Source organism: Anomaloglossus baeobatrachus, chromosome 4, assembly GCF_048569485.1.
Source record: "Anomaloglossus baeobatrachus isolate aAnoBae1 chromosome 4, aAnoBae1.hap1, whole genome shotgun sequence".
Lineage (NCBI taxonomy): Eukaryota > Metazoa > Chordata > Amphibia > Anura > Aromobatidae > Anomaloglossus > Anomaloglossus baeobatrachus.
The window spans coordinates 481612840-481734735 of NC_134356.1; the positions used below are offsets into that span (position 1 = coordinate 481612840).

The 121896-nt window shown below is 46.9% G+C and overlaps 1 protein-coding gene across 1 annotated transcript; it reads left to right on the forward strand.

The window, feature by feature from the left end:
• Positions 1 to 31258: 31258 nt before the first annotated feature.
• On the forward strand, positions 31259 to 121310 carry MNS1 (meiosis specific nuclear structural 1). Its single transcript, XM_075342736.1, has 10 exons — positions 31259 to 31460; positions 53890 to 54105; positions 72737 to 72864; positions 78139 to 78241; positions 81293 to 81522; positions 90672 to 90888; positions 95659 to 95766; positions 100481 to 100738; positions 108811 to 108936; positions 120980 to 121310. The coding sequence occupies exons 1-10, from the start codon at positions 31455 to 31457 to the stop codon at positions 121085 to 121087; spliced, it is 1500 nt and encodes a 499-aa protein (XP_075198851.1). The 5' UTR covers positions 31259 to 31454; the 3' UTR covers positions 121088 to 121310.
• Positions 121311 to 121896: the final 586 nt, after the last annotated feature.

The window sequence follows — 121896 nt, forward strand, 5'->3', positions numbered from 1 at the left end:
ATCTCATCCCACCATTGGCGCTACTCTGGAATGCTGTTCGAGGGGAGAGGTTCGGCGCCTTCTCCTGCCGTTGCCTTCTCCCATGTCACCAATTATAGGAGATCCGGATTTCCGTCCCGGCCTCTCAGATCCAGTTTTTCGGAGCTGGGTACAGGGGGGCAGATTCAGAGCTTACCAGATGGGAGGAGAGGGTGACTGGTTGTCTCTTTCGGATATTTGTGGTCTCCTGCCGCCGGACCCCATGGGGAGATGGAGGGCAATGCAGTTGAGACACTTCTTGAGCTCCCTTCCCTGCTTCGCCCGGTATGCTGGGCCTCTCACTAGATTCGAAAAATTGTGCTTGGGAGAGGGGGCCCTGCGGCACTCACTTTCCCTGGCATACAATCTGCTATCAGACCCGGGTGATTTGCCCACCCCGGTTTATTTGCGGCAGTGGGAAAGGGACCTTGGGACGACCTTGTCAGACACGCAGCGAAACAACGTCCTAATGTTGGCACATAAAACCTCGGTCAGTTCCAGAATGTTGGAGGCCAACTTCAAACTTCTGACCAGGTGGTATAGAGTCCCGACCAGGCTTCATAGGATATTCCCCTCAGTCGATCCCGTTTGCTGGAGGTGTGGTTCGGGGGAGGGTGACTACGTGCACATCTTTTGGTCTTGCCCTTCTTTACAACGGTTTTGGTCAGGAGTGAGGGAGGTAACTAGACTGGTGACCGGCACGGCTGAGACATTGGGTCCGGAACTGTATATCTTACAGCTTTCGGAACTCCCGGCTCATAGATACAAGCGCTCTTTGCTTAGGTTTATGGTAATGGCCGCCAGGTCTTGTATCCCGCTTGGCTGGAAGTCTACTACCCCCCCTACACTGGCACAGTGGGTTGCAAGGGTTAATGACCTAAGGCACATGGAGGACCTGACATCCTCTCTCAATGACAGTCAGGAAGGTTTTCGCAGGACCTGGCTCCCATGGTTGGAGTTCACTTACTCGGCGGATTACGCCAGATTACTCGCTCCTCCACGGCTGCTGTGAGGCTCTGGTGGAGCATTCCCTCCCCCCCCCCCCCCTTTTTTTTTTTTTTTTTTTTTTTTTTTTTTCCTCTCTCTTCTCCTCTTCTCCTCTTTTCTCGCTTTCCCTTTCTCTCACCTCTCTGCCCACTATCTTCTCCTACTCTCCCCTCCCCTTTAATCTCTCTCTACCTTTTTCTCTTATCCTGGTTCTAAATTCTTTTCGGGCTTTGCCCTCTCTTTCTATGTTCTGTATTCTACCCATGTTGGGTTGGTTCATAAAAGGATTAAAATGGGACTGACTCGAGCAGTTGCAGTTATTAGATATGTACAGGAGAGCGGAAGGGTGGGATATATGTCAATGTTAAATATTTGAAATCTGTTTTTCTGCTCTTTGTGGAACAGTGGTTATTTTGTATGTTCTCGTGTCGGTCTTTAAAATAAAGAATTTAAAAAAAAAATAAAAACCATACTGGACAATGGGGTCAGGTTTGTGCCTAAACGAAATCGTATAATTGGTTCAATAATTTCCCTTAGTGACCATATGAGCCGAATCAGTGAAAATGTGGAAAAGCCAAAAAAATGGCTTTCAACCACAGGCTCTTATAAGTGTGGTCAGAAAATATGTGGCCTCTGCAAGTACAGTACAGACCAAAAGTTAGGACACACCTTCTCATTCAGAGTTTTCTTTATTTTCATGACTCTGAAAATTGTAGATTCACATTGAAGGCATCAAAACTATGAATTAACACATGTGGAATGAAATACGTAACAAAACAGTGTGAAACAACTGAAAATTTGTCTTATATTCTAGGCTCTTCAAAGTAGCCACCTTTTCCTGTGATTACTGCTTTGCACACTCTTGGCATTCTCTTGATGAGCTTCAAGAGGTAGTCACCGGAAATAGTCTTCCAACAGTCTTGAAGGAGTTCCCAGAGACACTTGCTGGCCCATTTGCCTTCACTCTGCGGTTTAGCTCACCCCACACCATCTTGATTGGGTTCAGGCTGAGGTCTGGTGACTGTGGAGGCCAGGTCATCTGGCGTAGCACCCCATCACTCGCCTTCTTATTCAAATAGCCCTTACACAGCCTGGAGGTGTGTTTGGGGTCATTGTCCTGTTGAAAAATAAATGATGGTCCAACTAAAGGCAAACCGGATGGAATAGCATGCCGCTGCAAGATGCTGTGGTAGCCATGCTGGTTCAGTATGCCTTCAATTTTGAATAAATCCCCAACAGTGTCACCTGCAAAGCACCCCCACAACATAACACCTCCTCCTCCATGCTTCACGGTGGGAACCAGGCATGCAGAGTCCATCCGTTCACCTTTTCTGCGTCGCACAAAGACACGGTGGTTGGATCCAAAGATCTCAAATTTGGACTCATCAGAACAAAGCACAGATTTCCTCTAGTCTAATGTCCATTCCTTGTGTTCTTTAGCCCAAACAAGTCTCTTCTGCTTGTTGCCTGTCCTTAGCAGTAGTTTCCTAGCAGCTATTTTACCATGAAGGCCTGCTGCACAAAGTGTCCTCCTAACAGTTGTTCTAGAGATGTGTTTGCTGCCAGAACTCTGTGTGGTATTGATCTGGTCTCTAATCTGAGCTACTGTTAACCTGCGATTTCTGAGGCTGGTGACTCGGATAAACTTATCCTCCGCAGCAGAGGTGATTCTTGGTCTTCCTTTCCTGGGGAGGTCCTCATGTGAGCCAGTTTCTTTATAGCGTTTGATGTTTTTTGCCACTGCACTTGGGGACACTTTCAAAGTTTTCCCAATTTTTCGGACTGACTGACCTTCATTTCTTAAAGTAATGATGGCCACTCGTTTTTCTTTACTTAGAATGTGTATTATGGCAAGAAAAAAGCAGCTAACAGTCTATTCAGTAGGACTATCAGATGTGTATCCACCAGACTTCTGCACAACGCAACTGATGGTCCCAACCCCATTTATAAGGCAAGAAATCCCACTTATTAAACCTGACAGGGCACACCTGTGAAGTGAAAACCATTTCCGGTGACTACCTCTTGAAGCTCATCAAGAGAATACCAAGAGTGTGCACAGCAGAAATCAAAGCAAAAGGTGGCTACTTTGAAGAACCTAGAATATAAGACACATTTTCAGTTGTTTCACACTTTTATGTTAAGTATTTCATTCCACATGTGTTAATTCATAGTTTTGATGCATTCAATGTGAATCTACAATTTTCAGAGTCATGAAAATAAAGAAAACTCTTTGAATGAGGTGTGTCCAAAACGTTTGGTCTGTACTGTATATGTACAGTACAAAAAAGACAATCTCTAATGTTACTAAAAGAGAGTATGACATAAAATCATTAATTAATTGTGGAACTACTCATGTCATATACGTCATAACATGTACTGCATGTGACATTCAATATGTGGGGAGTCGCAATCTGAGGCGTAGAATTTCGGAACACCTATATGATGTTAACAATAATAGTAGCAGAAGTTCATCAGGTGCATCACAGCATTTTATCACCATCCACAGGGGTAACACCGATAGCTTTAAGGTTAACGCTATAGAAAAAATCTCATTGTCCAATAGAGGTGGAGATATAATGAAACTGATGCACAGGAGAGAATCAAAATGGATTTTTCTATTAGAAACTAGAATACCTTCAGGGATGAAACTGAGGGATGAACTCAAGAAAGTCTATTGAAATGTATTTGTGTATAAAAATACTTTATTTATGTGTTGAAGTGTATTATATTGAATCTTGATGTCACATCCTGGAAGTCTTTTTAAAATCTCCACCCTAGTTTGTAATTGTATGGATCAGGATTAAAGGGTGCTTTACACGCTGCAACATCGCTAGTGATTGCTAGCGATGTCGCGAGCGATAGCACCTGCCCCAGTCGTTCGTGCGACGTGTTGATCGCTGCCGTAGCGAACAATATCGCTACGGCAGTGTCACACGCACATACCTGTTCAGCGACGTCGCTGTGGCCGCCAAACAATCCCTCCTTCAAGGGGGAGGTGCGTTCGACGTCACAGCGGCGTCACTAAACGGCCGCCCAATAGAAGCGGAGGGGAGGAGATGAGCGGCCGGAATATGCCGCCCACCTCCTTCCTTCCTCCTTTCCGGTGGACGCAGGTAGGATGATGTTCGTCGTTCCTGCGGTGTCATACACAGCGATGTGTTATGCAGCAGGAAGGACGAACAACCTGCGGCATGCACCACCAACGATATTATGATTAGGAGCGATGTGTCAAAGATCAACGATTTTTGACGTTTTTGCGATCGTTGATCGTCGCTCCTAGCTGTCACATGCTGCGATGTCACTAACGACGCCGGATGTGCGTCACAAACACCGTGACCCCAACGATATATCGTTAGCGATGTCACAGCGTGTAAAGCACCCTGTAGAGCTCTAGACGCTCGAAACGCATACCATCTCTCATGATCTTGTGGATTTTAATGTTCTGGATTCATCTTGTATGTATGGGTGGATGGTAAACTTCACTTTAGTGGACAGTGTCAGGCAACTGCTGCCAGGGCTAATAAAATAATGGTATGTATTAAAAGAGGTATAAGTGTTCATGAAAAAAATATAGTTCTACCTCTGTACAAGTCACTAGTGCGACCGCACTTAGAATACTGTGTACAATTCTGGTCACCGATATATAAGAAGGACATAGCTGAACTGGAGAGGGTGCAGAGAAGAGCCACCAAGATTATTAGAGGAATGGGTGGGCTGCAATACCAAGACAGGTTATTAAACTTGGGGTTATTTAGTTTGGAAAAACGAAGGCTTAGGGGGGATCTAATCACAATGTATAAATATATGAGGGGACAGTACAGAGACCTTTCCAAAGATCTTTTTACACCTAGGCCTGCGACTGGAACACGGGGGCATCCGCTACGTCTTGAGGAAAGAAGGTTTAATCATAATCACAGACGAGGATTCTTTACTGTACGAGCAGTGAGACTATGGAACTCTCTGCCGCATGATGTTGTAATGAGTGATTCACTACTAACATTTAAGCAGAGCCTGGACGCCTTTCTTGAAAAATTTAATATTACCAGTTATGTATATTAGATTTTATGACAGGGTATTGATCCAGGGAACTAGTCTGATTGCCGGATGTGGAGTCAGGAAGGAAATTTTTTCCCCATTGGAACTTGTTTGCCACTTTGGGTTTTTTTTGCCTTCCTCTGGATCAACATGTTAGGCTACGGGTTGAACTAGATGGACTTAGAGTCTCCCTTCAACCTTAAAAACTGTGATACTGTGATCTTTTTTAATGTATACCTAATAAACAGGAGTTTTATTCTTATATCAGACGTGGATGCTGGAACTTTCCCTTTTTCTTTTGGACACCGTAGCTTGGCTGGCTGTTTCTCCGTGCACCTGTCCCTTATTGCAGTCTCCATGTGGATCGGGTGAGCTGAATCTTTTTTCCGCTTTGTCAGAAATCAGTTGTCAGTTCTCATTTGTCAGATGTCACTAGTCAGAAGTCAAATATCATTTGTCAGATGTCAGTTGTCAATTGTCAGCTCTCAGGAGTCAGAGTCAGTTGTCAAACAGGGTATTTCTGATGTGTGACATTGATTTTTAATCCTGTCCTAAAATGGACACTGTATTCTCATACACAGATCACCAGCGACCTGTAACTTCCCACATATTTACTGCATAGGAATACCTGTGACATAATAAGCTAAAGGTAGCTTTACACGCTACGACATCGCTGAAGCGATGTCGTTGGGGTCACGGATTTTGTGACGCACATAGCGTTGTCGTTGCATGTGACACCTATTAGCGATTTTGAATCGTTGCAAAAACGTTCAAAATCACAAATCGGTGACATCCCCCCCTAATCTCAATTATCGTTGCTGCTGCAGTAACGATGTTGTTCCTCGTTTCTGTGGCAGCATGCGACACTGCAGGAACGAGGAACCTCTCCTTACCTGCGTCCCGCCAGCAATAAGGAAGGAAGGAGGTGGGTGGGATGTTCGTCCCGCTCATCTCCGCCCTTCTGCTTTGATTGGGTGGCCGCTTAGTGACATCGCTGTGACGCCAAACGCATCTCCCCTTGAGAGAGGGATTGTTCGGCAGTCACAGCGACGTCGCAGAGCAGGTATGTGCGTGTGACGCTGCCGTAGCGATAATGTTCGCTACAGCAGCGATCACCACATATCGTTACAACAACGGGGGCGGGAGCTATCGCGCTCGACATCGCTAGCAATTGCTATGTCGTAGCATGTAAAGCGGCCCTTAGTATACACTGCGTCTGTACACTTCGCCACCAGTATATGTGAAGAGTTTATCCTGATGTAACCTGTAATAATAACTACAGAAACGTGTTTCTTTACCATAGGTTGTTATGGTGGATAGATGCCTCAGCATCTATTCTGACAATGCACAATGGCGTAAACGTGGGCACAGACACAGTTTCGATCAACATTCAAAATAATCTGTCACCTACAGTCATATGAAAAAGTTTGGGCACCCCTATTAATGTTAACCTTTATTCTTTATAACAATTTGGGTTTTTGCAACCGCTATTTCAGTTTCATATATCTAATAACTGATGGACTGAGCATATCTGAGAATATATCTGGATTGCAATGAGGTTTATTGTACTAACAGAAAATGTGCAATCCGCATTTAAACAAAATTTGACCGGTGCAAAAGTATGGGCACCCTTATCAATTTCTTGATTTGAACACTCCTAACTACTTTTTACTGACTTACTAAAGCACTAAATTGGTTTTGTAACCTCATTGAGCTTTGAACTTCATAGGCAGGTGTATCCAATCATGAGAAAAGGCATGTAGAAAAAAGATTCCGGTCTTTGTGAGCGCTAGTAATAGATCTTTGGTCTTTGATCTTTTAAGAAATTTGGCTTTATTATTAATAATATAAAGCTCTTGTATTAACACAACGCGTTTCAGCAAGATACACTTGCCATCCTCAGGTGACACCTGGAGATGGCAAGTGTATCTTGCTGAAACGCTTGGATCCACCCAGCAAAACAACGGATAACGCCAGCTGAGACAGCCCCTCATCCCCCAGAGGAATTATACATCTAACACCGGGGTTGTGCGAGGGCGCACAACCTAACCAGATGAGCAATTCTATAATATATATATACAGAAATCACTCCACGGGTGCTTCTCATATGCGCTATATTTTTATCTCTACAGCAATCATGAGAAAAGGTATTTAAGGTGTCCACTTGCAAGTTGTTCTCCTATTTGAATCTCCTATGAAGAGTGGCATCATGGCCTCCTCAAAACAACTCTCAAATGATCTGAAAACAAAGATTATTCAACATAGTTGTTCAGGGGAAGGATACAAAAAGTTGTCTCAGAGATTTAAACTGTCAGTTTCCACTGTGAGGAAGATAGTAAGGAGATGGAAGAACACAGGTTCAGTTCTTGTTAAGCCCAGAAGTGGCAGGCCAAGAAAAATATCAGAAAGGCAGAGAAAAAGAATGGTGAGAACAGTCAAGGACAATCCACAGACCACCTCCAAAGACCTGCAGCATCATCTTGCTGCAGATGGTGTCAATGTGCATCGGTCAACAATACAGTGCACGTTGCACAAGGAGAAGCTGTATGGGAGAGTGATGCAAAAGAAGCCGTTTCTGCAAGCACGCCACAAACAGAGTCGCCTGAGGTATGCAAAAGCACATTTGGACAAGCCAGTTACATTTTGGAAGAAGGTCCTGTGGACTGATGAAACAAAGATTGAGTTGTTTGGTCATACAAAAAGGCATTATGGATGGAGGCAAAAAAACATGGCATTCCAAGAAAAGCACTTGCTACCCACAGTAAAATTTGGTGGAGGTTCCATCATGCTTTGGAGCTGTGTGGCCAATGCCGGCACCGGGAATCTTGTTAAAGTTGAGGGTTGAATGGATTCAACTCAGTATCAGCAGATTCTTGACAATAATGTGCAAGAATCAGTGATGAAGTTGAAGTTAAGCAAGGGGATGGATATTTCAGCAAGACAATGATCCAAAACACTGCTCCAAATCTACTCAGGCATTCATGCAGAGAAACAATTACAATGTTCTGGAATGGCCATCTCAGTCCCCAGACCTGAATATCATTGAAAATCTGTGGGATGATTTGAAGCGTGCTGTCCATGCTCGGCGACCATCAAACTTAACTGAACTGGAATTGTTTTGTAAACAGGAATGGTCAAATATACCTTCATCCAGGATCCAGGAACTCATTAAAAGCTACAGGAAGCGACTAGAGGCTGTTATTTTTGCAAAAGGAGGATCTACAAAATATTAATGTCACTTTTATGTTGAGGTGCCCATACTTTTGCACAGGTCAAATTTTGTTTAAATGCGGATTGCACATTTTCTATTAGTACAATAAACCTCATTTCAATCCAGAAATATTACTCAGTCCATCAGTTATTAGATATATGAAACTGAAATAGCTATTGCAAAAACCCAAATTGTTATAAAGAAAAAAGGTTAACATTAATAGGGGTGCCCAAACGTTTTCATATGACTGTACATAATTGAAATTAAACCATTTATACATATAGCGAACTTAGCCCCTATGAAAATTACACTTGTGGTGGATGTTTTAAAATATTTTATATTACATGACAGTTGGTACGGAAAGTATTCAGACCCTTTAAATTTTTCACTCTTTGTTTCATTGCAGCCATTTGGTAAATACAAAAAAGTTCTTTTTTTTTCTCATTAATGTACACTCTGCATCCCATTTTGACAGAAAAAAACCCAGAAATGTAGAAATTTTTGCAAATGTATTAAACAAGAAAAAGTGAAATATTACATAGTCATAAATATTCAGACGCTTTGCTCAGTATTGAGCAGAAGCACCCTTTTAAGTTAGTACTGCCATGAGTCTTCTATCCTCTGCCATTCTTCCTTGCAAATCCTCTCCAGTTCCGTCAGGTTGGATGGTAAACGTTGGTGGATGCCATTTTCAGGTCTCTCCAGAGATGCTCAATTGGGTTTAGGTCAGGGCACTGGGACAGTCAAGAATGGTCACAGAGTTGTTCTGAAGCCCCTCCTTTGTTATTTTAGCTGTGTGCTTAGGGTCATTGTCTTGTTGAAAGGTGAACTTTCGATCAAGTCTGAAGTCCACAGCACTATGGAAGAGGTTTTCTTCCAGGATAACTCTGTACTTGGCCGTATTCATCTTTCCTTCAATTGCAACCAGTCGTCCTGTCCCTGCAGCTGAAAAACACCCCCATAGCATGATGCTGCCACCACCATGTTTCACTGTTGGGATTGTATTGGGCAGGTGATGAGCAGTGCCTGATTTTGTCCACACATACCGCTTAGAATTATCACCAAAAAGTTCTATCATCGTCTCATCAGACCAGAGAATCAAACTCTATCGCTTTCATATGTCTTGCACTGAGGAGAGGCTTCCATCGGGCCACTCTGTCGTAAAGAAAAAATTCTGGCACACAGTCAAGAAAGACATTTTTCAAGTCAATGGATTGCTTTGTGTTATCTTGAATTTTTATTTGACAATAAAGTCAATATGCGACAATCAATATGGTGAGAATTTCATCAAAAATAATTGGTCCGACATTTTGGCTCAATATTGAGCCTTCATCAGGGAATATTTGTATGACTGAGCGGCTATATACAATGAGAGAGAGGTGTGACTATTCACTGAATAGTCAGACCTCTCTTTCATTGTATATAGCCGCTTATTCGTACAAATATGTCCTTGATGAAGGCTCAATATTGAGCCAAAACGTCGGACCAATTATATTTGATGAAATTCTCACCATGTTGATTGTCGAATATTGACTTTATTGACTTTATTTTCAAATAAAAATTCAAGATAACACAAAGCAATCCATTGACTTGAAAAATTTCTTTCTTGACTATGTGCCAGAATTGTTTCTATATTGATACTATGTTTTTTTCTGAGCACAAGGCTTTACAGTTGAGCCGAGTTTATCCTACAGTGTTAGGGGTACTTTGCACGCTGCGACATCGCTACTGCGATATCGTCGGGGTCAAATCCAAAGTGACGCACATCCGGTGCCGGTAACGACTTTGCAACGTGTAAAGCCTAGATGCGCCGAGAAACGATCGCAAAAGCGTCGAAAATCGGTGATCTGTGTAGCGTCGATCATTTTCATGTCGCACCAATAGGAGATACGATGTTGTTCCTCGTTCCTGCGGCAGGAGCGAGAAGCATCTCCTTACCTGCCTCCACCGGCTATGCAGAAGGTAGGAGGTGGGCGGGATGTTTACGTCCCGCTCATGTCCGCCCCTCCGCTTCTATTGGCCGTGCTATGACGCCGCATGACCCGCCCCCTTAGGAAGGAAGCGGGTCACCGGCCAGAGCGACGTCGCAGGGCAGGTAAGTGTGTGTGAGGCTGCCGTAGCGATAATGTTCGCTACGGCAGCTATCATAAGATATCGCATGTGCGACGGGGGCGGGTACTAAAGGGCTGACTGGTGGAAGGATGCAGTGATAGCTGACTTTGTGGAACTTTCTCCCATCTCCCTACTGCATCTCTGGAGATCAGCCACAGTGATCTTGGGGTTCTTCTTTACCTCTCTCACCAAGGCTCTTCTCCCACGATGTCTCAGTTTGGCTGGACGGCCAGGTCTAGGAAGAGTTCTGGTGGTCCAAAACGTCTTCCATTTAAGGATTATGGAGGCAAGTGTGCTCTTAGGAACCTTGCATACTGCAGAAATTCTTTTGTAACCTTGGCCAGATCTATGCCTTGTCCCAATTCTGTCTCTGAGCTCCTTGGGTAGTTCCTTTGACCTCATGATTCTCATTTGGTCTGACATTCACTGTGAGCTGTGAGGTCTTATATAGACAGGTGTGTGCCTTTCCAAATCAAGTCCTATAACTTTAATTAAACAAAGTTGGACACCAATGAAGAAGTAGAACCATCTCAAGGAGGATCACAAGTAAATGGACAGCATGTGACTTAAATATGAGTGTCTGAGCGAAGGGTGTGAATACTTATAACCATGTGATATTTCAGTTTTTCTTGTTTAATAAATTTGTAAAAATTTTTACATTTCTGTTTGTCAAGATGGGGTGCAGAGTGTACATTAATGAGAAAAAAAATGGACTTTTTTGAATTTACCAAATGGCTGCAATGAAACAAAAGTGAAGGGGTCTGAATACTTTCTGTACCGACTGTATGTAAATGCAGTTTTATTACATATGTAAATAAAGCATCTTCGTTGCACCCTTGGAGTGGCCAAGTCCTTGGCACACCGTTCTGTACCCTAAATTAACATATTTTGCCCTCCCCTTATAATGATTGACAGTGCTCCAAGGAGCAGCGTCTGTATGGAATCCTTAGCCTTGTGTAGTGCCAGCTTCCCTAGTGCGCCGGCGCTCCAGTGTCCTAACGCCAAGTCCTTACCCCCTCCTCTTTCCTGCATGGCCATCCTCATGCTGAGCGGCCCTTTGCTTACCGGCATGTCCGTCCATGTGTTGCGTGGTCCTCTGCACTCCTCCACGGCCATACTTGTGTTGCGTGGTCCCTGGCTTCACGTGTCGTGTAGTTCTCTGCATCCCTTCATTGCCATTCACATGTAGTGTGGTACCCATCCCCCCTACCCTTCATGTAACCAGTTCTGCTCTGCTGTGTCTGTCCTGTCTGTTGCCTGGTACTAGCCTGTATCCTGCACCTGTGTCCATACCCACATGCCCCTGTTGTCTTCTCTGCCTCAACCGTTAAGGCTGCACCTGTGTCCGATGCCTGATGTCCCTTCCCTCGTGACTTTCCTGATGACCGGAGTTCCTCCTGAGGTCCTGTCCCAGCTGCACCTGTGTCCGATGTCCTGTGCCTGATGTCCCACGGCTGGTGACCTGAACCTGATGACCCATGCTGGAAGTTTCTTTTCTGCCCTTGCCTGTCCAGCCATTCCCCATTCACTGTGTCTCGTGTTCTGCCCTGTTTGTCTTGCCAGTGTCCGTTCTGTCTGACTGTCCAGTCTCCCTGCTCTGTTCAGCTGCTACAGTCCCGGTTACTGCCCTGGGAGCGGCACTGGTATTCTGCCTTGCAGCGGGTGCTTAGTTAAGCCCCTCCCATGAAAGGGTAAGCCTGGGTTCCCACTGTGATCAATTGGGTCCACTCCGCCTCGCCGCCTTCAGCAGTGGTGAGCATTGCACCTTGCATGTATTACTGCAGCAGTGAGAGCTTGCACAATGTCAATTTGTGCATGTTCCCATCCCCCACTCCTGTCAGCATTGTACACTCGCTGCTATGTAATCTAGTGTGCAACAAGCAGCCACTGCATATAGGGCAGGGGGATCAGTGGGCACCAGCACATGTTGACACTATGTGAGCTGTAGGCTCCTGCAATATAAGTAGGTGCAGGGCTGAAAATTCGATATAGGCAATGCTCCATGGAGCATTGTCAACCTTCATAATAGGAGAAGAGAATGGTAATTAAGGGTCAGGATAGTGCACCAAAGCCCCATCATTTACATATGAATAGGACTGTTGTTACACAACACAAAATAAGTTAAATCTGTATCTCAAGTATAATTGTTATAATGCAAAAAAAGAATGTATAAATTATTTAATTCAATTCTGGCGTGACGAATCCTATCAGTCTTCTCTATCGGCCAATTGAATGCAAAAGCCATTATAATAGAATCACAACCGGCAGCAATAACTCCATTTTATTTTTTTAAAGTAACAGCATATTTTTTTTATTTCACTGCTGAAGTAGTTCTTTAACTCTAAAGAGGGCTTTACACGCAGCGACATCCTAGCAATGTCGCTCGTGAAAGCACCCGCCGCCATAGTTTGTGCGTCACGGGCAAATCGCTGCCCGTGGCGCACAATATCGTTAGTCCCCGTCACGCGGACTTACCTGCCTAGCGACGTCGCTGTGGCTGGCGAACTGCCTCCTTTCTAAGGGAGCGGTTCATGCGGCATCACAGCGATGTCACACGGCAGCCGTCCAATAGAAGCGGAGGGGTGGAGAGCAGCCGAAAGAAAGTGACACCCACCTCGTTGCCGGAGGATGCAGGTAAGCTGTTGTTCGTCGTTCCCGGGGTGTCACACGTAGCGATGTGTGCTGCCTCAGGAACGATGAACAACATGCGTCCAGCACCAGCAACAATTTTTTGCAAATGAACGATGTGTCAACGATCAAGTGAGTATTTTTGATCGTTAACAGACGCTCGGAGCTGTTACAAGCAACGATGTCGCTAACGACGCCAGATGTGCGTCACGAACACCGTGACCCCGACGACATATCGTTAGATATGTTGTTGCGTGTAATGGGGCCTTAAGTCCCCTGCCCCCAGTTTTATACTCACCCTCCAGTGTCTTCATCTGTTACTGGCACCGCTCTGGTCAGTCTTCGGCAGTTTGTGTTTTATTGAGCGAGCCGGAGGTCACAACTCAATACAAGTCTAGGAGAGCTTTGGTCTGGCTCTCACAGATTTGCATTGAGCAATTCTGATGGAACTTCTGGCTGGTCAAAGGTTACAACTAGATTGTAGCACAGGACTGTAGCTTCGCCAAAAAAAGATGAAAATGCCTGTGGGTGACTAGAAGACTGGGTGCAGAAGACAAGTTTAAAGTATCATTCAAAAAAAAACAAAATGCTAGAGTGGTGCTTTAACTCCTCTTGTGCTGCACACCCACTAAGAAACTCTTCAAAATATTTTTTTTTTCAGATTTTTCAGTTTAAACACTTATATATTGTATTATACTTTTACTAATGTTATACTGTATTATGTTCAGTGCATCATAATTTCTTAAGAGTTACTTTCTCTTGTATTGAAATTGATTTGACGCTATAGGACTGTTGGCGGAGATGAGTCTTTTGGTGTCTTATCATTTTGTAATTGCCCAAGAATGTTTTCCCACATTCATAGCAGGTAAAGTCCTTCACTCCCAGGTGAGTTTTCTCATGCTGCTCAAAGTCTGCGCTCTTAGACATCTGTCTCCCACATTCCTTACAGGTGAACAACTTCTTCTCTCTGGTAGATTCATGTAATAACTCTTCACTTTCTTCATTTCCAAACATACGGGATTTATTACCGAGACCCAATTTTTTCTTGTACTTGCGCCTTTCATTCCCTTTGGCTAGTTGTCTGGCAGATTTCTTTTTACCTTCCTTTGCTCCATCAGTCTTGCAAGAGCGTGGTTCACTATCTTCTTTTGGTTCATCATTCTTGGAAGAACACGGTTCACTCTCATTATCCATGATATTTATATATGGATGATGATTATGCAGTCACCTGATTTGTACTCAGCAACAAAACTGTAAAAACAACAGAAAAAATACATTAAAATGTTTTCAAAAGCCTTTAACATTTTATTAATAAAATACGCCAACTGTAGCTCCGCAAATCCAGCTAATCACCCAATGTTTGTTGGGGCCTCCAGGCTCTCCACCACAGATCATGTCGAGAAAAACAAGAGAAGGATCGGGCAGACTGAATAAAACCCCTTGCCCAACCAGGTGCTTTTTCCATTTTTGTTTTTTTCCTCCCATTCTTCAAGGAGCAGATTTTTTAATCTTTTGGTTGACATATGAGTACTTGCTTTTTACAGTTCTACTAGTTTTACTAGTTTGTAATGACATAATTCATTTTACTACCACTGCAATTCCCCAATTGCATTTTGTTTTTACGGTATTTAATGTGCCATAAAATATTACCTAGGAGTATGATTCTACAGGCCAGCACAGATATAACAATACCAAACTTGTGCATACACATTTTTTTAACCAGGTAGTAACACCCCCCCCCCAAATTGAAATTTGGATAAAAGTTCTTTTGTCACCATATTTTGAGATCCTTAATGTTTTTATTTTTACCAAAAAACCCTGAGATTTTAGGGTTTCAGTTTTTTTCCTTTTAGTATTGCATTATATGTACAGTAAAAATCATGATGTACTATGAACACCAGCAACATGCTGGTCTTCAAAGGAGTAGGGTCATGGAAGGAACGGAGGCCTTCAGCAGGTCCCTGGCTGCCATGTCAGCCAATAGCCAGTTCAAAGGACTGGAGAGGAAGAGGAGCCCCTCCAGGTTTCAAGGAGTGTTAGCCAAATATTATGCTTTCCATATTCCTGCTAACATCCCCACCACAAGCCAATTCCCCCTCCACTGTACAAAGACAACTTGCACTGGTATTGGCTGATCAAAGTTTATTTTATATTCCTTAATATAGGTGATACTGGCATTTACCACCAGGGATATTATAATTTATTGCCTCACTACCCTAGATGAGCAGAATTACAGGCATTACTCTAGATCAGTGATTCTCAATCTGAGAGGTGCAACTAAAGGCCCCGTCACACTAAGCAACATCGCTAGCAACATCGCTGCTAACGAACAACTTTTGTGACGTAACAGCGATGTTGCTAGTGATGTTGCTTAGTGTGATATCCAGCAACAACCTGGCCCCTGCTGTGAGGTCGTTGGTTGTTGCTGAATGTCCTGGGCCATTTTTTAGTTGTTGCTGTCCCGCTGTGAAGCACAGATCGCTGTGTGTGACAGCGAGACAGCAACAACTAAATGTGCAGGCAGCAGGAGCCGGCTTCTGCGGACACTGGTAACCACGGTAAACATCGGGTAACCAAGAAGCCCTGTCCTTGGTTACCCGATATTTACCTTCGTTACCAGCCTCCTCCGCTCTCACTGTCAGTGCCGGCTCCTGCTTCTTGCACATGTAGCTGCAGCACACATCGGGTAATTAACCCCATGTGTACTGTAGCTAGGAGAGCAAGGAGCCAGCGCTAAGCATTGTGCGCTGCTCCCTGCTCTGTGCACATTTAGCTGCAGTACACATCGGGTAATTAACCCGATGTGTGCTGTAACTAGGAGAGCAGGGAGTCAGCGCTCAGTGTGCGCTGCTCCCTGCTCTCTGCACGTGTAGCTGCGTGCGCTGGTAAGAAAAGGTAAATATCGGGTTGGTTACCCGATATTTACCTTAGTTACCAAGCGCAGCATCTTCCACGCGGCGCTGGGGGCTGGTCACTGGTTGCTGGTGAGCTCACCAGCAACTGGTGTAGCCACGCTCCAGCGATCCCTGCCAGGTCAGGTTGCTGGTGGGATCGCTGGAGCGTCGCAGTGTGACATCTCACCAGCAACCTCCTAGCAACTTACCAGCGATCCCTATCAGGTTTGATCGTTGTTGGGATCGCTGGTAAGTTGTTTAGTGTGACTGGGCCTTAAGAACGCAGTTTTGATAGCGATGAAGCTGCCCAGGGTTTTCTGTATGCCACTAAAGGCCCCATCACACACAGAGATAAATCTTTGGCAGATATGTGGTTGCAGTGAAATCATGGCCATATTGTCCCATTTGTACACAGCCACAAACCTGGCACTGATTATCCACAATTTCACTGCAACCACACATTTGCCGCAGATTTATCTCTGTGTGTGACAGGGCCTTAACACATGTTTAGGCTGGTTCATACATTGAAGTTGCAAGATCTGATTAAAGAACTTAAAGGGAACCAATCACCAGGATTTTCGTATATCACCTAAAATCAATTAACCTGGCTTAAGAGCACACTCCCGGAACAAATATGCTCGTAATTTAAGGTTCCACTGTAATTTAAATGTTCCATTAGGTTCAAAGACAAATTTTAAAGATAAAGTGAAGTAATTTTTTAAAAATTGTTGACAAAGGCTAGAATCAATAGGCATATGACCCCCCAGGCAACCCTGATGGTACTCTCCATGATCAGATATCATGAACTCTCCATGATTGGACAGGACACCCTTAATAAAAGCAATTGTGTTGCAATTGTCAAGAGAATGATCTTATGAAGTGGTATTATCTAAACCCAAAAAATCCTTTAAGCCCTCTAGCTCTGCTCACCCTTGCATCAGGAGAGAAGCACTGGTGATATTCCAATGGTAGGTAGCTGCCGGAACATGTGTATCATCAACAGATATCGTGCACATGCCTTATTCATTAGGTGTTCCAATAAGTGTATAAAAACAGCAGCAATAGCATCTACTGCAACCAGCAATTGAGTTGCTGGACAGAGGGAGCGTTAGATGCTGGGGTTACTATTGACCATGGTGAATACTGATCCCCCTCTGATTGCTGATCTGTCAGATGCACAGACTGAACCAAGAAAATCACATTTACAAAAATGTAGGTCATATAGCGGGAACTTAAACCCTACTATGGTGTACACTGTTGTCATAGATCAGGAAGGTGGTAAAGGAGTTTTCCACTTTTAAAAAAGTTGACCACAGCCTATCAGATTGTAATAAAAATTAAAAAGCTAGCATTCATGCTCCCTTGGCTTTTTGCCTGCTGCTCCTCCGCTCTGTGTTTTGGCTGCTGAGGTGATGTCTTGAATACATTGCACTTTAACAGCACAGCAACTATTACCAACAACAGCAGAGCAGTGGAGTTCGATGACTGACTGCAGCAGAGATGTGTGGTGTAATCATTGCATATTTGCTGCAGCCAACACACACACGCAGAGATGGGGAGCCCTATCTAATCGGTTTGGGTTCAATTTTCTAAAAGTGGAAAACCCCTTATAAGTCTTATTCCTTATCCACTCACTTCTGTATGGGGAGGTGAGTGGCTCCGGTGTCATCAGGTATACTAATCCTTACTGGGACACTACTATTGTGCCCCTGTTCTATTTGTTAAGGCGCCGTCATACACAATGAGATTGCTAACGAGATCGTTGCTGAGTTACAGTTTCTGTGATGTAGCAACAATCTCGCCCGCGATCTCGTTATGTGTGACACCGACTAGCGATCAGGCCCCTGCTGTGAGATTGCTATTCGTTCCCGAATGGTCAGGACCATTTTCTTCAAAGGCGATGTTCTACTGGACATGACGCATCGATGTGTTTGACGCCTATCAACGACCTCCTAACAGGGTCCCAACGCCCTCCGAGATCGTTATACAGGCCGCTCATTGTCATTGCATCGTTAGTAAGGTCTGACTGTGTGACATCTCATCAGCGACCTCCCAGCGACTTACCAGCGATCCTTATCAGGTCGTATCGTTGTCGGGATCGCTGATAAGTTGTTGTGTGTGACTGGGTCTTTAGACTACATTCAGGTCAGATTCACGATACCTGCAGATTGTCTCCTGACAGATATTAGTCACGCCACTGATCCCTCTCATCTCCCGATACCGAAGAAAGAGAAGCAGTGTTATAGAGAGAAATTGTAAAATCCATAAAGACATCCACATCGAACATATGGGATTAATTACACAGGTCTGCAAGGGTAAAATTGTTTGAGAAGAGGTGATTTTTATATAGTTTTGACTGCTAAACTCAGTAAAAATATAGAAAAAATTCCAACACATACAGTTTTTTCACAAATACTGACTCCATAAACTGAATAAACCACAACTCAAATTAAATGATTTAGTCAGTAACTTGCAACTTCCTAAACATTCTACAGAACTTTTAGGCTCTAGATCAGCGGTGGGGAACCTCTTGTCTGCCGGCCGGGGGGCCATTCGGAGATTTCTACCAACCTTCGGGGGCCACACAAAATTATCAGCTTGAAAATTATCCTAATATATTTTGTTAAACAATTAATTAACTCAGCCCTACACCCCAACTGTGGTGGCTGGAGCTGCTTTTCTTTGGTGCAGCTGTGATGTTCGGTGATATTGATCATGTTGCTTCTCACAACTGCTTTTCCAGGTTTGTGTCGGTCTGGAGCACAGTCAACAGATTAGTAAATCATATACATCACAGGAGGGGCTGAGGGCATATATACATCACAGGAGGGACTGGGGGCATATATACATCACAGGAGGGACTGGGGGCATATATATATATATCACAGGAGGGACTGGGGGCATATATACATCACAGGAGGGACTGGGGGCATATATACATCATAGGAGGGACTCGGGGCATATATACATCACAGGAGGGACTCGGGGCATATATACATCACAAGAGGGACTCGGGGCATATATACATCACAGGAGGGGCTGGGGCCATATATACATCACAGGAGGAGCTGGGGCTATATATACATCACAGGAGGAGCTGGGGCCATATATACATCTCAGGAGGGGCTGGGGGCATATATACATCACAGGAGGGGCTGGGGCATATATACATCACAGGAGGAGCTGGGGCCATATATACATCACAGGAGGGTCTGGGGGCATATATACATCTCAGGAAGGGCTGGGGGCATATATACATCACAGGAGGGACTGGGGGCATATATACATCACAGGAGGGACTGGGGGCATATATACATCACAGGAGGGACTGGGGGCATATATACATCACAGGAGGGACTGGGGGCATATATACATCACAGGAGGGACTGGGGGCATATATACATCACAGGAGGGACTGGGGGCATATATACATAACAGGAGGGACTGGGGGCATATATACATCACAGGAGGAGCTGGGGGCATATATACATCACAGGAGGAGCTGGGGGCATATATACATCACAGGAGGGACTGGGGGCATATATACATCACAGGAGGGACTGGGGGCATATATACATCACAGGAGGGACTGGGGCATATATACATCTCAGGAGGGGCTGGGGGCATATATACATCACAGGAGGGGCTGGGGCATATATACATCACAGGAGGAGCTGGGGCCATATATACATCACAGGAGGGTCTGGGGGCATATATACATCTCAGGAGGGGCTGGGGGCATATATACATCACAGGAGGGACTGGGGGCATATATACATCACAGGAGGGACTGGGGGCATATATACATCACAGGAGGGACTGGGGGCATATATACATCACAGGAGGGACTGGGGGCATATATACATCACAGGAGGGACTGGGGGCATATATACATCACAGGAGGGACTGGGGGTATATATACATCCCAGGAGGGGCTGGGGGCATATATACATCACAGGAGGAGCTGGGGCCATATATACATCACAGGAGGGTGTGGGGCCATATATACATCACAGGAGGGTCTGGGGGCATATATACATCTCAGGAGGGGCTGGGGCCATATATACATCACAGGAGGGTCTGGGGGCATATATACATCTCAGGAGGGGCTGGGGGCATATATACATCACAGGAGGGACTGGGGGCATATATACATCACAGGAGGGACTGGGGGCATATATACATCACAGGAGGGACTGGGGGCATATATACATCACAGGAGGGACTGGGGGCATATATACATCACAGGAGGGACTGGGGGCATATATACATCTCATGAGGGGCTGGGGGCATATATACATCACAGGAGGGACTGGGGGCATATATACATCACAGGAGGGGCTGGGGCCATATATACATCACAGGAGGGTCTGGGGGCATATATATCTCAGGAGGGGCTGGGGGCATATATACATCACAGGAGGGACTGGGGGCATATATACATCACAGGAGGGACTGGGGGCATATATACATCACAGGAGGGACTGGGGGCATATATACATCACAGGAGGGACTGGGGGTATATATACATCACAGGAGGGGCTGGGGCCATATATACATCACAGGAGGAGCTGGGGCCATATATACATCACAGGAGGGTGTGGGGCCATATATACATCACAGGAGGGTCTGGGGGCATATATACATCTCAGGAGGGGCTGGGGGCATATATACATCACAGGAGGGGCTGGGGACATATATACATCACAGGAGGGGTTGGGGCATATATACATCACAGGAGGGGTTGGGGCATATATACATCACAGGAGGGGTTGGGGCATATATACATCACAGCAGGGGCTGGGAACATATATACATCCCAGGAGGGGCAGGAGGCATATATACACCACAGGAGGAGTTGGGGACACATATACATCACAGAAGGGGAAGGAGGCATATATACATCACAGGAGGAGTTGTGGACATACATACATCACAGGTGGGACTTGGGGCATATACACATCACAGGAGGGGCTGGGGCCATATATACATCACAGGAGGAGCTGGGGCCATATATACATCACAGGAGGGTGTGGGGCCATATATACATCACAGGAGGGTCTGGGGGCATATATACATCACAGGAGGGGCTGGGGACATACAGTTAGGTCCAGAAATATTTGGACAGTGACACAATTTTCGCGAGTTGGGCTCTGCATGCCACCACATTGGATTTGAAATGAAACCTCTACAACAGAATTCAAGTGCAGATTGTAACGTTTAATTTGAAGGTTTGAACAAAAATATCTGATAGAAATTGTAGGAATTGTACACATTTCTTTACAAACACTCCACATTTTAGGAGGTCAAAAGTAATTGGACAAATAAACCAAACCCAAACAAAATATTTTTATTTTCAATATTTTGTTGCGAATCCTTTGGAGGCAATCACTGCCTTAAGTCTGGAACCCATGGACATCACCAAACGCTGGGTTTCCTCCTTCTTAATGCTTTGCCAGGCCTTTACAGCCGCAGCCTTCAGGTCTTGCTTGTTTGTGGGTCTTTCCGTCTTAAGTCTGGATTTGAGCAAGTGAAATGCATGCTCAATTGGGTTAAGATCTGGTGATTGACTTGGCCATTGCAGAATGTTCCACTTTTTTGCACTCATGAACTCCTGGGTAGCTTTGGCTGTATGCTTGGAGTCATTGTCCATCTGTACTATGAAGCACCGTCCGATCAACTTTGCGGCATTTGGCTGAATCTGGGCTGAAAGTATATCCCGGTACACTTCAGAATTCATCCGGCTACTCTTGTCTGCTGTTATGTCATCAATAAACACAAGTGACCCAGTGCCATTGAAAGCCGTGCATGCCTATGCCATCACGTTGCCTCCATGTTTTACAGAGGATGTGGTGTGCCTTGGATCATGTGCCGTTCCCTTTCTTCTCCAAACTTTTTTCTTCCCATCATTCTGGTACAGGTTGATCTTTGTCTCATCTGTCCATAGAATACTTTTCCAGAACTGAGCTGGCTTCATGAGGTGTTTTAATGCAAATTTAACTCTGGCCTGTCTATTTTTGGAATTGATGAATGGTTTGCATCTAGATGTGAACCCTTTGTATTTACTTTCATGGAGTCTTCTCTTTACAGTTGACTTAGAGACAGATACACCTACTTCACTGAGAGTGTTCTGGACTTCAGTTGATGTTGTGAACGGGTTCTTCTTCACCAAAGAAAGTATGCGGCGATCATCCACCACTGTTGTCATCCGTGGACGCCCAGGCCTTTTTGAGATCCCAAGCTCACCAGTCAATTCCTTTTTTCTCAGAATGTACCCGACTGTTGATTTTGCTACTCCAAGCATGTCTGCTATCTCTCTGATGGATTTTTTCTTTTTTTTCAGCCTCAGGATGTTCTGCTTCACCTCAATTGAGAGTTCCTTAGACCGCATGTTGTCTGGTCACAGCAACAGCTTCCAAATGCAAAACCACACACCTGTAATCAACCCCAGACCTTTTAACTACTTCATTGATTACAGGTTAACGAGGGAGACGCCTTCAGAGTTAATTGCAGCCCTTAGAGTCCCTTGTCCAATTACTTTTGGTCCCTTGAAAAAGAGGAGGCTATGCATTACAGAGCTATGATTCCTAAACCCTTTCTCCGATTTGGATGTGAAAACTCTCATATTGCAGCTGGGAGTGTGCACTTTCAGCCCATATTATATATATAATTGTATTTCTGAACATGTTTTTGTAAACAGCTAAAATAACAAAACTTGTGTCACTGTCCAAATATTTCTGGAACTAACTGTATATACATCACAGGAGGGGTTGGGGCATATATACATCACAGGAGGGGTTGGGGACATATATACATCACAGGAGGGGTTGGGGCATATATACATCACAGCAGGGGCTGGGAACATATATACATTACAGCAGGGGCAGGAGGCATATATACACCACAGGAGGAGTTGGGGACACATATACATCACAGAAGGGGAACGAGGCATATATACATCATGGAAGGGGCTGGGGGCATATATACATCACAGGAGGAGTTGTGGACATACATACATCACAGGTGGGACTTGGGGCAGATACACATCACAAGAGGGGCTGGGGACATACTGTATACACATGAAAGGAGGGGCTGGAGACATATGGGGCTTTCTTAAAGGGTGCACGCGTGTGGGGTGCCTACATGCGTTCCATCTTATGCAAAGTGCCATCGTTGCTAAGTGCTGGGCAGTTATTTCAATGGCAGTTAGTCAGGGCAGGAGGCGGCATGTCACTTACTTTTCAATACCCTCTGGTACTACTATGATCTTTACTTCTATCCTCACGATCCTATGTGCTTTTACTGTCCACTTTCACCGCCCCGTCCCCCCCTCCATCCCCACTCATCCACATCAGCCCCTCTCCTATGTACAGCTCCCACGTTCTTTTCACCTTCCTTAATAACCTCACTTCTTCTTGCTTCAGGGTGTTGGAGAAAAAACCATGCCACAACTCCAAAAACTATCTGCTCTTTCCCCATTTACTGCTACTTTTCTCAGGCGATATCTCTCCTAATCCCGGTCCACCCCATGCCAACTGTACCCCTTTCCCCACCTCTCTTAGAAACCCTGCTAACCTCATTAGCATTAGTTGTACACCTTCACCTCCCTCTTTTAATTGTGCTCTCTGGAATCAACGGTCTTTATGCAACAAGCTTCCTTACATCCACAACTACTTTCTCAATAACTCTCTTAATCTGCTGGCCCTCACTGAGACTTGGATTCAGGATTCTGACACTGCTTCCCCTGCTGCCATTTCTCATGGTGGTTTAAACTTTTCCCATTCACCAAAACCTGAGAACAGATGGTGGTGGAGTCGGCTTACTCCTGTCCACCATCAGGCTCTTCCATCCCCTCTCCCTCAGACTAGCGGTAACATACCATCGACCAGGCTCACCCACCCAGTTCCTTGACCACTTTTCAGCCTTGCTGCCGCACTTCATGTCCTCAGAATTACCAACCCTTATCCTAGGAGATTTTAACATACCCATGAACAGCCCCACCTCCCCTTCTGCAGCCCAGCCTCTATCTCTAACCACCTCCTTTGGCCTCTCACAGGTCTGATCCTCTGAGACACATGATGACGGCAACACCCTTGATCTAGTCTTCGCCTGCCTCTGCTCCATCTCTCAATTTGACAACTCACCTCTTCCCCTCTCTGACTACAACATCCTCTCCTTCAAGTTCACAAATCCTCGCCCACCGCAGCACGCTGCCACCTATCACATACTCAGAAACCTACAGGCAATTGACTTTCAGACACTTACAGACTCTATCTACACTCATCACTATTCCCTATCTCCTCACTTTCCTGTCCTGATCTGGCTATAAATCCCTACAATGAACACTCAGCCAAGTAGCGCCCCTCACCTTCAGAAAAACCAAACACAGAGTAAAACAGCCCTGGCTCACATCCCAAATTCGATTTCTCCAGTGATGGTCTAGTAGTGCTGAACGCCTATGGAGGAAAACCCGCACACCAGAAAACTTCATCCACTACAAGGTCATGTTAAGAACCTACAACTCTTCCCTTCACCTCGCCAAACAGACCTACTTCACCACCCTTATCTCCTCACTATCCAACAATCCAAACAAGCTCTTTGACACCTTTCACTCACTCCTCAGTCCCAAAGTACAGATCCCTATCATAGACCTTCATGCTGATGATCTGGCCTCGTATTCCACAGGGAAAATAGAAAACATCCACCTAGAGATCAGCTCCCAGCCACCAAGTGTCGTGATTCCCATCCCTCCCCACATCCCATCCGGATCACTCTCCACATTTGACCCAGTCACAGAGGAAGAAGTCTCCAGGCTCCTCTCCTCTTCTCGTCCTACCACTTGCCCTACTGATCCCTTCACCTCACATCTACTCCAGTCTTTCTCTCCAGTCATCACTACTCACCTAACTAAAATCTTCACTCTCTCTCTCTCTTCTGGTATCTTCCCCTCCCCCCTTAAACATGCTATCATTACTCCATTATTAAAAAAACCTACTCTTGATCCGTCCTGCACAAGCAACTACAGACCAGTCTCCAATCTCCCCTTCATCTCCAAACTCTTGGAGCGCCTGGTCTAGTACCGCCTGACCCGCTACCTCTCCTCTAGATCCTTTACAGTCTTGCTTCCACCACTTACACTTCTTGACCTTTCTGCAGCCTTCGACACTGCTGACCACCATCTCCTTCTCTCTATGCTCCATTCAATCAGCCTAAAGGACACTGTGCTTTCCTGGATTTCTTCCTACCTTTCTGGTCGCTCATTCAGCGTATCATTTGCTGGCTCCACATCTTCTCCTCTTCCTCTCACAGTTGAGGTCCCTCAAGGTTCAGTTCTTGGCCCTCTTCTTTTCTCCCTCTACACTGCCCCAATTGGACAGACCATCAGCAGATTTGGCTTCCAGTACCATCTTTATGCTGATGACACACAAATATACACCTCATCCCCTGACCTCATCCCCGCTGTACTAAAGAACACCAGTGACTGCCTGACTGAAGTTTGCAATGTCATGTCTGCTCTCTATCTGAAACTTAACCTTTCCAAAACTGAACTACTTCCATTCCCTCCATCTTCTAACCTCCCTAAACTCAACATCTCCCTCTCTTTGTGTGGCACCATGATAACTCCTAGGTAGCAGGCTCGCTGTCTGGGTGTTATACTTGATACCGATCTGTCCTTCACCTCCCACATACAATCTCTTGCCTGCTTCTGCCACTTGCACCTCAAGAACATCTCTAGAATCCGCCCCCTTCTCACAATGGAAACAACAAAAACTCTCACCGTGGCCCTGATCCACTCCCGGCTCGACTACTGTAACTCTCTATTAATTGGTCTCCCCCTAACTAGACTCTCTCCTCTACAGTCCATCCTTAATGCAGCATCCAGGGTCACCTACCTGGCTAACCACTACTCAGATGCTTCCGTTCTGTGCCAGTCACTGCACTGGCTGCCCATATATCACAGGATCATATTCAAATTGCTTGTTCTCACCCACAAAGCTCTCCACAGTGCAGCACCCCCCTACATCTCCACCCTCCTCTCTGTCTATCACCCCACTCATTCTCTACGCTCTGCAAAAGACTTTCGACTAATATCCACACTAATCCGAACCTCCCACTCCCGGATCCAAGACTTCTCCCGAGCTGCACCAATCCTCTGGAATACTCTACCCCCAAGAAGCTAGGACAAATCACAACTTACTCAGCTTCAGACGCTCCCTAAAAACGCATCTTTTTAGGGTGGCCTTTCACACTCCCTAGCTGAATTAAATTCACATAGTCCCTCCACGTCTTCTCAGAATATAGCCCCACGTCAAACTCCATGGCACCCAAATGCATCTCAAGGTTCTGGCTAACTGGTCCAGGCAGCCATTATATATCCCCCATTTCCTTGAGATGGCTGGATTGTCATTGTAAATAAGCACTTTTACCTTGTCCCCCCCCCCCACCATCGCATTGTAGATTGTAAGCTCTCACAAGCAGGGTTGTTTTTTTTTCCATACTCCAATTATTGTATTTTCTATAACTGTTATTTGTTTGTATATGAACCTCCTGAATTGTAAAGCGCTGAGGAATATGTTGGCACTATAGAAATAAAGATTTAATTATTATTATTATTATTATATAGACATCACAGGAAGGGCTGGGGCATATACACATCAAAGGAGGGGTTGGGGCTCGGACAACACTGGGGGGGCACAGACAGCACTGGCAGCAGCATGGACAGCACTAGAGGGGCACGAACAGGACTGGGGGACACAGACATCACCAAGGTGGCACAGATAGCACTGGGGGGGTGGCACACACCACTGGGAGGGGGGCACATAGCACTGGTGGGTGTTCACAGTACTATGGGGTACACAGCACTGGATGTTGGGGGCTGAGGGCTCACAGCAGCAGGAGGCTCACGGCACCGCCGGTGGCAGGAGTCTCACGGCATCGCGGGAGGTAAGAGTCTCACGGCACCGCGGGAGACAGGAGGCTCACGGCACCGCGGGAGACAGGAGGCTCACGGCACTGCGGGAGACAGGAGGCTCACGGCACTGCGGGAGGCAGGAGGCTCACGGCACCGCGGGAGGTTTGAAGCTCACGGCACCGTGGGAGGCAGGAGTCACACGGCACGGCGGGAGGCAGGAGTCACACGGCACGGCGGGAGGCAGGAGTCACACGGCACGGCGGGAGGCAGGAGTCACATGGCAGAGCGGGAGGCGGGAGTCACACGGCACGGTGGCAGGCAGGAGTCACACAGCACGGCGGGAGGCAGGAGCCACACAGCACGGCGGGAGGCAGGAGCCACACAGCACGGCGGGAGGCAGGAGTCTCACAGCACGGCGGGAGGCAGGAGTCACATGGCAGAGCGGGAGGCAGGAGGCTCACAACACCGCGGGAGGCAGGAGGCTCACAACACCGCGGGAGGCAGGAGGCTCACAACACCGCGGGAGGCAGGAGGCTCACAACACCGCGGGAGGCAGGAGGCTCACAACACCGCGGGAGGCAGGAGTCACACAGCACGCCGGGAGACAGGAGTCACACAGCACGCCGGGAGGCAGGAGCCACACAGCACGCCGGGAGGCAGGAGCTACACAGCACGCCGGGAGGCAGGAGTCACACAGCACGATGGGAGGCAGGAGTCACACAGCACGCCGGGAGGCAGGAGTCACACAGCACGCCGGGAGGCAGGAGTCACACAGCACGCCGGGAGGCAGGAGTCACACAGCACGCCGGGAGGCAGGAGTCACACAGCACGGCAGGAGTCACAGCACTGCGGGAGGCAGGAGTCACACAACATGCGGGAAGGAGTCACACAACATGCGGGAAGGAGTCACACAGCACGGCCGCAGGCAGGAGGCTCACAGCACTGCGGGAGGCATACAAAAAGGAGGCCGGTAAACCTAATGCTCCTCTTCTTCTGTGGGACGGAAGCGCAGCGCACTCACTCTTACTCCACCCACAAAGTACGTCCTCAGCACGCTGGCACAGGCCAGAAGGCTGAGAACTTAATAGTATGCACAACACACATTGTCATTTAAAGGGCCGGCAGACAAGACCGCGGCTGCCATCCGAGTACTGCAGTCCCCGGGAATGTGCCCAGGGGCCGCATAAAGTCATCGGGGGCCGCATACGGCCCACAGGCCGGAGGCTCCCTACTCCTGCTCTAGAGTAATGAAAACGAACCTGCTACCTCCTGGTACCCAATTGTATTGTACTGAAGCAGAGAAAAGGAATTTCTTCCATACTTTTCTCAAGACGGTGCTCTAGTGTATTGCAATAATATTCTTGGGCTGCTGGATGGAAAAATAAACATTGAGTACAATGTGAGCAAGTGGAGGCTCTTTATTGATTCATCCAAAAAAAGCCTGAAGCTGCGCTACTGCACAATGTCAGCAAACACGCTCGAGTGCATGTAGGGCATTCTGTGCACTTGAGGAATGCTATGAGAATTTAGACTTTATTCTCAAAAACTTAATAATGAGGATCAAAAATGGTCAATATATGGTGATCTTCAATTTCTCTCTTTGCTCCTTGGGCTGTAAGGAGGATACACAAAGTCGCCATGCTTTTTGTGTGAAAGGGACAGCCAGGATAGAACTCATTATTGGAGCCAAAAAAGTTGGCAAACGAGAACATCTTTGCAATTTGGACTCAAGAACATAGTTGCGGAAAGTTTAGTTGATCCCACTAAAGTTCTACTTCCACCAGTCCACATTAAGCAGTATGTGAAAGCTCTACCAAAAGAAGGAGAGACTTTTATGTACCTGTGTACCAGGTTTCAGGGACTGTTGGAAGCAAAACTAAAGGAAAGAATTTTGGTGGGTCTGGATATTCGAAAACTCATGGTGGACGACATGTTCTAAAAAAAATGAAAGCCACTGAGAAAAGAGCTTGGGATTCCTTAAAAGAAGTCATGAAGAAATTTCTAGGCAACAATAAAGATCCAAAATTTAAGTCCATTTTGGAGAACATGTCAAAATGTTTCAAAGCCTTGGGTTATTTGATGAATTTGAAGTTAGACGTTTTTACATTCTCATTTTCGGCATAAGGCTTAAATATAAGCCCTACCCCGAAAATAAGCCTGAGTCGCAGTTCAAGTGTCCATGCAGGTACAAAAGTTAAAGAATACTGTAGGACACTATTATAGAAAGCAGACATCCCCAAAAGAGAGAAGGAAGAACACAGAAGATCTTGCAATCATACAGACCTCGAATGGGAGGACCTGCAGCAGATCGCACACCCACACATATAGGATCGCACACTTGCATCAGATTGCACACACACACACACATACACACTCCAAATCCAGCGATATCTATTGCTTCCGTCCGAAAGAGAATCGTGGGACACAGTGCAGTGGAGTGCGAGGACCTGCGGATGAAATGCTTACAGGACCTGTGGCTGGAATGCCAATGTCCCTATGTGAACTTAATAATTGTAGACACAGAGTACTTGAACCGCTCATCACAGTGGAAGTCAGCCTGATTAGTTCCTCCAAATAGGTATCCTTGGTCCCAGCACGGTTCAGGGCAGCCAGCCGTATATAGACAAGAAGCAAGTATATAGACAAGACCTGATGAAGGCGTACCGCCGAAATACGTAGTTTTTCTCATCATCTACCATCTGTCAGTGTTATCAGCCGGTGTTATTATACCTATTTGGATATATTCTTTTTAACAAAGTTGAAATAAAGAAATGCCTTTTATTCAAATCCTTGGAGTCTGAGCTGGATCCTTCCCCTGCTTGCTTCTATGTGAACTTAATGTTATATTCAGACAGTGTATGTCTCATGGACTTTTAATCATCTGAATAAAGATTTAATTTTAAAGACAGCCGTAGATTTGTGATCGCACTGGAGAATTTTTCCTTTTTCCTATATACAGTTTATATATATCTATCTCTGTAGGGAGACTGCCAACTGCACAATAACCAAGAAAAACTACTAGCTGCCACCACTCTTTTATAGAAACTGATTGGACACCCTTTAAAGGTAGCTTATGGCCATGCATTGGAATCAGTTGTGTATTTACTATACGGTCACTCTGGGTTCACCAACATTTGGCCTAGTAGTGAAAGCAGCCGTCGCCTCGTCCATCCATCGTAGATCAATTGTGTATTGTCCTGATGATTGGGGGCAGGGGAGTGTTGTTCTCGACAAGCAGGAAAACACCTTTATGACTGAAAGTAAAATCTGCAGTAATTAAATGTGAAAAAAATAAAGTATCACATCCAGTCCTATGAATACAGCGGGTCTGCTCCCCCACTGGCCCCTTCCAGCCTGGTAGAGATGTGCAGACCCACAGCTTGGATGGACTAAAGCGGGCTTTACACACAGCGACATCGCTAGCGATATATCGTCGGGGTCACTGTGTTTGTGATGCACATCCGGCGTCGTTAGCGACATGGCAGCGTGTGACAGCTAGGAGCGACGATCAACGATCGCAAAAACGGCAAAAATTGTTGATCATTGACACGTCGCTCCTTTTCATATCGTTGGTGATGCATGCCGCTGGTTGTTCGTCGTTCCTGCGGCACCACACATCCCTGTAACACCGCAGGAACGACGAACATCATCCTACCTGAGTCGACCGGAAAAGAAGGAAGGAGGTGGGCGCATGTTCCGGCCGCTCATCTCCTCCCCTCCTCTTCTATTGGGTAGCCGTTTAGTGACGCCGCTGTGACGTCGAACGCACCTCCCCCTTGAAGGAATTGTTCGGCAGCAACAGCGACGCCGCTGAACAGGTATGTGCGTGTGACGATGCCGTAGCGATAGTTTGCTATGGCAGCGATCAACACGCCGCACGAACGACGGGGCGGGTGCTGTCGCCCGCAACATCACTAGCGATGTCACAGTGTGTAAAGCCCCCTTTAGGCTCTGTTCACATCTACTTTGACGGCACAGGTTCTAATATATAGCATTAATGGTGATATTCAGCGGACACTATGATCAAGCACAATCAGTGTCAGTCACGTGATGGATCCAGGCGCTTATTTTCGCATTCTCTTCCTATATACAAAAACCGTGCAAGTGTGAACATGGACTAAGCCGTCCAGGGAAAGCCTGGCATGCAGTCCAGGTGTATGGGGAAGAGGCAGCAGTCCTTGGAAGAAGGACCTCCAGGAAGAGCACTGCACACTGCATGTGCTAGTGTAAGGACTGAGCCGCCATCATCCTAAGGACCCATCACAACACAGACACCAGCCGAGAACGAGCTTCTCATGGTTATGCAGGCAATAGCAGCATGTCACGTGATCTTACCGTACGTCCAGGCGGGAAAGCGGCGCAGATGTATGAGTGTAACACATGGCGCACTCTAGGGGGCGCCAATAAAGCAAATATTATACCTATTGATCGCTGCTTCCGCTAGGCAACCAAAAACATGGCGGCCGGCTCGTTTTGTGGCGACAGCTATGGGAACAGATGCGTACGGTAGTTAGTAGGTCACGTGAGCTAAAAGGGGGCGCGGAGGGGCGGAGCACATCCTTGGAGACTCGGTTACCTGAGTAACGTGAGCAAACAGCGGCGGCGGGTGAGGAAGAAGTGACGGACTCGGGAGGAGCGCGGGTCCTGAGCCCTAAAGATGATGGTAAGAAAGGACCTTATGTGACTAATGATGTGTGAGGTAAGCAGGGTGTCACAGCACACATAATACACACAATGGGCACAACAGGGAGACACAGGACAAGAGCGACATGGCTGCTCTCCGGGAACAGCGCCGCCCCGTCCAGTGGTCGTGTGTGGTATTGCATCGTGAAGAGGCTGGTGCCGGGTGTAATACCACACATCACCTGTGCACAGGGGCGGCAGTAAGCGCCATGGGTTTTTCTTTCGAACATTCCTTTTAATGCCACATATACGGTATGTGTATATATATATATATATATATATATATAATACACCACAAATGACGTGTTCTCCATGGTGGACAAGCGCTGAGGACCTCCGCTCTTGGATCATGGCTGCTGATCGGAGGTGTATGATGTTGCCCATTGTCCTCACTAGTAGTCCTATGTGATAATATGGTGACATGTCATTATAATACACCAGTGTTATCATCGGGGGGTCCGACCTCTGAGACCCTGACAGATCCAGATTACTGATGGGTGGAAGATCCTCCTGCACAGCACCCTTACCGATCACCAGCTGTGCAGAAAAACTGCAGCACCGCCCTGTGCTGGAGAGCCTTGTGCCCCCCTTCTACCCGTCACCCCCAAACTCCGGGGACCATCCCTGAGCCCTTTCACTAGTCTGGTATACAGGCCCCCAACACATGGGTGGTATGATAAGATAATGATGGCTTGCCCTGTGGCCCAACAGTTCTTTTCCACTTTTTGCTTAAATCCAACATCATTTTTTAAATACAGTATATAAAAAATGAAACATTGTGATAATTTTTCCTTTTTTTTCATAATTTTTAAGGTAAGGGTGAATACTTATCAGTGTGAGAGAGTGAAAAGATTAAATGTAATATATATGTTGTTTTTTTTCAGTTGGAGTAGCTCACCCAGCGGGTCCCTGTCTCCTCTGACAAAATGACAAGTGGGAGACGTACTGCAGAGATGTGAGAGAGCACAGGTCACCCTTTGTCATCTCAGTCACTGCCTATGCAGAGCACAAGCAGTCTAGGTGAGTTCTCATTCTCTGCTGTGCTCTGCATAGGCAATGACTGAGATGATGATGCTCAAGGTAATAAAGCAGCCGCTGGGTGCATTTGCTTTAGGGTACATTCACACGACCATCGTGTCTTTGCGGTCCGCAAAAAACAGTCCTGTTTTTCAATGGATGTATCCATGTGACATTCGCATCTGTTCTGTACACAGTCCGTGTGCCTTCTGTTTTTTTTTGCAAACCACAAAAAAACGGAAGGAGGGTTACATACAGTCAAAAGCTAGAAAGATAGATAGTTGGATAGATAGATGAGAAATACATATATAATGTCCCACTCCCCTGAATTTTGTAATCTTGCACCCTTTAGTGCCTTTCATGTGGCACTAAAGGGTGTTTAGCCTTGTACTTAGCCAAAAAATAAATAAATAATTAAAAAAAAAAGATGTGGTTTCCTCCCCAAATTGGATCACCAGCCAAGGTAAAGCGGACAGCTGTGGTCTGGTATTCTGAGACTAGGGAGCTCCACAGTTATTGGACACTCAAATGCCTAAGAATAACAGGTCGTAGCCACCCCGGAAGTGGTGCATCCATTAGATGCGCCAATCATGGCGCTTCGCCCCAGCTCATCCCGTTGCCCTGGTGCAGTGGCAAACAGGTAATATATTTGGGGTTGATACCAGCTGTGTAATGTCACCTTGCATCAAACCTGGCATTAGTGATGTCACGGCGTCTATCAGATACCCAACATCACTAACCCAGTCAGCAATGAAAAAAAAAAAATTGACAACAAACAAATTTTTATTTTAAAAAACACACCCCAACACATTCCCTTTGTCACAAATTTATTGAAAGGAAAACACAAATCCGGGTCCAGCGTAATCTAAAAAAGGAGGTCCTACAACGATCCATCTTCATTGACTGGGACAGTGAGTAGCAGAATGTTCCCCATTGGCTGGAAGAGTAGTGCAGTTACCTGAGTTAACATCATTAGGTCAGGCCAGGTCACCGCAGGGCATGAGGTTAGCTAAGTTCATTACCTGCAGTGATGAAGTCCAATGAACAAGTGATGTCAGCGCTCGTCACTGAGTTCAATGACCGCTGTGTTGCCACGCAAAGTACCGTGAGCGGCCCTTGACGTCACCACTAGTCACAGCCTCGGGCCGCTCGCAAGACTTGAGGTGATAACGCTGCGGGCATGGAAGTCAGTGACGAGCGCTGACGACACGAGTTCAGCAGACTTCATCACCACAGGTAATGAACTTTGCTAACCTCCTGACGGCAACGCTCATCATCCCCGCAGCTGCTGACACACAGCTGTGAGCCGCTGTGGGGCTGGCGGGAGAGTGGGACACAGACTGCAGGGGCAAAAATAGACAGAAGCCACACGGAAGTATTTCCGTGAGGCTTCCGGGGAGATTTGTGGATCCATTGACTTGTATTGTGTCACGGTCCGCATTTGCAGAACAGAATAGGACATGTTCCATAATAACGAAATGGACATACGGACACTATGTGTTCTTTTTTTTTTTTGTAGGAACTGATGGCACACAGAAGTGCTTCCCTGTGCCATCCGATCCTACACAAAACATATTGAAAAGATGGTCCTGTCAGTAGGTCTGTAAAAAAAAAAGGAACTGACCAGGACAAACGGGACGGTAATCTGAATGAGTCCTTAGGGTTCGTTCAGATCTGCATATAAAAAAAAATTGGTCAAGTTTTCCTTTAGAAAAGTTATCTGAGTGTTATGTGTATGTCATGTGGGTGTAGGTTTTTGTGTGTTTTTTTTTTTTTTTTTTTGTTTCCTAGCATCCTCCGTATGCAATGCGTATTTTGTCTCGCACCCATAGACTTGCATGAGCGAGTCTTGGCTGTTTTACCTGACCATACGCATCATGCTGCAATTGTTTTCCGAAGCCAAATACATATGAGAAAAAATTGCTGAGATCAGCACTGCCTTATAAAAGAACACTGGTTAAAAAAATCGGATTGCACTCTTCCGATTAATACGCTAATGTGAGCAAACCCATAGGCCCAGTGCCCACGCTGTGTATTTTTGACACGTATATTCAGAAATCTGCAGCAAAATCTGCATGTCCATTGTGAAGCCAGCAAAGTCTGTGGGAATTCAGAAGTGCTGTGTCCATTTTGCTTATTTTTCCCTTGCAGATTTGGTACAGAAAAAAAATCTGCACCAAATGCGCAAGGGAAAAATACTCCACGTGGGCACAGCACTTCTGAGTTCTCAGACTTTGCTGGCTTCACAATGGACATGCAGATTTTGCTGCAGAATTCTGAAAATCTGCGTCAAAATACGCAGTGTGGGCACTGGGCCTTAAAGTGAACCTGTCAGGTGCAATATGCACCCAGAACCATGCGCAGTTCTGGGTGCATATTTCTATTCCATGACTAACAGTCGCCATATCTAGTAGCATACATAAATAGATTTTTAGAAAAAGTATTTCTAAAGATTTTTATTATATACTGATGAGCATAGTGACTTCTGGCAAGGGCGCTAGTTCCTGCGTTCATTTCACCCTCTTAGCATGTTAGTACGCTCACAGGGGTGTGCGTACATGCTATTCAATACAGCATCACCAGCGGTCATGCGCGTACCTCTGGCCGCTGTGACCAGTGATCGAATGCCCTGCACTTCCTGTCATGCGCAGTATGTGAATGTCTCATACTGGTCAAAACGTTCAACATGGCAAAGAATTCTATGAAGATATGAAAAAAAGAATTGTTGCTGTATATAAAGATGGCCTAGACCAGGGGTCTCAAACACGCGGCCCGCGGACCACATGCGGCCCCCAGGCCCATGCCCCTGTTAACTATCGCGGCCGGTGCAGGGGCCGCAGCCACTGTCTGAACTTTGTTAGATGAATGTTTTGCTGGTGTGCGCTCTCAGAGTGAAGGGCTCTGCGCGCGCAGCGCCGGCAAAACAATCATCTGACAGAAATGACTGACAGTGGCTGCGGCCCCTGCACCGGCCGCGATAGTTAACAGGGTCACGGGCCTGGGGGCCGCACGAAGCAGAGATGAGGCAGCCGAGGGAAATCGGGACAGGTGAGAAGAATGGTGTTTTGTGTGTGTGTGTGACTTACTGGGTACGTCATGGCTCCCTGGTACTTAAGGACCCATGACGTACCCGGTATGTCATGGCGAAATTGCAGCCCCGGTGGCTGCGATTGCTTTGCATTGCAAATACCTTAGATTCGGGGAGGAGGGGACCTCAGGAGGGGTGGTTTTTCCTCCCCGGACCAACGGAGGCTGTGATTTGGCTGAGCGGCGTTCATCAGCCAATCACAGCCACTGTAATGTTTCAGCCATTAAAAATGGTTGAAACATTGAAATCCAGCCATATCAGTGCAGCTGTAGCACCGATCATTGGCTGGGTGACCTCTGCTTCACCCGCCCCCAGATCTGATTGGAGAGACTGGCCTTGTGACCGATCTCTCCAATCACTGTGGATCTGGGGCCGGAGACCGCCCCCCCCCTCAGCTTCACTCTGGCGTCTGTGGAAGGTGAAGGGAGCGATCGGTAAGTTATGGCGCCCCTGCCCCCTTTCAGCCGCCGCCAGTGCCCCCCTCACCATTACTACAGCATGGGGACATTACTAAAGAATAGGGACAAGGTGGGCACATTACTATAGAATAGGGAGGGACAAGGTGGGCACATGATTATAGAATAGGGACAAGGTGGGCACATGATTATAGAATAGGGACAAGGTAGGCACATGACTATAGGATGGGGACAAGGTGGGCACATGTCTATAGAATAGGGACAAGGTGGGCACATTACTAAAGGATGGGGACTTTACAAGGATGGGCATAATACTATTGGATGGGGACATTACTATAGAATGGGGTCATTACTATAGGATGGGGACTAGGATGGGAACATTATTACAGGATGGGGACATTACTACAAGGGGACAAGGATGAGAAACATTACTATAGGATAGGGATAAGGCTGGGGACATTACTATAGGATGGGAACAAGTATGGACACATTACTATTGGATGGGCACATTATGATAAGCTGGGGATATTACTATAGGATGGGACAGTACTATAGGATGGGGACAAGGTTGGCACATTACTATAGGATATGGACATTACTGTAGGATGGGCACATTACTATAGAATGGGACAACTATATGATGGGGACAGTACTACAGGATAGGGAGATTGCTACAAGGGGACAAAGATGGTGAACATTACTATAAGATGGGGACAAGGCTGGACACATTACTACAAGATGGGCACATTACGATAAGATGGGGACAAGGCTGGGGACATTACTATAGGATGGGGACAAGGCTGGGGACATTACTATAGGATAGGGACAAGGATGAGCACATTACTGTAGGATGTGGACTAGGATAAGGCACAATACTACAAGGGGGCAAGCATGGGCACATTACAACAAGATGGGGAACATTACTAAAAGATGTTGGCCAAAATTTTTATATAGTGATAATTGTAACACTATTAGTTACAAGAAAGGGATAAAATGTAAAAAAATAAATAAATAAATAAATAAGGCATGACTTTTTTTTTACCATCAATTTTTTTTCTTTTTTATATTTAAACAAAGAATGTGCACCTTTATTATTATAAACAAGTGAAAAATGTTCAAAATCAGTGATCCAAAGGTTTGTAAAAATAATATGATACCAATAAAAATGTCACTTTGTCCTGCAAAGAATGCGGCCCCCCAAATTATTTTTTTCCTCTGTGCGGCCCATACACCCAGCCGAGTTTGAGACCCCTGGCCTAGACTATAATAATATTGCCATCACCCTGAAACAGAGCTGCAGCACGGTCGCCAAGACTATAGCGGTTTAATTAGACAGATTCCACTCAGAACAGGCCTCACCATGATCGACTAAAGAAGATGAGTGCACGTGCTCAGCGTCATATCCAGAGGTTGTGTTTTCAAAATAGACGTATGAGAGCTGCCACCATTTCTGCAGAGGTTAAAGGGACTGTTAAGCGTTTTTTTAGTTTTTTTATTAAAATAAGTGATTCTCAAATGAAGTATTTCTAATTCAAAATGAAAATTCGTAGCTTATTTAGTTTTTATGTAATTCTAATTTTACTGTATGCACTGGGGGCCATGTTGGATTTGTTGTGTGTGTAACGACAGTTCCACACTCCTTTATGGCAGCCCCTGTGCATAGAGAATAGTGGTCGCTATCCGACCCTATGTGTAACGTTACAGTGGGTGTGTGCTGTGATCTGTACGCGCCCTCTGGGCTGTCCATATCACAGCAAAGGGAAGATTTCAGCGCTATTTTTGTGGAGATTCAATCCATGCTCTTTGCGCCACTTTACACCTGTCAACCGGCGGGATGTAAGTCTGGGACGCCTCCCCTCCCCCCGTTACCGATCACACAACCCTCCCTCCCTCTGTTCTCACCAGCCCCCGCCCCCTGCTGTTACCGTATGTTATGAAATCACGTCCCTCCGCTGTACCCAGCCCCGTTCTGGCGTCCGCCGGCGTGTGTGTCCTCCCTGTGCTCTCAGCAGCCCCCTGCCGTTACCGTCTGTAATGAAACCCCCTCCCTCCCCCAGCTGTCCTCAGCCCCGTCCACGTTCGCGCGCGCGCGTGTGTGTGTGTGTGTGTGTGTGTGTGTGTCAACCCTTCCGCTTGCTACCCTGTGTGTACTGGTGATACTGTCTGCATGGTTGTTTATCTATTCCTCCCCTGTGTGATACTGTGTGCTGAGCTGTGTATCTAATCCTCCCCTGTTTGATACTGTCTGCTGAGCCATGTATCTGATCCTCTCCTGTGTGATACTGTGTGCTGAGCTGTGTATCTAATCCTCTCCTGTGATACTGTGTGCTGAGCTGTGTATCTAATCCTCTCCTGTGTGATACTGTGTGCTGAGCTGTGTATCTAATCCTCCCCTGTGTGATACTGTGTGCTGAGCTGTGTATCTAATCCTCTCCTGTGTGATACTGTGTGCTGAGCCGTGTATCTAATCCTCTCCTGTGTGATACTGTGTGCTGAGCTGTGTATCTACTGTAATCCTCTCCTGTGTGATACTGTCTGCTGAGCTGTATCTAATCCTCATGTGATACTGTGTGCTGAGTTGTGTATTTCTCTCCTGTGTGATACTGTCTGCACAGCTGTGTATCTAATCCTACCCTTATACATCATATAGTGCCAACTACTGAGCCACCGTACTGTGCCAACTACTGAGCCACCGTACTGTGCCAACTAGAGAGACAATTACTGAGCCACCGTACAGTGCCAACTACTGAGCCACCGTACAGTGCCAACTACTGAGCCACCGTACAGTGCTAATTCCTGAGCCACCATACAGAGCCACCATACAGAGCCACCGTACAGTGCTAACTACTGAGCCACCATACAGTGCCATACAGCGTATACTGTATGTGTAATAGTCAGTGTATATATGTGGGTGCGATGACCGCAGTCTGTATATACAGTCATATCAAAAAAGTTTGGGCACCCCTATTAACGTTAACCTTTTTTCTTCATAACAATTTGGGTTTTTGCAACAGCTATTTCAGTTTCATATATCTAATAACTGATGGACTGAGTAATATTTCTGGATTGAAATGAGGTTTATTGTACTAACAGAAAATGTGCAATCTGCATTTAAACAAAATTTGACTGATGCAAAAGTATGTGCACCTCAACATAAAAGTGACATTAATATTTTGTAGATCCTCCTTTTGCAAAAATAACAGCCTCTAGTCACTTCCTGTAGCTTTTAATGAGTTCCTGGATCCTGGATGAAGGTATTTTTGACCATTCCTGTTTACAAAACAATTCCAGTTCAGTTGAGGCTGGTTTCACACTACGTCTTTTTAACATCCGTTGAAAACGTTATTTTAGCGGAAGTACGGATCCTGCTTTTACAGCAAATAACGTATGCAAACGCATCTGTTATTTTGCAGGATCCTGCACTGGATGTTTAGGGGCGGGCATTGGAGTCATGTGATCGGGAGTGAGGGGAACTAGACTGGGAGGAGGCTTCTGACAGCTGCAGACGCTGGTAACCAAGGTAAACATCGGCCTTGGATACCCGATATTTATCTTGGTTACGAGTGTCTGCAGCTGCTAGGAGCAGGGCTGCCTGCACGCGTAACCAACGTAAACATCGGGTAACTAAGAGAAGTGCTTACGCGATATTTACCTTGGTTACGAGTGTCCGCAGCTCTCAGGTGGGAGAGAGAGGAAGGGGAGGAAGGGGGAAAGACATAGAGAGAGAGAGAGGGTGAGGGAGGGAGGAGGAGAGAGAGACAGATCACGCGAGACTGGTTCTGGGCATGCTCAGTACTTTCTGGGCATGCTCAGTACAAAAGCAGGATCCTGTCTATCAGCACGCCAGCGTTCACCTGCGTTCGCGTGCGTTATAGTGCGGATCCGGTGACTTGCAGTATTTTGACGCAGCTCAAAAACGCTACAAGTAGCGTTTTTGAAACATGTTAAAAAACTGCAAGTCACCGGATCCGCACTATAACGCACGCAAACGCAGGTGGACGCGAGTCCATTGCAAATGCATTGAAATGAAAACGCATTTGCACTGGATCCGTACTTCCGCTAAAATAACGTTTTCAACGGATGTTAAAAAGACGTAGTGTGAAACCAGCCTAAGTTTGATGGTCGCCGAGCATGGACAGCGTGCTGCAAATCATCCCACAGATGTTCAATGATATTCAGGTCTGGGGACTGGGATGGCCATTCCAGAACATTGTAATTGTTCCTCTGCATGAATGTCTGAGTAGATTTAGAGCAGTGTTTTGGATCATTGTCTTGCTGAAATATCCATCCCCTGCGTAACTTCAACTTCGTCACTGATTCTTGCACATTATTGTAAAGAATCTGCTGATACTGAGTTGAATCCATGCGACCCTCAACTTTAACAAGATTCCCGGTGCCGGCATTGGCCACACAGCCCCAAAGCATGATGGAACCTCCACCAAATTTTACTGTGGGTAGCAAGTGCTTTTCTTGGATTCCCGTATTTTTTTGGCTCCATGCATAATGCCTTTTTGTATGACCAAACAATTCAATCTTTGTTTCATCAGTCCACATGAGCTTCTTCCAAAATGTAACTGGCTTGTCCAAATGTGCTTTTGCATACCTCAGGCGACTCTGTTTGTGGCGTGCTTGCAGAAACGGCTTCTTTCGCATCACTCTCCCATACAGCTTCTCCTTGTGCAACGTGCGCTGTATTGTTGACCAATGCACATTGACACCATCTGCAGCAAGATGATGCTGCAGGTCTTTGGAGGTGGTCTGTGGATCGTTCTTGACTGTTCTCACCATTCTTCTTCTCTGCCTTTCTGATATTTTTCTTGGTCTGCCACTTCTGGGCGTAACAAGAACTGCACCTGTGTTCTTCCATTTCCTGACTATGTTCCTCACAGTGGAAACTGACAGTTTAAATCTCTGAGACAACTTTTTCTATCCTTCCCCTGAACAACTATGTTGAATAATCTTTTTTTCAGATCATTTGAGAGTTGTTTTGAGGAGCCCATGATGCCACACTTCATAGGAGATTCAAATAGGAAAACAACTTGCAAGTGGCCACCTTAAATACCTTTTCTCATGATTAGATACACCTGCCTATGAAGTTCAAAGCTCAATGAGGTTACAAAACCAATTTAGTGCTTTAGTAAGTCAGTAAAAAGTAGTTAGGAGTGTTCAAATCAAGAAATTGATAAGGGTGCCCATACATATATTTGCACCGGTCAAATTTTGTTTAAATGCGGATTGCACATTTTCTGTTCGTACAATAAACCTCATTTCAATCCAGAAATATTATTGAGTCCATCAGTTATTAGATATATGAAACTGAAATAACTGTTGCAAAAACCCAAATTGTTATAAAGAAAAAAGGTTAACATTAATAGGGGTGCCCAAACTTTTTCATATGACTGTATATATGTGTAAGGCTCTGTGCGCACTTGCCGTTTTTTGCCGTGAATTTCCTGCGGATTTGCGGCATGTTTCGCTGCAGAAAACGTTCATAACATCTCTGCAGTGAATCACCAGCAAAACCTATGGGAAAAAAATGCTGTGCGCACTATGCAGATCTTGACAGCTGCATGTTTTGCTGCGGGATTCCCGCAGCTAAAACAATTGCATGAAAATTCTTTTACTCAGGTCCCTGCGGTTTCGAGGGCTGACAGACCAATCACCCGCAGACTGTGGGTCGGCAGGGGATTGATCCCCGGTATCTGGCCGGATGCTGCTCCCCATATAAAGTTTATGGGGAATAGAATCTGCCCCAAAGGGGTAGGAGCAAGCGCTTCATACTCACCAATGACCGGGCGGCTGTCACACTGCTCTCACGGCGGTGGCTTTCATCTTCCAAAGCCGGCTCATTATTCCATCTCGTATTCACTCCTTCCCTGCTCACCGTTGGCTGTGATTGGTTGCGGGCAGACACACCCCAGTGCTGAGTGACAGCTGTCACAGTGCAACCAAACCAATCACAGCTGCCATAGGGTACAGTAAACCAAAAAAATTATCAAATACAGCATGCGGTCCGCCCCAATTTTTCTAACCAGCCAGGATAAAGCATCACAGCTGGGGGCTGGTATTCTCAGGCTGCGGAGGCCCACGTTATGGGGAGCCCCCAGCCTAAAAATATCATCCAGCAGCCACCCGTAATTGCCGCATCCATTAGATGCGACAGTGCCGGACTTTTCACAGGTCTTCCCGTTGCCGTGATGCGGTGGCAATCGAGGTAATGAAGGAGTTAATGGCAGCAGCCCATAGCTGCCAATAAGTCATAGTTTACTGATGGAAGGCGTCTATATGACACCCCCTCATCACTAAACTATAACTGAAAGTAAGGCTAGGTTCACACACTGCTTTTTTTTATGCTGCTTTTTTGTGCGTTTTTTTGTAGCAAAAAACGTACAAAAAAGCATCTGTTGCAAAAAACCGCGGCAACAACGCATGATTTATTACCGCGTTTTTGCTCACTGCGTTTTTATGCGTTTTTATCATTGAACAATGCCATTAAAGATTGTTTAAAAAATAAAAAAAGATAAAAGGTCTGACATTTCCTTCTTCAATATGTTCTTCATTCTCCACTAGTGTATGCAGGAGAGCAGACAGCTGCAGAACTACAAGGCTCAGCATGCTCCATCCAGGACTGTATGTTGGAGGGACAGGCAGGGGGAGCAGAACTACAAGGCTCAGCATACTCCATCTAATAGTGTATGCAGGAGAGCAGACAGCAGCTGCAGAACTACAAGGCTCAGCATGCTTCATCCAATAATGTATGCAGTAGAGCAGACAGCAGCTGCATAACAAGGCTCAGCATCCTCCATCCAGGACTGTATGCAGTAGTTTTTTGCCCCCCAAAAAAATGACATGGGCTTCGCCATATTTTTGTATGCTAGCCAGGTACAGCAGGTAGGTACGGGCTGCCCCCAACCCCCAGCTGCCTATTTGTACCCGGTTGTGAACCAAAAATATAGCAAAGCCCTTTTTTTTTAAATTATTTCATGACTTTCATGAAATAATTAAAATAAAAAAAAGACGTGGGCTTCGCCCAATTTTAGAGTCCAGCCAGGTACAACTAGGCAGCTGGGGATTGGAATATGCAGTGCAGAGTACCCAAGCTTTCTGGGCAACCATGCTGCGTATTGCAGTCCGCGGCCACCCCAGAAAATGGTGCTTTCATAGAAGAGCTATCTTCTGGCGCTGTATCCAACTCTTCAGCTGCCCTGATGCCGGGTGGCTCGCTGGGTAATAATGGGGTTAGGGCTAGCTTTATATTATCAGCTGGCCCTAAGCCCGAAATTCATGGTGTCACGCCAATATTAGACATGGCCACCATGACTTTCTAGTAAAGATAAAATAAAATAAAACACAACACACAGAAAAATATTTTTATTAGAAATAAAACACAACACAACACAATTAGTGACTCCATCTTTATTGAAATAAAGATCCCCCCTCCGCAGTAATCCTGGGTCAAGGGTCCCGCGCCATCCAATATCATCTGATCGGTTTGCTGGAAGGCATACCGATCAGATGTTGTGTCAGGATAAAGGATGTGAATCACATCACACATCAGCTGATTGTATAAAAGCTGTTTATACAATCAGCTGATGCATCAGTGAAAACCCCCCCCCCCAAAACCCTATACACTTACGTGCTGGCTCCTGTCCGATCGCTGCAGGAGCTGCCGGTGATCAGCTGATAGTCTCCTGACGGCATCAGCTGATAGCCGGGCGGTAAAAAGCCGGCGTCACCGCTCGACTTGCGATCAGCTGATGCGTCAGGTGACTGCATCAGGTGATTCTCCGCCAGGTCCTGCATCCATCGGACGAGCCTTGGAGCCGACACACAGCCGGAGTGGCGGTACCGTAAGAGGAGCTGGAAGCGGGCATGGCACCGGGAGTCTGCAGACAGGTGAGTATGTCTTTTTTATTTTTTTTCTACTGTTCACTTGATTTCCAGATGCTTCATCTCCCGCACGGGAGCGGGCCTGCAGCCGCACGGGAGACTTGATGAGCGCACGGGAGCGGGCCTGCGGCCGCACGGGAGACTAATTACCGCAGTCTGTATATATATATGTATAAATGTGTTTCCACTTTACTTCCGGGTGGAGCTGTACAATTCATATACAGTCACCCAGAAAATGGCGACACATTACTATGAAATACACCTCCTCCCCTTTTGGGTGCAGTGTAACACCTAAAAGGGGAGGAGAATAGGCATGTCATCTAGTGACTGCCCAAATTTGCAGCTATCGTAATTTTACTAAGGATTACTATAGCTTTTTGATGTGTAGACAGGAAGAAGCTCCCCCTACTGGCAATTATAAGTATTTTTAATATAAAAGTTTTATTTTACATATTTAAAAGTTGAAATACATTAAGAAAATAGTTGTTACACACTTATAATAATATTGTTAGCTGATTTGGCCTACAAAAAAAAAAAAAAAAAAAATTAGACGATACAGTCCCTTTAAAGGGTTGAGGGGGTCAGCCTGTCAGTGCTCACACCACACACGGCACACTGCATCAAATTGGTCTGCATGGCTGTCGTCCCAGAGGGGAGTCTCTTCTAAAGATGAAGCACAACAAAGCCTGCAGTTTATTGAAGACAAGCAAACTAAGGACATTGGTTTGTGGAACGATGTCCTGTGGTCTGATGTGAGCCAGATAAAATTATTTGGTTTCGATGATGTCAAGCGTGTGACAGCAACCAGGAGAGGAGTACAAAGACTAGTGTGTCTTGCGTACAGTCAAGCATGGTGGTAGGAGTGTCATGGTTTGGGGCTGCATGAGTGCTGGTGGCTCTGGGGAGCTACAGTTCATTGAGGGAACCATTTATGCCAACATGTACTATGGGAAACTATAAGAAAGAACAGGGAAAATAGGGGCTTATCCAATGGACTGATATCAATATATGCAGAGTATGTGCTCATCTTGGTGAGTTATGTAGCACACAACAAGATCAGAGCCTGTAACCAGTTGCAGGAACCACGAGCCCTAAGGCTTAAAGTGATGCAGGAGAACCAGACAAACGGCGTGGTGATGATGATGACTGCGCTGCTGGGAAATAACAAAGACCAATGCACTTTGTGCAGATGAAGGGTGGTTTATTTCTCAATGCGTGTCGACATCACTTTTCTTCCACAGGGGAATCACCAGGTTACAGCACGATGTCAGGTTTGCAATTTATGCACATCATTATTTTCAAAAAAGGACACCCTGTGTCAGAGTTCAAGAGACACGTATGGAGATAAAAAAAAAAAAAGCCAAACCATAATACTAAAAACCGAAACCTAATGAATTTATTCGTTTAAAAGAATTAATTATTAAGACTGTGAGCTACCTGGAAGAGCTGCAAGTATCGAATGTGATTAAAAAAAAAAAAACAGGAAGTGCAAAAATGATATTTAGCGACATTCAAACCCCAATGTTATAAGCTTTCTATCATGTATTGGTAGTTGGACACTTTGCCTATGTCGTTATCGTCATTGCTCGGGTTTCAGTTGAGGCATAAATAATTAACAGCTATAAAAAAAAAAATGAGAAAACTAGAAAAATTTGTATTTCCAAAAAAGATTTAGAAGCTGTACACCGACCCTATGAAATTAGTGTTCCGTGATTATTATTAATAATAATAATGATAATAATAATAATAATAATTATAATAATAATAATATGATTGTAATAAGGATGTATAGGTGCGTATAGAACCCATCTAGGGAGACATTCATTCATTCATCTGGATACAGTGAATGTATCCGTGTGCATATGATGGTTGTTTGTGTTTTTTCGTTATATTCCATTTTCAAGCACTCTTATTTCTCTTGGGCATGGCGCTCTCTAGAGCTTCCTAGGAGCTGCTGGATCCTCTTTCATCCTCCATGACAACATCATGGACCTGGTGGATGTTAGGCCCCTTTCACATGTCAGTGATTCTGGGACGTTTGTGCTTTTTTTAAAACTTACCAGAATCACTGACATACAGTTAGGTCCGGAAATATTTGGACAGTGACACAAGTTTTGTTATTTTAGCTGTTTACAAAAACATGTTCAGAAATACAATTATATATATAATATGGGCTGAAAGTGCACACTCCCAGCTGCAATATGAGAGTTTTCACATCCAAATCGGAGAAAGGGTTTAGGAATCATAGCTCTGTAATGCATAGCCTCCTCTTTTTCAAGGGACCAAAAGTAATTGGACAAGGGACTCTAAGGGCTGCAATTAACTCTGAAGGCGTCTCCCTCGTTAACCTGTAATCAATGAAGTAGTTAAAAGGTCTGGGGTTGATTACAGGTGTGTGGTTTTGCATTTGGAAGCTGTTGCTGTGACCAGACAACATGCGGTCTAAGGAACTCTCAATTGAGGTGAAGCAGAACATCCTGAGGCTGACAAAAAAGAAAAAATCCATCAGAGAGATAGCAGACATGCTTGGAGTAGCAAAATCAACAGTCGGGTACAGTCTGAGAAAAAAGGAATTGACTGGTGAGCTTGGGAACTCAAAAAGGCCTGGGCGTCCACGGATGACAACAGTGGTGGATGATCGCCGCATACTTTCTTTGGTGAAGAAGAACCCGTTCACAACATCAACTGAAGTCCAGAACACTCTCAGTGAAGTAGGTGTATCTGTCTCTAAGTCAACAGTAAAGAGAAGACACCATGAAAGTAAATACAAAGGGTTCACATCTAGATGCAAACCATTCATCAATTCCATAAATAGACAGGCCAGAGTTAAATTTGCTGAAAAACACCTCATGAAGCCAGCTCAGTTCTGGAAAAGTATTCTATGGACAGATGAGACCAAGATCAACCTGTACCAGAATGATGGGAAGAAAAAAGTTTGGAGAAGAAAGGGAGCGGCACATGATCCAAGGCACACCACATCCTCTGTAAAACATGGTGGAGGCAACGTGATGGCATGGGCATGCGTGTCTTTCAATGGCACTGGGTCACTTGTGTTTATTGATGACATAACAGCAGACAAGAGTAGCCGGATGAATTCTGAAGTGTACCGGGATATACTTTCAGCCCAGATTCAGCCAAATGCCGCAAAGTTGATCGGACGGCGCTTCATAGTACAGATGGACAATGACCCCAAGCATACAGCCAAAGCTACCCAGGAGTTCATGAGTGCAAAAAAGTGGAACATTCTGCAATGGCCAAGTCAATCACCAGATCTTAACCCAATTGAGCATGCATTTCACTTGCTCAAATCCAGACTTAAGACGGAAAGACCCACAAACAAGCAAGACCTGAAGGCTGCGGCTGTAAAGGCCTGGCAAAGCATTAAGAAGGAGGAAACCCAGCGTTTGGTGATCTCCATGGGTTCCAGACTTAAAGCAGTGATTGCCTCCAAAGGATTCGCAACAAAATATTGAAAATATAAATATTTTGTTTGGGTTTGGTTTATTTGTCCAATTACTTTTGACCTCCTAAAATGTGGAGTGTTTGTAAAGAAATGTGTACAATTCCTACAATTTCTATCAGATATTTTTGTTCAAACCTTCAAATTAAACGTTACAATCTGCACTTGAATTCTGTTGTAGAGGTTTCATTTCAAATCCAATGTGGTGGCATGCAGAGCCCAACTCGCGAAAATTGTGTCACTGTCCAAATATTTTTGGACCTAACTGTACGCAGACCCATTATAATGAATGGGTCTGCTCACACGTCAGTGATTTTTCACTGCACGTGTCTCCGTGCGGCGTACCCGCGTGTGCGTGATTGCCGCACGGAGACATGTCCATTTTTTTCTGGCATCACTGATGTTCCACGGACCACGCAGTGGTGTGGTCCGTGAAACACGTGCCAGAAAAAAACGTGCTTTTAAAATAAAAATCATTTTTACTCACCCGGCGTCCAGCGATGTCCTCTGCAGCCCGTTCTCCCTGCTGCTTCTGAGCCGGCTCATTATTGTCGCGCATATTCATTATGCGCGACACAGCCGACCCGGAAGCAGCTGCTGCGGGGGTCACCGCCGGCCGGATGCTGCACCGCGGGAGCTATCAGCACCATCGACAGCGGGAGCGCACACAGGTGAGTTGTTTTCTAAGTGCAATCACGGGCCACGGAGAACGGAGCCCGGATTGCACTTAGACAACCCACGTGTGCCGTGAATCACGGCACACGCAGGGACATGTGCGTGTTTTACACGCCAGTGAAAAACGTCACTGTTTTTCACTGACGTGTGAAACGGGCCTTAGAGCCATTGTGTTCCACCTTACATTTGAGGATGCACCACAGATGCTCAGTAGGGTTTAGGTCTGGAGACATGCTTGGCCAGTCCAGCACCTTTACCCTCAGATTCTTTAGCAAGCAAGTGGTCATCTTGGAGGTGTGTTTGGGGTAGTTAACATGTTGGAATACTGCCCTGCGGTCCAGTTTCCGAAGGGAGGGCATCATGTTCTGCTTCAGTATGTCACAGTACATGTTGGCATTCATAGTTCCCTCAATGAACTGTAGCTGCCAGCAACAGTCATGTAGCCCCAAACTATAACACTCCCTCCACCATGCTTGACTATAGGCAGGATACACTTGCCTTGTACTCCTTGCCTGGCTGCCACCACACGTGATTGACACCATCTGAACCAAAAAAATTTATTTTGGTTTCATTAGGCCACAGCACATGGTTCCAGTAATCAATATCCTTAGTCTGCTTGTCTTCAGGATAATGTTTGCGGGCTTTCTTGTGCATCATCTGTAGAAGATGCTTCCTTCTGAGATAACTTCCATGCAGACCAATTTGATGCAGTGTGAGCGTCTGAGCATTGACAGGCTGACCCCCCACCACCACCACCACACCTTTAACCTCTGCAGCAACGCTGACAGCACTAATATGTCTATTTTGAAAAGACAAACTCTGGATATCGACGATGGTGAGTCCTGTTCCGAGTGGAACCTGTCTTGTTAAACCATTGTATGGTCTTGCCCACTGTTCTGCAGCTCAGTTTCAGTGATTTGGCAATCTTCATATAGCGTAGGCCAACTATATGTAGAGTGACACAATTCTTTTTTCAGCTCCTCAGAGAAATCTTTGCCATGAGTGCCATGTTGAACTTCCAGTGACCAGTATGCAAGAGTGTGTGAGCTGCTCCCCATTCACATCTGTCATCTTGTAACACTAATGAGCCACATTACACCTGGGAGGGAAAATGGCTAATTGGACACAATTTGGCCATTTTCACATAGGGGTGTACTCAGTTTTGTTGCCAGCGGTTTTGATATTAATGGCTGTGTGTTGTTACTTAGAGGGCACGCCATATGTACACTGTTATACAAGATGTACAGACTACTTTACATTGTATCAAAGTGTCATATCTTCACTATTGTCCCATGAAAAGATATAATAAAATATTTCCAAAAATATTAGCGGTGTACTCACTTTTGTGATTTACTGTGTGTATGTATAGTATATATTCACACCATAGAATGCGGAGACACACCTGCACTAGAAGGGAATGGGTCTTCAGTGAATAACCTATTGTTTAAAGGGAACCTGTCAAATCCCATATGCATTCTGACCTACAAGCAGGGCGATGTGTGGCCTAGTAACCCCTTCCTACGCATCCCTGTGTTGTAATAGTGTGTACTATGAATGTATTAAAAAATGTTTTATTACTTACATGTTCCCTATGTAAATGATCAGAGGGGCTGGTCCCCTGGGCGTTGCATCTCCCTGTTGGCGTTTGCATGCTTTCTGTGGTATTACGCTCCTGTGGGCGTGCTATCATGGATTTACATTAGCAACATCACTGTCAGCTCCTTGAGATCCCGCGCCTGCGCGCTTACCATTCCCGCAGTCTTGTAATCCGGGTACTTGCTTGTCGGCTTCAGACGCGCACTGTGCATGCTCAGAAGACTCCTGTGGTTCTGACCATGCGCAGAGCAATTTTCACACTGGCCACTGGAGGTTTTTGTTTTTTTTTTTTTTTTTTTCTTCTTCAGACTTGGGGTTTACTCACATTAGCGTACAAAATTGGACAAGTGCAATGTGCGAAAATCTCGCATTGCACTCAGACCAATGTTAGTAAGTGTTGCAGATCTGTGAGATTTTTTCCTCTACTCTGAACTGACAGGAAAAAAATCACTGCTATGTTGCTATTGGCAGGGTGTCTCTGATAACGCATGTGTATGTATGAAACATTGGACTTCAATCGGATGTCATCTGAGTACAGTCTGATATACCCTGAGGCAGACAATGGAGAAGATGGAGAGATTCATTTCTCCATCTTCTCCGCACCTGTGATCCGATTCTTGCACACAAGAGAATCAGATCACAGTAAAATAACTCCCAGCTCACACTCACAGCAGAATCTGAGCTAAGTGTCATCAGCATCCAATGCTCTCACTTTGGTTTCTATACGCTAGTATGACCCCGGCTTTATTGCTCTTTTACGAGGGGCTGCTGATAAGTCTTTTGACCTTGTGATCTTTTTTTGTTTCTATGGTAACAAATGTTACATCACATGAAAACCTTATGTGTCTAATATATGTTTTCAAAATTTTATGTTTGTTGCTTATGGCAACAATGTGCTACGCACGCGGGAAAACAATGGCGGAGACTAATGTGATATTCACAGCAACTGAGAGCAGAAAAGTGAAAAAAATTATTGTTTCTGCAAGGAAAGTCCGCAAAGGATATTCATGGTGATATGTCACAGACATTGGGGGATTAATGGCCTTAATATTCCACAGTTAAGAACTAGGTTGCTAAATTTAAAATGGGCCACTTCAGCACCAATGATGAGGAACGTCCTGGACGACCGAGAGTGGTGGTTGTTCTGGAGATCGTCGATGCTGTGCACAACCTCCTACTGCAGAATTGACGAATTTCAGATAAAGCAATAGTAGACATCATGGGGGATTTTCCGTGAACATGTTTGTGTCATTATCCATGAACATTTGAACATGAGGAAGCTATCTGCAAAGTAAGTCCCCAAATGTTTGACAACAGATCAGAGAAGCATGCGAGTGAAAACTTCCCGGTCAATTTGTCAGTGATTCTGGACTGATAAGAACTTCCTGGATCGACTGGTCACTGTGGATGAGACCTGGATTTATTTGTATGACTTTGAAAACAAGAAGCAGTCAAAAGAGTTGAAGAACAGTTTTTCAACTTGGCCAAAGAAGTTAAGGGTGCAAAAAGCAGCCACTAAGGTGATGGCGTCTGTGTTCTGGGATAAGGAGGGTGTGCTGCTAGTGGACTACCTTCAAAAGGGTTCCACCATCAATGCAAGGTATTACATTGAACTTTTGGACCAATTGAAGGCAGCTTTGAAGGCCAAAATGCGCCACAAGCTGTCCAAAGGAATCTTGTTCCTGCAAGACAAGTCCTCCGCTCACCCTGCACAAGCGACCACGGCAAAACTTGCAGAGCTGGGATTCCAGCTGGTTGACCATCCACCTTGTTCACCAGATCTAGCTCCCTTCGACTATCATCTGTTTCCAAACCTGAAGAGACACCTCAAGGGTACCAAATTTCACACCATTTCGGATGCCATGGCTGCTACGGATGCCTGGGTTGAGGCACAACCGAAATCCTTCTTTTTGCTAGTCTAAAGGCCCCTTTACACACTGCAACATCGCAAACGACATCGCTGTAACGTCAGTGGTTTTGTGACGTTATAGCGACCTCCCCAGCGACATTGCTGTGTGTGAAACACATCAGCGACCTGGCCCCTGCTGTGAAGTTGCTGATCACTACACATCTCTCAGGACCATTCTTCGGTCCTTTGTTTCCCGCTGTGCAGCATGATTGCTAGAAAGTCTCAGTGTGTAAAGGGGCCTTTACAGTGACTTCGTTAGCGACTTCCCTTTCAAAAAGCTGCTTTACAACGTCCCCAATGACTAGCTAGGTCATTCTGCAGGTCCGTATCGCTGTTGCGTTGTTTTCCAGGTTTGCATGTTTGACAGCTCACCAGCGACTCACCAGAGACTTTGTAGCGATCCCGGCCAGGTTGGGATCGCTGGTGGGATCGCTAGAAAGTCTCAGTGTGTAAAGGGTCCTTTACAGAACTTGGAATACTGATGTAAGAAGTGTGTTGACATCAGTCGAGAGTATGTGGAATAAATGTAGAGTTTCATCATTCTTTCTTGTTTTTTTCTGGGTAAAGCCAAAGACTTATCAGCAGCCCCTGTAGTAAAGCTGGTGTCACACACAGCGACAACGACAACGACGTCGCTGCTACGTCACCATTTTCTGTGACGTTGCAGCGACGTCCCGTCGCTGTCGCTGTGTGTGACATCCAGCAACGACCTGGCCCCTGCTGTGAGGTCGCCGGTCGTTGCTGAATGTCCAGCTTCATTTTTTGGTCGTCACTCTCCCGCTGTGACACACACATCGCTGTGTGTGACAGCGAGAGAGCGACGAAATGAAGCGAGCAGGAGCCGGCACTGGCAGCTGCGGTAAGCTGTAACCAGCGTAAACATCGGGTAACCAAGGGAAGACCTTTCCCTGGTTACCCGATGTTTACGCTGGTTACCAGCCTCCGCTCTTGCTGCCAGTGCCGGCTCCTGCACTGTGCACATGTGGCTGCAGTACGCATCGGGTAATTAACCCGATGTATACTGTAGCAAGGAGAGCAAGGAGCCAGCGCTAAGCAGTGCGCGCGGCTCCGTTCTCTGAACTGTGACATGTAGCTGCAGCACACACCGGGTTAATTAACCCGATGTGTACTGTACCTAGGAGAGCAAGGAGCCAGCGCTAAGCGCGGCTCCCTGCTCTCTGAACATGTAGCACAGCGACGTTATGATCGCTGCTTCTGCTGTGCTTGACAGCTAAGCAGCGATCATAACAGCGACTTACAAGGTCGCTGTTACGTCACCGAAAATGGTGACGTAACAGCGACGTCGTTGTCGCTGTCGTTTAGTGTGAACCCAGCTTAAGTGTTTTCAACAAGCTCCTTATCAGCAGAGGTAGGATAACAGTGACTGATAATACGGGATAAACCATTCAGATTAGTTGATGTCACAGCTGACGCTGCACACCCTCCATTGATAGTGACCTTTGCACATGCTAATTGCATGCTTCAATACAAAAGATGGTGTCAGGATTTGATCATTGCTGTTGATGTACGTGTGAATTTTCTTGAAACAAGAAGTTAGTCTTAAAAAGCCCTGGTCAGTGTGAAATCGTTAAGATTTCATTTTTTATTTGTCATACAGATGGTGATATGAAAAAAAAAAAAAGCATTGACGAAAATGTCTTAAAAATACTTTAACACAAGAAGCAGATGTAAACACAGGGTCATATTCTGATGCCATATTCCCTCTAACACAAAGAATGCTCAGAGTACTTATATTGCAAAATGAAAAGTGTCCAATCCAAGGGGATCTACCGTAATCCATCAGTTGGATAGTATTTAGCAATAATTATATCCCCTTAGATTAGACGCTTTTTAATGTTCAATAATTATACCATTTGTTACGGGGCATATATCAGTAGGGTTTATTCAAGCCCGGACTAGTGCTGTATATTTATAATCTAGGATTATGTGCTACCTGATCCAGTAATTATTTGGATACATATATACATAACTCTATTTATATATCGTTTTACATGTCAGCTTCTTTTTAATCTAACATAGGAACAGATATATAATATACATATCTCAGTGGTAGGTTAATATATTGACTATATAATAGTGATATGCATTTTTTAAATTTTAATAAACTGCGTTTATCAACACTGAGATCCTGTATACTTTTTCTTAAATATACATGTACAGTATATATCTGTATAAGTTTAGAAGGTATTGTGAGCCTACTTTACGACCAGCGAGATGTGTTAAACATATTATGCCATGTACTGGATTGTATTAAATCTGGCACCGTTTTCTTACTTTTTTTGCATATAACAAAACCACTAATAAATCATCTTCCTTTATATATTTCTTTTTTTTTAGGTTTCAAAGAGAGGTGTGACCTATGGTCAAAGGGAGAAGATGATAGCAGAAGCTAGGCGCCAAGAATTTATTCGAGAAGACCAGATTAAGAAACTGAACCAAGAACAGCAAATGGACGCATGCTTGAAGAGTGAAGAACGTGTGGAAAAGAAACGCTTTCTGAGGAGACTTCAGGATGAAGAACAGGAGAAGAGGATGGAGGAAACACTCCAGCAGGTAAGTGAAGCTCTTTTCTCACATAAAGACCCATTTTGCACAGATCAGCCATTCTCATCCAAGGATTCCCTAGAACAGTACTGTGAAAAGCCCAAAGTAAGTTATGAGCATGTGTCCCAACACGCTTTGTCCAGAAGGTTCAGCATACTAGCTTTTAGGCTATGTGCGCACGTTGCGTTTGCGGAAACGCTGCGTTTTGAACTGCAGCGTTTCGGTGCCAAATTGCATGAGTTCAGCTTCTCCAGCAAAGTCTATGAGAAAGCCGAAAAATCAATGCACACGCTGCGTTTGTAAACGCAGCGTTTTGGATGCCCAAGATCGCTGCGGAAAAAAAAGCAGCATGTCACTTCTTTTGTTTGTTGTAGCTGCATTCTCCACCCATTGAAATCAATGATGTAGGTCAAAACGCAACCAAAATGCACTTGGACTGCATTTTTGTTGCGTTCCGCATGCTTTTTTGACAAGCAAAACGCAGGTATTTTCTCTGTCAATGTCGGTCAATCTCTGTCTGTGGATGTCGGTGAATCTCCCTCTGTCATAGTATCATAGTTTATAAGGTTGAAGGGAGACTCTAAGTCCATCTAGTTCAACCCGTAGCCTAACATGTTGATCCAGAGGAAGGCAAAAAAACCCCAATGTGGCAAACAAGTTCCAATGGGGAAAACATTTCCTTCCTGACTCCACATCCGGCAATCAGACTAGTTCCCTGGATCAATACCCTGTCATAAAATCTAATATACATAACTGGTAATATTAAATTTTTCAAGAAAGGCATCCAGGCTCTGCTTAAATGTTAGTAGTGAATCACTCATTACAACATCATGCGGCAGAGAGTTCCATAGTCTCACTGCTCGTACAGTAAAGAATCCTCGTCTGTGATTATGATTAAACCTTCTTTCCTCAAGACGTAGCGGATGCCCCCGTGTTCCAGTCGCAGGCCTAGGTGTAAAAAGATCTTTGGAAAGGTCTCTGTACTGTCCCCTCATATATTTATACATTGTGATTAGATCCCCCCTAAGCCTTCGTTTTTCCAAACTAAATAACCCCAAGTTTAATAACCTGTCTTGGTATTGCAGCCCACCCATTCCTCTAATAATCTTGGTGGCTCTTCTCTGCACCCTCTCCAGTTCAGCTATGTCCTTCTTATATATCGGTGACCAGAATTGTACACAGTATTCTAAGTGCGGTCGCACTAGTGACTTGTACAGAGGTAGAACTATATTTTTTTCATGAACACTTATACCTCTTTTAATACATCCCATTATTTTATTAGCCCTGGCAGCAGCTGCCTGACACTGTCCACTAAAGTGAAGTTTACCATCCAACCATACACCCAAGTCTTTTTTTGTGTCTGTTTTACCCAGTGTTCTACAATTAAGTACATAATCATAAATGTTATTTCCTCTACCCAAGTGCATGACCTTACATTTATCTACATTAAACTTCAATTGCCACTTCTCAGCCCAATCCTCCAATTTACATAAATCTCCCTGTAATATAAAATTATCCTCCTCTGTATTGATTACCCTGCAGAGTTTAGTATCATCTGCAAATATGTCTGTCTGTCGGTCGGTCTGTCTCTTTCTCTGTCAGTTGGTCGCTCTGTCTGTGTGTCTCTCTCTCTCTCTCTGTCGGTCGGTCTGTCTCTCCCCCTCTCTCATACTCACCGATCACCGGCGCGGCGCTGCACGGCTGTCACACTGCTCCGGCGGCTTTTCCTCTTTTGAAAATGCCGGCAACTCATTATTCAATCTGGTATTCCCTGCTTTCCCCGCCCACCGGCGCCTATGATTGGTTGCAGTCAGACACACCCCCACGCTGAGTGACAGCTGTCTCACTGCAACCAATCACAGCCGCAGGTGGGCGGGTCTATATCGTGCAGTAAAATAGATAAATAAATAATTAAAAAAATTATTTTGATACCAGCCAGGGTAAAGCCAGGCTGGTATTCTCAGGATGGGGAGCCCCACGTTATGGGTAGCCCCCCGGCCTAACAATATCAGCCAGCAGCCGCCCGGAAGTGCCGCATCCTTTAGATGCCACAGTCCCGGGACTCTACCCGGCTCATCCCAAATTGCCCTGGTGCAGTGGCAATCGAGGTAATAAGGAGTTAATAGCAGCAACCTATAGCTGACACTAAGTCCTAGGTTAATCATGGCAGGCGTCTATGAGACACATTCCATGATTATCCTGTAAGTGAAAGTAAATAAACACACACACACCCGAAAAAATCCTTTATTTGGAATAAAAGACAAAAAAAAAAACACCCTCTTTCACCACTTGATTAAAATCCCCAAATACCCCTCCAGGTCCGGCGTAATCCACAGAGGTCCCGCGACGCATTCAGCTCTGCTACATGAAGCTAACAGGAGCGGCAGTAGAACACCGCCGCTCCTGTGAGCTCCATGCAGCAACTGAAGTGAATCGCGCTGCCAGCGGGGACGTCACTGAGGTAATGCCGGTGTGTGTGTGTGTGTGTGTGTGTGTGTGTGTGCGCGCTGTGATGATGGGTGCGGTAGTGCCTGCGTGTGCGGGGATGATGGGTGCGGTAGTGCCGGTGTGTGCGGGGATGATGAGGGCTGTAGTGTCGGGATGTGTGCGGTGATGTAGGCGGTAATGTCGGGATGTGTGCGGTGATGATGTGGGTGGTAGTGTCGAGATGTGTGCGGTGATGATGTGGGCTGTAGTGCCGGGATGTGTGCGGTGATGATGTAGGCGGTAATGTCAGGGGACGTGTGCAGTGATGTAGGCGGTAATGTCGGTATGTGGGTGGTGATGTAGGCGGTAATGTCGGGATGTGTGCGGTGAAGATGAGGGCTGTAGTGTCGGGATGTGTGCGGTGATGTAGGCGGTAATGTCGGGGTGTGTGCGGTGATGATGTGGGCGGTAATGTCGGGATGTGTGCGGTGAAGATGAGGGCGCTCTCTCGCTAAAGAAAACTTAATGCAACACGTTATTTCACTGGAATCCTTGGCCTTTATTATCACACTATTTGCAAGGCATCCGTCACATGCGTTACACAACGCATTGTGACGGATGCCGTTCACCTCAAGTGTGAAAGTAGCCTTAACCTGAGTGACGGCAGCGCTAATCGCGTGGCTCACTTCAGTCACTCAGGGGATTAGCGGTCACCAGTGAGTCCTTCACGGGTGACCACTAATCAGGACGCCACACACAGGCAGAGCCGCGGATGACAATGAAGTCGGGTGAAGTTCACCCGAGTTCATTCTCATCGCGCGACTGTCTGTCTGTGTGTGCTGTCAGCCGGCATGTAGCAGAGCTGAATTGCCGGGGGAACGCACTGTCAAAAATGCTTGCAAAATGCATGGACAAAACATCCAAAATGCATGCGTTGTGAATGCATTTTTTTATTATATATTTTTTTTTTTTTACAAACTCAGTGTCCAGTCTGCCAGAGGGTGCGTTCTTTTCTGCACTGCAGAAAACGCAGCATGCGCATATACCCTTACTCCATGACCTTTACACAATGTTGGCATTTCCTGAAACAGCTTCTTTAGATAGTCAACTGAATGGCTTCCAATGAATAGGAACTCCTTGGCAAGAGTTAATTTGTGCAATCACTGACCTTCAGAAAGTGTTTGCAAACATCAGGAGTGTTTTGCGGAGGCAATGTTGGTACACAGATTCATTCCGAGGCCTATTCCACAACTGTTCTAAGCCAGATTATGGCAAGGACCACTTGAGTAAGTAAAGAGAAATGATAGTCCATCATTACCGTAACACATGAAGTGCAGTCATGAAAACCACCAATTACTATGATGACATTGGAGATCATGAGCACCACCGCAGGAAAGGAAGACCAAGAATTACACTGACAAGCAAAAGGGTAACAATGTTTTAAACCTTTGAATTTCAGGCTCCATATCTTACCATCCTGTACAACTTTGAGCATGAGAATACCTTAATTTTATAGAGAATCACCTTGGCTAGGTCATACAGAATTATGACTTGCAACTATTTAGCATATGATTAGTTATGCAAATTCTTGTCATGTCACTGCATTGTTACTGTTTTGCTCCTAGAAATCTAAATTTTAATTTTCTTTGTCGCTCCATTGGGAGACCCAGACAATTGGGTGTATAGCTTCTGCCTCCGGAGGCCACACAAAGTATTACACTTTAAAAAGTGTAACCCCTCCCCTCTGCCTATACACCCTCCTGTGCATCACGGGCCCATCAGTTTTTATGCTTTGTGTTGAAGGAGGCACACATTCACTCATGCTCCCATTTTAGTCAGCAGCAGCTGCTGATTGTATCGGATGGAAGAAAAGAGGGCCCCTAACAGGGCTCCCGGCATGCTCCCTTCTCACCCCACTGAGTCGGCGGTGTTGTTAAGGTTGAGGTACCCATTGCGGGTACAAAGGCTGGAGCCACATGCCGTTTTCCTTCCCCATCCCTTAGGGGCTCTGGGAGAAGTGGGATCCTAACCGGTCATCCAGGCACTGGGACCGGGCTCCCTCCGCAGCCCCTGTGGGATTCTGACGGACAGGAGACTGAGTATCATCAGGGACAGGGCCCTGCATCTACAGGTACTCTGTGTCCCCTTGGGGACGGTGCATGGAGCACTTTGGCCTCAGACGCTGCAGCGGCTGCTGTGTTGGTATGACGACCGGGACTACCGCGCCGACCGCGCCTGCTTGCCGGCCGCGGTTTTAAATTTAGTCCCCGGCTTTTGCGGCCTAGTGCCTTAAACTCCCGCCCCCGGGCCTGCCAGTCAGGGGTGAGGGCGGGACGGTCGGCCTGACGCCGACAGTGAGGGCTGGAGCACACTTAGGTGTCCTCCTCCCCCCTCACTAATCACTCTGGGGCACCAGATTCCCGCACTTTTTTAGTTACGGCCACGGCTCCCTCCTCCCCTGTGAACGCCGGCAGCCATGTTTTAAACACATTCTGCCGGTGGAGGACTTCTGGCTGCAGCTCTGGGAGACCCGAGGCTGGGAATCTGGTGGCCGCACACCGCTTGAGCGGTCGGTAAGCCACACCGGTCACCCAGTGCTGGTCCCCCTGGGGTGCCGAACTGTGATATATATATATATATATATATATATATATATATATATATATATATATATATATATATATATATATAATATTTGTATTTGTATAAATTTTCTCGGTTCGGCTGTATTGTTAGCTTTTGGCTATATACCCTCAGTGATCACTCTCCTGAGAGACAACAGCATGTCGTTCACAAGGAGCAAGGGTGCCAAGACACAGGGTTATTTTGCAACCTGTACCTCTTGTGCGGCTATGCTACCTGCAGGTTCCACCTACCCTCACTGTGAGCAATGCTCGGACCCTGTGGCACTCGCTCAGCCAGAGCCTCGGGCACTGGTGGGACCCTCGGCCCAGGTAGAACCGCCGGCTTCCCCTGTCCAGGTGACAGGGACAGAGTTTGCAGTTTTAGCTGAGAAACTCTCTGAGTCACTTTCACAATCCATGGCTCAGTCTATGGACAAATGGTCTACTAAGATTCTAGAGGCCTTGCAGTCCAGACCGGCCCTTACACAGGCCCCGGGCACTGTGGGATCACCCCCAGGCCCCTCTCGGTCTGCGACGAAGCGTGCTCCTGGGGTGGCCTCTAGTTATTACGTGGAGGACTCCGGCACGGACCGCAGTCCCAGACCGGCTAAGCGGGCTCGCTTAGAATCTTCCCCGACTTCATCACGCTGTTCGGGGTCTCAGCTTGAGGACTCTCTGGAGGATGAGGCGGAGGTCGCAGCCCAGGACTCTGACCCTGACGTTGCTCTCAATCTTGATACACCTGAAGGGGACGCCATAGTAAATGACCTTATAGCGTCCATCAACCAGGTGCTAGATCTTTCTCCTCCAACTCCACCTGTAGAGGAGTCGGCTTCACAGCAGGAGAAACACCAGTTTAGGTTTCCCAAACGTACACTGAGTGCTTTTTTCGATCACTCTAACTTCAGAGATGCTGTCCAGAAGCACAGAGCTTTTCCGGACAAGCGCTTTTCTAAACGCCTTAATGACACACGTTACCCCTTCCCCTCTGACGTAGATAAGGGTTGGGCTCAATGTCCCAAGGTGGATCCTCCAGTCTCTAGACTGGCGGCTAGATCCGTAGTATCAGTGGCTGACGGTTCATCGCTCAAGGATGCCACGGACAGGCAGATAGAGCTCCTAATGAAATCCATCTATGAAGCCACAGGCGCGTCTTTTGCTCCGGCCTTTGCAGCCGTGTGGGCACTCCAAGCTATCTCAGCTTGTCTGTCTGAGATTAATGAGGTCACCCGTACCTCTGCTCCGCAAGTAGCGTCTTTGACTTCTCAGGCGTCGGTATTTTCATCCTACGCCATGAATGCTGTCCTGGACTCGGCTAGCCGTACAGCGGTAGCATCCGCCAATTCGGTGGCAGTCCGCAGGGCCATGTGGCTACGCGAATGGAAGGCAGACTCTGCTTCCAAGAAGTTCTTGACCGGTTTGCCTTTTTCTGGCGACCGATTGTTTGGCGAGCAATTGGATGAAATTATTAAGCAATCCAAGGGAAAGGACTCATCCTTACCCCAGTCCAAACCAAAGAGACCTCAGCAACGAAAAATTCAAGCGAGGTTTCGGTCCTTTCGGCCCTCAGCCAGATCCCAATCCTCCTCGTCCAACAGGCCACAGAAGAGCCAGAGGAACTCTTCTGCATGGCGGTCTAAGTCACGTCCTCCAAAGACCGCCGGAGGCACCGTCTCCAAGGCGGCCTCCTCATGACTTTCGGCCTCCCCAATCCGCATCCTCGGTCGGTGGCAGGCTCTCCCGCTTTGGCGACGCCTGGTGGCCACATGTCCAAGACCGATGGGTGAGAGACATTCTGTCTCACGGTTACAGGATAGAGTTCAGCTCTCGTCCTCCGACTCGTTTTGTCAGAACATCTCCGCCCCCCGAGCGAGCCGATGCACTTTTTCAGGCGGTGGACACTCTGAAGACAGAAGGAATTGTGATCCCCGTTCCCCTTCAGGAACGTGGTCGCGGTTTTTACTCCAACCTGTTCGTGGTGCCAAAAAAGGACGGTTCATTCCGTCCCGTTTTGGACCTCAAATTGCTCAAGAGACATGTGAGAACCAGGCGGTTTCGCATGGAATCCCTCCGCTCTGTCATCGCTTCGATGTCCCAAGGAGACTTCCTAGCATCAATCGACATCAGGGATGCCTATCTCCATGTGCCGATCGCACCAGAGCATCAACGCTTCCTGCGTTTCGCCATTGGGGACGAACACCTTCAGTTTGTGGCACTGCCTTTCGGCCTGGCGACAGCCCCACGGGTCTTCACCAAGGTCATGGCATCCGTTGTGGCAGTCCTACACTCTCAGGGCCACTCGGTGATCCCGTACTTAGACGATCTCCTAGTCAAGGCACCCTCCCGGGTGGCATGTCAACACAGCTTGACCGTTGCTCTGGAGACTCTCCAGAGGTTCGGGTGGATCATCAATTTCCCAAAGTCAAAATTGACTCCGACCCAATCACTGACTTACCTCGGGATGGAGTTTCATACTCTCTCAGCGATAGTCAAGCTACCGCTGGACAAACAGCGTTCGCTGCAAACAGGGGTGCAATCTCTCCTTCGGGCCCAGTCACACCCCTTGAGGCGCCTCATGCACTTCCTGGGGAAGATGGTGGCAGCAATGGAGGCAGTTCCCTTTGCGCAGTTTCATCTGCGTCCACTCCAATGGGACATTCTCCGCAAATGGGACAGGAGGTCGACGTCCCTAGACAGGAACGTCTCTCTTTCTCTGGCAGCCAAAACCTCTCTCCAGTGGTGGCTTCTTCCCACTTCTCTGTCAAAGGGAAAATCTTTCCTGCCCCCATCCTGGGCTGTGGTCACGACGGACGCGAGTCTGTCAGGGTGGGGAGCGGTTTTTCTCCACCACAAGGCTCAGGGAACCTGGACTCCGACAGAGTCCTCCCTTCAGATCAATGTTCTGGAGATAAGGGCAGTGTATCTAGCCTTAAAGGCGTTCCATCGGTGGCTGGAGGGCAGGCAGATCCGCATACAGTCGGACAACGCCACGGCGGTCGCGTACATCAACCCACCAGGGCGGCACTCGCAGTCGTCAAGCCTTCCAAGAAGTTCGGCGGATTCTGCTGTGGGCGGAGGCCACAGCCTCCACCATCTCCGCAGTTCACATCCCGGGCGTAGAAAACTGGGAAGCAGACTTTCTCAGTCGCCAGGGCATGGACGCAGGGGAATGGTCTCTTCACCCGGACGTGTTTCAAGAGATCTTTTGCCGCTGGGGAACGCCGGACGTCGATCTCATGGCGTCTCGGCACAACAACAAAGTCCCGGCATTCATGGCACTGTCTCAGGATCACAGAGCTCTGGCGGCGGACGCCTTAGTTCAGGATTGGTCGCAGTTTCGACTGCCTTATGTATTTCCTCCTCTGGCAATGCTGCCCATAGTATTGCGCAAGATCAGGGCCGACTGCCGCCGCGCCATCCTCGTCGCTCCAGACTGGCCGAGGAGGTCGTGGTACCCGGACCTGTGGCACCTCATGGTGGGTCAACCGTGGGCGCTCCCAGACCGACCAGACTTGCTGTCTCAAGGGCCATTTTTCCATCTGAATTCTGCGGCCCTCAACCTGACTGTGTGGCCATTGAGTCCTGGCTCCTAGCGTCCTCAGGGTTATCTCAAGAGGTCATTGCCACTATGAGACAGGCCAGGAAACCAACGTCCGCCAAGATCTATCACAGGGCTTGGAGGATCTTCTTAGCCTGGTGCTCTGATAAGGGGTTTACCCCCTGGCCGTTTGCCTTACCCACTTTTCTTTCCTTCCTTCAATCCGGAATGGACAAGGGTTTGTCTCTCGGCTCTCTCAAGGGACAAGTATCGGCGCTTTCCATGTTTTTTCAAAAGCGTCTAGCCAGGCTTCCGCAGGTCTGCACGTTCCTGCAGGGAGTTTGCCACATAGTCCCACCTTACAAGCGGCCGCTGGAACCCTGGGATCTCAACAGGGTTCTACGGGCTCTTCAGCAACCACCTTTTGAGCCGCTGCGGGATGTCTCTCTATCACGTCTTTCGCAGAAGGTGGCATTTCTAGTGGCAGTTACATCACTCCGAAGAGTGTCAGAGCTTGCAGCGCTGTCATGCAAAGCCCCCTTCCTGGTTTTTCACCAGGATAAGGTGGTTCTGCGTCCGGTCCCGGACTTTCTCCCTAAGGTGGTGTCCCCTTTTCATCTCAATCAGGATATCTCCTTACCTTCATTTTGCCCTCATCCAATTCACCAATGTGAAAAGGATTTGCATTTGTTAGATCTAGTGAGAGCACTCCGGATCTACGTGTCTCGCACGGCGCCACTGCGCCGTTCTGATGCGCTCTTTGTCCTTGTCGCTGGCCAGCGTAAGGGGTCGCAGGCTTCCAAGTCAACCTTGGCTCGGTGGATCAAGGAACCGATTTTTGAAGCCTACCGTTCTTCTGGGCTTCCGATTCCTTCAGGGCTGAAAGCCCATTCTACCAGAGCCGTAGGGGCGTCTTGGGCATTGAGGCACCGGGCTACGGCTCAGCAGGTGTGTCAGGCGGCCACCTGGTCTAGTCTGCACACTTTCACGAAACACTATCAGGTGCATACCTATGCTTCGGCAGATGCCAGTCTAGGTAGGCGAGTCCTTCAGGCGGCGGTTGCCCACCTGTAAGAGGGGGCCGTTGTCGGCTCTTTTTATCGGGGTATTCTTTACCCACCCAGGGACTGCTTTTGGACGTCCCAATTGTCTGGGTCTCCCAATGGAGCGACAAAGAAGAAGGGAATTTTGTTTACTTACCGTAAATTCCTTTTCTTCTAGCTCCTATTGGGAGACCCAGCACCCGCCCCTGTTCCCTTCGGGCTGTTTGTTCTTTTGTGTACACATGTTGTTCATGTTGAATTGTTCTTTTGGTTCATGGTTTTCAGTTCTCCGAACATCCTTCGGATTGAATTTACCTTAGACCAATTTATAAGTTTCCTCCTTCCTGCTTTTGCACCAAAACTGAGGAGCCCGTGATGCACGGGGGGGTGTATAGGCAGAGGGGAGGGGTTACACTTTTTAAAGTGTAATACTTTGTGTGGCCTCCGGAGGCAGAAGCTATACACCCAATTGTCTTGGTCTCCCAATAGGAGCTAGAAGAAAAGGAATTTACGGTGAGTAAACAAAATTCCCTTCTTTATTATTTTCTTAGTAGTTTGTAAATCCAACTTTGGCTTTCAAAACTACCTCAAGCATATCTCAAGCTAAATCTGATTCCAGTTCTCTTCTACACGGTCCCAATGTTGGTTCATACTGGTCAACTCCCTTGAGTATCTATACAGGTTTTTCTTCAACTCTACCCAGAAGTGCTCGATTGGGTTGAGGTCTGGGGACTGAGGGGGCCAATCCAGCACCTCTAATTCATTGTCATTGAACTATTTCTTTGCCAAGCTTGATGTATGCTTCTCGTTATCCACTATGTTGTCCCTTTCATACTCATTGTACTCAATTGTACAAAGTAATTGGTCTTGTAGGATACTCACATATAGCTCGGCACTGAGACCACCAGTGATCCTGGTCAAGTATCCAATGCCTTTTGGCTGAGAAACACCATCATATCATCAGACGTCCTCCACCAAACTTGACAGTTTGTTCAATTTCTTGATCCGTTAGCCCCTTTTTCCTTTGTTTCTTCCAGGCCCATTTGCACCCATCAGAGCCTAGACTATTGGCTTTCATATCATTGCTCCAAATCACACATTTCTAATCTTCTACTGTGCACTGTTCGTATTTCTTTGAAAACTCGAGCCAACGCTTCTTATGACGATATTGAAGTCGAGGTTTCTTCACCTCTTTTTGGGCCCACATTCCAGAATTGTGTAACATGCGCCGCATGGTGCTTGCATTGACATCTGTGATATCACTATTACGAAGCTTATGAGCCGCCTCCACTGCCGTATTTGTAGCGCCAGAACTGATAGACTTTGAGATGAGTCGATTTGTTGGCTCCGATATTTTGCCTGGATGTCCGCCTTTTGGCTTTTGAGTGGATGGACAGACTTCATTTTGTATACTTCCAACTTTCATGGCACTCATATCATGCAGTTTGCCAATTTTGTTGGCTGAAAGACTGCTATCGATGAGCTGGATGATGATCTTTCTCTTTTTGGGGGGGAAATCTCATATCTGCTTCTCAATTCGAACCAGTGACCTTTCACTTCGGAATCAACCCAATAAATCTCTGAGCTATTAGGGCATGTGAAAACAGGTTGAATTTTGTATTCTACAGGAAGAAGAAAAAATTCAAACACCAGGAGCAAAACAGTAACAATGCAAAGACATGACAAGAATCTGCATAACTAATCATATGCCAAATAGTTGCAAATCAAATTTATTTGTGAGATAACCAAGATGATTGTCTATAAAATGAAGGTAGTCTCATGCTCAAAGCTGTAGTGGATGGTGAAATATGGAGCCTGAAAGTCAAAAGTTCAAACATTGTTACCCTTTTGGTCTGCACTGTACCTCTGCTGCAGAGGATAAGCTCATCAGAGTTATTACTAGCCTCAGAAACATAAAAATGGAAGCACCTCAGATAACAGCCCTCATAAATGAGCTACAGACATCAAGTAGCAGACACATGTGAACATCTAAAATTACAGCTCTTTCCTCAAAAAACTAACCCTCATATGGTTATGTGGATGGAATAATAAGAGTTATGGTTCATTGAAGAGTTAAATGAAATTATGAATCACGCAAGAAGTTGCTAAGATATAATAAGAAATGAAGCAATACATTTATTTAATAAAGTGCTTATGCAAAACTACACATCTAAACATGACAAAAGTAAAACATGATCAATCATCATCATCATCATCATTTATTCACAACATGCTAACTTATCATACTCTTACCCAGGCATGTCAGTTTATGGGTTTGATATTTTCCTGGCATCTTTATGCTTTAATGTGATGTAATCTGTATTTCTTTGTCGCTCCATTGGGAGACCCAGACAATTGGGTGTATAGCTTCTGCCTCCGGAGGCCACACAAAGTATTACACTTTTAAAAAAGTGTAACCCCCTCCCCTCTGCCTATACACCCTCCCGTGGATCACGGGCTCCTCAGTTTTATACTTTGTGTGGAAGGAGGCACACATCCACTCATAAGAAAAAAAAAAAGATTTCTCATACATAGTATGACGGATGGAAGAAAAGAGGTCCCCTATGGGGTCCCCGGCATGCTCCCTTCTCACCCCACTATGTCGGCGGTGTTGTTAAGGTTGAGGTACCCATTGCGGGTACAAAGGCTGGAGCCACATGCCGTCTCCTTCACCATCCCTTATGCGGCTCTAGGAGAAGTGGGAGCCTCACCGGTCATTCACCTGCTGAGACCGTGCTCCATCCGCAGCCCCTGGTGGAACCTGCTGGACCGAGCGTTTTCATCCCCAGGGACCGGGCCCTGCACCTTCAAGGTACTCTGTGTCCCCATGGGGGGACGGTACGGGGAGAGAGGTCGCCTTTCTCCCCAGTAGCGCCGTCCGTTGTTTTTTCATCGGACTTCCGCGCCGGCCGTGCCTGCTTGTCGGGCACGGCCTTAAATTTAGTCTCCGGCTTCATCGCGGCCTAGTCGCGAAAAATCCCGCCCCCGGGCCTGCTTGTCAGGGGTAAGGGCGGGATTACCGACAGAGGGCTGGAGCATCTTTGCATGTCTCCCCTCCCCTCTCATTGACCACTATGGGGCCTCCAGATTCCTGCCTTTTGCCGGCGCCGCCCATGGCTCCACTCCCCCCTTGAGAGCTCCGGCGGCCATGTTTGGCATTCTGCCGGTGTATGCTGCAGCTGCAACAGCTCTACAGCTCCGGGGGACCCACGACAGGGAATCTGGAGGACACCAGCGGTTGGTAAGCCACACCGGTCACCCGGTGCTGGTTCCCCTAGGGTGCCGTGATATATATATATATATATATATATATATAGATAGATAGATAGATAGATAGATAGATAGATAGATAGATAGATAGATAGATAGATAGATAGGATAAGATATATATTTATATGATATATATATATATATTTATTTATATGATATATATATATATATATATATATATATATTTATTTATATTCGGAACGGCTGTATAACCCTTTCCCATATACCCTCAGTGGTCGCTCTCCTAAGGGACACTTATTGCTTACAGCATGTCGTCCACAAGGAGCAAAGCCCCTAAGGCATAGGATTTTTTCGCAGCCTGTACCTCTTGTGGGGCTATGTTGCCTGCGGGATCCACCTACCCTCACTGTGATCAATGCTCGACTCCTGCCACGCTTGCTCAGCCGGAGCCTAGGGCACTTGTGGGCCCCTCGGCTCATGTAGATCCCCCTGCTCCTCCTGAGCAGGCTGCAGGGACAGAGTCACCGTCATTGGACTCTTTCGCGGAGAAACTCTCTCAGTCACTTTCTCAATCCATTGCACAGTCTATGGACAAATGGTCATCTAAGCTCCTTGAGGCATTGCAGTCCAGACCGGGCTCTTCACAGGCCCCGGCCCCTGTTAGTTTGTCTCCTCCAGGGCCTTCTCGGTCCGCGCCGCAGCGCGCTCCCAGGATAGCCCCTAGGTCCCAGGCGGAGGACTCCTGCCCGGATCGCAGTCCCAGACCGGCTAAGCGGCCTCGCTGGGACTCTTCCCCGGCCTCCTCACGCTGCTCTGGATCTCAGCTTGAGGACTCTCAGGATGACGAGGCGGACGTGGGAGCTCAGGGCTCTGACCCTGACTTTGCCCTCAACCTTGATACCCCTGAGGGGGACGCCTTAGTAAATGATATTATTTCGTCCATCAACCAGGTGTTGGATCTCTCTCCCCCGCCTCCACCTGTAGAGGAGTCGGCTTCTCAGCAGGAGAAACACCAATTTCGATTCCCCAAACGTACGCGCAATACGTTCTTTGATCACTCTAACTTCAGGGACGCTGTCCAGAAGCCCAGAGCGGTCCCGGACAAGCGTTTTGCTAATAGGCACTCTCACACGCGTTATCCCTTTCCACCTGAAGTCGTTAAGGGCTGGGCACACTCACCCAAGGTGGATCCGCCAGTCTCTAGATTGGCTGCTAGGTCCGTTGTGTCTGTTGCCGATGGCTCATCCCTGAAGGATGCCACTGACAGACAGATAGAGCTCTTGGTGAAGTCTATTTATGAGACCACGGGTGCGTCTTTTGCCCTGGCCTTTGCGGCTGTGTGGGCTCTCCAAGCAATCTCGGCATGTCTGACTGAGATTAATGCTGTCACGCGGAATTCTGCTCCGCATGTGTCTTCCTTGACCTCTCAGGCATCAGCATTTTCGTCCTACGCCATGAACGCCGTCCTGGACTCTGCTAGCCGTACGGCTGTGGCATCCGCTAACTTCTTGGCAGTCCGCAGGGCCATGTGGCTGCGCGAATGGAAAGCAGACTCTGCTTCCAAAAGGTTCTTAACTGGTTTGCCTTTTTCTGGCGAACATTTGTTTGGCGAACGGTTGGATGAGATTATTAAGGAATCCTCGGGAAAGGACTCCTCCTTACCCCAGTCCAAACCTAAGAGACCTCAGCAGAGAAAAATCCAATCGAGGTTTCGGTCCTTTCGTCCCTCCGCCAAGCCCCAATCCTCTTCGTCCAACCGGCCGGAGAAAGGCCAGAGGAACTCCTATGCGTGGCGGTCCAAGTCACGCCCCCAAAAGGCCGCAGGAGGCACTGCCTCCAAGACTGCCTCCTCATGACTCTCGGCCTCATCTAGCCACATCCTCGGTCGGTGGCAGGCTCGCCCGCTTTGGCGACGCCTGGTGGCCACACGTTCAAGACCGATGGGTGAGAGACATTCTGTCTCATGGTTACAGGATAGAGTTCAGCTCTCGACCTACGGCTCGTTTTTTCAGAACCTCCCCACCCCCCGCACAGGCCGACGCATTTTTCAGGCGGTGGATGCTCTAAAGATGGAAGGAGTTGTGATTCCCGTTCCCCTTCAGGAACGTGGTCGCGGATTTTACTCCAACTTGTTCGTGGTGCCAAAAAAGGACGGGTCATTCCGTCCCGTTCTGGACCTCAAGCTGCTCAACAGACATGTGAGAACCAGACGGTTTCGGATGGAATCTCTCCGCTCGGTCATCGCCTCGATGTCACAAGGAGACTTCCTAGCATCGATCGACATCAAGGATGCTTATCTCTATGTGCCGATCGCACCCGAACATCAACGTTTCCTGCGTTTCGCCATCGGGGACGAACACCTCCAGTTCGACGCATTGCCCTTCGGCCTGGCGACAGCCCCACGGGTCTTCACCAAAGTCATGGCATCCGTCGTGGCGGTCCTGCACTCTCAGGGCCACTCGGTGATCCCATACTTGGACGATCTCCTAGTCAGGGCCCCTTCTCGGGTGGCGTGTCAACGAAGTCTTACCGTCACTCTGGCGACTCTCCAGCAGTTCGGGTGGATCAATTTCCCGAAATCCAAGTTGACGCCGACCCAATCACTGACTTACCTCGGGATGGAGTTTCATACCCTTCCAGCGTTAGTCAAGCTACCGCGGGACAAACAGCTTTCTCTGCAGGCGGGGGTGCAGTCACTTCTTCGGAGTCAGTCACACCCCTTAAGGCGCCTCATGCACTTCCTGGGGAAGATGGTTGCAGCTATGGAGGCAGTGCCGTTCGCGCAATTCCATCTACGGCCACTCCAATGGGACATTCTTCCCAAATAGGACAAGAGTTTGGCTTCCCTCGACAAGAACATCTCTCTTTCACTTGCAACCAAAACGTCACTTCAGTGGTGGCTCCTACCCACATCTCTGTCTCGGGGAAAATCCTTCCTCCCCCCAACCTGGGCCGTGGTCACCACGGACGCGAGCCTGTCGGGTTGGGGAGCGGTTTTTCTCCACCACAGGGCTCAAGGAACCTGGACTCCAATAGAATCGTCCCTTCAGATCAATATTCTGGAGATAAGGGCAGTATATCTAGCCCTATTGGCTTTCCATCGGTAGCTGGAGGGCAGGCAGATCCGAATCCAGTCGGACAACGCCACTGCCGTCGCCTACATCAACCACCAAGGCGGCACTCGCAGTCGTCAAGCCTTCCAGGAAGTCGGGCGGATTCTGCAGTGGGTGGAAGTCACAGGCTCCACCATCTCCGCAGTTCACATCCCGGGCGTGGAAAACTGGGAAGCAGATTTTCTCAGTCGTCAGGGCATGGACGCGGGGGAATGGTCTCTTCACCCAGACGTGTTTCGAGAGATCTGTCGCCGCTGGGGAACGCCGGACGTCGATCTCATGGCGTCACGACACAACAACAAGGTCCCGGCCTTCATGGCACGGTCTCAGGATCACAGAGCTCTGGCAGCGGACGCTCTGGTCCAGGATTGGTCGCAGTTTCGACTGCCATATGTGTTTCCCCCTCTGGCGATGCTGCCCAGAGTACTACGCAAGATCCGGTCCGACTGCCGTCGCGCCATTCTCGTCGCTCCAGACTGGCCGAGGCGGTCGTGGTATCCGGATCTGTGGCATCTCACGGTGGGTCAACCATGGGCGCTTCCAGACCGCCCAGACTTGCTGTCACAAGGGCCATTTTTCCATCTGAATTCTGTGGCCCTCAACCTGACTGTGTGGCCATTGAGTCCTGGCTCCTAGCGTCTTCAGGGTTATCTCAAGAAGTCATTGCCACTATGAGACAAGCCAGGAAGCCTACGTCCGCCAAAATCTATTACCGGTCTTGGCAAATCTTCTTATCCTGGTGCTCTGATAACGGTTTTCCTCCATGGCCGTTTGCTTTACCCACATTTCTTTCATTCCTGCAATCTGGAATGGACAAGGGTTTGTCCCTCGGCTCTCTCAAGGTCCAAGTGTCGGCGCTCTCCGTGTTTTTTCAAAAGCGTCTAGCCAGGCTTCCGCAGATCCGCACGTTCCTGCAGGGGGTTTGCCACATGGTCCCACCTTACAAACATCCGTTGGAACCTTGGGATCTTAACAGGGTTCTGACGGCTCTTCAAAAGCCGCCTTTTGAGCCGCTGCGGGATGTCTCTCTCTCCCGTCTTTCTCAGAAGGTGGCCTTCCTGGTGGCGGTCACATCACTTCGGAGAGTGTCTGAGCTTGCAGCGCTGTCATGCAAAGCCCCCTTCCTGGTTTTTCACCAGGATAAGGTGGTTCTGCGTCCTGTCCCGGAATTTCTCCCTAAGGTGGTATCCCCTTTTCATCTAAATCAGGATATCTCCTTGCCTTCCTTTTGCCCTAATCCAATTCACCAGTGTGAAAAGGATTTGCACTCTTTGGATCTAGTTAGAGTACTCCGGTTCTACGTGTCTCGCACGGCGCCCCTGCGCCGTTCAGACGCGCTCTTTGTCCTTGTCGCTGGCCAGCGTAAGGGCTCTCAGGCCTCCAAGTCAACCTTGGCTCGGTGGATCAAGGAACCGATTCTCGAGGCCTACCGTTCTTTTGGGCTTCCACTTCCTTCAGGGTTGAAAGCCCATTCTACCGGAGCCGTAGGTGCGTCCTGGGCTTTGCGGCACCGGGCGACGGCTCAGCAGGTGTGTCAGGCAGCTACGTGGTCTAGTCTGCACACTTTCACGAAGCACTATCAAGTGCATGCCTAAGCTTCGGCAGACGCCAGTCTAGGTAGGCGAGTCCTCCAGGCGGCGGTTGCCCACCTGTAAGAGGGGGCCGTTTTCGGCTCCTTTTTTATTGAGGTATTCTTTTACCCACCCAGGGACTGCTCTTGGACGTCCCAATTGTCTGGGTCTCCCAATGGAGCGACAAAGAAAAAGGGAATTTTGTTTACTTACCGTAAATTCCTTTTCTTCTAGCTCCTATTGGGAGACCCAGCACCCACCCCTGTGTCCTTCAGGCTGGTTGTCCTTTTGTGTACACATGTTGTTGATGTTGATTTGTTCTTATGGTTCATGGTCTTCAGTTCTCCGAACATCCTTCGGATTGAATTTACCCTAGACCAATTTATAAGTTTTCTCCTTCCTGCTTTTGCACCAAAACTGAGGAGCCCGTGATCCACGGGAGGGTGTATAGGCAGAGGGGAGGGGTTACACTTTTTTAAAAGTGTAATACTTTGTGTGGCCTCCGGAGGCAGAAGCTATACACCCAATTGGCTGGGTCTCCCAATAGGAGCTAGAAGAAAAGGAATTTACGGTAAGTAAACAAAATTCCCTTTTTTAATAATTCTAATTAAATATTTTACTTTTGTGCAGTCTGGTACATTATTTGCAGGATTTATGGTTCTCTGTACACATTTATTTTATTTATTTTTGTAAATCGGTTCTCTCACAGGGTAATTATGCAGCGCAGCCTAAAGACCAGCCCCCCAGAGAATCTGCCAGCCATGCCCCCTTGAGAAAGACCATAAACATTTGCACTAAATATGAAGACCCATATTTCTGCAACCATAAGGTGGATTTTAAAAAAACAAAACCTGGATATGTAAGGGAGCAGTGGGAATAACACAGGAACAAAAAACAACCACTTTTAACCTGTTGAAAGGTCTCTTCATGTGAATAAGGATGGACTGCAATAACAGACCCAGCCTATAGACTAGTGTGGCAATGCTTCTGAAAACAAGTTATAGCTATAGTATGCTTTATCATTGTAGAAAATCCATAGAAGGTGTAACTTATCTTGAAATACCTTCAGAAGTTTCTTTTGCTCTAAATGTAGGCTGAGGAAAGCAAACGTCTGAAAGAGTTACAGCTTGAGCAAGAAGAGCGGATGGCACAGGAGCTTGCAAGAATAAAGAATGAGCAACTGAAAGATGAGAAAATGAGGCAACAAATACGAGAGAACAGGTAATGGTTATTGATTCTGTAATAACTCATTTGTGGTTCATTAAAGGGAACCTTTTCAGCAAAAACAAACAACATATTTACCCACAGTCATGGTGGTAATCTTCAGGGAAATGGTGCTTTAAATACATGTGTTATCCAATAGGAAGTGCGGCTGCAGGTAGGAAAGGAAGTTATATTCTCCCTGCAGGTATTCGCTCCATGTCATCGGGCATGCTAGGGCAGTGAGCAGTGGATGTATTCTATACAGTGAGCACACTGTATTCACTCCTCCTGCTTCCTGATTGATGTACTGATCTGTAAACCTCTATGGAGCAGGATTTCAGTCAAGGAACAAGGAATGTAATTGTAGCACACCCAATGTGTAGTGAGCACTGACTGTTCATGACTCTGGCCCTACCCCAATGACTAGACATGACCTGCTGCAGGGAGAATATAACTTCAATTTTTCCCTGCAGCCACACTTCCAATTGGATTGCAGCACATGTTTAAAATGGCATTTACCTGCAGATTACCTCAATATGAGCAGTTGACAGATTTCATTTAATTATACAAATTCTATCAAAGGGATCTTGTCACCAAGATTTTCCCTTATAACCTGCGGCCACCACCAGTGAGCCTTATATACAGTATTCTAGAGTACTGTATATAAGAGCCCAGGCTGCGCTAAATAACATAAAAAGACCTTTATTATACTTGCTTAGGGGGTGGTTGTGTCTATTGGGTGTCGCTGCTCTGGGGTCCGGCGCCTCCTCTCTTCCGTCCATCGCCGTCCTCCTTCCCTGCTCCGTGTGGATGACGCATCCTACGTCATCCACACAGAAGCATTAATGTCGCTTCTGCGCAAGCGCACTTTGATCTGCTCTGCTGAAGGCATATGATATTGTGCACATGCGCGGGCGGTCTTTGACCTTTCCTTGCACCTGCACATTTCAGTACTTTGCTCTGCCCTCAGCATGGCAGATCAAAGAGCACATGCACAGGAGCGCCATGTGGGCATCTGTGTGGATGACATAGGACACATCATCCATACAGAGCAGGAAAGGAGGGCAGCGATGGGTGGAAGAGAGGAGGGTCCGGACCCGTTACTAGTGACGCACATCGTACCACACCACCCCTTAGGTGAGTATAATAAAGGTCATTTGTACGTTATACAGATCGGCCTGAGGACTTATATACAGTATTCTGGAATCGCATCGCCGGGATACCAGAAGGTAAGAGATTCGCTAGCCTACTGTCTAGCTGCAAGAGGCTGCTGACCTGGCCGATGGACCACGGTTCTGCAAATTGACTCACCCATCTATATTATTTTGTTATTTTGATTACCCTAAAACTGATCTATCTGAACTGAAGTAACAAATTTCACAAGACAGAAGCCAAAAGATTAAAAATTCCTGACCAGTAATGAGTTCTCTTTATTTCTAATGTGAAGTTATAGCAGCATATTTCATATTAAAGAGGAACCCTGCCTCCTCGTCCTAAATTCCATGTAACATGTTATTTAGGATTATACAGTCCTGGCATCTGTTCCAGTATCACAGGGCACTTTTCTCTTTACTCCATATCTACTACATTAAAAAAAAAAAAAAAAAAAGCTGAAGAGACTTGGTTACCAGTGGGGTGACAGAGAGGTGTGTGCCTTGTCAAATGTAGAAATTTGGCATGGGGGCATGTAGGGCAAGGTCCAGACTGTATAGCTGAAACTTCTAGTACTACACTTGTATCCCTGTAGCAAATGATGGGGCAACAAGACCAGCCCTAACATACAGTAGTTGTAGAAAAGACATGAACCACACATCCAAAAATCATATGTTCATCTAATGCCGCTAAGCAAACTTTATACAACTGAACATGTGGTTCTTTGTTTCACATTCTGATTAGACTGTATGAAGCCCCATCACAGCAAAGCTCTCAGTGGGTCCCTAACTTTAAATAGCATTAAAAGTGCAGCACAATGCACCAAGCACTGCGGCAGTGAAAGGGCATAAGCAGGGTGGGTGACCTGATGCCCCACAGTACCCATATTGTAAGGCTGAGTCCCCTTCACTCAAGGCTACACTGCCCCACAGGCACAAAAGCATAGTAACAATGGCCAACACACAGCACCAACACCAAGTCAAAGGGGCTAGAAAACGTACCTTCACCAAGCTCTCAGACTGGGAACTGAAAGCAGTTCTGCATCTTTGCCCAGAGCCAGCACAGAAGTAAATGCTCAGCTCCTCAAAATGTGGTTGAAGCCCAACAGCTTCTGCAAGCTAACATTTCACCTGCTCCCAGTGCATATGATGGGGCTGCATCCAGCATCTGTAAGCAAGTGGAACACAAGTTATGGCCTTCATTTGTTGCCAATAAGGACATGTGCAGAGTGCATCAACTGCCCAGAGCCGTCCAGTTCATGTGCAAGAAGCAGAAGGTGTGATGTCTATTCGTGGGGTACCAGAGTAATCTAGAAGTTCTGTTAATAGTCAACTCTGAAACATTTCTGCTGGATGCTATGGTTTGACTTTTAGTACAGTGTGTCCGGTTCTGGGATATCTGTAATGATCTAGTGTGCCAGCTAGCCCTGTTAGGCTATGTGCGCACGTTGCGTAAATACATGCAGTTACGCTGCGCTTTGTAGCGCAGCGTAACTCCATGCGTCCTGCGTCCCCTGCACAGTCTATGGAGATTGTGCAGGGGCCGTGCGCACGTGGCGTTTTAGAGCGCAGCGCTTCGGCTACTGCCGAAGCGCTGCGTAAAAAGAAGTGACATGTCACTTCTTCCGTGCGCTTTGCCGGCAGCTCCTGCTCTGTCTATGGGAGGAGCTGCAGGCAGAGCGCATGGAATCTGCTTCACTACAGACATTTCTGCAGCGATTTAAAGCGCACATGTGCTCTTCAGATCGCTGCAGAAATTTCTGCAGTGAACTGTACGCAACGTGTGCACATAGCCTTTCTTTGCCTATAGCCTCTTTTTGTACAGTCTCCAATCAGTAGGGCTACCAGCTTGATCCTGTGCAAAGTACAGTGAGTGAGCACAACAGACTGCTCCAGTCCACCATAAATTTCAGAGCCAGCCCAGATCAATGACCGGAGAAAGTCCCCTACTTGAATGCTAATCTCCACGAATTCTCGAACGTCTTTTGTGACAGGTCCTATCGTGGACCATCTACTAAATCCACTTTGCCTAAGTGTATTTAGTTTACCTCTCCCTATTGATGGTGAGGATATCTGTTATGAAGCATTTCATGTTTGTATTACTTCTAAACAAGCATTTCTTGCATGCAGTTACAAACTCACATGTTCTCTAAACTCCCACAGAGTGACACTCTTGACCAACAAAAGGGATGAAAAATGCTTTTACCCTTTCAGCTCCAATGCAATTGTCCCCACAGTGATCAGTGAGGGGGGGAGGAACATACAGGATGCCCTGGCCCTCACAGCCGACGTCAGGTCGGCAGTCCCGCCCTTATCCCTGATAGACAGGTCCGGGGGCGGGAGTTTTGCTACTAGGCCGCAATTGAAGCCGGGGCCTAAATTTAACACCGCGGCCGACAAACAGGCGCGGTCGGCGCGGAAGTCCGCCGGCCGTCACAAATAAGCAGCTGCTGCAGCGTCCGGGATGTAGGCGCTCCATGCACATCCCCCATGGGGGTACAGAGTACCTTAGTGATGCAGGGCCCGGTCCCTGAGGATTAACCAACTCCTGTCCGACAGATTCCCCCAGGGGCTGCGGAGGGAGCACAGTCCCAGTGACTGGATGACCGCTCAGGATCCCACTTCTCCCAGAGCCGCAAAGGGATGGTGAAGGAGACAGCATGAGGCTCCTGCCTTTGTACCCGCAATGGGTACCTCAACCTTAACAGCACCGCCGACTTAGTGGGGTGAGAAGGGAACATGCCGGGGTCCCCGTGGGAGCCCACTTTTCTTCCAACCGATATAACTAAAATGAGAAGCTGAGTGGATGTGTGCCTCCTTCCACACAAAGCAAAAAACTGAGGAGCCCGTGATGCACGGGAGGGTGTATAGGCAGAGGGGAGGGGTTACACTTTTTAAAGTGTAATACTTTGTGTGGCCTCCGGAGGCAGAAGCTATACACCCAATTAAAAAACAATTGTCTGGGTCTCCCAATGGAGCGACAAAGAAAATGCTTTTACCCTTTCAGCTCCAATGCAATTGTTGCAGTGGAACAAGTTACTTTTGTTCTTTACAGCTTGTCTGAGGGTAAATTTTAACGTGCAAATCCAATGTTAGTCTTGTGCCTAAATTTCAGAATGGACTTGGAGAGACAACTGCCTTTTGGTCAATACTGTAGCTGAAGCAGCCATATAATGCCCAGCAAATATCCTATACGAGTTCCAGAAGAGCAGTGAGACAAATGCACGAGACGTTAGTCAACATGTGACCACAAATATGCAAATTGTATTATTGCAGTCACGTAATGATCACATGAACAGGCAATGGAACTGAATCCTAACAGTGTAAGTATTACACACTATTAGGATTCAGCAAGATCTTTTTGAAATTTTGCTCTGGGCAGAACAAGCCATTTAATAACTATTGCACAATTATTGATGGCTATTTTTTGGTTACTCCAGCATCTCTACTATCAAGGGAGCAATTGCATTTTTCCCCATACGTGATGTGAAGTCCAGGTATCTAGTAAACACACGTCAGGAATGTAGATAGCTCCTCTCTGAAGAGGTTATCCAGAAATACTATGTGGATGACCTATCCTTAGGACATCCGACATCCCCTCCAAACACGTGAGCAGGTTCACGGCTGGAGGTGCGCAGTGTACGGAACCAGAATAGCACAGCAACATACGTGAAATAGCCCATTCACCTAGATAAGAAATAAACCTCAATACTCAAGCATTACCACTAGGCAATGTATGGAACTAGTGTGTTTATAGCTTCATACACTGTGTACTTCTGGTCAAGGTGAGACCTGCTAACAGATGATTGGTGGGAGTGTCAGCAAAACTTATAGCATCTGAAATTAATGATTTATTTTTAGGATAGGTTATCAGTGTAATAGTCATAGACAACCCCTTTAAATTTCAAAGCTGTCCATCAGCTGTAAGAGAAAAGGTCTGCATATGTATTTCTATTTAGTAACTAAACGTTTGGCTCCTAATTTTTTCAGTTTAGTAGTCAGAGGTGCCTAGTTAATTATTATTTTTATTTTGTATTAAGTTTGGAGAAGTGTATTGATATTGTGTGATATATAATGCCTCATTCAATACTGGTACATTTTATTTAGATGTTAATTATATGATAATTTTGTTTTCTTACAGCCTTGAGCTCAGGGAACTAGAGCAAAAACTGAAGTCTGCTTATCTAGCAAGGGAGAGGGCTGCGCAGGTTGCTGAAAAAGAACTTCTTAATTATGAGAAAATGGTAAGGTACTTGCTTCACTGCAGATCTATATTAAAGAACATAAGAGTACGACCTAAAGTGGAGCTGTCACCAAATTTAACAATACAAGCTGCATACAGTATTAAAGTGAACCTGTCAGGTGCAATATGCACCCAGAACCGCGAGCAGTTCTGGGTGTATATTACTAATCCCTGCCTAACCGTCCCTGTATACACTAGTGTAGAGAAAGATCTTTAGAAAAAGTATTTCTAAACATCTTTTATGCTGATGAGCGAGGGCAGTAGCTGGATTTCAGCTCAGTGCGCATGACCCCGGAGGTTCAGTCATGTGCACTGCTTCAGTTTGAAACCAGGACGCGTACACCCAGCTTCATACTGCGCATCACCCAAACTCCGGTGTCATGCGCACTGAGCTGAAATCCAGCATCAAGCGGTGATGGAGGCGGAGAAGTGAGTGAGATCTCTTCTGACGCTGCATATTCATTAGCATGTTAGCACGCCCACAGGGACGTACTAACATGCTAATGGCGGCAACTAGCAAGGAAAGCAACGCCCTTGGGGCTACTGCCCTCGCTCATTAGCATACGATATAAGATCTTTAGAAATACTTTTTCTAAAGATCTCTATCTATACTAGTATATACAGGGACGGTTAGGCAGGGATTAGCAATATGCACCCAGAACTGCTCATGGTCCTTGGTGCATATTGCACCTGACAGGTTCCCTTTAAATAGATCTAAGCCCTGATAACAATGGTATACTTACTTTGAAAATCCATGTAAAAGCAGTTGTATATTCCCCTTTGAAATTTTGCCTTTTAATATTCCTTCCCTAGTAAGCAAAACATTTTGTTTCCGAAAAGCTTTGGACAATTTTGGTCTCTCCTGACATTTGTAGTTTGCAGTGACGTCACTTTGAGTGAGGAAATACACCCTTAGGGTATGTGCGCACGTTGCTTTTTACCTGCTTTTTACCTGCTTTTTTGCTGCTTTTTCTTCTGCGCTGTTTAATGCCAAAATGGATGTGTTCTTCTATTCAAGCAAAGTCTATGGGAATTTGGGTTTCTTGTTCACACTGTTGTTCAAAATGCTGCCTTTTTGTGGCAGAACTTTGGTCAAAAACTCAGCTTTGCAGTGCAAAACCCAAATGGCAAAAACAATTGACATGTTGCTTCTTTGAAAAGCTGAGTTTTTGACCAAAGTTCTGCCACAAAAAGGCAGCATTTTGAACAACATAGTGTGAACAAGAAACCCAAATTCCCATAGACTTTGCTTGAATAGAAGAACACATCCATTTTGGCATTAAACAGCGCAGAAGAAAAAGCCGCCAAAAGGCAGGTAAAAAGCAGGTAAAAAGCAACGTGCGCACATACCCTTACGATCCGCTGCTACCTGGGAGAGTGTGGATTCCTATCATACACTCGTACTAAATATTTCTATTGACAATGGATGCACTGGGGTTTTTTATTACATATTTTAAATTATTATTAGTATGAACATTTTTGGAATACAGCTCTAGTTAGACTCTTAAAATGATACATTTTATTTCAGGACTACACAGTTATTGTGACATGGATTTTCAAAGGTAATACACCAGTCTCATCAGTTCTAAGAGATAGATATATTTAATAATAATAATAATAATAATATTCTATAGCGCCAACATATTCCACAGCGCTTTATGAATACAGTTTGTATTGTAAATTATGTTGTCAAATCCACTTTAAGGTGCTATTCTCTTTATTACAATTTATCTAGGCAGAACTGGCACATGGGGAGAGAATATAAAGAGTATTGTAAGATTATGAATTAAGAAGCGATTTGGAAAAGCAACAAAATATTAGGAAATTGCCTTTCTAGCAACATCTGCTGAAGAGTATTTCTTTAGGTTAATGTTTACATAATGTCTGTCCATGGTCTTGTAGAATGTATATAATACTTAGCATAAGTTACACTTGAACCTCTTTTTATGGGCTGCTTTTGTATTTTCGCTATTAGGCCTAAGCCACACGACATGAAAATCGGTGCGAGTGGAGTGCGATAAAAAAATCGCATTCCACTTGGACCAATATTACCCTATGTGTCACCACCCATGAGTGATTATTTTCTCAGCCCTAATTGGACCGAGATAACAATCGCAGCATGCTATGACTGTAATGTGATCCTGTTTTCTCTTGCACCCATTCAAGTCTATAGGCCCAGAGAAAAATTGCACTGCACTCGCAGTACACCGGTGTACCGTGAGTGCAAAGTGAGAATGGCAATAGCTTGCTACGGAGGAGAGAGGGAGATAAATCCCTCCCTCTCCTCCTCCGTGCCGGCCCTCCCCTCCGCAGCAGGGGTCCGCTCGCACAATCGGACCTCAGTCGCAGAGACACTCGCATGACACTCTGCTCTGCTGTACTGCCAGCATGAGCCGAGTATCATGCAAGGGGATCGCAGGATGAGCTGAAATGGCATCCCTGATATAATTAAACTGCTGCCCATCCTAGTCACATGTCAGAATGGGCTTCAGACTGAAGACTTACAGCTCCCGTGACCTGCATTTCAACTGACGAGCTGTATCACACATACCCTGTTTGCGGCTGGGGTATGGCTGTTATGTGTAAAGTAATATGTTTTAACTCACATGGTACTTGACTTGGAGATCTCCAGCTTCCTCTTCGTTCGTCAATCTGACAGTTTTAAAACTGTGCATGAAGTTTGAGTGCATCCAAATGGAAAATAGCTAAACATTGAAGAGGATGAACTTGGAGATAACTCCTGTTGTGCTCAGGGAGGAAGAGATATTTTCTTCACATATGATTGCACTGCTCCCTACCGACTGAGGAATGTGTGGTAGGTCTCGGGAGCGATATATCTTACATCTTCAGTCTCCAGCCCATGCTGACATGTGACTAAGACGTCCTGCAGTTTGATTTATATCTAAGATGTCGTTTTATCTAATTCTTGGAGAGCCCCTTTACGTTGCAATAAAAACGGGAAGGTTAATAACCTGTTTTGTACTTGGTCTCTTTTCATTTTAGTTGACATTCATTGTTTTCCCTTTTTGTTGTTTTTGCCATTTCTTAATAGAAACGAGACTCTGACATTGCTCGCAAAATGAAGGAAGAACATGAAAGGGCTTCAGAAGAAGAGCTGGTCAAGGAGACGAGACGTTACGAGGAGAAGCTGCGTTACCAGAGAGAGCTAGAAACACAGCTGGAAGACAAAGAGAAGAAGAGGCAGGAGGCCTATGAGGAATTCCTAAGGGAGAAGATTCTGGTTGATGAAATTGTGAGGAAGATTTACGAAGAAGATCAAACGTAAGTTCACTTTAATTTGTCTTTCGATAACATATGCAAAGACAAATAATAGCCAATAGGTGCTGTAATATACCAAAGAAACCTATAGTGGGGGCTCTTTGACAAACTTTCCAAGAACAGATGTTTCAACTCAGCTATATAAGGAGGATTCCTCACCGAGGATACATCATTGTAAGTGGCCACCACAAAAAATTAATTGTCTAAATGTAAGAATAAAACAAACGTAAAAAAGACTCCATATACAACTAGGCCAATTCAATTCTTAAGTTCTCCAGCTTCCGCTTACTGTTCACATAATGCCCAGTACCACCCAAGTCATCTCACTATAAAGCCTGGAGGTGTATAATGTAGTTGTGAAATCTTACCAATAGATTAAAAGAAAACGATCCCTTATAAAAAATCATAGTGCTATTTATTCCAAGGCGCTTTACAAGTGAAGAGGGTATACATAAAAAAACAGTACAGTAATCATAAACAATACAAGTACAGACTGGTACAGGAAGAGAGAGGACTATATACAGCTCTGGCAAAAATTAAGAGACCACTGCAAAATTGTCAGTTTTCTGATTTTTCTCTTTATAGGTATATTTTTTGAGTAAAATGTAAATTGTTCTTTTATTCTATAAACTACTGACAATGTCTCCGAATTTCCAAGCAATACATTTTGTATTTATTTTCTGAAAAGGAAAAATGGTCAAAATAACAAAATAATGCATTGCTTTCACACCTCAAATAATGCAAAGAAAACAAGTTCATAATCATTTAGAAACAACAATACTAACAATGTTTTATCTCAGTAAGAGTTCAGAAATTAATATTTTGTGGAATAACCATGATTTTTAATCACAGCTTTCATGCATCTTGGCATGCTTTCCACCAGTCTTTCACACTGCTTTTGGGTGACCTTATGCCACTCAGTGATGCGTCCTTCGCAAAGTTTAATCTGCCCAATTACTAGAGTAAGGTAATCTTCTCTGATGAGTCTAATTTTCAGCTTTGCCCAACACCTGGTTGTCTAATGGTTAGACGGAGACCTGGAGAGGCGTACAAGCCATAGTGTCTTGCACCCACTGTGAAATTTGGTGGTGATGATCTGGGGATGGTTCAGCAAGACTGGAATTGGGCAGATTAAACTTCGTGAAGGTCGTATGAATCAAGCCGCATACAAGGTTATCCTGGAAAAACAGTTGCTTCCTTCTGCTCAGACAACGTTCCCCAACTCTGAGGACTGTTTTTTCCAGCAGAACAATGCGCCATGCCACACAGCTAGGTCAATCAATGTGTGGGTGAAGGACCACCATATCAAAAGCCTGTCATGGCCAGCCCAATTTCCATACCTGAACTCCATTAACAACCTCTGCAATATAATCAAGAGGAAGATGGATAGTCACAAGCCATCAAAGAACTGCTTATATTTTTGCACCAGCAGTGGCATAAGGTCACCCAAAAGCAGTGTGAAAGACTGGTGGAAAGCATGCCAAGACTCATGAAAGCTGTGATTCAAAATTATAGTTTTTTTATCGTTCCTTTGGGAGACCCAGACCATGGGTGTTTAGCTTCTGCCTCCGGAGGACACACAAAGTACTACACTTAAAAGTGTAGCTCCTCCCTCTGAGCTTATACACCCCCTGGTAGACAGTCCTAGCCAGTTTATCGCTTTGTGTTCAGGAGGCATACATCCACACATGCATTCTCATCTGATTGTTTGACTTTTGGAAAGAGTTTGAAGAAAAGCGGGTCCATGTCTGGACTCCCGGCATGTCCCTTCTCACCCCACTGTGTCGGCGGTGTTGTTAAGGTTGATTTACAAGGCTGAAGCCTTACATGCCGCGCTTCTTCACCATCCCTTCTGGGCTCTGGCTTGAAGTGGGAGCCAGCACGGTCTCCATGCCTGGCAGGAGTCCGGTCTCCATCCACAGCCCCTTGAGGATTCTGTTGCACCGGAGCACTCATCCCCAGGGACATGGCCCTGCGTCTCAGCAGCTAAGTACCTGAGACGTTTATGTTGGGGGTCCCGGTTCTTTATTGTAAGGGGAGAGTATGCTGTATGTGATTGTTTTTAACTATTCCGGCGGGTTCTCCAGCTTTTGCCCGAGAACCGCTCCGATGGTGCCTGCTTGTCGGCCTCGCCGCTTATATTTAGGCCCCGGCTTCGCCGGAGGCCTAGTTTCGTTTTCCTGCCCTCGCATGTCACTCATGCAGAGGGACAGGTTCGGCTCCTCCCGGCGGCCGTTCTACACAGGGGAGGGACACTCCCCACTGCTGGGGTGTCCCTCCTTCCCTGCAGGTCTCTATAGCCCTCCAGTTCCCGCTCTTTTATAGGAACGCCCCTAGTCCCGCCCCCTCTCTTCGCTCCGGCGGCCATTTTTCAGGCAGAGTTCACTCTGCTCTGGGACATCCTGCATTCTGCATCTCTGCTGAGGTGCTGCGCACTGGGGGACCGGGCTTCGGGATCTGGTGGGCACACAACAACGCGCTCAGCGGTCTGGTAAGCCACAGCCGGTCTCCGGTTGTGGACCTCTGTATATTCTCCCTGGGGTTCATTCTCTGCAAAGCCCCCACTCCAGCAGCATGTCTCACACAAGGAGCAAGGCTCCAAAGCTTTATTCTGCATGCACTGCATGTAAGCTCCTGCTGCCTGAGCCGAGCATTTATCCACACTGTGATGGTTGCTCTAACTTGGCGGTGCCACAGCCTGGAGTCTCACCCCCAGTGGTCTCTCAGGCTGTTGCTGCACCTGTGATTGAACCCCCGGCCTGGGTAGAGTCCTTTTCTAGGTCCCTATCCCAGTCATTTGCTTAGTCCATGGGACTTTTGTACAGGACTTTGATGAATATGCATCAGCCCCCCTCACAGGGTGCCTCTAATACTCTTGACAGAGGACTCCTATCCTCTGACCTCCGTCCATCAGAGCTCACGGAGGATTCATCATCTGATCCCAGACCCCGTCCTTCTAAGAGAAGGCGCAGGGTTTCCTCCCCCTCCCCATCCCACGGCTCTGTCTCAAGAGCTGACTCTCAAAATGAGGAGGATGCCCTCACTGGGGGCTCGGAGGCTATGTATCCCATCGATTTCTCTGAGGGTGACTCAGATCTTAGTGATTTGATTGCTTCTATTAATTCTGTGCTGGATCTCAATCCGCCAGTGTCAGAGGAGCAACTCTCTTTGGCAGAAAAACATCAGTTTACCTCGCCTAAGAGAGTGAAGAGTGTGTTCTTTAACCACTCCAGTTTTCAGACCGCTGTGACCAAACCCAGGGCCTGCCCTGACAAACGCTAGGAGGTAGACCCTCCGGTGTCTAGGCTATCAGCCCGGACCGTTGTGTCGGTGGCTGACGGCACCTCACTTAAGGATTCCACTGACCGGCAGATTGACCATCTGGCCAAATCTGTGTATGAAGCTGCGGGGGCCGCGTTTTCCCCGACTTTTGCAGCAGTGTGGGCTCTCAAAGCCATCTCTGCTTCTCTAGAGGAGATGCATTCCCTCACCAAGGAATCTATGCCTGAGATGGTTACCTTAACTGCTCAGGCTTCAGCCTTTTCATCTTATGCCATGTCTGCTATGCTAGAGGCTGCTCACCGCACTGCGGTGGCTTCAGCTAATTCTCTTGTTATCCGCAGGATTTTGTGGCTTCGAGAGTGGAAGGCAGATGCTTCTTCCAAGAAGTTTCTTGCTGGGCTCCCTTTTGCTGGTTCACGGCTGTTTGGTGAAGAGCTGGATGAAATCCATTAAAGAAGCTACTGGCGGGAAGAGTACTTCCATGCCACAAACCAAGACCAGGAAACCCGCCCAGGGTAGGAATCAATCGAGGTTTCGTTCCTTTCGTTCCTCCAACTGGTCATCCTCTAAGCCTTCCGCCTCGTCCGCTAACTCAGCCAAGGATCAGAAATCCAACTGGCGCCCAAAAGCGCGTCCGCAGAAGACTGCAGGAGGTTCTGCCACTAAGGCAGCTTCCTCATGACTCTCGGCCCCCTCCAGCCACATCCTTAGTCGGTGGCAGGCTCTCCCACTTTGGCGACGCTTGGTTAAAGCAAGTCTCCGATCAGTGGGTGAGAGACATCATATCTCACGGCTACAGGATAGAATTCTCTTCCAGCCCTCCAAACAGAATTTTTCTCTCAACTCCCCCCTGCTCCAAGGCCGCCGCCTTCTCACAGGCCGTGGCGTCCTTGCAGGCAAACGGAGTGATTGTCCGAGTTCCCGCTCAGGAACGGTTCAGAGGTTTTTACTCAAATCTCTTCCTAGTTCCAAAAAAGGACGGTACCTTCCGGCCCATCCTGGATCTCAAGCTTCTCAAGAAGCATGTCCGGGTGCGGCATTTTCGCATGGAGTCTCTGCGATCAGTCATTGCCTCTATGACCCAAGGGGAGTTCCTGGCGTCCATCGACATCAGAGATGCCTATCTACATGTGCCAATCGCAGTGTCACATCAGCGTTGGTTACGTTTTGCGATAGGAGAGGATCATTTCCAATTCGTGGCTCTCCCCTTCGGGTTAGCCACGGCCCCTCGGGTATTCACCAAGGTCATGGCGGCAGTGATTGCGGTCCTGCACCTCCAGGGGTTAGCAGTGCTTCCTTATCTGGACGACCTTCTGGTCAAGGGTCCATCCAGCACAGACTGTCAGCGGAGTGTTTCGCTCACTCTCGCCACCCTAGCCCAATTCGGGTGGATTGTCAATCTTCCCAAATCCACTCTGACTCCGACTCAGAGTCTCACGTACCTAGGGATGCAGTTCGAGACTTTGCCGGCACTTGTGAAGTTGCCCTTAATCAAACAGCAGTCTCTCCGGCTAGCGGTGCGCTCTCTCCTGAGGCCCCGCCGTTATTCCCTCACGAACCTCATGCAGGTGCTGGGTCAAATGGTGGCTTCCATGGAGGCGGTTCCCTTTGCCCAGTTCCATCTGCGGCCTCTGCAGCTGGACATTCTCCGCTGTTGGGACAAGCGGCCTTCCTCCTTACAGAGGTTAGTGGCTCTGTCGCCACGGACCAGGAGCTCTCTTCAGTGGTGGCTTCGACCCCTCTCCCTGTCCCAAGGGCGCTCCTTCCTGGCTCCGTCCTGGGTGATTCTCACCACGGATGCCAGCCTATCCGGCTGGGGAGTGGTACATCTCCACCACAGAGCTCAGGGCACTTGGACTCCGTCCGAGTCAGCCCTTTCAATCAATGTGCTGGAAACCAGAGCTGTGCTTCTAGCTCTCCTAGCCTTTCACCACCTGTTGGCGGGCAGGCACATTCGAGTCCAGTCAGACAACGCGACAGCGGTTGCCTACATCAATCACCAAGGCGGGACACGCAGCCGCCTGGCAATGTTGGAGGTCCAACGCATTCTTCAATGGGCGGAGGACTCCAAGTCCACCATATCCGCAGTCCACATCCCTGGCGTAGAAAACTGGGAGGCAGATTATCTCAGCCGTCAATCCATGGACGGTGGCGAGTGGTCCCTGCACCCGGCAGTGTTTCAGTCAATCTGCCGCAAGTGGGGCACTCCGGACGTGGACCTAATGGCATCCCGTCACAACAACAAGGTTCCGGTTTACGTGGCTCGCTCCCACGATCCTCAGGCCTTCGCCGCGGACGCTCTGGTTCAAGACTGGTCCCAGTTTCGTCTGTCCTACGTGTTTCCCCCTCTAGCTCTCTTGCCCAGAGTCCTGCGCAAGATCAGAATGGAGGGCCGTCGAGTCATCCTCATTGCACTTGACTGGCCCAGGCGAGCTTGGTATCCGGACCTGCTCCAACTGTCCGTGAAGATGCCGTGGCATCTTCCGGACCGTCCAGACCTGCTCTCGCAAGGTCCGTTTTTCCACCCGAATTCAGCGGCACTCAAATTGACGGCGTGGCTCTTGAGTCCTGGATTTTGACGGCTTCTGGTATTCCTCCTGAAGTCATCTCCACTATGACTCTGGCCCGTAAGTCTTCCTCCGTCAAGATCTATCACAGGACTTGGAAAATTTTCCTGTCCTGGTGTCGCTCTTCCGGCCATTCTCCTTGGCCATTCTCGTTGCCGACCCTTCTGTCTTTTTTACAGTCCGGTCTGCAGCTAGGACTGTCCCTCAACTCTCTCAAGGGACAAGTCTCAGCTCTATCAGTGCTGTTCCAGCGGCGTCTCGCCTGGCTGGCTCAGATCCGCACGTTCATGCAAGGTGTGTCTCACATCATTCCGCCTTATCGGCGGCCCTTGGATCCCTGGGACCTTAACTTGGTCCTCACGGTATTGCAGAAACCCCCCTTTGAGCCTCTTGGGCCGGTTTCACACATCCGGCTTTTCGCCGGTTTGCCGGATCCGGCGCTCTCCCATACAGTGACTACAGTACAGTGACAGCGCAACAAGCGCCGGTCACGTGCTGTCATGTGACCGGCGCATGTGACCCGGAAGTTACAGCGCTGTCACTGTACTGTATTGTCTGTACGGGAGAGGATCCGGCAAACCGGCGAAAAGCCGGATGTGTGAAACCGGCCTTAGGGAGGTTTCTTTGTATCGTCTTTCTCAAAAGGTGGCCTTTCTAGTTGCCATAACTTCTCTCAGGAGAGTCTCTGATTTGGCTGCGCTCTACTCGGAGTCACCTTTTTTTGTTTTTCACCAAGACAAGGTAGTTCTCCGTCCGACCCCGGACTTTCTTCCTAAGGTGGTCTCTCCCTTCCACCTTAACCAGGATATTTCCTTGCCTTCCTTCTGTCCGGCCCCTGTTCATCGCTTTGAGAAAGCGCTGCATACTCTAGATTTGGTGCGTGCTCTCCGGATTTATGTGGCTCGCACCGCTGCGCTTAGGCGGTGCACCTCTTTTTGTGCTAACCACAGGGCGGCGCAAGGGTCTCTCTGCTTCTAAGCCGACCTTGGCCCGTTGGATTAGATCGACCATTTCGGACGCCTACCTGAGTACTCGGGTGCCTCCCCCGCCGGGGATCAAAGCACACTCAACCAGAGCTGTCGGTGCCTCTTGGGCTTTTAGGCACCAGGCTACGGCTCAACAAGTCTGTCAGGCTGCCACTTGGACTAGCCTGCATACCTTTTCGAAGCACTACCAAGTGCATGCTCATGCTTCGGCAGATGCGAGCTTGGGCAGACGCATCCTTCAGGCGGCTGTCGCCCACTTGTGAAGTTAGGCTCCACCTACTTCTTAGTTTTTTCTGTTTATTCCCACCCAGGGACAGCTTTGGAACGTCCCATGGTCTGGGTCTCCCAAAGGAACGATAAAGAAAAAGAGAATTTTGTTACTTACCATAAATTCTTTTTCTTATAGTTCCGTATTGGGAGACCCAGCTCCCTCCCTGTTGCCTGTTGGCAATTTTCTTGTTCCGTGTGTTATCACCGGCTGTTGTCGTGGACAGAGTCTCCGGTTGTTCCGGTTCTTACTCGGTTCTACTTGTGGGTGGCTATTCTCCTTCAGCTTTTGCACTAAACTGGCTAGGACTGGCTACCAGGGGGTGTATAAGCTCAGAGGGAGGAGCTACACTTTTAAGTGTAGTACTTTGTGTGTCCTCCGGAGGCAGAAGCTAAACACCCATGGTCTGGGTCTCCCAATACGGAACTATAAGAAAAAGAATTTACGGTAAGTAACAAAATTCTCTTTATTGCACTAAGTATTGATTTCTGAACTCTTCCTGAGTTAAAACATTATTAGTATTGTTGTTTCTAAATGATTATGAACTTGTTTTCTTTGCATTATTTGAGGTCTGTAAACAATGCATTTTTTGCTTGGAAATTCGGAGACATGTTGTCAGTAGTTTATAGAACAAAAGAATAATTTACATTTTACTCAAAAATATAACTATAAAGAGAATCAGAAAAACTGAACATTTTGCAGTGGTCTCATAATTTTTGCCAGAGCTGTTTTATATATAATATTTTTATATATGCATATGCATGTGTGTGTGTGTGTGTGTGTGTGTGTGTGTATATTTATATATAATATATAAAATTATATTATTACAAACAACTGCTATAATTTATACCCAATAGTGATATTGTTTGGCAATGCCATACGATCTTATAATAATTGCAAGCTCTCACGTTTTTCCAGTCTACATTGTCAGAGCTTCTGGGAAACTGACATGAGTGGCGGTGGGCATCATGTGCACAGGGTGGGAGGTCGCTCAGCACCAGCTTTTGAAGGGAATCTGCTTATATGCATTACATATAACCCTATAAACATGTAGCCAATACAAATAGTCGAGATAAAACCAGGTGGTGTGGTCCCATATTTATTCATTCACTGTCACTTTTTGCTGCATTATAAATTGCTGTGCAATCCTGTGCCGTATGTATTATTTATCCACCATCGGGTATACATACATTACCCTGGGCATTCTATTTTTTGATACTTATCCTCCACTTATTACAATTTATATTTCTTTTGCGGAGATATTTTTGTGATTCTGCATTTATTCTTGTCCTCTGTCGTGCTGTCCTTTGTGCAATTTGCACTTTTATTTCATTTTTTAATTATTCATTAATAAAACCTGGTTTTATCTTGACTATTTGTGTATTGGCTATATGTTTATAGAGTTATATGGTTTTTTATAGCCTATCCATTTATATTGTATGGGGGTGTGATGGTGCATTGCCACCATTAGACTGTGCTGCTCCCCCCTCGTGTGACATATTTTGGTAACTTATATGCATTACAGTTGCATAACATATAAACACTTTGGGGCTGATTCATTACCAGTGACATTTCATATGCCAGTCTTAATAAGCAGCATCAAAAATAAGATGTGCCAAATTTATTAATAGGCGCACAACACTTAATGAATTCGGAGCATTGCCAGATATGTTACTCCAGTCAGGGACTGGAATAACATTTCTGGTGTAAGAATAGGCGGCACTATCTGAATTTGACGAGGAGTCTTAGCTACATCCTGGCCTACCCTGGCTCTTCTACAGCGCTGTCCATTCTGGCAAAGCAGCTTCTATTCTCCTGGGAAAGGGAGGATTTTTAGTAAAGGTGAGTTGCAAAGTTGCTTGATTTTACAAACACAAATCTCTTTGAAGTACATAGCAAACCTTTACTGTGTCTAATTGTAATAGTTGGTCAGTTTGATTCAAATACAGAATTGCAGTGGTAAATGAAATTATCTCACTTCATAAAAGCTAAATTAAATCTGTTCAATACCCTGGGGAACGTTTTTTACATTGTATTTTGTATTTGCAGAGAGAGGCAATTGAAACTAGAAAAATTGAACGCTACGAGGAGATATATAGAGGAATTCAAAGAGCAGCAGTACACCTGGAGAAAAATGGAGAGAGAGAAGATGGAAGAAGAGAACAGAAAGATCCTGGCATTTGCTAATATGCAGCAGAGGAGAGAGGAGGACCGTATGGCACAAGTTAGAGAGCGAGAAGAGAAGAAAAAGGCTCTTCAGGACATGGTACTGATCAATGAGATGAGGAAATGAGGCAAACTCAACCACAGTCCCCAACATTGCAGGCCACTTTATATAATGCAGAATATGCTAAAGATGGAGGAAAAATTAGTGTAAACTAAAAACCTCTATTAATTACTCCTCCTTCATGTTACATTTCTTTGTCGCTCCATTGGGAGACCCAGACAATTGGGTGTATAGCTTCTGCCTCCGGAGGCCACACAAAGTATTACACTTAAAAGTGTAAACCCCTCCCCTCTGCCTATACACCCCCCCGTGCATCACGGGCTCCTCAGTTTTTATGCTTTGTGCGAAGGAGGTGCTACTCTGAGGTACTCTGTGTCCCCTTGGGGATGGCGCATAGAGCGCCTGTGTAATGGACGCTGCAGCAGCTGCTGGGTGTGTTAGTGCGCCGGGACTACCGCGCTGACCGCGCTTGTTTGCCGGCCGCGCTTATAACTTTATTCCCCGGCTTTTGCGGCCTAGCACCGCATACTCCCGCCCCCGGGCCTGCCAGTCAGGGGTAAGGGCGGGACGCTGCACTAGACGTCAGCGCTGAGGGCTGGAGCATACTTCGTATCCTCCTCCCCCCTCACTGAGCACCGTGGGGCATCAGATTCCCGCACTTTTTTTGAGGCACGCCCACGGCCCCCTCCTCCTCTCAGAACGCTAGCAGCCATTCCTGCAGCAGACGCTGGAGATTTTCAGAGGAGAGACAACCGAGCTCCACAGCTCTGGGAGGCCCGGGCAGGGAATCTGGTGGTCACACAACCGCTGCGGGCGGTCGGTAAGCCGCACCTGTTACTAGGTGTTGGCCCCCCTGGGTGCCGAAGTGTATACTTATATGCTTATTTTGTATACATTTACTTTGTACGGCCGCACTATTTGCTTTTGGCTATATACCCTCACTGATTGCTCTAAGGGGAGACAACAGCATGTCGTCCGCAAAAAGCAAGGGTGCCAAGGCACAGGCTTACTTTGCAACCTGTACCTCATGTGCGGCTATGCTACCTGCAGGTTCCACCTACCCTCATTGTGTGCAATGCTCGGCCCCAGTGACACTCACTCAGCCGGAGTCTCAGCCACTGGTGGGAACCCCGGCCCAGGTGGAACCACCTGCTGCCACTGTCCAGGTGACAGGGACAGAGTTTGCAGTATTCGCTGACAAACTGTCTGAGTCTATGGATAAATGGTCTGCTAAGATACTAGAAGCTTTGCAGTCCAGACCGGTAACACAGGCCCCGGGCACAGTTGAATCATTGACCCCAGGCCCCCCTCGGTTGGAGCAGCAAAGTGCTCCTGGGGCGACTCTTAGGTCCCACGGTGAGGACTCCGACACGGACCGCAGTCCCAGACCGACTAAGGGGCTCGCTGGGAGCTTCCCTCGACTTCATCACACTGTTCAGGGTCTCAGCATGAGGACTCCCTGGAGGATGAAGCGGAGGTGGCAGATCAGGGCTCTGATCCTGACACCGCTCTCAACCTTGATACACCTGAAGGGGACGCCATAGTAAACGACCTTATAGCGTCCATCAATCAGGTGTTGAATCTTTCTCCTCCAGCTCCTCCGATTGAGGAGTCAGCTTCTCAGGAGAAATTCCATTTTAGGTTTCCCAAACGTCCACGAGGCCTCCCTTCAGTGGTGGCTTCTTCCCACTTCTCTGTCGAAGGGGAAATCATTCCTGCCCCCATCCTGGGCTGTGGCCAGAGTCCTCCCTTCAGATCAATGTTCTGGAGATAAGGGCAGTGTATCTAGCCCTAAAGGCGTTCCAGCCGTGGCTGGAAGGCAGGGAGATCCGAATTCAGTCGGACAACTCCACGGCGGTGGCATACATCAATCACCAAGGCGGCACACGCAGTCGGCAAGCCTTCCAGGAAGTTCGGCGGATTCTGCTGTGGGTGGAAGCTACGGCCTCCACCATCTCCGCAGTTCACATCCCGGGCGTAGAAAACTGGGAAGCAGACTTTCTCAGTCGCCAGGGCATGGACGCAGGGGAATGGTCTCTTCACCCGGACGTGTTTCAAGAGATCTGTTGCCGCTGGGGAACGCCGGACGTCGATCTCATGGCGTCTCGGCACAACAACAAAGTCCCGGCATTCATGGCACGATCTCAAGATCACAGAGCTCTGGCGGCGGACGCATTAGTTCAGGATTGGTCGCAGTTTCGACTGCCTTATGTGTTTCCTCCTCTGGCAATGCTGCTCAGAGTGTTACGCAAGATCAGGTCCGACTGCCGCCGCGCCATCCTCGTCGCCCCAGACTGGCCGAGGAGGTCGTGGTACCCGGATCTGTGGCATCTCACGGTGGGCCAACCGTGGCCACTACCAGACCGACCAGACTTGCTGTCTCAAGGGCCATTTTTCCATCTGAATTCTGCGGCCCTCAACCTGACTGTGTGGCCATTGAGTCCTGGATCCTAGCGTCTTCAGGGTTATCTCAAGCGGTAATTGCCACTATGAGACAGGCCAGGAAACCAACGTCCGCCAAGATCTACCACAGGACGTGGAGGATCTTTTTATCCTGGTGCTCTGATCAGGGTTTTACTCCCTGGCCATTTGCCTTGCCCATTTTTCTGTCCTTCCTTCAATCCGGAATGGAAAAGGGTTTGTCGCTCGGCTCCCTTAAGGGACAAGTCTCGGCGCTCTCTGTGTTTTTTCAAAAGCGTCTAGCCAGGCTTCCACAGGTACGCACGTTCCTGCAGGGGGTTTGCCACATTGTCCCTCCTTACAAGCGTCCGCTAGACCCCTGGGATGTGAACAGGGTGCTAACGGCTCTTCAGAAACCACCCTTCGAGCCAATGAGGGATATTTCTCTTTCACGCCTTTCGCAGAAGGTGGTCTTCCTAGTGGCAGTCACATCACTTCGCAGAGTGTCTGAGCTAGCAGCGCTGTCATGCAAAGCCCCCTTCCTGGTGTTTCACCAGGACAAGGTGGTTCTGCGTCCGGTTCCGGAATTTCTCCCACAGGTGGTATCCCCTTTTCATCTCAATCAGGATATCTCCTTAAATTCTTTTTGTCCGCATCCAGTTCACCAATGTGAAAAGGATTTGCACCTGTTGGATCTGGTGAGAGCACTCAGACTCTACATTTCTCGTACGGCGCCCCTGCGCCGCTCGGATGCGCTCTTTGTCCTTGTCGCTGGCCAGCGTAAAGGGTCGCAGGCTTCTAAGTCAACCTTGGCTCGGTGGATCAAGGAGCCAATTCGAGAAGCCTACCGTTCTTCTGGGCTTCCGGTTCCTTCAGGGCTGAAGGCCCATTCTACCAGAGCCGTGGGTGCGTCCTGGGCTTTGCGGCACCAGGCTACGGCTCAGCAGGTGTGTCAGGCGGCTACCTGGTCGAGTCTGCACACTTTCACGAAACACTATCAAGTACATACCTACGCTTCGGCTGATGCCAGCCTAGGTAGGCGAGTCCTTCAGGCGGCAGTTGCCCACCTGTAGGAAGGGGCCGTTTTACGGCTCTTTTACCGAGGTATTCTTTTACCCACCCAGGGACTGCTTTTGAACGTCCCAATTGTCTGGGTCTCCCAATGGAGCGACAAAGAAGAAGGGAATTTTGTTTACTTACCGTAAATTTCTTTTCTTCTAGCTCCAATTGGGAGACCCAGCACCCGCCCCTGTTCCCTTCGGGCTGTTGTTTTTTTGTGTACACATGTTGTTCATGTTGAATTGTTCTTTTGGTTCATGGTTTCAGTTCTCCGAACATCCTTCGGATTGAATTTACCTTAGACCAATTTATAAGTTTCCTCCTTCCTGCTTTTGCACCAAAACTGAGGAGCCCGTGATGCACGGGGGGGTGTATAGGCAGAGGGGAGGGGTTTACACTTTTAAGTGTAATACTTTGTGTGGCCTCCGGAGGCAGAAGCTATACACCCAATTGTCTGGGTCTCCCAATTGGAGCTAGAAGAAAAGGAATTTACGGTAAGTAAACAAAATTCCCTTCTTTAAAACACAACCCCAAACTATACATGGATTCAGTCTTGAGGATAAATTATTTGATAAACCCGTTTAAGCAAATACTTCATATTGCTCCTTATTTTATATCATGCACTCAGACGCTTGTTCATACCATTTTAATCAAGTGAAACTATCAATTATTATTTCTAGCATTTAAAAAAAGATCCCACTTTTACATTTTCTTGAAGTCAGTGGCGCTATTGGGTCCCAGTGCAAAATCTGTAATAAGGCCACCAATTATTGGCCATTGTAATACTTGTGCAATCTTGTGTGACGGAGGACCTGCGTTTTTTTTCAGATATTGGTACCCATTTGTGATACTTCCCTTGCTGTGGTCGCTGTTTGCTGAGGCCACAGTTTAAAGAAGGCCTCTTAAACCATCTTGACACCTGTATTTACCTTTCAGTCTTCTTAGAAAATTTGTATACTAATATTGTTTAATGCAAATAATTCAAGCTGTTTTTGTAAAGCTATGAAGAGGTAATCCAGCTCCGTTCACTTCCACATTGGGTGGTGAATAGGACCATTGATGTCACATCTGCAGATATTTTTGTGGATTATGTGAGCTACAGTTATCGTGCACCTACTGCTCCTGCACATAAGCTGACAGATCTCTGTAGATCTGACAACACTGGCCCAGCTCATCACTTAATGTGAAGAGACTGGAGTCCTATTAATCATTTAATAGCGCCAAGATATTCCACAGCACTTTACAATTAAATTACCCCTTTATTTAAAAATGCATTTAGGAACAGAATATCTTTTTGTAAGTTAATATGTGTTTTCTTTAGAAATGACCAGTGATACATTTTTATATTAGCTTGCAGGGCATATCCAAAAAGAACAGGAACAGAGAGAAGAGCTTGAGCAGATGCGTCAAGAGTTGTACCTTGAAGAACAAGCGGAGGAGGCCAGGCAGCGGGAAATTGTAAGTCACAGAAAACCTCTCTGCCTAAATATAATGTATTAAAGTTGGTCACAACCATAGCTTCTTTAGTATACTAGATTACAATGTTGATTTCACAGTACAAGATGTATAACTCATGGCACTCATTGTGAGCAACTCTTTTATAATATGAGGGATACTGCAAACCAAAAAATATTCTGCGAGCCAAAGGATTACTGTAATGCTCGTGGCTGCAAGCAGACATGGGAGGGGCTTAATTAAGCGCCTACTGGGTATTCACCAGAGACTCTGATGGTGAGGATGGACTTGGATGCCAGAAGACGCCAGGTTCCACTCCCACGAGAGTGCTCGGGACTGTGGCAGCCTACCCCCGAGGTCGAGGATGCAGACATAAGCTCAGGTGCAGGCAGGTACCGTCTCTGATGCAACCAGGACAGCTGATGCAGACTGGATGGCTGGTTCAGGCAGAGAAGGGGGAGTACAGCAGGTACTGAGAGGTAAGGGTTAGGAAGCACAGGTACAGGTAGCGGGTACAGCATACACGGGACCTGACAGCTAGCAAGTAAGCAACTAACTAAACATGTTGCTCCTGCACCTCCCCCTGAGGGGACGATGCCTTAAGTGCCTAGTGGCGCTCAGGCATAGGCTGAGAGGCACTTCTGGGTAACGCTGGGTTCACATGTCCTGTAATCAGCCATTATCACAGATCCGTAAGAGATCAGTTTTCAAAAAAGTTGTGCAAACACAACTTCTTTGTCCTTTTGTAAACAACGGATGTCGTCCAAAACCGTTTTTAACATGTGGAGGCAATCGACAACAGATCTGTTAACGGATTGCTATTTATCGTCCATTTGTAATGGATCTGTTACAAAAGAAGAAAAAAAAAGGATCCGTTACAAATGCAAGTACAAAGGATGGTTAAATAGCAATCTATTAACGGATCCTTTGTCCGTAGACTCCCATGTTAAAGAAACAGATCCGGCAGAAAGACGTTCCCCCAACGGATCCGTTCTGACAGTTGACTACAGGATATGTGAACTTAGCCTAATGGTGTACTGGCACTTTAAGAGGGAAAGAGCCTGCGTGCACACTTTGTGAGTTCCTGAGGGACCTCTGTGGTGTGCGCAGGCCCTGGAATCAGGATGCAGCAGGGGAGCATGTGGGCAACCGTAGAGAGGCAATGGTGCCCACACTGTCGCCGTGGCAATGAGTATGTCGGTGTCCCTACTGGAGGAGAGTGGCAGGACAGTGCAGGGATGCTGGCATCACAATTACAAAGAGAAGTCTTTTGTTTGCAGGAGATTCCCATAATTGTAGAAGGTGCTTTTTCATTGTAAGTGGAGAACATATTCGAACAACAAGGGAAAGATATCTTCTGCCACTGAAGTAGTGCGCCAACTCATTTCCCTAGCTGATCTGCCCAGAAGCTACATTACATAAAAAGGGGCAGTAGTTATTTTTGTCATGAGTGTCAATATTTATTTTTTAAAATAAATCATAAAATATCTAATGATTTTAAGCACTGAATATTTTCACTGCCAATGTGGCAAATCTGTCTCTGAATAAATTCCTCTGTGGAATCTAGTCAGAAGTAATTTTGCTCCATTGATTTTTTTTTTTTTTTAATTTATTTTAAACAATAGCTTATAGGGGCAAGCTGTTACATTTAAAGAACTTGACTGGTTAACAATCAGGTTGAGATTTTGGGGATTAGTGCAGCCTAATAGGGGATTAAAGCATTTATTGTTCAGAGATGTTTGCCTTGAGGGAGGTAATACCAACATTAAGAGGATAGTTCAGCTCCTGCGCTAATGCCTAGTAACAAGACCGCATCTTGCCTACCTTCTACCACATCCATGTAGCTCCATACCATCCTGGGTTACACAATTACATATAGGTTTGTATCATGTACCCTCTCTAAGAAGTGGTGGGTTCAAAGTGCACATTTTTTATTTGCTGATTTAAGAATTAAAAAAAAACAAAATACCCATCCTATGTGATATTTTAGCATTGCATTTGTATCCCATGAGCCCTATAAATTTATGCAACCTTGAGGTTACCCACAGAACGACTGACTCTCCAAGAAATATGTGCCCTTATTGGCTGCACTTTTAAAAAGGTTGCCTAGTTTTAGACAATCCTATCGAGTGTTAGTCCCTGCCGGATTCCCCTGATGTATAATTATATCAATGGATGGCAAGGACACATGAGCTGTGCCTGTGCCAACAACAGCGGATGCCAGCTGTTGACATTTCATGACAAAAGCACTGAGTAATAACAGTTTGACACTGCTGGCAATATTGCTTTGGTACGGACTATACTAAAACATTACAGAAACAATCAAATGTTCAGTAATGAAGTCCATAGATAAAAAAACAAAGCCTAATAGAGTGTAAGAATATAATACATTCACCTTAAGGAATATGCAGTGGGTACGGAAAGTATTCAGACCCCTTCAAAATTTTCACTCTTTGTTTCATTGCAGCCATTTGGTAAATTCAAAAAAGTTCATTTTTTTCTCATTAATCTGCACTCTGCACCCCATGTTGACAGAAGAAAAACAGAAATGTAGAAACTTTTGCAAATTTATTAAACAAGAAAAATTGAAATATCACATGGCCATAAGTATTCAGACCCTTTGCTCAGTATTGAGTAGAAGAACCCTTTTGAGCTAGTACAGCCATGAGTCTTCTTGGGAATGATGCAACAAGTTTTTCCACACCTGGATTTTGGGATCCTCTGCCATTCTTCCTTGCAGAACCTCTCCAGTTCCGTCAGGTTGGATGGTGAAGGTTGGTGGACAGCCATTTTCAGGTCTCTCCAGAGATGCTCAATTGGGTTTAGGTCAGGGCTCTGGCTGGGCCGGTCAAGAATGGTCACAGAGTTGTTCTGAAACCACTCCTTTGTTATTTCAGCTGTGTGCTTAGGGTCACTGTCTTGTTGGAAGGTAAACTTTCAGCCAAGTCTGAGATCCAGAGCACTCTGGAAGAGGTTTTCTTCCAGGATATCTTTGTACTTGGCTGCATTCATCTTTCCTTCAATTTCAACCAGTCGTCCTGTCCCTTCAGCTGAAATACACCCACATAGCATGATGCTGCCACCACCATGTTTCACTGTTGGGATTGTATTAGGCAGTTGATGGGCAGTGCCTGGTTTTCTCCACACACACTGCTTAGAATTATCACCAGAACGTTCTATCTTCAACTCATCAGACCAGAGAATCTTATTTCTCATAGCCTGGGAGTCCTTCATGTGTTTTTGTTTTGCAAACTCTATGCCGGCTTTTATATGGCTTCTGTCGGGCCACTCTGCCATAAAGGCTCGACTAGTGATGGCTGCATCTCTGGAGCTCAGCCACAGTGATCTTGGGGTTCTTCTTTACCTCTCTCACCAAGGCTCTTCTCCCAGGATTGCTCAGTTTGGCTGAACGGCCAGGTCTAGGAAGAGTTTGGATAGTCCCAAACGTCTTCCATTTAAGGATTATGGAGGCCACTGTGCTCTTACGAACCTTGTGTACTGCAGAATTCTTTAGTAACTTTGTCCAGATCTGTGCCTTGCCACAATTCTGTCTCTGAGCTCCTTGGGCAGTTCCTTTTGACCTCATGATTCTCATTTGGTCTGACATGCACTGTGAGCTGTGAGGTCTTATATAGACAGGTGTGTGCCTTTCCAAATCAAGTCCTATCAGTTTAATTAAACACAGCTGACTCCAATGAAGGAGTAGAACCATCTCAAGGAGGATCACAAGGAAATGGACAGCATGTGACTTCAATATGAGTGTCTGAGCAAAAAGTCTGAATACTTATGACCATGTGATATTTCAGTTTTTCTTGTTTAATAAATTTGCAAACATTACTACATTTCTGGGGTTTTTTTCTGACCAGTTGGGGTGCAGACGGTACATTAATGAGAAAAAAATGAACTTTTCTTGAATTTACCAAATGGCTGCAATGAAACAAAGAGTGACAAATTGAAAGTAGTCTGAATACTTTCCGTACCCACTGTATATTATTTTCCTATAAAATGTTTGGGTTTTTTTTGCCAAAGTGTTAAATAAAAAATAAGTAAGTATGCAATATATCGTATTACTGCAATTGTAATGACCAGTGCAATAAAGTTAAATGGACTCTGTCACCAGATTTTTACCACCTAATCTGAGAGCAGCAGGACTTAGGGGCAGAGATCCTGATTCCAGTGTTGTCTCACTTACTGGGCTGCTTAGTGTAGTTTTGATAAAATCATAGTTTAATCAGCAGTAGATTATGATTAGAGGACTATTTGGTGTGCTGCCAGGTAGTCCAGCATATTCATGACCTCTGTATAACTGCTAGATCTGCAGCAGAGAAAGCATTGATTTTATCAAAATTACAGCAAACAGCTCAGTAAGTGACACATCGCTGGAATCAGGGTGTCTGTCTCTATATTATGCTGCTCAAATATGGTAGCAAAAATCTGGTGACAGATTCCCTTTTAATGCATTACTTAAATGGCTGCTGCCATCTTTACAGTACATCTCCCTAAAATGAGCCAAAAAGAGAAGTTGGATTAAAAATAATGCACTCTGGTAATAAGTCCTATGTTGTCTAATCTTTACAAGTAGTGCAGAATAAATTTTGTAACGACATAAGGGTTTTGTTATCTCTAATATAGATACTATATAGCATGCACAGTGCTGAGCTTTGGTTCCTGGCTGTATGTACCTTACCAGTAACATTATTTACTTGGATTCTTTTAGGCAGGGATGGAGAAGAAAATTCGTCAGCGGCTTGAATTGCAACGTACTTTTGAAGAACAAATGGCATTTAAGCAAATAGTTCATCAAGTCGCAAAAGAGGAAGAAGACGTTTTCAGGCAGGCCATGCTTGCAAAGTTTGCCGAGGATGATAGGATTGAGCAGATGAATGCTCAGAAGAGGCGGATGAAGCAGCTTGAGCACAAGCGAGCAGTGGAGAAACTCCTGGAGGATCGACGCAAACAGTTCATTGCTGATAAAGTGAGAAATTACATTTATTCCATATGGTGTATACCATTTCTCTTTACCATTTTCCAGGCAAACCACATAATATACAGCAGGTGACACTGAATATATATATACATACTGTATTTTGTTCTGTGGGAAAAGGTTCCGTCATATTTGTATTGATTTACATGCCTGCTTGCTCCGGGTAATTAATCCATTGGATGGCGTTACACATGATAGGCTGTTCTTCTTTGAATAAGTATACATAGCCAGATAGTTGTCAAAAAAAACAATAGTAGGACTGAAGCTGGACTAGTACTGGAGTAGGACTTGCTCTGGACTTCTAAGCATAGAGTGAGCAGAGATTTGTAAACATTACAAGCTGTATTTCTCTGACACCTCATTGGGGGACACAGGACCATGGGTGTTATGCTGCCTATCCATAGGAGGACACTAAGTAGATGCAAAAGCATAGCTCCTCCTCTGCAGTATACACCCCCTGGCCGGGCCAGGCAAGCTCCGTTTTAGCTTAGTGTCTGTAGGAGGCACTTCCTTTCAAGGTTTGTTATTTTTTGAGGGCGACTGTTTCCTTTTGGGACCGATCTCCCACTACCATCAACGGGCGGGGACGTGGAGTGTCGCCTCCACGTACCCCCTCCTGCGACGCTGGATCCTGGGCTGGACGACAGGTTCCACAGACACCGATTTTCCAAAGCCGAGGGTGGACGCCTGTGCCCCTATAGCCCAATTCCTCTGCCCCTCAGGCTCTGAGTTGAATATGGCACCGGTGTGACCGTACACAGCAAGCTGACTCTGCTATTTTCACTGCCTGGACTGAAGCAGTGTTTTAAGGTGAGATCCCCCTGACTGGTTTCCCAGACAAAGGGAGAAAAGACGCTGCAGGGAAGGCTCCCAGGACATTTACAGTATTTATTATGAGAAAGTCCCTTGCTGAGTGCAAGGAGGAGAGCCCCAAGGATCCTGCACACACAGTGTTAACTTTTCTCTAGCTTGCTGGCTGGAGGAGGGGGGAAGTCACTCCTGTTTGCAGAAAGTCCTGCAGATAATTTCCCGTGGCAGGGGGAGGGCCCAGGGCTCAGGGACTCACGCTGTTTATTTGCTCTGTTTATTTGCTCTAGCAGAAAAGCCGGCTGATAACCACCAGTGACAAGCTGTGTGCTGACTGGAGGGAGAGGGAGGAAAACTATCAGAAGCTCCCTTCCCGCCGTTTTTTACTACCCACAGCAGGGGGGGCACACTGACTTCATCTTCGCGCTCTTTTAGCGCTAAGCCCCGCCCCCCCAGGAAAGCGTGCGAAGATCTCCATAGAGCTTAATCCTTCCTGAGGACAGGGCCATCGGCTGATTCTGATGAGGTCCTTGCTTCACTTGTAGCTCTGCTGAGCATTGCTCCCCCTCCTGGCATACTCCTATTAGGAACATGCAGACTTCTAAGGGCACTAAGAGTGCTAAGGCCCACATAGTCTATTATTCAGCCTGCACTGCCTGCCACGCTGAGCTACACCTCTTCTCTCTGTGAGTCCTCTGCCCCTATAGCCCCCCAAGACCCCCCTGCCACCACCGCTGCAATCGTCAGCCCAGAGCCTAGGGCTCCCAGCCCACCGGAATGGGCACAGTTTCTGTCCCAATCCATGGAAAAACTGTCACAGAACCTGGTGCTGGCTATGCAATGTCGTCCTCCACACCCTTCTGGGTCCCTGGACGGAACGCAGCCTGAGGATACCCCTATGGAGGATCCTTCTGAGGTAATTCGGGCACATGCTTCACCGGTTGCAGGGATCAGGAAAAGAGCACACGGCCGGGTGTCTCCAGCGGGCTCTCCCTCGGGAGCACACAGGGCAGGCTCTCCCACATGCTCCACGGCTTCTGAAGAGCTGGAGGAGGGAGAATGCTGTTTATACCAGGAGGATTCCTTGGTTTCATCACCCCCAGATGATCAAACTGCAATAGACTCCCTTATAGCAGCCATCAACCAAACTCTGCATGTTGAGGATCCCCCATCCACTACCACTGACCATGCGGTCTCCTTTAAGAGGGCAAGGAAACCCCAAAAGGTTTTAGCTGATCACCCAGAGTTTCAGGATATCCTCACAAAGCAAAGGGAGAAGCCTGACAGGCGCTTCGGTAACCGAAAACTCATGGAGTCCCGGTACCCTTTTGCCTCACCTGCCACTAAGGGCTGGGCCGATCCGCCCTCGGTCGACCCCCCCCGGTCTCCCTCCTTACCACAAAGACGCTCCTGTCTTTACCCGATGGTTCCTCCATCAAGGACCCGACAGACAGACAGGTGGAGCACCTCTCCCGCTCTGCTTTTGAGGCTGCGGGTTCCTCCCTCTCGCCCTCCTTTGCCGCTGTGTGGGTCGCAAAGGCGATCTCGGTCTGGTCAGAATCCCTTAACACTTCGCTTGAGGAATCCCAGTTCACTCATACCTTCATAGAGGTAACAGCTCAAATTGCCGCTGCGGCGGAGTACCTCATGCAGGCCTCTATGGACGCTGCTACCTGCGCAGCGTTTGCCGCCTCAAATACCATAGCCATCCGTAGAGCTCTCTGGCTCCGACAATGGCGAGCGGACTCTGCCTCCAAGAAGTCTCTCACGGGCCTTCCCTTTTTTTCCAGACCGATTGTTTGGCGAACGTCTGGACCAGCTCATTTCTGACGCCACGTGAGGAAAGAGTACCTCCCTCCCCCAACTGAAGTCCAGGACGTCCTTCACCAGACGTCCACAGTCCTCGTTCCGCTCCTTTCGGAACTCATTTGGTTGGTCGACATCCCGTGCTGTCCGCGCCACCAGCCGCGGACTACACAGGGACCGACCTTCTCAGCTCTCCCCGAAACCCACTTCGTCATGGCAGCCTAGACCGAAACAGTCCAGGACTAGGGAGAATCGGCCACAACGTTTTCCCCCCTCATGACTCCTTCGGCGCCCCGGAAGACACACTCATTGGAGGTCGACTGCGACTCTTTCATCACATCTGGGCTGCCGCCTCAGACGACAAATGGGTGCGAGACCTTGTGTCTTCCGGTTACCACATAGAATTTCGGACCCGACCCCCGAGTCAGTTCTTTCTCTGAAACCCCCCCAAAGACTTGAAAACGACGCAAAGCTTTTTTTCTCAGCAATCCACTCGCTCCAAACAGCAGGAGTGATAATACCTGTCCCAGACGACGAGAAGTTCGGGGGTTTTTATTCCAACCTCTTTGGTCCCCAAAAAGGATGGGTCAGTTCGACCCATCCTGGACCTCAAACACGTAAACAAACATGTGCACGTACGGAGATTCAAAATGGAGTCCCTAAGGTCCATTATTGCATCCATGGTCGAAGGGGAATTCCTCGCCTCCATAGACATCAAGGACGCGTACCTGCACATACCCATCGCCCCAGATCACCAAAAGTTCCTCCGCTTCGCAATTCGGGACTCCGACTTTCAATTCGTAGCTCTACCCTTCGGCCTTGCCACCGCACCAAGGGTCTTCACCAAAGTCATGGCGGCCGCCATGAGCGTCCTTCACGCCATGGGAGTAGTCGTTCTCCCTTACTTGGACGACCTCCTCGTCAAGGCCCCCTCCTTCCGCGACTGCTCAACCAGCATACAGATCACTGTGGACACCCTATCCTGCTTAGGGTGGCTAGTGAATCTGGACAAATCATCTGCGATCCCATCACGATCCATCACCTCCTGGGCATGTCCCTGGACACCCGTCAGGGCTTGATCCTTCTCCCTCAGGACAAGGTGATCACTCTTCAACGAGCGGTACGCTGCCTTCTACGTCCTCCGTCTCGCTCCATTCGATTCAGCATGAAAGTGCTCGGCAGGATGGTGGCAGCTATGGAAGCAGTACCATTTGCTCAACTGCACCTCCACCCACTGCAGCTAGCCCTTCTAGCGGCCTGGGACAAGAGCCCCTTCTCCCTGGACAGACATCTACACCTGACGCCTTCAGTCAGGTACGCACTCCGCTGGTGGCTTCGGTCCTTATCCCTATCGAAGGGGAGATCTTTTCTCCCAGTGAACTGGCTGGTCCTGACCACGGACGCCAGCCTCCTAGGCTGGGGAGCAGTGTACCGGCACCACACTGCTCAAAGACATTGGACGCCCCAGGAGTCTTTCCTACCCATAAACATCCTGGAACTCCGCGCGATCTTTCTCGCGCTCAGGGCATCCTGCCCTCTGCTAGCGGGTCATCAGATTCGAGTCCAGTCGGACAATGCGACAGCTGTAACCTACATCAATCGCCAAGGGGTATACCTGCAGCAAGGCAGCTTATCTCGAGGCCCACAGGATCCTCAGCTGGGCCGAATCGACAGGGTCCGTGATATCAGCAGTACACATACCGGGAGTAGAGAACTGGGCAGCAGACTTCTAAGTCGCCAAGGCCTGGCCGCCGGAGAGTGCTCTCTCCACCCAGAAGTGTTCCTACACATCTGCACTCGCTGGGGTACACCAGACGTGGATCTAATGGCCTCAAGGTTGAACGCAAAGGTACCCGCGTTCATAGCCAGGTCACGCGATCCGCAGTCCATCGGCGCGGATGCTCTAGTCTGCTCCTGGCTCCACTTCCGCCTGCCTTACATATTTCCACCCCTACCTCTGCTGCCGCGGGTAATCAGGAAAATCAAAGCAGAGGGAGTCCCGGTGATACTGATAGCACCGGACTGGCCCAGGCGCGCCTGGTACACCGAATTAGTTCAAATGCTCGTAGACGTACCGTGGCGCCTTCCAGACTTGCTGACACAAGGGCCCATTTCCCATCAGAAATCCAGAGCCCCTGAAGCTGACGGCATGGCCATTGAGACCTGGGTATTAACAAGAGCAGGATTCTCCCCCGCGGTTATCTCCACCATGATCAGCGCCCGAAAGCCTGCTTCATCCCGCATTTACCACCGTACGTGGAAAATCTTCCTTTCATGGTGCAGGGAAACTAACGTCCAGCCTCTGCCTCTGGCCATCCCCATAATTCTCGATTTTCTCCAGGTTGGCTCTCAGTTCCCTTAAAGGGCAGGTCTCGGCGCTCTCAATCTTCTACCAATGCCGCCTGGCTCAAAAAACGCAGGTCAAGATCTTCCTCCAGGGCTTTTGCCATCTAGTTCCCCCGTACAAATGGCCGCTGGAACCATGGGACCTCAATCTCGTTCTGGACGGTCTCCAGAGGTCTCACTTTGAACCTCTCAAGGAATCCTCCCTTGCTTTTCTGTCCTGGAAGGTAACGTTCCTGGTGGCAATTACGTCAATCAGACGGGTTTCGGAGCTAGCAGCACTCTCTTGCCGCGAGCTTTTTCTGATTTCAAAAGGACAAGGTGGTTCTGCGCCCCCTTCCGGATTTTCTTCCAAAGGTTCCTACCCCGTTTCATTTGAACGAGGACATTGCTCTGCCTTCCTTTTGTCCACACCCAGTTCATAGGGTGGAAAGGTCTCTGCATTCGTTAGACCTCTCAGATATTACATATCCAGGACAGCCCCTTTTAGGAAAACTGACTCTTTGTTCGTCATTCCTGGGGGGCCTAAGAAGGGACAGGCAACTTCAAAGGCGACTCTGGCTCGCTGGATTCGCTCTGCGATCCAGGAAGTCTACCGCTTGCAACTCAAGCCCATTCCTAGTGGGCTACGGGCTCATTCCACGCGAGCAGTTGGCGCTTCGTGGGCCATTCAGTATCAGGCTTCAGTGGAACAGGTGTGTAAGGCTGCGACCTGGTCTAGCCTACATACGTTTTCAAAGCATTACAGAGTCCATGCCCAGGTTTCAGCTGAGGCAAATCTGGGTAGGACAATTCTGCAAACTGCAGTAGAGCACCTTCTCTCAGTAGGTGCTCCAGGCTGTCTGGGACTGGTTCCTAGTCCTTGGGTTGCGTTGTCTTGTTTTTATTTTTCCCACCCATGGACTGCTTTAGGACGTCCCATGGTCCTGTGTCCCCCAATGAGGCGTCAGAGAAAAACGGATTTTTGTGTACTCACCGTAATATCGTTTTCTCTTAGCCATCATTGGGGGACACGGCACCCACCCTGTTGCCCTGTTGGGCCTTGGTTCTCTCAGTACCTTATTTGGTTATGACTCTTTTTTTTTTTTTTCCTCATGTTCCTCTGTTGAGGTTTTTACTGGCTTTTTCTCCTACTGCTTGTGTACTAAAACTGAGCTTGCCTGGCCCGGCCAGGGGGTGTATACTGCAGAGGAGGAGCTATGCTTTTTGCATCTACTTAGTGTCCTCCTATGGATAGGCAGCATAACACCCATGGTCCTGTGTCCCCCAATGATGGCTAAGAGAAAACGATTTTACGGTGAGTACACAAAAATCCGTTTTCCCTTCCAAGTTGCCGCTAAGGAAATATGACTATTTATGCAGTGGTGTTAGAAGTGATTTCAGAATCCTTCAGAAACAAAAATTAATTACAGTTTTTCATTCTCTTATGGAATTCAGAGAAATTAGATCTTCTTAGTTCACAGAACATTCCCATCACTTATTGGGTTATTCTCATAAAGAATTTCCTATGCAGTGATTCTACAGAGCCCCATCTTAAATGCTGGAGGTGCACATGATGGGGTCCCAGCAGCTGAGTGATTACACTGCGTGCAGAATTATTAGGCAAATGAGTATTTTGATCACATGATACTTTTTATACATGTCATACTCCAAGCTGTTTAGGCTTGAGAGTCAACTACCAATTAAGTAAATCAGGTGATGTGCATCTCTGTAAAGAAGAGGGGTGTGGTGTAATGACATCAACACCCTATATAAGGTGTGCCATACTAAGGGACATGGCTAGGGTAAGGAAGGCTGAAAAATGACCACCTTTGAACAAGAAACAAGATAAAACGTCAAGACTGGGCCAAGAAATATCTTAAGACTGATTTTTCAAAGGTTTTATAGACTGATGAAATGAGAGTGACTCTTGATGGGCCAGATGGATGGGCCAGAGGCTGGATCAGTAAAGGGCAGAGAGCTCCACTCCGACTCAGACGCCAGCAAGGTGGAGGTGGGAAACTGGTATGGACTGGTATCATCAAAGATGAACTTGTGGGACATTTTCGGGTTGAGGATGGAGTGAAGCTCAACTCCCAGACCTACTGCCAGTTTCTGGAAGACAACTTCTTCAAGCAGTGGTACAGGAAGAAGTCGCTATCGTTCAAGAAAAACATGATTTTCATGCAGGACATTGCTCCATCACATGCATCCAACTACTCCACAGAATGGCTGGCCAGTAAAGGTCTAAAAGATGAAAAAAAATAATGACATGGCCCCCTTGTTCACCTGATCTGAACCCCATAGAGAACCTGTGGTCCCTCCATAAAATGTGAGATCTACAGGGAGGGAAAACAGTACACCTCTCTGAACAGTGTCTGGGAGGCTGTGGTGGCTGCTGCACGCAATGTTGAGCATAAACAGATCAAGCAACTGACAGAATTTATGGATGGTAGACTGTTGAGTGTCATTATAAAGAAAGCTGGCTATATTGGACACTAATTTTTTGGGGTTTTGTTTTTGCATGTCAGAAATGTTTATTTCTAAATTTTGTGCAGTTATATTGGTTTACCTGGTGAACATAAACAAGTGAGATGGGAATATATTTGGTTTTTATTAAGTTGCCTAATAATTCGGCACAGTAATAGTTACCTGCACAAACAGTTATCCTCCTAAGATAGGCAAATGTAAAAAAAAAACCCTCACTCCTACTTTCAAAAATATTAAGCTTTGATATTTGAGTCTTTTGGGTTGATTGAGAACATTAGTTTTTGATCAATTAATAAAAAAAAATCCTCTAAAATACAACTTGCCTAATAATTCTGTACACTGTGTAGAGCGTTATCCCCTAAGGTCACAATGTAAGCTTGACCTGTGACTTATCGTCCTGTTATACATCCTCCAGCCTGCCATGTTTTGTCTTTATAGCCACAATGAAGTTCTATAGGATTATGTCATTGATTTAAAGCTTGTGCTGCCCTACTTGACGTTCCTCTTAATCTTTTTATGTATAATAAAAAAAATAGTAAATAATTTGCTAATATTAGTGTGGACTTGGAAGGGAAAGAAGGGTGGAGACACACTAATGCATCACAAAATCAGCATATACTAACCTCTATCATTTTCAGGAACGTGAACTCCAGGAGAGGCATGAGGAGGAGAAGAGAGAAGCATTTCGCAGGGCTATCATTGAGGAGGAGAGACAGAAACTTCTCAAGGAACATGCCTCACAGTTACTGGGATATCTCCCAAAAGTGAGTATTTGTCTTGTTCAATAAATATTATAATGACCCGATCTTTGTGCGGATGCACTGATCAACTTTTTCTACACCACTGTATGTTATGGAGCATCTTTAGGCATCTAATCATTTACTAGCTGTATTGTCAAAGTCTGATATTCCCATTCGGGTCTCATTTTGAGCTTCACAATAGCTTTCATTTTTAAAATTTCTTACAAAATTGGAATTGGTTCTCAGCAATAGCAGGAAACATGGTTAGCTGATTTACAATCCTGAGGCAATAGGACACATATATCAATGTAATTACACTTGAATTTTTGTACAAAACCTCCACAAACTACACCAGCTTCACCCTCTGTTAGGTCAGTAGCTGGGCCTTGTTCCCAATCTGCATGCATCGTAAAAATAAATAAAAACACAGCACACAAATGTTAATAAACATGTTTTCTCGACTCTGAACGCATCTACAATCAATATCTGATACCTAGGGATCCAACAGACTGAGCCTTACCAGTCCACCAAGGTGCAAGGCTCTTTAACCCTTTAATGACCGCTGATACGCCTTTTTATGGTGGTCATTAAGGGGCCTTTTTTTTTATCACTGATGCCTTTTTACAGTTCTGTGAAATAAGTAAATCATGCCCCCCTGCCAGGTGAATATGCAGAGGGTGTGTTTGCCTTATTACAGAGACTATTTCCATTGGGGTTTTGTCTGATGAGGCATTTAGGACTCCATCTGCCTTCTGTTCTGGCAGTGACCGTCTTTTTAGACATTGTTGAAGAAAAAAGGCAGGAGAAATGTGAACCTAGCCTTAAAAGTGTCACTTTGGTCCCTTCGTCTGTCAACGGAACACAATAGGGTGTTTCCACATCCCAGGTAGTTCCAAGGCCTTGGAAAAGACATGGGCAAACCAACCAACCTGCCAAATAAAAAACAGTGAAATCTATGCTCCTAAATTCAAATAACCCCACCACCCTCCCCCACACTTGCTCCTGAGCCCCACAGTGTGCCTAAACAGCCGTTAGTATCCACATGTATAGCAATGGAGTAGCAGAGAGTACCCACTTATTTTAACAGGTGTGTGTGTGTCTCCAGAAGCACAAGCTGGGCATATTTGTAATTTTAACTCTGCAACGTACAGTACATACTTTTTCTTTTGTAAAGCTCTTGTGGGACCAAAATAATCACTGTACCCACACATTAATTCCCAGAGGAGAGTAATTTCTGAGATGGGGTCATTTTTCGGGATTTTCTTCTGTTGTGGAACCTTATGGGCTTTACAAATGCTGCTTGGAAAGTAATCCAGTAAAATTTGCGCTCTAAAAGTCTAATGTAGCTCCATCTTTACCCCTGCTGTATGGCCAAACAATAGTTTCAGGTGACATAAGTTGCATCAATCATATCATTTCAAATAAATTGTGTAACAACTTGTGGTGGTTTCTTTTCATTTTTTTTTTTTTTTAAATTAAATATTTTTATTGAAACATTTTAAACAAATACATTTTAGAACATCCCCGGGGAGCGCAGTGCCCAAGCCCACCCCCCACTCAAACCCCCCCATCATAAAAAAATAAATGCAATAATATTCAATATGTTTATCACAGCTCCGTATAAAAAGGTTCATAGTTAGACATTAATAATACGAAAATCACTTAAATCCAACACGTCAATTCTTACAAGAACCCCAATTGAAGTCTCTGCAGTTCTCTTGAGGCAAAGCCTGAGCCATCCATCCAAGATACCAAGACTTTGTCAATCTTTGAAATACAGTCTTTTTTCAGGTATACCGCTTTTTCCATATTTCTCTCTAGCCTTATGGGGGGACACAGGACCATGGGTGTATGCTGCTGTTGCCTGGAGGATGACACTATGCAAACTAAAGAATAAAAGTTAGCTTCTCCGCAGTGTACACCCTGTGACTGAACAGGAACTAAGCCAAGTTTTTGCTTAGTGTCCTAGGAGGTGGACATGGGCCTGTTCTCAGGCCCTTTTGACTTTTTTTTCGGTTTTTTTTCTCGGGCATGTTTTTTAGCCCACTAACCTCTCTTCTGTTCTATTCTCACAGATGGGCGACAGGGTGTCCCACACTCCTGCTCTTCCACTATGCGGGAACAGGGTCACAGGGTGGCTTTGCCGCCAGGTCTCCCCTCTTCCTAAGTGGCCGAACGATTTACGCTTTGTGTCACCTAGGTGCCCAGAGCCCCCCATATTTACTATAGGATAACTCCGGCACACTACTTATTTCCCATAAGAACCAAAGAGACACAGGACGCGCGGTTCAGCCCTCCAGCACCTCTGACACTCGCCGGTAGTTGCCTGGACTCCCACTACCATATTCCACGGACTCTCCTCCTATGCCAAACCATTGGAGCCATCGACCACTACCTGGATAAGGTCCCGCTTTACTCCACATACTCCTTGACCATACCATGGTCCCTAGCCCCTGGTCGTGAGTAATCATTTGAGCTACAACTGTTCTGGAACACAATGATCCCTGAGCACTAAAGTGTGCTGGAAGCATACACATAGCATGGAAGCATAATGATTCCTGAACACTAAATCGTGCTGGAAGTACACCTCAACACAGGTGACCCATGAGGTTTCGTGTCATATTTACTAACTCTGGTGATTCCCTGTATATGATTACTAGTCACCACACCGTGGCTACTATAGGAGCATTGTACTTGATGTGTTCTCCTGACGACAGAGTCACCCACTACCCGCAACACAACTACATGTAGGTACTCCTATATACCACCACTTACCCTGTTGTTCAGCATACGGTCAAGGACATCTACTTATATCTTCTACTCCTTCATATCCTGTTGCTCTCCAGTTTGTCCGACCTGAGGAAGGCCGATTGGCCGAAACGTTACTTGGCGGACCCTTGTACAGCACTTTTTCACATTTGCACCAGCAAAATAAAAGATTTTTTAAATCAATTTACTGTGTTTCTTTAGTTCTTATGGGAAATAAGTAGTGTGCCGGAGTTATCCTATATTATTGTCTGTTTTCTCCAGAGCACCTACGTGAGGTGATGCAATGTCTTTTTTCATACTTCCCCCCCCCCCTCATATTTACGTCCGCCCAGGCTCCCCCTCGTCGTGCTTCTAGGCAAGCGGCGCCGAGAGTTGCAACGTTCGGCAGTTCCAGGACCCAGATCAAGCGGCATCATGCCAACTTGCTGCGTGATGCAGCTGAGCCGAAGTCTGCGTCCCTCCAGATTCTTACCCGGCTGGCGTGGCTTCCAACAGACCTCCTGGGCGCAGGTAGGGAGCATCATCCTCTCCAGGCAGGTCCTGTTCATCATTGGAGCGGCGGGGTAGAAGGTCTCCCTGCTCCAGTGTCGGCTGCGCTGCAGCGTCGCGCTGTCCCCGGAGCAATTTCAGGCCAGGCACTAATTTAGACCCTGGCTTCGGCTTGGCTTGGCCGCTGGCCACACCTCCTTACTCTGTCGTCCTCGTGCTGTCGCTCTGTAGGAATTCCCGCCCCCGCAAGGTGGGGGCCGCTTCCTCTCCAACACTGGGAATACGACGCCTGCATACAGGCAGATATCCTGCCCCCACAAAGATGGGGGCTCTATCGCTCCTCACAGCTCTGCAGGAGGATAGTTGCGTGGGCTGTTTTCCCGCTCTGAAACTTCAGGCTGCGGATACGCCCACGACAGCAGCGCCATCTTAGGGGAATCGTTTATTCTGCCCGGGGGACACAGCCAGCAGCTTTCTGCTCCAGGCTCTGGACGGGGTAAGCTCTCCTTGCTCAGGAGGCTCGGTGCTGCGGGCTCCAGCTATTTACTGGAATAATACAGAAGGGTAGCCCTTCTCCACACTATGAGACCCTATAACTTCCACAGAAGTTAAGGGAAGCTAGCAGATTACTGCAACGCTTTGTATTCTGTCTAATTCAAAAGCGCGGAAGACACCGGCTCCCCTTATAGTGCGTTACTCAGCTTGCACGTCCTGCAATCTGAATTTCTCCTCCGGCCAGTCATCCCCCCTGTGTCAGGACAACGATGGCCCAGTCGCGGTGGCATCCCAAGACACCCCCGCTGCTGCAGATGAGGACTCTCGTGACCCCCCCCCCCAACCCCGAGTGGGCTGCCTCCCTCTCACAATCAGTAGCTGACCTAACCAAAGTCTCCCAATCCCTGGTTTCGGTTTTACAGCACCTACCGGCTCTCCAACCTCCCTCGGGAATCCCGGACGACCCTGCTCCCCATGATACCTCGGAGGACCAGAACGACCCTGCTCCCCAGGCTCAGGATAGGGTCCCTACTAGGATCCAGAAGAAATTCTCTAAACGGGTCTACACATGCAGCCTATTTACATCCCATGATGACTCCGAGTCCGATTCTGCATCAGTCGGCCTACGATGATATGTCTCCAGAGTCTGACTCCGACTTTGAACTGGACGCGAAGCAGGCGTCCAATATCCGGGAGATGGTCGACAGTTTAGTCTCGGATGTTTACCAGACTCTATCGGTAGAAGAAGATCCGTCTGCGGCGGTTTCCTTCAAAAAACCTAAGCGAGCCCCGAGATATTTTTCTAATAATCCCGACTTTACCACGATTCTGGTCAAGCAGAGCTCACCCAGAAAAACTATTTTATGGCAAGCGATATCTCGCCCTTCTCTATCCATTCTCTCCGTAACTAGTGAAGGATTGGGCAGAGTCCCCTGCTGTCGACCCTCCTGTGTCTCGACTGGCCAAGCACACAGTACTTTCCATTCCAGACAGTGCCTCTCTCAAAGAACCCACCGACCGCACCTTTGAGGCTCTGGCTCGGTCTATATTTGACACGGCGGGTTTCTCCCTCTGTTTCTCATTTGCCGCAGTGTGGGTTGCCAAGGCTCTTGGCGTCTGGAGTAAGAGTTTACGGAGAGGCCTCCGTGCAAAAGATTTGCCTTCTAAGTTGGTTGAGCTGACAAACCAAATATCCGTGGCTGCCAAATACCTCATATATGCTTCGCTAGACTAGGCAAATTATGCCGCCATGGTGGCCAGCAATTCGGTGGCAATCCATCGAATTCTCTGTCTTAAAGCCTAGAGTGCAGATAAGTGCATTTAAGAAATCCCTAACGGGGTTACCCTTTCAGGAGTTTCGCCTATTCGGCGAAACACTCGACAGAATCATTGCTGATGCAACAGGGGGTAAGAGCACTTCTCTACCACAACAGCGCCCAAAGTGCGCGCCACGCAAGAGATTTCCCTGGCGTTTTCAGTCCTTTCAGAACTTTAACTCTCAGCCACCCACAAAGTCTGAGCGATCTTCCATGCGCAGCGAGCAAAAGGCTGGACCCTCTAAGACAAACACGACCTGGCGCTTCCGCCCTAGGCAGCCCAGATCCGGTGGTTCCAGTTCTCACCATTCCTCCTCAGCATGACGCCAGGCATCCCCCAACCACCGTAGGAGGTCGACTGCTCCTCTTCCAGGACGTCTTGCTTTCCTACATAGACGACACCTGGGTGTGAGAACGGGAATCCACCGGTTACAAAATCGAATTCAACTTTCTCCATGTGAGATGTTTCCTGCAATCATGCATTCCCAAATCAGCGGTTCAAAATCGTGACTTGTCTCAGGCTATCGCGGTACTTGGCGACGCAGGCGTCATCGTACCAGTTCCCACCGAACAACGTTACACAGGGTTTTACTCAAACCTTTCCGTGGTTCCCAAAAAGGACGTCCCAGCCCGTCCCGTCCTATTTTAGACCTCAGGAGGCTAAACAGGGCAGTGCGGACTCGCCCCTTTCGCATGGAATCACTAAGATCTGTGGTTGCGACCATGGAACCGGGAGAATTCCTGGCCTCAATCGATATACAAGACGCCTACTTACACATTCCTATCTGTAAAGCTCACCAGATGTTTCTTCAGTTCGCAATTGGGGAGGAGCACTTTCAATTTACAGCTCTTCCCTTTGGCCTAGCCACGGCTCTTCAAGTCTTTACTAAGGTCATGGCGAAGATATTGTCATCCCGTATCTGGACGACCTCCTTTATAAAGGTGCAGTCTTTTTTCTTGCCTGCTCAGAGAGTGTGGAAATCTACTTAGGCACACTCTCTCGGTTGGGCTGGCTCATCAACCGCCAAAAGTCGTCTCTAGTTCCATCGCAACGTCTTTTCTATTTGGGCATGGTCTTAGACACTTCTCCAGACCGGGTGTTTCTACCTGTAGAGAAACGGACTTCCCTGAAACAGGGCATTCAGGTCCTCCGGTGCAAGCGCCGCCTTCCTCTGCGGTTCGGATGAGAATTTTGGGGAAGATGGTGGCGGCGATCAAAGCCGTCCCGTTCGCTCAGTTTCACCTTCGTTCTCTTCAGCTGGCTCTCGTTTCGGTGTGGGACAGGAACCTGGCATTCCTGGATCGCCCGGTGCTTCTTTCCCAGCGGGTGATTTACTCCCTACTCTGATGGACCCATCACCCTTCGCTCTCCCAAGGGAGATCCTTCCTCCCAATTCACTGGCAAGTAGTCACGACAGACACCAGCCTGATAGGTTGGGGAGCCGTGTTCCATCATCACACAGTTCAGGGTCGCTGGTCTTTCCCGGAACGCTCCCTCCCGATCAACATTCTAGAGTTAAGTGCCATGTTTCTGTCCCTTCAAGGGTTCCTCCCGCTTTTCTTGGGTCTACCTGTTCGGATTCAATCCGACAACACCACTGCAGTGGCATACATAAATCATCAAGGAGGGACCCGCAGCTTAGCAGCTATGAAGGAAGTTACCAAGATACTTCGTTGGGCAGAGAATCATGCCTCTGTCATCTCCGCGGTTCACATCCCAGCAGGAGTAGAGGAATGTGCAGCGGACTTCCTAAGTCGACAAGGTCTGGCAGCGGGAGAGTGATCCCCCCACAACGAGATGTACCTGCATATCTGTCACAAGTAGGTTCCTCCGGACGTGGACTTCATGGCATCTCGCCAAAACGCCAAGGTCTTCCCCTTCATAGCCCGATCCCGCAACCCACACGCAATAGGCTCCGACGTCCTGGTACTGCCGTGGTCGCAGTTTCGTCTCCCTTACATATTCCCTCCGCTTCCCCTCATTCCGAGGGTGATCAAGAAGGTTAAGGCGGAGGGAGTTTCGTGATACTAGTAGCTCCAGATTGGCCCAGGAGAACCTGATACTTGGAACTCGTCCAGATACTAGGAGACACTGCCTGGTGGCTTCCCGACCGCCCAGATCTTCTGTCTCAGGGGCCGATTTGCCACCATAACTTCGCACGGCTGCGTTTCACAGCTTGGCTCTTGAATCCTGGATTCTAGCCAACACCGCCCCCCCACCTTTCCCGCCCAGCTCATTTCCACTATGTTAAAAGCTAGAAAGCCCTCCATGTCTCACATTTTATCATAGAACCCGGAGATCATTTCTTTCCTGGTGCGAACAACATGGAAAGTCGCCACTTACCTTTTCCTTGTCAAATATCCTCACCTTTTTCCATGTGGGGATTTATTCAAGGCTAGCCCTCAGTACCTTCAAGGGACAGGTCTTCGCATTTTTGTTTTTTTTCCAGAGGCAACTAGCGACTTGATAGCAGATTTCTACCTTTCTTCAGGGGGTAGCCCATCTGGTTCCCCCTATCGTCAGCCCCTGGATCCATGGGACTTAATCTGGTGTTAGGAGTCCTCCAGCAATCGCCCTTTGAACCACTGCGAAAAATCGTGCTCTCTTTACTTTCCTGGAAATTCATGTTTTTAGTGGCTATCATGTTAGTGAGGTGAATTTTGGAATTGGCGGCTCTCTCCTGCTTGTTTCCCTACCTGGTTTTTCACCAGGGCAAGGTTGTTCTCCGGCCCTTACCGTCCTTCCACCCAAAGGTAGTTTCTCCCTTTCATCTAAATGAAGAAATCGTCCGGCCTTCATTCTGCCCTCTTCCGGTTCATTCATTTGAGAAGTTCCTGCATAATCTGGATCTTGTCAGAGCTCTGAAGATCTATATCTCTCGGACCGCGCTGTTTCACAAATCAGACGCTCTCTTTGTACTGCCAGAAAGGCACAAGAATGGTGCTTCAGCCTCGAAATCCACGATTTGCCGTTAATTAGATCAGCTATCCGAGAGGGGTACAGGGTCAAATGCGCCACCCTCCCGGGAGGGGTGAAGGCTCATTCCACCCGAGCGGTGGGAGCTTCTTGGGCTGTTCGCCATCAAGCCTCGGCGGCTCAACTTTGCAAAACCTGGTGAACATGTGGACGCTGGACCAGGTAGCAGCTTTGCAGAGTACATACACGGGCATCTGCAGATGCTGTCCTGCGGAGACAAGTTTTGCAGGCGGCGGTGGCTGACTTCTGACTCAGAGGGACCCCGTTTTCAGTTATTACCTTTTATAGTTAATGGTCAGTTGGTTTGTCTGACCTTACCAGTTGTTAATGGTTTTGTTTCCACCCAGGGACTGCTTTGGGATGTCCCATGGTCCTGTGTCCCCCAATAAGGGGAGAGAGAAAGTAAGATTTTTGTGTACTCACCGTAAAATCTTTTTCTCTGAGCCTTCATTGGGGGACACAGCACCCACCCTGTTTGGATTAGAATTTTTCTCATTCCTTGCATAATCTACAGCTACAGCTTCTCCTACCACTTTTACACTAAACTGGCTTAGTTCCTGGTCAGTCACAGGGTGTACACTGCGGAGGAGGAGCTAACTATTTTTCTTTAGTTTGCCTAGTGTCAGCCTCCTGGCAACAGTAGCATACACCCATGGTCCTGTGTTCCCCAATGAAGGCTCAGAGAGATTTTACGGTGAGTACACAAAATCTTACTTTATCAGCCAATTCACTTTGCTCATGTACTCTGGAATAGAGTGAGTTTGGTCATCCAATCAATATTATGCTATCAGCTTCGTAGCCATATATAACATCCTAGTTACCGCTGTTTTGCCATACTCATCTGTCACCAGGTCTTCAACATACCCCAAAACACATACCAAAGGAGACCGAACGACCCCCACCGAGTAAACTCTATTAATAATTTTAGTTATTTCTTTTTAAAAAGGATCAAGCTTGGGGCATGACCACATCATGTGGATGAGTTCCCCACACTGCGTTTTGCATCTTTTACACAAAGGATTACCTCTAAGCCCGATTTATCGTATCGAAATTTTGGATTCTATATTTTTGATGTAGTAAATATATTTGGGAGGAACTGTTTGATTCACTTAGGGACAAATCTGGCACCCTCTCTAGAATCTCCATCCATTGACCATCTTCAATGGGGCCTATAACTCCCTCCCATTTTTATTTAGACTTAGATAGATGTTTTAGAGTGTTTAAATCCAGCTCTTCACAATATATTACTGAAATTAGGCCCCCAGAGGTTTTAACATCAGCAATTCTGTTTGTGATCTTATTTTGATGGACTCCCCTGCTCACCATGTGTTTTGCAATGGTGGTTTATTTTCACTTACTAAATTGCAGCTAATATAACATTTTAGTGGTAAAAAAAGTCATTTTGATTTGTACAGCCCTAATGTTATAAAATTCTGTGAGGCACCTGTGCATTGAAAATACTCACTACACCTCTCCCAAAATGGAATCACTTGTGGAGGGTGCTGTCCTTTTTGTTTTGACAACTCGGGGGCTGTACAAATGCGACATTGTCTTCCAGCCAAATTTGCACTCCACAAATCAAATAACGCCCTGTACTTTCCTGAGCCCTGACATTTGCCCAAACAGTAGTTTACAACCATTTAAAAGGGTGGTTCACCCATATTTTTTATTTTTTAGATCGATATTATATTGAGACCCAAGGTTTCTCTCAAATACCTTATGTTGGAAATAGTGCCTGTGAGAGGCTCTATTGCAGACCGCTCTTACCTGCTCCGTGACCCCCGTGCTCCGTGACCTCGGGGATCCGGTGATGTCACGTCAAGTTCCGGATCACGTGACATCACCGCGGCCGGCCGCAGTCTTCCTGACTCACTGGGCTGTGGGCGGTGTTTCACCGCTCATCACAGCCTAGAGTGTCTCCTGCTTGCAGCGCTCTGCTGTGAGGGAGGAGGGAGCAGATGGGCTGTGACAAGTGGTGAAACTCCGCCCACAGCCCATCACTCACAGACACTGCGGCCGGCCCCAGTCTTCCTTAGTCACTGGGCTGTGGAATGCATTTCATCGCTTGTCACAGTCCAGTGTGTCTCCTGCTTGCAGCGCTTTGCGGTGAGGGAGGTGGGAGCAGATGGGCTGTGATGAGCGGTGAAACACCGCCCACAGCCCATCACTCAGACACTGCGGTGTCAGGAACTTGACGTGACGTCACCGGATTCCCAAAGTCACGGAGCGGGGAACAGCGGTCTGCAATAGTGACGCTCACAGGCACTATTGCCAACATAAAGTATTTGAGAGAAACATTGTTTCTCAATATAATATCGATCTAGAAAATAAAAAATCTGGGTGAACCACCACTTTAAGTACCACTGTGTTCATGAAAATGCACAACAAAACATGAGGTCCATTTTCTCATATTAACCCTTGTGAGAATAAATCATAAAATAAGATTCATTTTTTTAATTTTCACTGCTGAATCTTATTTTAATTCTGTGAAGCACCTGTGGGGTGTAGATGACAAATTATGATCACTCTGGAAAGGGGGAGGTACTACTTTTGTTTTTCTCTGCATCTGTGCAAATGCAGCATGGCGTCTACAGCCTATTCCGGTCAAGTTTGAATTCTAATCAAAGATCAAACAATGCTCCTGATTTTACGAGTCCCGCTGTATGATGAAACAGTTTCTTATCCTAGAAAACCTCTTTTTTCCCGGGAGATTTTCTTCTCCCCTTTTTTCAAGAGCTATAACTTTATTTTTCCGTCTATATAACTATATGAGGGCTTGTTTTTTGCAAGTTTTACTATTGAATTACACCATTTTATTATCTCATGCACTAGAAAGTGGGGAAAAAATTCCAAGTGCATTGAAATTGCAAAAAAAAAGTGCAATTTCACAATAGCTTTTTGAATTCTATTTTTTTTTTTTTTTATTTACCATTGTTCACTAAACGGTAAAACTGTCCTGGCAATATGGGTCTCCAGGTCAGTATGATTAACAAGATTCCAAACATCTATGTTTTTGGGTATTTTTTTATTTTAAGTTTACAGATTGGGTACTTTATTTTAGAATTTTAGATTGGACTTTTACGAACACAGCAATACCAAATATGTGTTTTTATTTTTTGTTTTATTTTTAATGGGGAAAAAGGGGGGTGATTTTGAACATTTGTGGTCAGTTTTGTTTTGTTTCATATTTTAATTTTTTTTACTGTATTTAATAGTCTTCTTAGGGGACTAGAAGTTGTGGTCATCTCATGCTTGTGCTATACATAGCAGTGAATCAGCACTGCTATGTATAGTGAAAATCACAATCTCCTATGAATGCCTGCGAAACGATGACTTTCGTAGAAATATTGACAGACATGGAGGTACTTTTGAATAGTTCCATCCATTTTATGAATGGCAAAATAGCAAAACAAGCGCAATTCCTCAACTGTTTTGCGGGTTTTTATTTAGTGTTCCTTTTACGCTAAACATTACTTTGCAATAGTTGCAGCTGACATGGCAACCCATTGGCTCACAGTGTCCATGTCATGTGGGGTGCATAGAATGGGGCACTGCCCTGCCTTTGCGTGTTAAATGTTGCTGTCATATATTGACAGCAATATTTAACAGGTTAATAGCCATGGGTGGAACACTGATCCACCCTCATCTGTTAAAGGCAGGTGGTGGTTGAATAATTCAGTCATCATCTGCCGGGAAAGATGCGGGTTCGCCTGCAAAGTCAGGGAGCCGGCTTATGACCTACCAGTACGTCTTATTTTCATAAGGGGTTCAGTAAGCTCTGGAGCCAGATTCGCTGTCTGGCCCAAAGATCTTAATAGCTCATTTGCATATTAAGAAAAGCAAGAATTTTTCTGGAAGAAGACATCAGATTGTAGATATAATTTTATTCAACTTTCTGTAACCTGCATGCCCATATAGACGGCTTAGGAGGGTTGATCCTACAGACAGATTCCATTTAATAATTTTATTGTCTGAAATCAGTCTTATGTTTTAATATATTTCTATTTTCTGTCAATTTCAGGGCATATTTAAAAATGAAGATGACCTCAGTATGTTTGACGAGGAGTTTCAGAAGACTTTTCAGAAGCGTAGGGCTGACCTGTTCTCCGATGAAGGCTGGGATTCTTAAATAAGGATACTTCCAAGTTTGGCCTCTTGCTAACAGTCTGTTCATCAGCCTTCAGCTACCTAGAAATATTTAATTTGATTTATATGTATATTACTGGAATTTATTTTGATAATATGAATTAGAATTCATTTTAAAGCTGATATCTCATAAAAGTGTAACATGCTGATATCTTTAAACATGATCAATCAATAAATGTTTTTGTCTAGTTACTCTATATAGAAAACATTCTGTTTCTTCTGAAAGTTCTTTTAGGATTTAACCCCTTAACGACCGCCGATACGCCTTTTAACGGCGGTAATTAAGGGTACTTCTTCCAATCCGCCGCTTTTTAACGGCGGTCGGAAAAAAGGGTCTAGCGCCCCCCAGAGTCAGAAAATTTCCGGGGTCTCAGCTGCCGGGGGTAGCTGAGACCCTGGAGATCATGATTCGGGCCGGTTTTTCCGGTCCCCGCTCACCTGATGACCGGTATACACCGTATACCGATGATCAGGTTGCAGTAAATGACCGCGCCGGTAAAAAATCATTTATCTCCCATCTGGCATGAACAAACATGTCAGATGGGAGATAAATCTCTTTCCCGGTTCCCTCCGGTCCCCTCGGTATCCCCAACCCCCTCCCAAAAATCCAAGATGGCGGCGCGCACCGCCGATCACAGCAGCGCGCCGGCCGCATTTACACTGTTCCTATGGTTTCTGTCGCATGTGCCATAACACATGCGACAGAAACCTGCTCCCTAGGCCCTGCCGGGTCCCCCCCCTATCCCCCCGGTGTCATACATACCTGTCGGAGCCCTGATCCCCCGCGGCCCC

Coding starts and splice junctions, on each gene's coding strand:
- MNS1 (XM_075342736.1), top strand. Junction 54,106..72,736: donor TGGAGGAAACACTCCAGCAG/GTAAGTGAAGCT, acceptor CTCTAAATGTAG/GCTGAGGAAAGCAAACGTCT. Junction 72,865..78,138: donor CAACAAATACGAGAGAACAG/GTAATGGTTATT, acceptor GTTTTCTTACAG/CCTTGAGCTCAGGGAACTAG.